The 103,990-nt window shown below is 37.9% G+C and overlaps 4 protein-coding genes and 1 long non-coding RNA gene across 10 annotated transcripts in view; 3 read left to right on the top strand and 2 right to left on the bottom strand.

Moving 5' to 3' along the window:
* Window positions 1-17,658: 17,658 nt before the first annotated feature.
* CHMP4C (charged multivesicular body protein 4C) lies at window positions 17,659-45,850 on the bottom strand. The gene is made up of 5 exons (XM_004276165.3): window positions 45,482-45,850; window positions 25,256-25,433; window positions 22,968-23,082; window positions 19,445-19,610; window positions 17,659-19,262 (listed from the first exon to the last, which is right to left on the bottom strand). The coding sequence occupies exons 1-5, from the start codon at window positions 45,669-45,671 to the stop codon at window positions 19,198-19,200; spliced, it is 714 nt and encodes a 237-aa protein (XP_004276213.1). The 5' UTR covers window positions 45,672-45,850; the 3' UTR covers window positions 17,659-19,197.
* A 3,481-nt stretch (window positions 45,851-49,331) lies between these two features.
* Window positions 49,332-56,091, bottom strand: LOC117203786 (uncharacterized). 2 transcript variants are annotated; one of them, XR_004486675.2, is made up of 3 exons: window positions 55,889-56,091; window positions 49,709-50,636; window positions 49,332-49,603 (listed from the first exon to the last, which is right to left on the bottom strand). It is a non-coding gene; the product is annotated as an uncharacterized LOC117203786 (long non-coding RNA). The 2 variants fall into 2 exon arrangements; XR_007472785.1 differs by having other exon boundaries at window positions 49,332-50,636.
* A 95-nt stretch (window positions 56,092-56,186) lies between these two features.
* Window positions 56,187-81,531, top strand: ZFAND1 (zinc finger AN1-type containing 1). 3 transcript variants are annotated; one of them, XM_004276166.4, is made up of 8 exons: window positions 56,221-56,290; window positions 59,164-59,206; window positions 60,168-60,207; window positions 62,608-62,732; window positions 62,820-62,911; window positions 63,692-63,813; window positions 80,954-81,109; window positions 81,200-81,531. In XM_004276166.4, the coding sequence occupies exons 1-8, from the start codon at window positions 56,236-56,238 to the stop codon at window positions 81,368-81,370; spliced, it is 804 nt and encodes a 267-aa protein (XP_004276214.1). In that variant the 5' UTR covers window positions 56,221-56,235; the 3' UTR covers window positions 81,371-81,531. The 3 variants fall into 3 exon arrangements, with proteins under 3 accessions (XP_033295725.1, XP_004276214.1, XP_049556713.1); XM_033439834.2 differs by lacking the exon at window positions 59,164-59,206 and having other exon boundaries at window positions 56,187-56,290; XM_049700756.1 differs by lacking the exon at window positions 80,954-81,109.
* A 158-nt stretch (window positions 81,532-81,689) lies between these two features.
* Window positions 81,690-87,016, top strand: SLC10A5 (solute carrier family 10 member 5). Its single transcript, XM_004276195.3, has one exon. It carries the CDS (start codon window positions 84,988-84,990, stop codon window positions 86,308-86,310), a length of 1,323 nt encoding a protein of 440 aa, XP_004276243.1. The 5' UTR covers window positions 81,690-84,987; the 3' UTR covers window positions 86,311-87,016.
* A 5,932-nt stretch (window positions 87,017-92,948) lies between these two features.
* IMPA1 (inositol monophosphatase 1) overlaps window positions 92,949-103,990 on the top strand; it is a 21,092-nt gene continuing 10,050 nt past the window's right edge. The window contains exons 1-6 of one of the 3 annotated variants that reach the window (XM_033439835.2): window positions 92,949-93,043; window positions 96,030-96,092; window positions 96,472-96,605; window positions 98,420-98,524; window positions 99,722-99,767; window positions 102,010-102,118. In XM_033439835.2, coding sequence (XP_033295726.1) covers window positions 96,030-96,092; window positions 96,472-96,605; window positions 98,420-98,524; window positions 99,722-99,767; window positions 102,010-102,118 — 457 coding nt within the window. In that variant the 5' untranslated portion in view covers window positions 92,949-93,043. Of the gene's footprint in view, window positions 93,044-93,514; window positions 93,532-95,974; window positions 96,093-96,471; window positions 96,606-98,419; window positions 98,525-99,721; window positions 99,768-102,009; window positions 102,119-103,990 lie in introns of those variants that run through there. The other 2 variants (XM_004276168.4, XM_033439836.2) reach the window with 2 other exon arrangements.

The raw sequence follows: 103,990 nt of genomic DNA, 5'->3' as shown, positions 1-103,990 counted from the left end.
AACCTAGCAGGGACTCATATGTTAGCACTAAAATGAAGACCAGAAATGCATGACTCCATGTGTACTATGGTGACAAGCATCATGGAAATATACCTAATGGGCCCAGGTGTCTCATCCAGTTAATTTGTTTTTCATCCCATAAGTAATTTGTTATCAGAGAAGATCATGTTTTTCTTCTTCCTTCAGAGGAGATACAATAATGGCACAATATCACAGTTTTGTCTTGTTTGAGGCTAATTTTAATATTTAGTATTTAAAGCAAAGGTTAAGAAAAAGAAGAAATTCAAATATACGATAAAATGAGAAAAGTTTGACCTCACTAATCAAAAATAGTTGCTATATATATGTATATTTTTTAATGGTATTTTTACTAGAGTTGGAGAAATGAAGTCTGTGTATTGCTGGTGGCAGTGGGAATTGGTTTAAGAATAATATTTCTGGAGCTGATCTGACTACATACAGCAAAACTATTAAAAATGTTCATAGACTTCAACCTAGGAATTATACTTCTAGAAACTTAAACCAACGAAATATATGTGATGTTTAAAGATCTTGCTTAAGGGATATGATCACATTTATCGCAAACACTTCATCCAAAATTTCCACTGCTAAGGAGATTTATTAAATATTTTATAATATATAAAAAGGTAGATTCTTTTGTACCCAATAAAGCAAGGTTGCAGATTTAAAGATGTACATGAAATACCACTACTTGAAAGAAGCAGATTTCAAGACAGTATGGTCTCACTTTTATAAGTATAAAAGGTATACACTTATGCATTGGTATACAGAAAGAATAAATACGTAAAATATAAGAATATGTAACGATTAAATAAAGAATAAATACGTAAGATCATAGCCATGATTATCTGCTAGATGGAATTACGAAGGAATTCTATTTCCTTCTTTTCATGAATCTGTATTCTCTCACTTTTCTACATTAAGCATGCATTACTTTGTAGTTTGTTTGTGGTTTTTTTGCGGTACACGGGCCTCTCACTGTTGTGGCCTCTCCCGTTGCAGAGCACAGGCTCCGGACGCGCAGGCTCAGCGGCCATGGCTCATGAGCCCAGCCGCTCCGCGGCATGTGGGATCTTCCCGGACTGGGGCACGAACCCGTGTCCCCTGCATCGGCAGGCGGACTCTTAACCACTGCGCCACCAGGGAAGCCCACTTTGTAATTTTTTAAAATAATTTTTAAACTAATGGTAACTAATACGTGTTTAACACCACCATCTACTGTGTGTTTGACTCATGGCAAATTCCTCAACCTACCTGTCTCCTGTAAAAGGAAGATAGTGCCATTCAAACTACAACACTGTTGAGGCCTAAATGGAGTGTGAAAACGCAGTCTATCACATAGTAGGCACTTATAAATGAACAGACTCTGACATCCAACCCTGTGTACCATCATTGTTGGCCATTCAGGTGTATACCCGTAAACCTGAAACACAGTGGAAATCCTTCATTAAACTGATATTGGTGGACAGACCGAATGTCATTCATTAACCATGTTATTCCATCATTTACTGTATATTTCACATTTTGAAGGCTTGAATAGGCTCTGTCTGGTTTACAAATGGTTTTTGTTCTAACCATACTTCCACGTGACCCATTTGGTAGGCGATGGTTTATCAAACTGAGCTTAAAATGCTTTTTTAATCTATAAGATAATGGAAATCTGTAAAATGTTTGCAATGGGGCAAAATGGTTTTGAACTGGTGATTAAACAAGAATAATTTAACAATAAATATTTATGTGGACATACAGGGCTTGAGGGAAGCAGTTTGATTAGAGATGAAAGGTATGTGGAGACTTTTTTATTGGACTAGAATTGCTTTACAATGTTGTGTTAGTTTCTGCTGTACAATGAAGTGAAGCAGCTGTATGTATACCTATACCCCCTCGCTCTTGGACCTCCCTCCCACTGCCCGCCCCACCATCCCACCCATCTAGGTCATCACAGAGCACCGAGCTGAGCTCCCTATGCTTCACAGCAGGTTCCCACTAGCTATCTATTTTACACATGGTAGTGTATTTATGTCAAAACTAATCTCCCAATTCATCCCACCTTCCTCTTCCCACCACTGTGTCCACATGTCCGTTCTCTATGTCTACGTCTCTATTCCATATATGTGGAATCTAGAATAATGGTACAGAAGAACCTAAGTGGAGACTTTTGTAAAGAATCTAATGGGTGATTTCAAAGAGAGCCAGGCCAAACACAAAGAGATGATACAGATTTGTAGTCTGCTCAAAAATGATAACTCTGACCACCTCAACTAAATGGGCCAACAACAGTGCAAAAGATTTGCCATAAGGATACAAAAATAGCTCCCCTAATTCTCCCTGGTTTCTCATGGAGGCCAACCTCTAGTTTGGTGACTCATGCAGCACACGTGGGGCACAAGGTCACCGAAGCAAAGTAACCACTGGCTCCCTCCCTGCCTTCTGTACATTAGCTAGAGTGGAGCCATGTCAGCCCTAAAGGCCCACCTACTGCCATACAAGGGAACCCCTTTCAGTGCCATAATTATCTGACAATTAATTCTATTTTTAGTGTCTTCATGCACTCATGTTTCACAAAAGGCTATCAATCACCGGCTCTAATTTTATGCTCATTAATCAAAATAAGGGCTGTGTTTTTGCTTAAAATGGATTAATGATTTCCCTGTGATAAATGAACAGGAATTGGAAGACAGAGGAAGAAGTGAGAGATGGCCTATAGTTGAAATAGTTAAAGTATGCATGATAAAAGAAGAGCAAGTTACAACAACATTTGGTTTCATGCCCTGGAAATGAAGGAAAGAAGACCAGACAAATATGAATACAGTGGATAAAGCTGGGACAGACAGAAGCGGAGGGGCTCTCCTTCTAGGAGGCTGATATTTCACTGTGTCAGACTTCAATCCTTCAGAAACCCAATGATTTATTTAGTAGGGTCTTGGAGAAACTGTTTTTATAGTATATGAACAACTTTATGTTCAAAATAAGACTTTTATTGTATGTGCTGAAAGACATAAATACATTTAGAAATGGCTTTCACTTTTTAGCTAGGTAATACATTAATTCCTCGATAAAGGTTGATATAGCTATGTCTTCCTCAAAGTATTTTGTAAAAACCTGTTGGGTTTACTTTTCTGAACATTTCATATCTACAAAATATTTCCTAATTTTCTCCAGTTCTTGAAGGCTCAGAACCTTCCAAGTCCACTTACCTCTTAATCCAATACTAGTTAAGAATATACTTTAAAATTGAACAGACTTAAGTTTGAGTTGTGGCTCTGCTTCTTACCCAGTGGAGCAAGTTACTTTGCCTCTCTGAGCCTCAGTGCTCATTTAAAATGGAGATAATGATAGTGTTCACCAATTTGGTTTGTTGAAAGCAGGACATGTGAAAGGGTGTGTCAAGTGTGCAGCTGTGGACCTGGCATCTCCCATGGCCTGGAAATATCACCATAGCCCCGGGGCAGCATGGGTGTTGCAAAGGTGCTAAGCGTGCTCTTCTGTGCACAGGTAAAGCTGTCAGGCAGGTATTTCTGCCTCACCCAGTGCCTACCGAGCTGTGTTATAAAAAGGTCATAATTCAGTCGCAGTCTGGAGACTTAAGGGGAGAAGAGAAAGCTACCTGCAGTCCTGGACTATCCATATTCCTACCTTTCATAGTTTCACTTGGTGATAGTGGGATCTCTGTGTGAATAGATATTTTCATGGAAATACACGTTTAACGCACCCAAGTTGACAATCGGTTGGAGCTCACCTCTCAAGGTCATCTATCACTCTGCTTCTCATTTCCTAATAGTCATATTAGCCTTTTTCAGCTCCTTGAGTGTTCTACTTTCCTACCCCCTTACCTTCACACACAACATTATCTCCACATTTTCTTTCAATAGAAGCATAAAGCCAAAACTTAGGATATCTCAACTTCCTGCTTCTGCTGTCTTTCCGATAAGTTTTGTTTCATGAGTGTTGCTTACAAACTGCTCTATAAACACTGAAAGTTAAAATGAATTGTCCAGTGTAAATGCATAAGGCAAACAGAGCATATTATTTAAGGACACAACGAAATAGGGAAATGAAGGAAGTTGATCTATTTGTTGTCAGACATCAAATTCCCTCAGACTTATTCTTGGAAGCATTTTTCTTTTGGTTTAGTCTCACCTTTCAAATATGTCAGAGGAATAATATTGATTTAGTGCACTGTCAAGGCATAAAATCTGATATGGAAGTCACTTCCTAAATTTATTTTCAGGGTACAGAATGGTCATCATGACTAAACAGACTGTATGCCTTAGGCCTTGGTAGGTTCCTCATTTTATTACATAGGGCATTTTCAACTTAAAAATGTTTGAAAATAAATATTATTTGAATAACGTTATTCCATTCTTTTTTCACAAGCTTCTGCTGGGATGAGAGGAGATGTAGTCTAAGAAATTTGTATTTTGAGATGCAGAAATAAGAATTTCCTTAAATTTAACCAATTTGAGATTCTCCCCATGTCCATGGAATTTATGGAAAAATGACAGCAACAAAGACACAGTCTATGCTGGCCTTAGATTCTGTCTAGAGAAATATTGCAGAAACTTTTTAGACATTGCTCTCAGTTACACAACACTTTGTAATCTGTATGAGTTCAGGCATTTAATCAGCAAACCGTATTGGCCGTCTGCATGGTAGAGCCTGTTCTTGACATGTGCTGCAAGGAACAAGGCCCTTCCTGACCCAGCTACTTCTCCAGGCCCTCAACTCCAGACATGGTCAGCCCTCTGTGAGTCCTCAACTCCAGACATGCTATCTTCCAGCTCTGCATGGCATATTGCCACTGGGATGCCCAGGAAGTTGAACCCCTAGCACCTTGTACATTCCTCTGGTAGAGTACTTACTGCTTTGGGCTGTACATTTAAGTCCATTCCCCATGTAGACACTAATCATATGCATGCCAGAGGCTCTATAGATATTTGTTGCATGTGAAAGGATTGTGACCAATCTTGGAAATTAAAAATAATTTTAAAATAAGGTATTTGGAGCTCAGTCAATTAATACTTTATCAACAACTCACAAGTAATATAGACTCAGAGGGTCTATTATAACTAGAAGTACTTTAGAAATTAGCTGGTTTAAACTGATCCTCGGGCACAAATCCCATACGTAACAAAGCTGCCTTTCCCCCAGAGGCGACTGTGATTTGGACAGCTCTCCTGCAGGGGTTGTGGCATGGAAGTTTGCAGACAGACTCTACTTCTCTGGATTCCAATCCTAGAATGTTTATGCCTGAAGGAGCCTGTCAAATCTTTTGCTTCAAATCCCTCATCTTACAGGTAAAAAAAGTCAAACCAGAAAGATTACCTGAATGCAGTGACTGAGTGGTAGAGCGTCATGGGAAACAAGTCTTTTTGGCTTCCAGTCCAGTGCTGCTTTATTTCATACAAACCTCTCCTGTGTTTGGTTATATCCATAAAGACGACATGGATGGTAGATCATAGCCATTATCTATGTATTAACTTTCCCACAGTTACTGGAGGGAGAGTTCTCAAATTTGTCCATGATTCCAGGTTCCAGTTCTACCTTTTAGGCTTATGTTGACAGAAGAGGTTGGTGAAGAAGGGTCTTGTGTCCCATTTTAATACCAACAAACAGGAGTCAACAACTTCCAGCCTGAGCCTGGCTGCACGCATCCTATCCTCCTCCCTGAAGTCTTTGAAAATCGGTGCCCATTCCAATGCCTAGAAGCTCACAGAGAAGGAGAGCTGTTTCTCCGAATTTACTGGAATGTTGAGCCCCTCAGGCGCTGCTGCAGTCATGCAGTCCTGGTTCCTCTGTGAGAGTGAGCAGTGAAAACCCTGCTCCTCTGAGCTGCTTGTTAGAGAAGTTACCTCTATTGCGTGCATGGCTGAGCAAGGTTGCTGGGTCTTATCAATTCCTTGAGAAGCAGTCAACCAAGGCATCTCCCAGTTAGCACAGTCCCAAGCCACCTGTACTCGGGGAAGAGAGGGCCACCCCAGGCATCACTGCAAACTTGATGCTGTCACTGGCAGCCTCACCTTACTGGTGCGCAAGATGCCCTGGAGTGTGAGATGAAGCAGGAGGGATTCCAAAGACGACTTGCTTTCAGGCTCAGTTAAACCATATGTCATGCCTTGTTGCCTAGTTTATAAAGAAGCATTTATCAATTTTAAAGTTTCAATTAATAAAATGCAAACTATTAGCGATTTTCCACGAACCGAGCTGCCTATGGCAGATTTTAGCCGGCGGCTAATACTCGGCTTGACGATGAGCTTGGAGTGCCGCCTAGTGGGAACGATGCGTGGTAGCACTTGATAGCCTCGCATTCTGCGGAGGAAAAAACTATCAGGGGATGTCTGAGAGGCTACAAATTGAAGATCTCTGTCTGGCTGTTGTTTTACGGGTTTGTCAGACCTAAAGGAGATACATCCCAAGGAGATTTATCTTGAGAGACTATCTCATCTAAGAAAACGTACTACCCGAATGAGTGAGCTCATCCCAGCTAGATCTCAAATAGCCTACAGAGGAATGTATTTCATTTACTGTAGAATTTTTGGTGAGTTTTTACATTTACCTTCATAAAGTAAGAACATAAAATTTACCCTTGCCTTACCCATTTTTATATCTGAAATGCTAAAAGTCATGATCAACTATTTTTTAGTTGTAATAAACTTTGCAATGTATCCATTTCTATTAGTTTACCTATTTTTCACTTAGGTTGCCAACTACACAAGGTTGAAAGGTGCCTGTCTCTATACATTTTTAATAATTCTACTCCCAATATCACCCTTTTCATTTTTTCACATTCTCTTTATTCCTTTATCAAAACTTTTCTTGTGTTTTAATTCCTTTTACGGCTAGTTTTCTAAAAGTGGTATGTTTGAAAACTTTTTGTCACCTTATTTTGAAAAAAATAAAATTCTTCCTCTTTTCTCCATATCTTCCGTTTGAGGGAGAGGTTGATTTTTGAAGAGAAGTGGCTTTGCTCAAATAATTAAAAGATGGAAAGCTGCTTCTTGGAAATAGGAATTTTTCCATTCTGTCAAAATATGTCATAGAAGCTAAAAAAGAACCTCCTGGATTTTCCATGTATCCTGTTCCTTCCTCAGTTGCAATTTCCACTAACTGGCTATTAGCCAGTCCTCTTCCACTCCACCCTCTTCTCTCTACAGCTGCAGTTTGCTGACTCCAAACTCTGACTCTTGTATAGGTTACCCTCTGCACTCCAGCCCTGAAATCATCAATGCGCACTAAACATCTCAGTGTTGATGTCCAAAACCAAACTGATCCCCTTCCTCCTACCCAGGTCTGATCCACCTTCTGATATCCCTATTTCATAGAAAATGGCACAACCATCTGCTGAGCCTCTCAAACCAGTACTTGAGGGTATCTATGACCCCTCATTTAAACCCCATTGCGGTGCTCTCAGTTTACACCTCTCAGTGGGTCTTTCTGTGTTCACTTCACCTGTCTCCAATCTAGTCTTTATTTTTGTGGTAGACTGGACTTTGTAAAATTACAAGCTCATTAACACTTAAAAATCCTTCCTTGACTCCCCAGTACCTTCAGCATAAATCCAAATCCTATACTAGGATATTTGAGACCTTCATCACCTGGCTCCTATCAGCCTCATCTCTCCCCACCCTCTGTCTTACACCCAGTGTTCTGGCCATCCTAGACCCCAGCATAATCTTTCACAATGCCCTGCCTTAGCCACTGCCCGCCAGCTCCTTGGACTAGACACTTCAGTCCTCAACTCAAGCAACAGCTTGTCCAGAAGACCAGCCTAAGGCATCCAAGCAACAATGGAACACTTATCACATCGCATGGGCTCAGCGGCCATGGCTCACGGGCACAGCCACTCCGCGGCATGTGGGATCCTCCCGGACCAGGGCACGAACCCGTGTTCCCTGCATCAGCAGGCGGACTCTCAACCACTGTCCCACCAGGGAAGCCCTGCACTGTCTTTTGATGTGCCAGCCCTCCCCCAACCAGGAATAGTGGTTAGGGCAGGAATGAGGTTACCCATTTTTGAAAACTTAATGCCCTAGAGAGTAGTTGTTTTACTTATTGGAGAAGTTGTGAACAAGATGACAATGGAGAACCTTTGTGACTTCTCGTGTGCCAGGCACAACATGGATGTTACCTGTATGGTTATATTTAATCCTAATTTTGATCTTATAAAGATATTTTTAAATATTTATTTTACACATGAAGAAAACAAGGGTCAACAAAGTTAAATTATCTAAGGTGACTGTGGTGGAAGCTATAATGTACCTCCCACATCCCCTTCAAGATATTACTGACTTTCTCATCTCCTTGAAATGTTGTCTGTGGCACTCTTCTTCACGCCAAGACTATACCTTGTATCAAGGCAGCCACATTCAATAACCGATCACTATGGGGGATTGCCTCCACTCAGATACCACTTCTTATTGTCTCACAGGGTTAGCTAAGGCCTCCGTTTAGATTGCATTGCAGCTCAGCTTCTCCTTCTATCTAATCCTTTCCTTCGGTATTGATGCCAAAAGTACCCCTTATTAAACTTCCTGTGTTCTTTTCCATCTCAGAGTCAGCTTCTCAGGGAACCTGGCTGGTAATAGTCATGCAGCTAGTAAATGATGGAGCCAACACCTGGACCAGATCAGCAGCCTACAGCAGGAGCTGTGCTCGTGATCCATTAGACTACACCACCTCCTATGATAAACAAGCCTTACTTATCTTTGTATCCCTGGTACTAAGCATAGGTACTCAACAAATATTTGTCAATTCACCTTTTTATCTGTTCTTTTGGCTTGGTTGGTTAGGGTTATTTGTTGACAGTTCTTGCCCTCAGGAACCTCACCATCTAGTCTATTGCCACAGAGGGGCGGGAAAATTATATTCTAAAGTTCATGATTTTAGGATCAGGTCAATAAATGATCCATTTAATTGCTTCAAACAGTACAAAAACGCTCTAATTTTAGACTTTGTTTTACTTATCAATGCTTTTAGAAACTCAAAAATTTAGCAATTATATTTCTACCCTTTAAATACAAGCCTGATCCAAGTCTTATTGATGTTATTTTAGTAAATACCTTTAAGGCCATTAAAAAGCGAAACATTTTAAGAGAAGGAGAGAGAAGAACTCACAGGCACGTAATGACCCTTGGGTCTACCAGGAGTGTTCATGTCACACGTTTAGCTCTCCTGCACTTTACAGTCTGCTCTGATTGACTTCAAGCATTGTAGTCATCTGAAACCTTTAGCTATGGCAGAATGCTCCAGATCCTGTCAACAAACATCTTCGGGAAAGAAATCAGAGTAAAAACAACTCAAATTCCTTTGAACCTTAGTTTTTTTCTTTTTTTAAAAAACTTTTATTGGAGTATAGGTGTTTTACAATGTTGTGTTAGTTTCTGCTGTACAGCAAAGTGAATCAGTTATACATATATCCACTCTTTTTTAGATTTCCTTCCCATTTAGGTCACCGGAGAGCACTGAGTAGAGTTCCCTGTGCTATACAGTAGGTTCTCATTTATGTTAATCACAATCTCCCAATTTGAACCTTAGTTTTAAAACATGATCTTGAACTTGTCGATCTTGACTAAGAACTACAAATGGGCTAACTTTTCCAATAGGGACCAAGGGGAGCCTGTTAGTAGCTCAATCTTTTCGGCTGAAGTTTGCTTTCTTTCTCTGCCAAAAGCATAATAGTTCTTTAAAATAAAAAATTAAAACTCTGTCAGAAAAACAAATAAACAATTAACTAATTAATTAGAAATGCAACCAATCTGGCCCAGTTTCTCAGGAGTTTATTACACAGTTTTAGGCTTATGTAATTTTGCATTGTCCAAAGTAAAATAACCTTCTAGGAGAAATACCAGTATGATGCACTCACCCTTTTCACAGTCTGGATTTCTACAGCCAAGGAAAAACAAGGAATGGTCCTTTCTTAGGTTCTACTGGTCTGGAACTATTTTCTTAAGGATTTTATGCCTGTGTCATCTTGTGAGAGAAGCAGTGGTATCAGCAGAAGTACAGAGAAGAGGTTAAGTATATAGGTATTGAACTAAAGGAGAACTGAATTCAAATTCTTAATTTAGCAATTGTGTGTCCTCAGGAAGTTGCTTCATCTCTTTGAGTCACTTTCAAGCTTATTATTAATGACTACTTATATTAATTACTTAATACCTAATTCATAGCCATGTTTTACAAACTAATGAAATATTAGTAAGACTTTTGCACTCAGTTGGCATAGAGATAGCACATGACAGATGGTGATAATTGTTACCTAACATGTCTCTGTTGCTTTGAGAATTGACAAGGAGAGGAAGAAAGTATTTATTAAGCATTAATTTTGTACCAGGTACTGTACTAGTTTTACATACATATTCCCATTTAATTCTTATGATAATCCAGTGATATCAAGGATAGTGTTCCTATTATATCATAGAAGAATTTCATCCTCAGAGAAATTAAGAAACTTTCCCAAGGTCACAGAGCTAGACTGTGACCTACCTAAGAGCAGCATCTGTGTCTTGCTTAAATTCACAATATCTATCATCAAGTAGTCTTTCGTGAAAAAAATATATGAACAAATGAATAATTTGGGAATGCATAAACTAAATGTAAGCCTTATTTCCCATGTAGTGCAGACTGTGCATACATCACATTCAAGGAAACAGAAGTCTTACTGAAATTTTAACAAATCATGTAGACTGTTATTATGCATTCATAAAAGGTACTGAGAGTGGTACACACCACTTTATGCAGAATATTTTGTTTTATACAACATACTTTATTTCCAGGTACTTAAGGAAATCTGTATCCAGTTATTAGCTGACCACGAATGAAACAGAGACTTCAATGGACACACACAACAAAAACTACAGACTTTAAAAAACTAGTTCAGAAAAGTAACTAAACAAGCAAACAAGTTCAAGAAACAACAAAAAACACGAAGGGATGGATTATAATATTTGAATATATGATATTCAAAATATCCTGTTTTCAACAACAAAAAAAATATGATGAGACATACAAAAAAACAAGACAGTATGGTCCAAACACAGGGGGAAAAAAGCAATCAATAAAAACTATCCCTGAAAAAGCCCAGATGTTGGACTTATTAGACAAAGACTTTAAATTGGTCATTTTAAATGTGTTCAAACAGCTAAAACAAACAATTTCTAGAGTACTAAAGGAAAGCATGAGAACAATTTCTCACCAAATAAGAAATATTCATAAGGAGAAAGAATTTCTAAAAAAGACCTAAATAGAAATTCTGAAGTTGAAAAATATAACAACTGAAATGAAAATTCACTAGGGAAAATCAGCAGCAAATTTAATCAGGCAGAGAAAGAATCAGTGAACTTGAAGGTAGATCCATTAAGATTATCTAGCCTGAAAAGCAAAAAGAAAAAATGAAAAAAAAAAAAAAGAACAGAGACTAAAAGACCTGTCTGATAACACCAAGCAAACTAACATATGTAATTGGACACCCAAATAAAGAGAGAGAGAAAAAGGGAGCCAAAAGCATATTTGAAGAAATAATGGCAAATATGTCCCAATTTTGATGAAAGATATGAATCAACATAGCCAAGAAACTCAATGAACCCTAAGTTGGAAAAACTCAAAAAGATCCACACCTGCACACATTGTAATCAAATTATCAAAAGGCAAAGAATCTTTAAAGTAGCCAGACAGAAGAGACTCATCATGTACAAAGGATCCTCAGTAAGATTAACAGCTGATTTCTCAACAAAAACCACGGAGACCAGAAGGAAGTAGCATATTCAAAGTGCTGAAAGAAAAAAAACAAAACAAAAAACTGTTACCCAAAACTTTATAACCAAAAAAACTACCCTTCAAAAAATGAAGGAGAAATTAAGATACTCCCTGATAAAGAAAAACTGAAAGAATTCATTGTTAATAGACCTGCTTTATAAGACATGCTAAAAGAAGTCCTTCAAGCAGAAATGAAAGGACACTAGACAGTAATTTGAATCAACACAAAATAATAAAGAATAGCAGTAAAGGTAACTATTGCTAGGTAAATATTAGACAGTATTAATGTAATTTTTTGTTTGTAACTCCTCTTTTTTCCCATTTTATTTAAAAGACAAGTACATGATGCAATAACTATAAATCTATGTTGATGGGCACATATGCCTAAAGATGTAATTTATGCAACATAAAGGGGGATGGAGATATATAGAAACAGAGTTTTTGTATACTATTGAAGTTAAGTTTGTATTAATCTGAACTAGTTATAAATTAAGGTGTTATTTGTAATCCCCAAGGAAATCACTAAGAAAATAACTTTAAATTACATAGTGAAAGAAGCTGCAAGGGAATTAAAATAGTACACTAGAATGTATTTATTTACCATTTATATATTAACTTTTTAAAAGAAGTGAGTAATGGAGAAATTAAGGAGAAAAGATAGACATAAGACATATAGAAAACAAGCAGCAAAATGACAAATACAGTAACTACATTAAATAGTAACACTTAAATTCTCCAATTAAAAGGCAGAGATTGGTGAATGGATAAAAATAGAATATCTAATTATATGCTGTCTACAAAAGACTAACGTTAGATTCAAGCACAGATATAGATTGAGAGTAAAAAGATGGAAAAAGATATCCCATGCAAACTGTAACCAAGAGAGCTGGAGGACCTATAAAAACACGAGATAAAACCGACTTTAAGACAAAGATGTTGACATAGAAGAGATGGCAGGAAAACTAAAGTAAACTTCTAATTGACTAGAGCTTGGGATAGAGGTCACAGCTAGAAATATACATGATGACAGGACTGTTATATTAAACTTTAATCCCCATGCTAGCTCAGAAGTTAAAGTATAATATTTAGTAAATATTGGTTGACTGAATGAATAAATTTATACGTGAAATCGAAGTCATTCTCATAGAAGCGTAGTTGAAGCTATAATTTAAATGATATCTATGAATAGTATAGAAGAAAGAGAGGTCAAATAGCTAAATTATAGAAAATCTGGGAATGATTCACATTTATGAGTCAGGAAGAAGACTGAGTCTTCCAAAGAAAAAGAAATGCAAGAGTAGAGATTGAGGAAATACAGGAAAGTCATGGAGGGCAAGGAGTAGCAGACTTTCAAGAGTACAGGACACACACTTATTGTATTAATATAGAGAGTATGTATAATTTGTATATAAGCATATATAATCTACATACACACATTTCATATATTTATAGATATATTACATATAATCATGTCACATGCCACATACATGTCATCCTTTCAGTGCTTCATCGAGAAGTATGAATTGGAGTTTTTTTCTGGATGCTGAAAAGGAACACTCAGCCCTCCTGATACCACAAATAATAGGGTATATATAACTTTCAGTAGCCTGTGAATATCGGAAATGTTCAGGAGAATCATTCATAATCAGAGGCATTACCTACTTGCTCAGTGCTCGAATATCTCCCTTCTGAGTAACAGTTTTATTGCTTTGCCCTGTTTGTACGTCCTCAATGTATATCAAGTCTTTTTTTTTTTTTTCTGAAAAGTAGCTCCAATGTCTTGTATAAAGTGCAATAAAACTTCTAGTCAGTCAGGAAACAAATGATGCAAAGTAAATTTGAAGTTAGAGGAGTATTTTAACTATTTTAAGAAACATTTTCTCCATCAGAAACATTAATATCTGTCTTAAATTAAAGAAATGAAAGGAAGTAGAGAGGTGAAATAGGTATTGACTAACAGTTCATCAATTTGTTCCATTGGGCTGTAATGTAATGCTATCAAGATATCCTTATTGGTCCTAGCTTCTCTGAATTTTTCCCTTAAAATATTTTTTTCTTTCTTCTTGCTTGGATTGCTAAGTTTGACACATTATTCAATTTGTTTTAGTAAGACATATACCACTGTGGTGTATAAACTATTTGTGCTCCAATTTCTACTAAATAAATCAGTGCTTAGACTCTATGTTTGCCAAGAATAAGGAAATGCTGCAATTCAGAGTTAATTATTCTCGGTTGTTGAGTGGACATGTGTGGTTTGAAGCGGTGTTTTTAGGTTTAGGTAGCTAACACCCCTTCTCTCTTCTTCAGGTAGGAGCACCTTGATTATGCTTTAGCAAACCTCCCTTCCTGCTTCTCAGTTCATGATGGTCCGGGTAGCTACTCCAGAGTTACTTATATGAGCCAACCTTGGTCAATCAAATATTCTGGCTCTGGAATTTGATTCTTGAGCAGAATAACAGCTTGGTCGAAATGGTGGCAGTTTACATTTCCTCATCGTTGGCTACTCAGAAAAAGGAGTCCCTTAGATCTGGCTGCTGTGAATTCCAGAGCCTCTCTGGTTTCTAATCTTCCTCTGATTTGCATTTCAAGTGTTTTCTTTGATTATAGGAACTATCCAAATCACTTCCAAAAAAATCCAAGTTTGTCTCTTAAGCTACGTTGTGTGTTTCTTACAACCAAAAAGAAGGAGAAAAGTCTAAGTGATATATTGGAAAACATTTTATTAAAAAATATGAAGCAGCACTGCCCGAATGGAGATCCACCCCTGAGGTATCCCTGTAATAACCAATTTTTAGCAAACATCCCAGAATTTATAACTTCCAAACAGAAGTTTTTCCATTCTAAGATGCATTGCTGGAAACACCTTTAGATGTCTGATTAATACCTGTATTCTTTTCAATACCTCTTCAATCTAAGGATGATTTACTTTTCACCTTTCCTCTCATTTCTTTCATTCCTTCTTACTGTCAACAGAGGGGCAACAACATTATAATTTTATTTCAAAATATTTTATTTCTTTTCAGAGTAAGAGGTCACCTTTTGCAAAATTTATTTTATTTTTAACACTTCGGCATTTTAGTACTTCCAATCATGCATTACTTGTGCACTCATGGTTAATGAGGAACTGATCTTCTTACCCAAAGCTAACCAATAGAAATATAATGTGAGCCACATCTGTAATTTTTAATTTCCAAGTAGCCATATTCAAAAATGGTAAAAACAATCAGGTGAAATAAATGTTAATAATATATTTTACTTAACCCAATACATCTAAAACAATATTTCAACATAAAATAAATATAAAAGTACTAATGACACATTCTACATTCTTTTTATACTAAATCTTTAAAATTCAATACAGTAAGTCCCCTACATATGAACTAGTTCCGTTCTGAGAGCATGCTCGTAAGTCTAATTTGTTTGTAAATCCAACAAAGTTAGCCTAGGTACTCAACTAACACAATCGGCTATACAGTACTGTATTCTAATATGTTTATAATACTTTTCACTCAAATAATACATAAAAAACAAACACAAAAAATAAAGAAAACATTTTCAATCTTACAGTACAGTACCTTGAAAATTACACTAGTACAGTACAACAGCTGGCATACATGGGCTGGAATCGAGTGAACAGGCAAGAAGAGTTACTGACTGGAGGAGGGAGAGGAGGTGGGAGATGGTAGAGATGAAGGATCATCAGCAATAGGAGATGGAAGGCAAGCTGAAATTTCACTCACACCTGACGTTGAGGGCACAGTTTCTGGTTCCTTGCTGGATTCAATTCTATCTACCCTCTTGAAAAAAATGATCCAGTGATGTCTGAGTAGTAGTTCTTTTTTCTTGTCATAGATGACACTGTAGCACTGGATTGCATTCCAAACTGCTGCTGCAACCTTCATGTACCATTCTATGTTCAGGTCCTGTGCCTCAAAAACTAACAGTACCTCCTCAAATAAAGAAAATCCCCTTACCATTTCCTGCATCGTGAATCTCTTCGGTTCTTCAGTTACTTCTTCTTCCTCTTGTCTCTCTTCATCCTGTCTCTGGGCCTTCAATTCCAACAGGTCTTCATTAGTAAGCTCCTCGTGTTGCACAGTAAGGAGTTCAGTGAAGTCGTCCTCTTGCAGATCTAGCTCCAGCTTCTTGCTAATGGTCACTGAAGGCCTCTTTGGACTCCTCATCCACCTCCTCAAATCTATGAAAAGCATGAACAAACTGCAGGCATCCTGGGCTTGAAATAAAGATGCTGTACTACTGTACTCTCTATAGTACTGTATAGTAAAGTACACAAAAGCACAACCACTTGTAGAGGATGCACACACATGATAATGTACGCCAAACACATGAACTAACTTACGTGACTGGATATTCAAACGCACGTTCACATCTTCAGAAGTTCGTTAACTTGAAGGTTCGTATGTAGGGAACTTACTGTATGTATTTTACACTTAGAGCACATCTCAATTCAAATGCAAATTTCAATTAGAAATATTTATTCTGTATATATATATTTTATAAATTTTACAGTTGAAAAAGTATTTACCCAAGTTTTTTCAAGCATACTTAACATTTTCTTATAACCAAATTGAGCACTAGCTTTTAAATTTAAATTAATTAAAACTAAATGAAATTAAAAATTCAGTTCCTCAACTGCACTAGCCACATTTCAAGTATTCATTTCATGTGGCTATTGGATACTGTTTGGACCTCACAGGTCTAGCAGAACTAGCTAGGAATGTGTGTTTAAGTAGGTGGGGAGAGATATCCAAATATGTCTCGGGTCTCATTTATGAGGTTTTGATGTTTAAGTTATGTTAAGCTTCACAGAACTGTGGGTTTATAGTTTTCATCAAACAGAAATTTCTCAGCCATTATTTCTACAAAGGGTTTTTTCTATCGTATTCCCTCCCCCCTACTCTCCCCACCCTGAAAAAAAAATCCATCCAGCCCACCACCACAATTCCAGGACTCCAATTACATGCATGTTAGACAGTTTAATATGGTCTCACAGCTTACTCTTGTTCTATTTTTTTCCAGTCTTTTTTTTCTTTAGTATTTTATTTAGGATAATTTCTGTTGCTGTCTTTAAGTTCACTAAACTTTTCTTCTGCAACATCTAATCTGATGTTACTCCCTCCCACTATATTCTGTATTTTCATTTCAGATAATGTATTTTTCATGTCTAGAATTTCAATTTGGGTCTTTTTTTCATATCTGCCATTTCTCTCTTCATTGTGATCATGCTTTTCTCTTCTTTCTCAAACATAGGGAGTATATTTATTATAGTAATTTTAATGAACATATGAAATATATTTATAATAGCTGTTTTAATAACCCTTGCCTTCAAATTCCATCATCTGTGTCATTTCTGAGTCTGTTCTTACTGTTTGATTTTTCTCTTGGTTATGGGTTGTATTTTCCTGCTTCTTTGCACTCCTGAAAATTTTTTATTGGATGCCAGACTTTGTGAATTTTATGCTGTTGGGTGCCAGTTTTATTTTAGTTGTTTTTTTGTTGGTACTTATTAGCTTTTATATTCCTTTAAGCATTTGGAGGTTTTGTTCTGGGATGCAGGTAGTTTACTTGGAATCATTTCATCATTTTGAAGCTTGCTTTTAAGCTTTTTAGGGTGAGCACAGAACAGCCTTTAGTCTAGGCATAATTTGACCTCACTAGTGAGACAATACCCTTCTAAGGACTAATTTCCTTTGTTTCCCTCTCATTTGTCTCCCTCTCAAGAATCATAGTCTAGTGCTGCCTGCTGTCAACTGTCTGGAAACTGTTGTCTCATACATTTTGTCCAATTTTCTAGTTATTTGATGGTAGAAGGTAAATCCAGTTCCTGTTATTCTATCAGGACCCAAAAGATGTAAAAACTTAATAGTCATTCATATAACAAATCTTTATTAAATGCCAACTGTATGTGAGGGACTGTGTAGAGATACACAGTGGGATTGAACTGGAAAAGATACAGTCCATGACCTCAAATTACCACAGCCCAGCAGGGAAGAAGAAGAATAAAGTGATTGTTCAAGTAAATATGCAACATAAACCATGATAGATGATAGGAGAGAAAGCAGAGTGCTACAAAAGCATATAACAGGGAGACTTGATTTAGTCTGTGCAATCAGGGAAAGTTTACCAAAACAAAGGACACTCTAAGATTTAAGGGATAAGTAAGATGTGGTAGCTGTGTTGTGGAGGGTGGGAAGACTGCTAAGAAAAAACAGCATGTGCAAAAGGCCTGTGGCAAGATGGAACCATTAGACATCATCAAGTCCAACTCTTAGATTTCCCAGTGAAGACACAAAGGCAAGACACAAGAGTTTTTGACTTGCCTAGTTGTACTGTGTTAGTGTCAGAGCAGGAGATGGAATCCAGAACTCCTACCTCCAGGTCTAGTGTTCTTTCCATTCCATTAGACCTTGTATTCCCTAAGCAAATGTGGGGAATTACTAGATCATTTTCTATAATGATGTTTGTCATTTTATGGTGCATGAACCATTATGGACAATACATAATGTTGTACTTTCACTTAAAAATCATTATGGCCAAAACTTTATTCAAGATACACTTTTAATTTCCTTCCTATATTTTTACGTATTTACAAGGAATATGATGTAAAGTATAAATAAATGTACAAGAAAGCACAAAACAGAAAAGAATGAATATTCACACATTTAGCACGCTGAAGCCATAACAGCATCATAATGGACTGGGAACGTTAATGCAGCCCCCTAAGTGACTAAATTACACCCAGGAGATTCTTGCTCAGCAGTGCAAGCTGTTAGTGCTTCCGGACATTTTGTGAAATGCATCCATTGTCCCATTCCAAGCTTAATTGGCATAATAAATGTCAATTAAAACTCCTTTAAGATTTTAAACTCAAGTGAAACTATTTATGTATAGACTCACACAAGACTTCTCTACAAACATGTCTCCTATAAGAGATACATTTCTTATACATTCACCCTGGGCTACAACATGGATACAGCACAGCAAACTTGCATTCTCATAGGAAAGAAAGTTATTTTCCCCATCTTTCCTAAACATATCACTCTTAAGTTGCTTATAAACTGTTGTATGTTTTATACGTTCATAGAATTCAGTTTTCTTTCAACAAATATATAGAGAGTACCAACTACGTGCCAGGACTGGAAATAATATAATAGTGAACAAGGTAGAATGCCCCCTCCCATGAGTATGGAGAGATCCTCCAAAATGCTACCAGGAAGTCCCATTCCATCCCGGATCCTAAATCTACACATGACTCCTTTTTTAACTTTTACCTATGAGGCTTAAAAGACAATTATTCATCCAGTAGAAATATAAAACAGAATCTTTGTTAACTTCTATATTTGGCAAAAACATTTTTTGTGTCTTATGTACAGCTCATTAATTTCGGTGTCCAAAAATTCTGTTTTAAGTAGCCCAAGCTGCCAATTGTTTGATATCATCATCCTCTCCTTCTGCCCTCCTGGAAGATGCTGAAACAAACAAACAAAAATGGTTACAAATTAGTAATTGGTGACATTCATACTTTCAGCACAGAAAACAGGTATGAATTATGTATTAAAAGGTATATTTTATGCAATGAAAGAAAAGTGCTAAAAGGCATAGGCCTGGCTATTATTTCAGGTAATTATTTGACCACAGGTGGGGAACAGACCTGCTCGGGATCGATGTGCAGAGGAGGAAGTGCTAGACATGCGACCTGGTACTCTGTCTGGCTGTGCTGGGAGGGAGGAGGAAGGCACATTTGGAAGTCGGATATTTGCCATCTTCTTATTTAATTCTTCCTGCTCCAGTTCCTCAAGTTCTGCCATCAGCTCATCCTGAACAGAGAAAAAAGAAAGAATTAGGGAGTTAATGTTTCAAGAAGTGGGTTTCCTCAAACATAATAACAAGAACATCTGCTACCCAATTGATATGTGAGAACCCAGTGAAATGGAATATTTATTTTAAGACTAAGTCTGTTTTGCAACACTGAGCAATAATTAAAATATGAATATTTGGGGTTGTGCAAATTTGTTGTAGTTAATCTTATAATACTTCAGTCAACAGTTTTTCAAGTAATTTGTGCTAGCTGAATATATAACCTCCACAGTGTCTAGGAAATTTACACCTTGCCTGTCATTTTTCCAATGTATCTTTTATTTTCTACTGTTAAGAATTAAGAATCTGTGAGACTTTAACTAGAGGAAATGAATATTTTCATTTGGGCTAATGCTACTGAAATAAAACAACAGGTATAGCAAAACCATAACACACCAAAAGTAAAAGGAATCAAAGATATTATTGTTCCTTTGTCAAATTACCAAAACTAGTAAATATCATGCTCTATGTCTTAGTTAAGAAAGCTTCAACTCAAGGTAGGTACACTGTATTTCTTTCTTTTAGCAATAGCCCCAGAGTCTGGTTTAATCCTAAACTATTCTCTGTCCCAAGAACCTTAGAGAGGCAAGTCTAGTTTGAGGCTTTAAGGGTAAAAGTCACCTTATGACATATATGAGATGACTTGAGATGAATAGTTCATGTCTAACTGGCTCCAAGTGTCCTCAGGTTGAGTCCAACCCCCCTGAGAGAAGTTGGGAGTCAAAACTAAATTTGTCATCATTAGAATTCCGAGGTTGTCATTATTAGAAATGACCTAAGACGCTCTTATATTCGACCAAGGAGATTTCTTCATTTATTCATCATAGAACAAATTTACTGAGAGCTCACTCCTGGCTGAACTCAGGGCTGGGGAGACAAAGTCCAAACAACAGTCCCTACATTTAAGGAGCATATTGAATGTAGGAGAAAGGCACAGAAACAAATAATTATTCTATATTAAAATGAGAGTAACAGGGCTTCCCTGGTGGCGCAGTGGTTAAGAATCTGCCTGCCAATGCAGGGGACACGGGTTCAAGCCCTGGTCTGGGAAGATCCCACATGCTGCGGAGCAGCTAAGCCCATATGCCACAACTACTGAGCCTGTGCTCTAGAGCCCGTGTGCCACAGCTACTGAAGCCCATGTGCCTAGAGCCCGTGCTCCGCAACAAGAGAAGCCATCGCAATGAGAAGACCGTGCACTGTAACGAAGAGTAGCCCCTGCTCACCGCAACTAGAGAAAGCCCGTGCACAGCAAGAAAAGACCCAACACAGCCTAAATAAATAAATAAATAATAAAATAAATAAATTTATTTAAAAAAAAAAAAATGAGAGTAACAATACTATGGGCCAAGAGTGGAGTTCCTTAAGCCAACCACAGCATTCGATCAAGTCACCATGTATCAGACATACAGTAAGTTGAATGACTGTCTGACCACCATTATATCTACCTCAAGAAAAGGAAATAAACATGAAAATGTATAGCACGAGGCCATGTGAAATAGTGTGGTCAGTGTAGTTGTGGGCTTTATGATGCTCCACAGGCTGAATGAATAATGTACCTTCAGCATGAATACTCTGATATCCTATTTCTGCTCACAAAACAATTAAGAACAAATATAGCAAACGTAGTAGTAGCAGAACACACTATCCTACACTGAATGTATGCCCAGAATTGCCAATAGTGCTTGATGGTTACCAACAGCACTGAAAAGATATTGACATTTTCTTTAGCAAATATGTGGTGACAGAATAATCATCTCCATCATTTTCAAACTTCAGGTATCATACACTTATTTATTCATTGATAAAAGAATTTTAGAATTTAAGAAACTTTAGAGATAGTCTAGGGATCCGGTCATTTTCATTTTATAAATAAGAAAACTAAGGGTCAGAAAAGTAAAGGGCCTTACACAAAGTTTAGTAATAAATGGCAGAACCCAGAGGTCCTAATGAGCCCAGAGCTCTTTCCATCATGCCATAGTGCACTGATTAGGTGCTTGTTAGTCTAACCAGGGATAGGCAAACTTTCTCTGGAAAGGACCAGACAGCAGTATTTTTGGCTTTGCAGACCGCATATGGTCTCTGTCTCGTAGCCTTTTTTGTTGCTATTGTCACTGCTGCTGTTGTTTCCTGCAATCCCTTAAACATATAAAAACCATCTTGTTCAACAGGCCATACAAAAACAGAACTTCAGGAGGGTTTGTCCTGAAAGCCACATTTTTCCAACCCCTGGTCTATACTATTTTAAAAAGCTGTTGAAGAAACAGACGAACAGACAACAAATAGAAAACAAATTTATGGTTACCAAATGGGAAAGTAGTGGGGAGCGAGGGATAAATTAGGAGTTTGGGATTAACGTATACACACGACTGTATATGAAATAGACAACCAAAAAGGACCTACTGTATAGCACAGGGGACAGCACTCAATATTTTGTAATAACCTGTGAGAGAAAAGAATCTGAAAAAAAATAGATATATGTGTATGTATAACTGAATCACGTTTCTGTACACCTGAAACTAACACAACATTGTAAATCAAGTATACTTCAATTTAAAAACAAAAAGTAGAATGGAGAAAGATAAAATAAAATAAAACAAAACTAGAAATAAAAAGCTGTTGACACCCAGTTCTCACTTTCAAGGATTCTGTGGAACTACATCTTACTTATTAGATGTACCATTTTTAACACTACATGAACGTAGGAAGTCAGATTCTTTGCCATGGTAATCTGAGAATTGGAAATGTTTCAAAATTTGTGTGTACTTTGTGTGTACTTTGAGTAGAACAATTGAAATTCACAGTGCAGACATCACCATTATAATTATAGCCTGTATTATTGGACTGATTAATCTCAATGGAATGTGTGTGTTAATAATGTCACTCCACATTTATTTTGTTTCATAGCCTAAGTAATGAACAGAGGCAGCCTAACCTCTAATTTAACATGAGCATGATCTGTTTCTTGCAGAGTGACACAGTCTGCTTTGTTTTGCCCAGATGTGCGAGCACTCAATTTTTCGTAATGGGGTTTTAGGCTTCAACCATTAAAAGTCACTAACTTTACATAATCACATGCTGCTTTTCCTTAATAGCTGAAAACTTAATTAGGGGGCTATTTGCCAAACTATATTAATCTTTCCTTTAAATCAGAGCTACCAACACTTCATTTCCCTCTTAAGACAGGTACTTTTCTAAGAAATTTATTTTTTAATGATATTTAAGGAAATGTGTAAGGAAACCTGCTTGCTCCATATGATGGGAAGCTGTCTTTTTTAGCGGCCACCATACTCCATTCTTTATATAGGGTCACCCACCTCATCAAAGTTATCATCAAATCCAACTCGTTGAGAAAACGCTTCTGAGATTTCTTGGGCAACATCCTGTTGCTCTGCGATCTCTTGCATCAAATCATCTATTTTGTTCAGATCCCTGGGAAATAATATTTTATTGAGATAGTTTAGAATTTTACTTTAAAATTATGAATTTAGATATAAATTAGAAAAATGAGTCAATTTAATATAAACTCTTAGTTATTTCAGTAGGATAGTAAACATTCTGGGTGATAAGACTTATCAACTTTAAGAATTGCATTTCAAAAAAATTAATAATTCTCTATATGTACATATATTTTAAATTATGTAAATTAAATTAAATTGATAGCCATTACATTTGGGAGTCACTAGAGGGCAAATTATTTGATAACTAACAATATTTGTAGACCCATTTTGAAATTTTGTCTGGTAGGGCATATGTAAAATTTAAATATAAGATGCTATGTATTAACTCTGCAGGAAGTGGTACCACGGGCCACCAAGGACCACTGTGACTAAGATAAACTTGGGAAGCTCTCAGCAGCTGCTATCAGGGCAGCTTTTTGTAGAAGGTGAACTCTGGAACTAGAGATCTATTTTCTAGACTGCCTAGTACGTCTGAGGTCCTGGCTCCCTGAGAACTTTCCCATAGCTGCTGATGGTCTGCGAGATTACCGATGAGAGCAGGATTAGGCCTATGAAGCCCTCAGAAGAATCAGCAACTTCAGCAAAGGAATCACAGGCCCAGGATGGACAGCTGCTTTCAAGACAGTTTCTAGCACCCAAGTCCCACTGGCCTCCAACCACCCACTGAAGCTGCCACTGTCCGAATGCCAGCATCCGAGCTTCCTCTCCAGTACCTTGTCTCTGAATCATTCCTCCAACTCTGAAGCTAGGCCAAACTGATTGGATACCAGAGAAGTGACAATTTTCCTCATTATTAAGCAATTAACACTGAAATTTTGATTCCCAGTGGAATAAATCTTTTACAAGTTTTCCATACTCTATACATGGGAAAAGCTGAGTATTCTGACATAATTTCATGTAGTAATCAAAAAGAATACTTTGCCATTCTCCTATCACCCCTTATTTCTAATTCTTATATTTATAACAAATATACAAGGATTATTTATTTAAAAATCATATGAGAAATGTACAGCTAAAGTTTGGGCCTGGGAGTGAATTTTTCTCAAAAGGAACACCCAGGGATGATGCTGCTAAACTACCCGGAGAGAAAAACTATGATTTTGTAATACATTTTAGCACCCAGCTTACAGCAACAATATAGGACTGTGACTCTGATAATGAATTGAATGATCTCTCAGAAGCTGTCGAAATGATGGCTGATTGTCAATTGATTATCAAGGCAAGAAAATGTTAGCAAAGATGTCTTCAATGACCCCAGCCTCTCTCTCTCCCATCTTTTCCCATCCATGGAAGCTTCTCTACATCCCTCAGTCACTCTTTGCCCTTGCATACCTTTGGTCCAAACTTCACTATGATATTTAACTTTGGAAAAGGATTAGGTCCCAGACATTGATTCTCAGTGTGAATATAAAGCAAATTGTTAGCCCCACTGCCACTATGAATATAGATTACTGAGCGCTTACTTTGTGCCAGGAACTCCTAAGTGCAGTATATCCTGTATCTCATTGAATTTCACAATAACCACATGAGGTAAGTACTATTATTATTTCTAATTTACAGATAAGGAAACTGACTCAGGGAGAGGCAAAGTAATTTGCCCAAGGACAGTCAGCAGGATCTGGGATTATAATCCAGAAAATCTGACCCCAAATCCATGCTTTTATCTACTATTGTGTGTCAATGGTTCTCAAACATTGCTTAGTATCAGAATCACCTGGGAGCTTGGTTAAAAACAAAAAGGCCCAATCCTTACTTTTCTTGAAGGAGCTTGGGCATCTGTGTTCTCATTAGTAGTGATTTTTGAGTCCCCCCAAAATTTGACAACCACTATTGTATAGTTCTAACACCTTCACAGATATTAACATTTAAGCCTTTTAAAAATTATAGAATGAAAATATTTGCAGGTGGAGTGTCAAACAATAGTGAGGCTACTGGGAAACGTTAAGGGCGAAACGAATGTCCTTTAGTTTTTCATGGTCTTTTTTTTCTTTTGCCACTATTACTTCTGCTCTTTCTCTGAAGGAACATTCCATTCCTACATGTCAAAGAGTCTCAAATGAGTAAGCCCATTCCTGTGCAGATCATCATATACTTCCAAAGCACTGAGGGAATTTATGGCTCAGAGGGAGACTAAAGTCACTCACATGTTTTCATGAAGTGCTTTCATGGCTTTTGCTGCAATGCCCATGTTCCTTAACACTTCCGTGTTGGTGTGTGAGTTTTCCAAGGCTTCTCTCTGGAACTCAATGGTGGAAAGTGTGCCATCAATCTGAGTGAGCTGCTTCTCAAACCTCTTCTTTCTCTTTAGTGCCTGTAATGCAGCTAAATAAGGGAGAAGCCACATTTATAAGGAGAGAGCCAATCACTCACTCAAGACACTTGCTGAGCTGTTTACTCAGCACCAACCATGGAATCAGTATTGTTGAAACCAAAGAGGATACCAAATAAAAATACTAAAGGGTAGCATCTATCCTTTCAGTTGCTTGTACCAACTACTGCTTCCTGAAACATTTTGTTATTCTTCCAAAGATCTGCCAAGTGTCAGAAGATGAAAAGTCAAAATTTCATAATCTATAAAATATACCACAGTAGTGTTTCTGTTAATATTGGATTTTAGAAAAAGAATAGATAAAATAGAAGTAAATATCACGTAATAAGAAAAATAAAACTTTAGAGAAAGAAAGAATTTTAAGAACTATCTATTCTAGCCCTATTTTCTTATTTCAAAGACAAGTTAATTGAGACCCAGAGAAGTTATATGACTTGCTTGAAGGTAGTCAGTGAGTGACAGTCCAAAGCCTAGGATGCCGAGCTTGTCTTGGTCTGAAGTGACTATGATCAGTAAGGTTACATCTAATCATAAGTGTCCATAAAATCAACACTGTAGAGTCATTCTCAAGGATTAGATGGCATACTGGTGAGGGAAAAGACTGGTGCCTTCAGAGAAATGGTATCCAAATACCCTCCCATTAACACTTAGCAAAATCTTACGTGCTTCTTTCAAAAATCACAACACTAAGAGAGTTGACTATGGCACCTTGGAAGGTACCCCGAAAAATAGGCCCTAAAATGTGAGTTTTGATAAGGCATTTAGTGAGAATGCAAGAAAACAGCAGCAGCAGAATGCTAATATGAAGATAATTAAATGGAATTGACAAAAGAACGCAAATATTTTTATGGTTTCAGAATGAACCATGTAAGTTATTGCAACAGAGATTTCTGAGGGAAGGCTGTTTTCTAATGGTTTTGGTCAATTTCTTCTTGTTCTTCCAACAGATTCAGTATATTTATTCCAATGCTTTTTGTTTGGTGCATGAAGACTTCTAGCCATTATACTTTCCTGCTGGATTTTATTAATGATCTATGAATCAATATTAGTTGATCTCCATTTAACCTTTGCCTCAAATTCCATTTTGTTTTCTATTAAATTAATATTTAATATAAAGTTAATATTTATCTATTAAAATTTATATTTTGTATATTCATATTAATGTTTAATATAAAATTAATCTTTCAGCTTTCTTTTTATTAAAATTTGCCTGTAATAATTTTACGTGGACCTCAATTTCAAAATTATTTTTAATTTGCTCTCTTTTGATACTGCCTATTACAGATAGCATTGAGTGTTTAATGTGTGTGATTATTTTTAACCATTCAGATAGTCTCCAACTTTTAATGTAAGTTTTTAAGTTATTCTCATTTATTGTAATAACTGATATATCATCTAGTATGGTCTTTTTACTATCATATTTATTGTGTTTTCTGTTTGTTATGATTTTTATTTTCTTTTTGCTTTCTTGTCTTTATATAGATTGATCAATTTTCATTTGTCCATTTTATCCCCCTTTAATTGTGGGATAGTTATATATACTAAATTATTCTAATGGATACCCTTGTATTTAAAATATACACATATAATTAAACTTAAGTTTTCTATCCATGTTGAAAATAAATCAGAATCTATAATTAATCAGTATCTATAAAATGTATTGTCCCCAAACAAGATTGTCTTATCACCCCAAACCTCACAGTATTTGATTGAAATAGTCTAGATTTTATTAGTTCCAGATGATTACCAGTTTTTTAAATTATTCTTTCAATATTTAAGGAAACATTTCTTAAGTGCAGTAAGTTTCATAGACACAATTTCAACAGTTATTTACACTAAACCAACAGAGCTTGCTGGCTTATTTTCTTACTATTGCTTCTTGTATCCTATATTGTCATGAACCCAAGAGAAGAGAGATAATGTAGGAAATAGAATATGTTAAAAACAAAATTTGTATTAGTATCTTCAGGGAGATCAAGAGGCTACTGTGTTATAAGACAAGAATGGGCTTCCATAAAAGCGAGCAACTAGAAAACAAGAAAAATTCTTAGAAATTAAAAACATAACTAAAAAAAATAAAAATGTTAAAAAAGTAGAATAAATATAACTGATGACTAAATTAGTGACCTGGAATATAAAGTTAAGGAATTCTCCCAGAACATAGAATGAAAAGAGAGATAAGTTAATATATTGGAGGACAGAGCCAAGGAATCCAACATCCGTCTTACAAGGATTTCAAAAGAGAAAGAATGTTTCAGGGGGAGTGTGGATAATAATACAAGAATAAATAACAATTTCAGAAGAAAATAGAAACAACGGTGGGGAAAGAAGTAATAAAGAAATTAAAGAATACGGTTTCCCCAAGCTGAAGGAAGACGATTCTTCAGAATAAAAATACTCACTGAACACTTAGATGCGAAAAGCAAAAAATAAAAGGCACATGCCTAGACCTATACTAGTGAAATTTTGTAACTCCAAGGTAAAAAAAGAAAATCTTAAATGTTTCCAGAGGAGAAACAAGCAAAGAGATTATCTACAAAGGAATGAGACTGATATTATTATCAAACGTTTGAAATACTGGCTATCCAACAGCAATGGAATAGTGTCTTAAAATTTTTGAAATGTTTTGAAGCTAGAATTCTGTAAAAATCCAAACTATTATTTAAGTCTGAAACAAAATGAAGTCATTTTTAGACCTATAGGCATTTAGAGAATTTATATCTATGCACTGTTTCCAAAAAAAATACTTTTACTCCAGTAAAATTTTTTTAAAAAATCCAAGAAAGGACAATATAGGATACAAAAAGTAATAGTAAGAAAATAAGCCAGGGAACACTGTAGTTTAACAGTGTAACTAACTGTTGAAATCATAGTTACATAAGAGTGTTTCTCCATGAGGTCTCTCTCTTGAAAAAGAAGGCTGCCCAGAGCTCTACAGAAGCGCGTGGGGTATGCCAACAGGCAGGCTTCCTTCCAAGGGTAGGGAGGAAGCAGACAGGCTGGGAATTCTTACAGTTGCCAAAGAAAGGCTTTTTAGGTGTGGATCACTTTTCTATATTTCCCTCATGAGTAGTAACTTTCTTTCCCCGCCCCTTTCTGCCCACTGTGAAGGTCCAGTGTCAACTTGGTTCTGCTCTACTTCCCTCCCCAGGTGCAACACCACAATTTCTGTCCTTGCTGAATAGCACTAACACTTAATTTAAAGAACAGCTTTTATTTATTTATTTAATCTGTCCTTTAGGAAAGAACTAAAAAAATAAATAAAAATTAAAAAAAACAACTGGCACAAAGGCCTTTCTACAATATCATACAATATCACTGTGGAGAGGCTCTTCACGTGAGTGACCAGAGTTGTGTGAGGGTTTTCTCCTGAACGCAGGAATATGGCCAGCTGACCTTCTGTGCTATCACTCTGCCTATAGATCCACACTCACTATGACATTTATTACATTGGATTATAATTTTTGTAAAATGTATTCTACTCCATCTCCCCTACACTAATTATAAGCCCTTTGTGGAAAGATACAGAATCCTATCCATCTGTTTCCCCAGTTCCTGGCACATGTCCAACAAAATACTGTACATAATAAAAAACAATGTTTACTGAGCATTTGCTAGACGCCAAACTGGTGTTAAGTGTTTTATGTGCATTATGTGATTTATATCATTAACTCTTACAAAAAACTACAAGAGTAAATACTATTATTGGTCCATTTTAGAGAAGATAAGATGAATGAATACTAAATAAATAAATTTGATAATTTTGTGCACCATGACAGCATGGTATAACGGAAAGAGTATGGCCTTCAAAGTCAGAGTGTGAAATTTTCTTCCATGACTTAATAGATGTATATTCTTGGATAAGTCACTTTCCTTCTTGGATAAGTCATTTTCCTTCTCTGAGCTTCAGTTTGCTATTCTGGAAATGAGGACATAATCCCCAACAGTCAGGGTGATTGTTCTAAGAACTAGTGATAATTTATGGAAACCACCTTATAAAGTACCTGTACACAGTAGAGACTGAGCAACTAGATATTATTTCTATTAATAATAGTGATTTATATAACAGTCATTCATTAATGAAATTGCATATCTTATTTCTGAGACCTCCGAGCAACAAGTTACCGGTTTTTTCACTCTAACTCACCATAACAGGAACATAATATTACAAAACAGCTCTGCATTTCAATGGTACAATACATAATACTATACAGCAGAGTATCCTAAGAAGCTAAACTCCAAATACACATCTCCACCCAACATACCCAGAGGTGGAAGATTCAAAGTCCGTCTCTTTCCTATCTTGTCAGGCTGGTTCAGTGTCCATACTTATTTGGAACCTAACTATACCCATTGACCCAAAAGTATTTTCTTTTTTTTGTTTTTGAGAATTTTTAAAACTTTTCATTAAAAAAATATGCCACGCCTCCTAGTAGCAATTAATTTTAGATTACTTTCTGTAAATTGAAAAATGCAATTTGGTATAAAAGATGGGGCTTTGGAATCACTAGCATTGCATTTTAATCTTACCTCTACCAATTAAAAACTGTGTGTAATAACCTTGGAATGTGACCTTAACTCTCCTTAAATGACGCTCCCTCAGTTGAACAATAATTATAACAATAAAAATAACACCTAGAAGATGACAATAGAACATTGTACCCTGGAGTCAGGTTTCCTTTCAAATCCAGGCTCCATCTACCCACTGCTACGTGGCCTTACATAGCTGCTTATTGGAAAATGTGAATATAACTCATGCGGTTGTTAAAGATTAAATGAAATAACGTATGTAAAGAAATTAGCCTGGCACATAGTGAGTGATTACTAAATATTAGAAACCTTCATCATTACCATCACCTTCTTCACAAGATTTCAGAACTATATTTTGGGAGCCACATGATATAATGCCCAACCTTGTTAATATTTTTTATTAATAACAATAAGTTCTGGAATTCCCTGGCAGTCTAGTGGTTAGGACTCTGTGCTCTCACTGCCAAGGGCCCAGGTTCAACCCCTGGTCGGGGAACTAAGATCCCACAAGCCACATGGCGCAGCTGACATAATAATAACAAGTTCTGGTTTGGACACAATTTTGAACGCCTATATTAACATATGGTTTCTGCCCTTCAAAATAGTTGGGAGAAATTTAAAAATTCACCAAGATGTGAGATCTCAACTTACACTATAATCTCCATACCACAAACTACCCATTGGTCTGAATCAGACACCTAAACTCTGAAGGAGGAAGTAGGTAATGAAAGTAAGTGAAGGAGCTGCTTGTAAATTTTGGAGATTAATCCTTTATCAGTTGCTTCATTTGAAAATATTTTCTCCCATTCTGAGGGTTGTCTTTTGGTCTTGTTTATGGTTTCCTTTGATTTGCAAAAGCTTTGAAGTTTCATTAGGTCCCATTTCTTTATTTTTGTTTTTATTGCCATTTCTCTAGAAGGTGGGTCAAAAAGGATCTTGCTGTGATTTATCTCATAGAGTGTTCTGCCTATGTTTTCCTCTAAGAGTTTGATAGTATCTGGCCTTACATTTAGGTCTTTAATCCATTTTGAGTTTATTTTTGTGTATGGTGTTAGGGAGTGTTCTAATTTCATACTTTTACATGTACCTGTCCAGTTTTCCCAGCACCACTTATTGAAGAGGCTGTCTTCTCTCCACTGTATATTCTTGCCTCCCTTATCAAAGATAAGGTGACCATATGTGCGTGGGTTTATCTCTGGGCTTTCTATTCTGTTCCATTGATCTATATTTCTGTTTTTGTGCCAGTGCCATACTGTCTTGATTACTCTAGCTTTGTAGTATAGTCTGAAGTCAGGGCGCCTGATTCCTCCAGCTCCATTTTTCATTCTCAAGATTGTTTTGGCTATTCGGGGTCTTTTGTGTTTCCATACAAATTGTGAAATTTTTTGTTCTCGTTCTGTGAAAAATGCCAGTGGTAGTTTGGTAGGGATTGCATTAAGTCTGTAGATTCCTTTGGGTAGTAGAGTCATTTTCACAATGTTGATTCTTCCAATCCAGGAACATGGTATATCTCTCCATCTATTTGTATCATCTTTAATGTCTTTCATCACTGTCATAATTTTCTGCATACAGGTCTTTTGTCTCCTTAGGTAGGTTTATTCCTAGATATTTTATTCTTTTTGTTGCAATGGTAAATGGGAGTGTTTTCTTAATTTCACTTTCAGATTTTTCATCATTAGTGTATAGGAATGCCAGAGATTTCTGTGCATTAATTTTGTATCCTGCTACTTTACCAAATTCATTGATTAGCTCTAGTAGTTTTCTGGTAGCATCTTTACAAGCAGCTCATGCAGCTCAATATCAAAAAAACAAACAACCCAATCCAAAAATAGGCAGAAGACCTAAATAGACATTTCTCCAAAGAAGATATACAGATTGCCAACAAATACATGAAAGAATGCTCAACATCATTAATCATTAGATAACTGCAAATCAAAACTACAATGAGATATCATCTCACACTGGTCAGAATGGCCATCATCAAAAAATCTAGAAACAATAAATGTGGGAGAGGGTGTGGAGACAAAGGAACACTCTTGCACTGCTGGTGGGAATGTAAATTGATACAGCCACTATGGAGAACAGCATGGACATTCCTTAAAATCTAAAAATAGAACTACCATATGACCCAGCAATCCCACTACTGGGCATATACCCTGAGAAAACCATAATTCTAAAAGAGTCATGTACCAAAATGTTCATTGCAGCTCTATTTACAATAGCCAGGACATGGAAGCAACCTAAGTATCCATCAGCAGATGAATGGATAAAGATGTGGCACATATATACAATGGAATATTACTCAGCCATAAAAAGAAACGAGATTGAGTTATTTGTAGTGAGGTGGTTGGACCTAGAGTCTGTCATACAGAGTGAAGTAAGTCAGAAAGAGAAAAACAAATACTGTATGTTAACACATATATATGGTATCTAAGAAAAAAAAAGGTCATGAAGAACCTAGGGGCAAGACGGGAATAAAGACACAGACCTACTAGAGAATGGACTTGAGGATATGGGGAGGGAGAAGGGTAAGCTGTGACAAAGTGAGAGAGTGGCATGGACATATATACACTACCAAACATAAAATAGATAGCTAGTGGGAAGCAGCCGCATAGCACAGGGAGATCAGCTCGGTGCTTTGTGACCACCTAGAGGGGTGGGATAGGGAGGGTGGGAGGGAGGGAGACACAAGAGGGAAGAGATATGGGAACATATGTATATATATAACTGATTCACTTTGTTATGGAGCAGAAACTAACACATAATTGTAAAGCAATTATGCTCCAATAAAGATGTTAAAAAAAAAAAAAGAAAGAAAGAAAGTGAAGGAGAGAGCAAGAGGTTAAGGGGAAAGGCCTTCTTTGTTTTTTCACCTGTGAGAAAGAGATAGAGGAATATTCCTCTATTATAACAATAAAAAATAGTGCAAGAGTGACGATAAATGGCCATGGACACTGGCTCCAGTATCAAAGAGACAACAGGAAGAAGTGGGAACTCCAGAGACCAGGAGAGATTAAGCCTGATCTATGGAAGCAACACCACTGGGCTCCAGTCCTTGGCTGCCATGCAGACTGCACGCCCAACCTTCCACACAATCAAAAGAAGCAAGAGATCTGGATTTGCATCCCAAATCCTTCAAATTTAAAAGCTGAGCTACATTTTTCAAAAAAACCTTGTGTGAGCAAAACAGATGATTTCTGTATGGCTGGATTCGGCCCCAGGACACCTGACACTTCTTGTGGCTTCTATCTGGCACAGTATGTTTCTCCCGAACACTAAGACCGGACGCTTCTGTTCCAAAGAGTCAAGAGGTGTATGTGAGGAGTATCCCTGTGAGCTGTTTCTCATGTGAAATGATGATGCCATGCGCCCACCATGAGATGGACAGGCTTTAACTTTGTTTTCTAATAACCAATTTAGGAAAGAAACAGTTGTATTTTTTTCAAAGACGTTCGACAAATGTTGCAAATAAAGCATCACTCCTGATTTAGCAAAGAAGGACACTTTTCGAGGGGTGTAATGTAACCTATGTAGAATGTGCAATTAAATCTGCCAAGCTCCTACATGTGCTTTTAGGCAGCTGATGAAACCTGGAAAACATTCTTTCTAAAACAAAGGAATCTACTGTATTCCTTTGTGGGGGAGAAACTTCCAGGGGTTTTGTCTCTTTGTATAACAGTGATGTTCCTTCAGCGACGGAGCTGCAGAACAATGTCCAGTATGTACTGCTGCCAAGGGATACACGAAGAGCCCTTACTATACAGCCCATTGAGAACTGGGACTGAAATGTAAGAATTACCCACTTGAACCAAAATTCAGCTAGCCCTCTGCAACTCTACCACATTGCCAGAGGAGGAAGGCTTTCAGTCATCTATGAAAAATAACTTCAAATAGCAGAAAAGAGTTGCAGTTTCATTGCTTAGATAATGTAGACAGCATCTTGATTGGAAAGGTCAATCTGTTATTCTTTGCCTGCTCAAGGTGTATAAATCCATGCCATTGTTCATCTATTAGTTGGCAAAAAAAGGAAGAACATTTTAGGAACCATCATATCTAGTGACTACAAACAAACCTATCTGTGAAATATGAAACTGGATTACGACAGCTCTACTCTCTCCCAGGAACGGATGATTTCTAGAGAAGGCCTAAAAAGATGAAGCTTGGAAGACTTAATCCCAGAGGGTGCTTAAGTGACATGCCACTCGCAATTGGTTATGTCCTCTTTTTCTTTTAACTGGGAAGTCTCCTAATCGTGTTGTTTTATTCGAGAAACTTCAATGTAAGCCCCGTTCTTACTCACATACAACTCACTTCATTAATCAAACAATAGTTCTATTTATGGCAACTCATTACAGTTCTCGAAAAACACAATCTGAGTAAGCATCACCATGAGCATTCCATAAATGGAATAAAAACAAAATGTTTCTGTTCAAAGTCACAGGTTAGATTGGAAACAGCTGGGGAAATATTAGAAAATTCTAACATTCATTTATTTGTCCAGGGCCAACCCATTATGAATTTTCCCCAGGCTTCGTCATTTTTAAAAAAATATCCTTCATCCATTCATTTCAGTCACTCCACAGGTATGCACTGGAGATCCACCACATGCTTGGCACTGCAGGAGCAAAGAAATAAGGCTACAATCTCAGAGGAGGCAAAATATAAAACGGGCATTCAATCACTCATTCATCATTCAACAAGCATTTATTAAGCACCTACCATCTTACAGGAACTGTCTCCATGGATACCAACTTGTATAAGGTACATCCTTCACTTCAAGTAGCACAGGAGACATTGAGGAAAATAATAAGAGACACATACACAGCACAATGGATACACAGAGGAATGTATACACTACACTCTCTCTGGAGGGTAAGGGAAGACCTCACAGGGAAGGTAATGAAGCCAGGGTGACTGTCTACACAGATGCTCAAACACACTGCCCAGTAAGAAGCATGAATGATGAAACATATTACTTCTAGCCCCTGACCCTCTCCCCTGCTGCAAATCTCTTTACTAAATGATGTAAAGTTTCTGGCTGAGAAACCGGAGCAAATCACACTAGTTTGCCACACTAGCTGGAACTTATAAGTAAGATCACACTTTCAGAGGTCTGGCCAATATTAAATGTCATTAAAAAGGGTAAATAGCAAGTTAAAAGAAGATTACACCACAGACATGATGTAGTGGATTATACAATGGCAAAGCATATGCTTGAGAAAACAATAAAAAAGGAATGAGAGATATTCTGAGGAAAGGGCATTTGGAAGAGGAATATTGCTGGAAGCAAGCCAGTAATGTTGTACTGAATTTTGTGTTAAAAAAAAAAAGAGTGATTGATTAATATTATGAAGTGTAAAGGATTACAAAGAGGTGGCCTTAGCCATCTGAAGAAAGATAGAAAAAGACAAGGGAAGTGGAAGTTATTGTCCAACAGAAATGATGTTCCTCTCCGCATCCTAAAAAGCTCACACTTACTTTTGGAGATAAGGCAGTTCTTACTGCCAGGATGTCACCCAAGAGATTAATAGAGGAGATAAATCTGAGAGGGGAAGGTCATGACCTAAAAGTGCTATTAGGCTTGAGTTGCCAAAAAGGGAAGAAATGCTTGCATAAAAGACTCATTTTATTTATTTTTTCCTTTTTTTTAAATTAAAAAAAAATTTTATTGGAGTATAGTTGCTTTAGACTGCTGTGTCAATTTCTGCTGTACAGCAAAGTGAATCATCCATACATGTACATATATCCCCCCTTTTTTGGATTTTCTTCCCACTTAAGTCACCACAGAGCACTTAGTATAGTTCCCTGTGCTATACAGTAGGTTCTCATTAGTTATCTATTTTACACATAGTAGTGTGTATATGTCAATCCCAATCTCCCATTTCATCCCACCCACCCCGATTTCCCCCTCAGTATCCATACATTTGTTCTCTATGTCTGTGTCTCTATTTCTGTTTTGCAAATAAGATCATCTATACCATTATTCTAGATTCCACATATATGCGTTAATATACGATATTTGTTTTTCTCTTTCTGACTTACTTCACTCTGTAAAAAAGACTCATTTTAAATATCTACCGAAATTCCTATTTTTCATAATTAATTGCTTCCAAGGTCAATTTCCAGGCAAGTAAAATTAACTTGTTATTGGAACACTATACCAATGTATTAATTAAAATCTACTTGACATTCTTTGTAAAGACCCAGTTAAGTGACCAGGCAGAATATATAACCAATTGAATGAATAAGTTTTCTACTTGCTACTAGTATTATTAGTAACCTGACAAATTGGTAACCTTTATGGGCCTGCTATTGCCTAGAATATAGAGGAAAAAGTATGAACATGAAACCAGCAAATATTAAATAGAAAAACTCAGAAAACAGCTGATTATGCTTCATTCTACAGGGTAGACATAGGTACCTATGGGTATAATTTTGTATGCTGTGTGTGTACCTTTGTGTATGTCTGTATATACGTATATGTCTGTATATACGAATATGTGTATATGCATGTGTTTATATGTGCATGTGTGTATATGTATCTATATATGGATATATGTGTGTGTGTGTGTGTGTGTGTGTGTAATGTGGTTCTATTTCCTACTTGTAAATAAGTATTCCTTGTTCATATGATGCACCAATAGTTCCAACTACTGTGCCCACGGCTTGTAGGTGCTCCTGAGAACCAACAAACTTTACCCCTAGAGCCCCCATTAGTTCCCACTGCTTATGATTCTATGATTATTCCCCAGAGATCCTATGACCAACAAATCTGGAGGAATACAAAAGAAAAAAAAATCTGGAGGAATACATAATTCTTATCCTCAAAGCAAGGTGACTATTACTAACTTAAATTCTTGAAGAAAGGTTTACTTTGACATTGGTGATGAACTCTATGTACTATTCTTTAGTTTTTCAAATGTAAGTGAGAGAAAAACACTCAACAAATATAATAGTTTACGTAAATATAGTTTACATGAATAAAAGTTGTCAAACTGCTCAAAAAATGATAAAACATAGGTTCTTGTGTATATGATCTTTGAAATATGTGTAAATTGGCTTAACATAATCATAACTTTTTTTTCTTGCTTCAGTCAACACAGTAGAAGTTCTGAGTTAGGATAATATCTTTGTTCAAACTCCAAGGTTACACTGACTTTCCTCTTACATGAATGAAATATACAAAAAGAATGGTAATATAAATAGCACTGCTCATTGAGAAAGGCCTGTTGAACAATGTTCCTGCTACAGCAAAGAAGACACACCCGTTATGACTGTGCAGCATATAGCACTCTGTGAAAGAACCAGAAAGATTCACTAAAAATTCATGTTCAAATAGAGAATGAAATGTCCAAAATGTTTGGTCGCACAATTTTATTTCTCTAACTTCATATGTAAGCCAAATATAAAAGTGTAAACTTTATTAATTTAAGCTCACTGGTTGACATTCAATTTTAAGTTTTTAAATAACTTCTAGTACAAGGATTCCCAAATTTTAACAGAGAATAATCAACTTTTCCTTTCCTATACTTTTAAAATCACCACTCCTCCTTGCTTGCCATTTTGGGTTTGTTTTGTTTGAGGGTAGCAATTACACTGTTGTTATTTAAGTCACTAGACTGCTAGATTGAGAAGAGGTGTTGGAGGCTGCACAGAGCAGATGATGGGCAGGGCTTTAGCTATTCCCCATTCTCTCACTGGAAATTCCCACAAGATAGAAACATTTGAGAAAAGGGCTTAGCAGTGGGCTGAGAGAGCCACTGGTCCAGGTTTAAGAGCTCTTACTGCTTTAAAGTATGACCATATAAACTTCGTACTAAGTCCTAAATATTTCCAATAAGTAATTCTCTATTAATACCACTTGTCTGAGGTAAGTAATTAAAATCTCTGGTACAAGAAAGTCAGTTACTCAGGAAATGGCTTATTATTTGCTTTATATTTATTCCAGACTCTTGTTTTGTTTTTTTTTTCCTTCACCTTCTGCAAATTTTTGAGCAATTGTGTATGTGTTAGAATTTCTATAAAATTATAGTCAGAAAAAGTAGGAGAAACTAAAATTACTGGTATATGCTATAAGTTCTGGATGTAGTTTGCTAAAGCAGAGGATTGAGAGTGTAGTTTTAAAAAATAAAACCTCAATATTATCTATATATTTTAAGTGATTGTGATAATTTTGTCCCTTAAGAGCACAAATAGATTCACGTGTACTTAAGCGTATTACAAAAATTGAATACCAAAATAGATTATTCATGCCCTTTCCAAAACTGACCCCCAAAGCAAAGCATCATAAACTATAAAACTCAGAATCAGATGTCTTGCCTTATAGGCATAGGCTAGAGTATTATGTGTTTTGAGGTTTTTTTTTTCTGTTATCTTGAAAATAAAATCTGATCTGAAATAAGTAGCCCTAAATACTGAGAAACATACTAGTAATACTAAGTACATCTGAGGACAGTTCACAGTAATCTCCTGTTGTAGTTTCTTGAAACTGCATAAATCATATGATTTTGGCATAACCCTGGTGTTAGTAGTAACTTTTCTACCTTATTCTATTTTATTGTGGCTGATTCAGTAAACTACAAAATAGCATAAATCAAGTAAAATTATATTTTTGCTGAATGTAAATATTTCCCAAAATATGGTGCTCTATTCCAGCTTTGTGTAATTTAAATGAAGAATAATAACAAATGAACGTTCCAATATTTATACTATAGCTTCAAATTCATGAAGGAAAAAAATAAACTGATGTAAAGTTATATAACACAAGAAACGGTCCCTATTACCCTCATAGAAGAAGCTACGGGTTAGCCAAAAAGTTTGCTCAGGTCTTTCCATGCCCGAATGAACTTGGCCAATCCAATATGATAGGTCAGCAAACTATCAAAATTTGTACCACAGATACTTGAAAGAATGATTCTAGAACAGATACACTCTATACTCTAGTTTCTGGGGAAGTAGAAAAGAAACCAGTGGTAACTAGAAGCCAATACGAGTTCACAAGGTGAAAATTTAGTTCAAAAACTAATCTCATGGGCTTCTTTTCTTTGGGTTACTGGATGATGACCAAAGAAAAAATGTGGACCACCCACTGGCCTTCTAACTTTATACATACCAAAATCACCCAGAAAGCTATGAGTACCAGAATTCTAAACCTTATCCCAGATCTCTTGAAACAGAATCTCCTGCTATGGCATCTTAAAAAGCTTTCCAGGTGAATCTGATGAAGTTAACACACTACCAGTTCATAAACCAGCATTGTGAACCAGAGGTGTGTGAATATAGTTTGGTTTTAGGAATGTAATTTGTAAGGTATACTGAGGCATTGTTAGGGAAAAGAGAAAAAAACTTAGAGAAATAAGATGGTGTGGGCTAGAGATAGAGGTCAGGTGTATTCATAGCTAGATGAATAACTAAACTCACTGAGTGCTGGGGTGTCAAACCGGTAATCATGCCTTAGCTGAATCTTACATGAAACATCATTGCTATCATGCAGAGGTGATCCTGGAATGAAGTCTCTAGTGATGTGTCATGAGCTTCTGTCCTTGGTTCTGTCTTATTCAATAAATTTTAATACTTGGACAGCAACAAAAAAGGCAGCTGAATAAATCTGTGACTGATTCAACCAAAAGAAATGGCTCATATATAAGCCAATGAAATTGGAATTTTAAAATCTTAATTTTAAGGCAACTGAAAATCAGATGATATTGAATAGAAATACATGTAAAACACGGAATGCAAGTTTAAAATATTGTTTTTAAAAGGGGGGGGGAGGGTAAATCTGGCTGGGATTTTTAATTCTTTCCAAGTCCAGTTGTAGACCCTTGCCAGGGCTCAGAGGGAAGTGGGAGGTATTAAGAAAGCGAGAAGTTTTAAAATTACAGTTTAAGTGAATAGGGCTCCCAGGAGTGGTCCAGACATTTTAGGTCCCCCCCAACCAGGGGGTAAAGCCTGATGGGAGCTCCCGAGGTGAGGGAGGAAGTTGAGGGTGGAGGTTGAGGAAGGGTCGCATTTCTATTGATCTGTCTTTTCCAGAAGAGAAATGGGCAGCTGACCTGAGAATAAGATCCAGGTATTGGATGCCCCAGGAATAAAAGTCTTTTCCCTGGCCCCAGAATACACAGAGTGTGGTACAACAATTGGATAATCAGAGGCAAACAGAACACTATTGTGATGCCTGGGTGTAATTTGAATACTGGGGGACTCTGGGACCCTGCACAACGATTGTGGAGTAATAGTACCCTATACACTTCCCTAAAGAAAACTAATTCCGGTGCCTAAGATGACTTGTCAGAAGCTCTGGGAGTGTTTCTTCACAATTAACACAGCGGGAGTATCTGTGTAACACATCCGGGTATCTGAGTGATGCCAGAGGAGAGGAGAAACAAGAGAACAGAATGGGGGAGGAAGAAAGGAGAGAAGAGATAGTGCCTCCCAGTTTAACAGCCCATTAAATAATACATACAGGTTCTCAAATTGCATCAGAATCATTGAGTTATTTGTTCAAAGTTCAGGTTTCTGAACTCTACACTCAACCCTAAATTAGAATTTTTAGGGGCGTCCTTCTGAGTATACACTTTAACCAGCATCCTCCAGGGCTTCTGATGCAGCTGATCTGAGGCCCACATTTTGAGAAATTCTATTAGGAAAAGAGGTCGCCAGGTAAGTGATATCTCCCAGGGGAACTTCCATCTGGGTCCTGCAGTCTGTGCCTGTCTTCTGTTACCTGAGCCATGCTTTTGCCCTCACTAGTTTGGCACTCAACCAGCTGATACCGATGTGGTTCTCTTTACCAATTTCTTCTGGTCTCCGGTGTCTGAGATTGCAGACTTCAGCTCTGTGACAACTATCATAAAAAGCCCAAAGAGATTCCAGCATTGAGCTAAACTAGTGGGACTGTGCCCACATCCTGACTCCAAGGAAGCCCCAAACTGCATCATGACTCTGAAAACAAATTCATCCTTGCCCCCAAACACCTCAGGGCTCCAAGTGAGCCAGCTATACACACAAGACTCTCTGCCTTGAGGTCTCATTTCACCAAACAGACCCCTGGCAAAGACGTTGAATGACCTCGGCTCCGAGTTGTCACTGGAATCCTGTGAAATGAAACTGAGGAGGGATTTTGGTCAAATTCACTTCCTCTCTGTCTCAACCTCTCACCTCTGTAAGTCCACTTCCCAACAGCCTGAGGCCTAGTGATAACTCCAGCCTGGATCCACCCCTTTTCACATAGTTACATATTTGGAGTTCTTGTTCTGCCTGGGAAAATGTAAGCAACAGGGCCACCACAAGAGTGAGGGGAGAGAGTAGAGCGGTACCGAGGGGGAAGATGTCAAGGGGCACTCACTCTCTGACTGACCTGCCCTGGTGAGCAAACCTCAGCACGGGAAGCGGTAACTGAGGAAGTGACAGAGGTGGGGTTGCAGAACAGGAGACTCAGGCAAGTGACTGCTGTCCTCAACTATGTGAAAGGTCTTCACATGACAGGTGGAGTAGATTTATTCCGTGTTATTCCAGAAGACAAATTGGAGCCAGTATGTGGATCTTACTAGGAAACTGATGTCAGCTTTAAAAAAATAAATGCTATGTTATCACAAAGGGTGATATATATAAAGTGCTGAATGGAGGGCTTGACACAGTAATGTCGTTAATCGTCAAACCTTTGAGGATCAACTTTATCACCACCATTATGCAGATGAAGAGACTGAGACTCAGGCCAAGTAAATGGTCTAAAGTCACACCGTTTCTAAGTGTCAGGACAGGGCCAGGAATCAAACCCAGGGCTATCTGCTTTGAAGCCCAGGCTCTTGACTACAACACTAAGTTACTTTCTAACAGATATTTACACATTGATGAAAACTGAATAGGGATATTACACTTATGCAAATCCCTGTGACCATCTCTTAATGATTTTATTTAAAAAAAAAAAAAAACTCATAAGGGAGGTTAGAACAGTGACCTCTAAGATGTTCCACCAACTAGTGTGGCAGGAGGGAGTTGCAATGTACTAAAATGTTGATACCTTCAGCTCCTGAGGCCTCCAGCCTGGGGTGTCCAGAGTCCTCGAGCTGCTGGTTATCCCAGTGACACATACAAACATTATCGGTGCCCATGGGTACCATGATATGAAAAGAGTTAGGAAGCACTTCAAGACTAAGAGACCTTGTATTTCTACCCCACTAACATTACCATGGATTTAGTTTTCTCATCCTTGACCCTGGCTACAGGGCAGAATCACCTGGGGGCACCTTTAAAAAATATTGATGTCCAAACCCCACCCCAGCCAATTAGATTAGAATCTATGCGGGCAGGATCCCGCAGGCATCAAGGTGACTTTCACATACAGCCAGGACTGAAAACTGCTCTAGATGACAGTGCTCAGCAAAAATAGAAAAAAAATAAGTGACGTATAAAAAAATCTGCTTTTCCACAAAGCAGATTACTAGCTTATATAAAGCAGGAGTTCTATCATAGTAATCTAAATAAACCGCACTAAAAAATGCCTGCTCTTCTCAAGTTTTTAACCAAATTATAAATCTTGCTTCAGTTGTTCCTCTTTTAGATCAACAGAGCCTTGATATCATGGCTGTTGCAAAACCAGTTTGGTGGTGCCCACTCAGGCTCTTTTTGGTAGATTATGGTAACTGCCAAAGAGGTTTGAAGTAAGAATTAGCTACCACTGCACAGCCTTGCTACAAGTTGCAATGAAAGCAAGTTTCAGACTCAGATCTGCAGATACACTTATTAAACAAACATACATTGGCCAAGCAGGCAAAAAACAGTTTCTCAACCTGTTTATGAGCTCACTGAAGTCCCAGCTCTATGTCCTTTTAGTCTAATACACCTTATACGAAAGGCTCACTGAACACAGACAGCGACCTACCCTGGCAGGGTGCTGTGCTCTGTGGGAGTTCAGACATCCACCTGAACCAAGGACTGGACACTACACTGATTTGATCAAGCCCCGGGTACCATCCTAACGTTGTTAGTTATACACCTAGTACATTCTTAACGCCTGTTCTTATGTGGGGAGCAAGGAAGTATCTCTAAACTATCTCAGCCAAACCACAGGTTTAGAATACCCACAATTTCACCAGGGAGATCCCATTTCTAACATTTATTATGCTAATTTAAGAGTTACTCATTTTACCAATAAAATCCATTTTTGACATTGAGAATGCTAACTGTCAAAACTTCTGTTGTAGAGAACTAGATCACGGAGGAATTTGTACTGGCTGGGAGTACGGTCCTTTCTGATATGATACTAGCTGGCCACTCAACTAGTATTCTTGACAGCATGTTAGCTGACTAACCACCTCTAGAAGTAAAACTTTAACTGCACATACATATGTCACTTTGATTAACAGGTAAATTACGGCCATTCTGACACTGACATTGTGTAGCACAAGACCCATTTAGTACTAAGTATATTTGGCCTTATTATGTGTGTGAAAATATTTCTTGGGGGCTAACGGAAAACAGTAACCATATGTATATGAAGTTATTTGGTTTATTTGGAAGATGCTGATATTGACAGCATTTCGAATGCATGGCCTGTGATTGGATTCTTTCCATAGTTTAGATTACAGATGGCCTCATGCTAACCAGACTCTTCCTACTTCCAGGGCCACTGTAGCATCAGGCTTGGGCTAACTCCAATGAAGTTCCCATGGATAAATGATGAAAAAGAAATAGCTTTTCTGAAACCAATTGATTATTTGCACTTGATACATCTCTAGCTACTCTGATTTAAGGAAGTTAGATTGATGTTCCCGATTGTGTTGCCTTTATTTATTTTTTTTTGGTGTCTTTATAAAGTCTACTTGTAGACACTTTATTTAGTGCATTGCCAACTCAAGAACGTTATATTATTTTACATTCTTTGCTTCTGAAAGCAAATCTATATTTCTACCACTTCATAGAAGCAGACGTTTCATTTTTCAGATTTTTTTAAGCCAGTATTTACCGAGCAACCACTGTAGATAAAGCTACATACAGATCCAAGTGGATAGCAAATCAAAAAAAAACACAAAAAAAACCTTTGACAGAGTACCTTGATGGGTACTCTAAGCAAATGGCAGAGTACCCATCAAACTGAAGAGGAAGGGCCCAGGAACAGAACAACAAATGGCTTTTTAGCAAGTCATATTGGCATAGTCTCTCTGTAGAGATTGCCATTTAATAACATCCCAAAATATTTCAGACACGAAGTAAAAATAGAAACCAGCACTTAACTCTAAAACAGCCTATAATGTGGACAAGAGTTACATGCAAGAGCAGAGGAAAATGAAACTTGACCTTTTTGTTGTTGGTAGTAAATGGGCACAAATGTCATTTTTATGGAAAGAGCAGGATTTTCAAGGTCGACTCCAGGAGACATGATTCCTTTCCTGTGTTAAACAATAGCAGGGTCATTTAGGGCAAACTGAATCTTCCCAAGGCTTCATTATGACTCAAGAAGCCCAACTTGAGGACGCAAGTTCAGGGTTTGGTGGTGAGCAGAGTCCTAAATTGCCACTTCTATTTCTGGGTCTGTCACTGAACTTGTGTTACAAGAGCAAATCACTTCAACTTCTTGCTGGGTTTTTATATGTGCCATGGGTGTTGTTTAGATCTATTCTCTGTGGAGAGAGCCATACACTGAAGAAACCAATTAACTCTGGCAAAGACCAAAAGGTTCAAGGTGCAAGGGGATCACCAAGAATCATTACTGACTTAAAGTCCTTTCCACGTGGCAAAAGCCAGTGATAGAATTAATATTTAATTCTCCGACATTACTTTTTTGGTATAATAGCTCAACTGCACAACAGCCAACTAAAGTCTTCAACAGCTGAGGAAAAGGGAAACCAGAACATACTAGAATATACTTCAATGGAGATTTACAAGCAAGTTAAAATGTGCGATTCAAAATACAAACACACGGCAGAAAAGTTGATATTTAGCATCGAAATCAGCAGGACTGGACCAGGGTGAGACAAGCCAGGAGCAAAATTTAAGGGGGCACCCAAAAAAGCAATAATCAAGATAAATAATATTTCAATGCAATATTTGTGAAATTCAAAATTAATGCCAAAAAAAATTCACGATGAACAAAACATCACATTTCAGAACGAATTTGAAATAAAGAAGGGCTGTGCAGAACACATAAGGGCCAGCTGCAACAGAAAAGAATCAATAATACCAATCCTGTTTTTATTTTAAATATTGATATTTTGTTCATTATGGATGCTTTTGTATCAACTCTGAGTTTTTAAAATATTGCATAAAAATATTGTTCATCTTGATTCCTGAGATATGTGATGCCTCCTTACATTTTGCCCTCTAGGACTGTGCTTTGCTCAGCTCTCTCTAACTCCGGGCCCCTGGGGGGTCATTACCAGTTTCTAGAAAGGCCATGGGAGCACACCTGGTGGCCTGGGGGACAGGTGCTGTGGGCCAGACCGGACTGTCCCCAAGGAAACGGCTGGAGGTAGGAGGGGGAGAGTTCACGCCTGGGGCCAGACCCCGAGCCTACCTCGTTTATTCTTCGTGCCGTGCTTCTTGGCCAGGCTGAGCTCTCTCTGGATTCGATTTTCCAGGTACTCTTGTTTCTTGCTCAGCATCTCTTCTGTCTCCCGAAGTCGAACCAGGGCTTCCTGGGAGCTGGGAGCAGCTCGGCTCTTGGAAGAGCCTCCCCCTTTAAAGAACTTGCCCAACTTGCTCATGGTTGTGGAGTTGAAGGGTGAGAGCGGTCCCGGGAGCGTCCCAGGGCTCCCCGGGACCGCGCCTGGGGAACAGGTTAGCGCTATCGGGCTCGGGTCTCGGAGGCCCAGACCCGGGAAGGCGGCGATCCTGGGAATCAACACGTCGTCGGGCTTGCCCAGGTGACACCCTCTCCTGGGCATTTCCTGGCCGCCGGCTGGGCCCCGCCCCGTCGCGCGGCAGGGGCGGGGAGGGCACCGGAGTCGGACGTGGCCGACCGGCGCCACCCGGCCCCCGGGGAGTTCAGGCGGAGAAAAGAGTTGAAAAGAGCGACCGGACTGCAGCTGAGTTGCTCTTTTATCTACGCTGGGCACGGACCCGGGGGTGAAGGACTAGTTTGTGCATGGCTCAGAGAAAAGCAAACCACTCTTCCAAGGGTCTTGGGCGGGGCATGAAAGCCTGTGTATAATAAGTGCGCTTTGCTGCCCTGGATGAACAAGATGCATAATTCCACATGTGTTTTTGTTTGTGATCGTGTGAGCACAGTGTCAGGTCTCTGTCCTTGGGAATAAGAATATTCAGGCGCGTTCATCTAAGTGTGCATGGTGTGTGTAGGAGTGTGGAGGGCAGCGGCTTGCAGGACATTTGTCTGCCACTGTGATGCAGGTGTGTGGGCAAGTAGTTCTTTCTCAGGACGGCTGGTCTGACTGGGCTTGTTGCCGCAGGTGTAGAATCTGGGCAGGTTGATGTGTGCCTGGCTGCCAGTTGGCATGGGTGGCTTCTAGATCATCCTTACATGGCTTGAGGTGACGAAAGACGGTGGTCATCTCTTTCCCTAATGTGAGGACTTCTGAGTGTGTTGATGGCTGCATTCAGTTCTGTAACTAGGCATCTGAAGCTTTCAGTACGATTGCTAGTGTACCAAAGCCTTTAATGGGGCGCCTGTGTTTGGATCTATGTCAAATACATTTACAGAGACACCTAAGTAACAAAAAGGAGACAACGTCTTAGGAAAAAGCAGCATTGTTTTGTTCATTCTCACTATCTCAGTCCCATCTAGTAGAGCTGTAACCAAAGAGTTTGGTTAAGATAAAGGGACCACAATAAATAATGATTATGGATGATGCAATTCAACTGAAAACCTGTACAGAGCATGCTGCGAAGAAGGGGAATATGGGATTGAGTCTATGCTCTAGTTTTCCAAGGCTAGTATGTACTCCACATAATACAGCCCTATTTGAGCAGCGTTACTCACCGTCATCAGAACCTATTTGTGATCATTAGCTAACTAACCACTGATTGTTAAAGGGGGAAAAAGCATCCATTACTATGACAGATACAGCTTGCTACTCAAGATCAATAACCCAATTTTGTCTGCCATCATATTTACCCAGAAGCATCAGGTTGATGCTTTCTATCATTTTATCCAACATTGGTAGAGCTAATGACAAAGAAATTGAATATTTTTATAGGAGGCTTACTGGTCTATATCTTACACACACAGACATGGGAACTTATCATTTCCCAATAACTATAGCCAGCCACCTCTTACCATTTCCTGCCTGGCCGTCCAAAGCACTTATGGCCTGTAACACCTATGTTGCTCTAATCTTGTATATAGTACACTATAATAAGGATTGTATTTTGTTATTATCTAAATATTTCATGAATCTGTTTTGGAACTTATTTTCATGCTTAGATTTAAAACTCGTTGAGAGTGGAGAAGTAGCACATATTCTGCTGGTCAGTTTAACCAACCTTTACTAAGAGTATTCTATACATAAGGTTCTGGGAATGCAAGTGTATTCTGCCCTCTAGGAGCTTACCTTATCGTGATAGTAGTAACAGATGCCATATTTTGAGCACCTATTATATGGCAAGCACACTACATGGATTATTAATAATCCCTACAACAACCACACAAGATAGGTATTGCTGTTTCTCTTTGACAGATGAAGAACCCATGGCTCAACTGGTAACTTAGCCAAGCTCACACAGGCAGTCAAAGTGTAGGAGATCTTTCTGTTTTAAAGCTTCTGGTCTTTCTACTGTTTACATGACCTTTCCCTCCTGTGTAGTTTGGTCCAGAGGAGAAACTCATAAAGTATTTATTTCATTAAATAACATGGGGGGTAAAGAGGCTGGTATGAGGCATCAGCTTTAAGGGATCCTACAAGCATTACTGAATTCATGGAGGAGTATGTTTAAATAAGAACCTGTCCGGTATAGAAAAACATTCCCTCTGGTTCACTAACCACTATTTTTTTGTTGAGAGAACATTGAACAAGTGGAACAAAGGGACTGAAATTTATAATGAGGAGTTGCTTGACCATCCATCTGTCCATGTTTTTATCCAACAGCTATTTATGGAGCATGTCTCTGTTCCAGGCATTTTGCTAGATGTTGGGGAGGTGATTAAAAACAAGATAAGGACATTTTACAGTTTAGAAGAGAAGACGGGAGCTAAGCAAATTATCTCACAAATAATGGACTTTTTAAGTTAAAGTTCTAATAAGTGCTATTGAGAACTTAGACATACAGAGACATGTAAGAACAAGTCGTAGAGAAAGCTGATCTTGCCCTAGGGGTCAAAAATGGTGGCTTGAAAAAGTGACATTTAAGCTGGAATTTGAATGATGAATAGAGGGTACCTAGGTATAGAGAAGGGAAATTGGTATTCCAGGGTAAGTAATCATTCATTCATTCATTTATTCATTCATTACGATTTTTTTCTGAATGCATACTATATACCCAGCACAGTTCTAGATGCTAGAGATTCAGCAGTGAGGAAAGAGAAACTGAAATCCATGCATTTTTTGGAGGCTACTTTCTAGTTAGGGAATGACAGACAAATAATTAAGAAAGTAATGTACTATATGGAAAAAATAAAGCAGGTCGTGTTAGAGAATGAACATTTTAGACAGTGTGTGCAAAAATCTCAAGTCTGAAGTATTAGGGTTTGAAAGAAGACCAGGGTATCTGGAGACAGAAGAGCAGAGTGCTGTGAGGTTGTCTTTAAAAGTAGGCTGAGTCCAGATCACATAGGGGCCACACGATGTGCTAAGGATCTTGTAGAGCAAATGAAAATCAGTAGGAAATTAGAACAAAGGAGTTAATCATTAATTTATAATTCAATGGAAAATCTGTTCTACTCAATTTGATGTGTAGCACTTTCAAAAACACATGTGGTGTGCAAAGCAAGCTACCTTTGAATTAAAAATAATTCCCTTCCATTAATATATAATCTCAATAGGGAAAAGATAATACTTGCAAACAAGCACACCATCCAAATATATATTAGTGTTCAATCCAGCAGTGGGATATAGAGAATAAATGTTTAAATCAATGATATAGAAGCTGAAAATAACACAGTAATCTTCATTCAATACTCATCTTACAAATGTGGTTTCATAAAGAGTTCTCAGCATCTAGTGTATTTTTCATTTTCTAATCTCAATTGATCTCAGTTAATAAGGAGGTTGTTGTTCAAAAGAATGATTTGTTCAGGATGATTTACCATGGTTAAGATGGCAAAGGAAATTGGAAATTTAAAGATCTGTTAAAAAGACCTAGATGTCAGGCTAATTGACACATTTTGGTTACCCCTTGAAATTACATCCATTTTTAGAATGCCAGATGAACTGTCCAAAAAAGAAGAATTACCCTTTAAACATACTGCAGAATCATCATCAAATAGTTATTTATTAAACAGCTCAACAAGCATGTACACATTCTTTCCATCAGCAGGTTTTTTGTTTGTTTCTTAGAACCAAATATTCATTGTATATAACACTCAATCACAATAATGACTACAAAAGCAGCCATTATGGAAAACAATAATTTTGCAAAAATAAAAGTTTTGTTACCCTAATTCATAATGAAGGTCTCTGGTACCCGTGACTGAGTTTTGCCTGCATAGCTCTTTATCCATGTTTTCTCATATCTCTGCCCATCCCTGATTAGAAGGAAATTAAAGAATTTAAGGGTTATCAGATTTGGCTGTAAAGTGTTTTCTACACCAGTCACTTAATGTATATAAAAGGAGATGTAACTCGTTTACCTCAACACCATCCTTACTGCATAGCCTTCCCAAAGTTGATTCTTAACGTCTTCATTTACCTCCAGAACTTCATTATACCCGAGTGCACTCACGTGAGATTTTGTACCTAATGGAGGAACATATAAATTATCTCCAATCCAGCTCCTTTCCCTCTCAGGTGATAACTGTAGCCTTCCTTTCACCCAAGCCCAAAACCTTGCAGTCATCCCTGACACCTCTCTTCTCTCACCCCACATCCAATCCATCAGCAAGCCCCACGTACAAAAACATGGCCACTCGCCACCACCAACACTGCTAACACGCTGCTCTGAGCCACTCTTAATCTCTCAGTTAAATACTGCAGTAGACTTCTGACTGACCTCCCTATGATCACCTTGATCTTGCTGCTGTCTCCCTACACAGCAGCCAGAGTGAGCCTGGCTCAGAACCTTCCATTGACTTCCCACCTCACTCCAATAAAAAGCCAAGATCTTCACAAACATCAAGCTCTGACATGAAGTGCTGCCAACCACACCCTCACTTCACCAGTGCCTCCATGTCCACACATCCTACCGTAACTGAAAATGGGGTCTGGCTACTCTCCCCTCAAAAGCCAATAAAGAGGCAAGGTTGGTCTGCTTTATTTTGGATGCCGGCAACCGGGCGGAGGGCGTACTCCTGTCCAAAGGCTGACTTCCCCCCACTGACAATCAGGGGGTAAGAGCTTTTATAGGTGAAGGGAGGGGGCTACATGCAGAAACAGCACAGTCAGCTCTGACAGTCATTTTGAAATTGGTCATCAGGGATCTGACCAGCGTCATCTTGTTTTAAGTACAGTTAATCTTCAGTTCCAGGGTTGGTTTGTTTCCATTTCTTGAAGGCAGTTCTCGGAATTGTGGCAGCTGATGTCATGGACACAGTCTGGTCATCATGTAGTTAACTTCTCCACCTGATGAGGGTTTCAATATTTGTAAGATAGCTCAAAGGATAGGGCTCAGAATATTATGTATAGCCCTGAGGAGGAACTAAAAGTCCTTGAATTTGCTTAATGACTAAACTATTATTATTTGGTCTCCTTCAGCTGTTTTCCTTTGTTTCCGTATTTTCTCACTTCTCTGATTAAACTTATTCTTTGGCTAACGTTTTTTCCACAGACAAAAGGCAGGCAGAGGACATGGGGAGCAAGGACCGTAGCGTCCTGCTCTGTTTCACTACCATTCCCCCCAGTCCAGTCTGCTCCAGCCACACTGGTCTTCCCTCTCCAGCTAGAATGCAACAGGCTCACTCTCACTGAAGAGCCTTTGCACTGGCTGCTCTGCCCAGAAACCAGACATCCATTTTGTTCACTCCTTCACCTTTTTTAGGACTTTATTTAAGTATCACTTTCTCACCCCACTCTGTTTAAAATTGCAACCCTCTCCCCTCACCCATCTACTCCTACAGAACCCTTATTCCCTTTCCCAACTTTATTTTTCTTCATAGCATTTACCACCATCTATCATGTGCTATCTTGGTCTTGTTATTCTGTCTATGTCTCTTGCCCCTCCCCACTAGAATGCTCCCCATGAGAAATGAGATTTTTATTTATTTCACTCACCATTATATTCCCAGTTCCTAGAACAGACCCTAGCACATCGTAGGCACTCTATCAATATTTGTTGAATAAATGAATGAATGAAGAAATACAACATAAGTGATAAAATATTCAAATGATGGTATAAAATACGAAAATATTTGGAAATGCATTTCCTAGATCTAGTCATCTTTGTCATGATTCTGATACAGAAGAGACACCTATACTTCTAAGTTTTAAGTCTGAAACCAGTTTGCAAAGGTTCTCAAAAAATCTCTGGCTGTCTTACCAGGGCAAAGGAAAAAACTTTGGACAGATGTTGCACCCAGCACTTTAGAAGGAAGAAATCACTTTCTCATATTAAAAATGTACTCTCTAGAAATGAATGCATATTTTAAAATATTTGATTCCTTTTCATTGGTGAGGATTTCAAGGAGCCGTGCTAATAGTAGCTGTTATTGCACATCCAAAAATCTTTTATAGTTAATTAATTATATGTGAATACCCAATTTGTCCCAAAACACAATTGAAGACATCATTTCAAAATACTTTTATGTATGTTTATCAGGACAACTAAAATTATTTTTCTAAAGAATAATTGCCTGTGAAAACTCCTTCTGAGACAAACCGTTGCTAAAAAAAGATGATACTTTCCAAAACGCAGACATGTAATGCACAAACATACACACACAGATGCACACATTGGCTGTTATAATAATAGTGGGGACAGTAGCTTTGATGATGGGTTTTTCTTTGTTCACACCCTTCCTCAACTCTACTGATTAAGCCCTAAACATTATAAAGGCTCTGAGTTTCACATAACACTGTTTTTTGTTCTTCACAATTCTGTTGCCTTCCTTTAAATGTGCCCAAGATTGCCTCTTTCACACTTGAAGTGCGGTACTCAGACCAAGCACAGTATCCCAGGTGTTTTTTTGTTTGTTTGTTTGTTTGTTTTGCGGTACGCGGGCCTCTCACTGTTGCGGCCTCTCCTGTTGCGGAGCACAGGCTCCGGACGCGCAGGCCCAGCAGCCACGGCTCACGGGCCCAGCCGCTCCGCGGCACGTGGGATCTTCCCGGACCGGGGCACGAACCCGCCTCCCCTAGCATCGGCAGGCAGACTCTCAACCACTGAGCCACCGCGGAAGCCCTCCCAGGTGTTTTTGACCAGTCAAGCAGAGTGAAACAAGCTACCACATCCATGTTCCTTGTTCTGAAGATTCTATTTTGATTAATACTGATTAAGATTATAAAGCTTCTGGTGCAGCTGAATGTCAATGTAGACTTGTTCATTCATTGATTCAGTGGACAGATATTTTTTGAGGCCTTACTATGTGTCAAGCACTGAACAATTCTAGGAAATATAAGAATGTATATTGGGGTAGGTAGAATAATTCCCCCCTCAAAGTTGTCCACATCCTAAACCCTGAAACCTGTAACTATGTCACCTTGTATGGCCAAAGGGACTTTGCAAGTGTTAGTAGTTAAGGATCTTGAGATGGGGAGAGTATCCTGAAATATCCAGGAGGGTCCAATGTAATCACAAGTGTCCTTAACAGAGGAAGGGCATAAGGGTCAGAGTAAGAGAAGGGAGAAGTGGAGAAGGACAGGAAAAGAGAGATATTGGAGGAGGACACATTGCTGGCCTTGAAGAAGGAGGAAAGGATCAGACAGGGAGGCAGGAGGTGAGTAATTTTTTTATAAGCCATTCAATGAAATGGGGATAATAATGGCATATATCTTAAAGTGTTGTGAAGATTAAATGATTCGTTTAAGTGCTTGGTACATAATAAAATAATCAAGAAATTTTAGCTGTTATTGTTAAGTTTGAATTTAGAATATTCAAGATTTGATTTCGAATATTGTATGCAAGATAAATTGATATTCAGGGTTATAACAAATTTACAGAAAGGTACATAAACATATAGAGACAGATTAACAAAGAGTTAATGAATATCTATTCATGAATATCACAAAGAGTTAGTGAATATCTATATAACCACAACCCAGGTCCCTGTTCTCATAGAGCTTACAGTTTAGAGGGAGAGAGAAACATTAATCAAATAATCATACAAACAAGTAGAAAATCGAGTCTGGGACAAATGCCTTGAAGGAGATACAAAGTGAATGTCATAATAGCAGGATTTGTCCTAGTCAGGAAGAACAAAGAAGAATTTCCTGAGGAAAAGATACTTGAGTCGACAGCTAAAAAAATAAAGCAGAACTTAACCAGATTGAATGGGAAAGGGAAGAGCATGCCAAATAGAAAGAACAGCAGTTGTGAAGCGATGGAGGCTCCGAGGAGCACCCATTATGAAGAGGCCTTTGAAAGATAAAGAGAGAGAGAAAGTTGGGTTGAGTCAAGATTTGAAAGACTTTAAATGCCAAGCAGAGTCATTCCTTCCTAGACCATGTGAGCTCCTTGAGGTTGGGTCTCAGTCAATTCTGTATCAAACCTAGAATAATATCTGATATATAATAGATGCTCAAAAGACTTCCTAAACTGACTTGAGTGCAGAATTTATTTTGTAGCTAATAGAAGCCACTGAAGATTTTTTTTGGTCAGGTACATTATAATCTTTCCTGGTTAGTGCTAGTAAGAAAAGTATGTAGCAGGTGCTACTTTAGCACGTGGCTGATGTCCTGGAGGACTGAATTTTGTCTGTGCATTCTGAAGCCTTTCCCAGGTGAAAGGTTAACAGAATTGCACTCTGAAGGTGGAATAAGAGTGAAACCTGTTTGCTAAACTGATCCAATGACAAGAATGAATGTGAGGGCACTTGTTAAAAACATAGCTTCCCAGGATCCATCCCAGACCCTCTAAATCAGACCCAGGGAAGATGTAAGTAGCTGTATTTATTAACAAGCACTTTACCTGATTGTTATTCTCAAGAAAGTTTGGAAAACTCTGGTATAGAAAACATTCAAAGGAAAAGGAAAGGCATGTGCCAAAGTATGAACATCTGAAAAAGCCAGAGGTATTTTATGGAAATGATTGGGAAGTAGGGAGATAAGGGGAAGCAGTTATTGCTGAGGCTGGAAACTGTGAAGAGCTTTACCAGTTAAGTTTGTCCCAACTAAGCTAAAAAATCTTGTGAATAATGGAGACCCAATGGAAGATCTTAGGGCAAGGAAGTTAGTTTTTTGGGAGGAAATTACTCAAGAAATTGAAGAGTACAGGTTTGAGAGACATTTCTGAGACATAATTGAGAGCGTTTAATGGCTACTTCCATGAGAGAAGTAAGAAAGGAGAGGTGGAAAATGAATCCAAGATTTCTAATGTGGCAGACTTCCCTTGTTAGAGAGGGGACGGTATGGTAAGAAAGCATTCCAGTTTAGAATTAGAAATATGGAACTAGAAACCTCCAGTTTGGGAGCAAGTCCTCAGGGCAGAGAATATGGTTATGGGATCATTGGAACCATGGGAATTTCATTTGAATGAGGATGCAAATTGATAAATGGACCAAGCACAAAATTACAGGGAAACAGGCATGTTTAAGTAGCACCTAGAGGAGAAATCAGCAAAGGAGACTAAACAGAGATGGAAGAGTTAGCAACTGTGATCTTGGCTATCTGAATCATTTAATGCTTCCTATACTCCCAAGCTAGTGAACTGAAAAAACATTTCCATTAAGATTGGACTCATAAATAAATATTTGCCACCTATCTAGAACATTTTAACAGTAAAATTCTAGAAAACCTGCCATTGGTTGATCCAATCATCTAAAAGAAACATACAAAATCTAGATAAGCCACTGATTCTTAAATTCAAGAACACCAGAAGTCTTTGATACTTGGATTTTAGTCCTGGCTCTTCCACTAATTTGGGCAAATTATTTAACTTCTATGAACCTGTCTTCTCATCTTCAAAAAAAAAAAAAAAAAAAGGCTGGGATAGCTAGATTTCTTCTGTTACTTCCAGTTTTAAAATCTAAATTTTCTCCAGAGACCCAAGCAAAGTCTGAGATGAAAATTTTAAATAGATTTATTCAAGAGCAAATCTTGAAGTAAGGATACCTATTTCCCAACCCCAACCTTTCCCTCTTTCTCAATGAATATTGATTGGGAAATATTTAAATTTATATAGGAGGCACTGGATATTTTTACAATTCCTCTCAGTACAGCTTTGATTGTCACTCATCCACTCTGAGTCGTGTCTTCTGTCACCTAAGTGGAATGGCATCCATTTGCACCCCACCTAGAAGAGTCTCTCCTTTCTCAGTATCTTTGGAGTGGCTTGTCAAGCACATGAAGTTCCCTACCTCCCTACATCCCAATGGAATCACCACAAGCTTTCTTCAGGACGTGTGTTAAATCAGTCTGTGCTCTCAACTGAGGGACCCTATGCGGCTCAGTGCACACTCAGGACTTCAAGAGCTAGAGACTTTTTTTTCCTACTAGATTGTAGAAAGTAAGGGCAGGGCAGAAAAAGAAACGTCTACTTTTTAAAAACCCTGACTCCTTTGCAAGGAGCATTTATATAATCAAGTAACACTGGTGTAGGACGAGTGAGGAATTGAACCAGGGTCGGTCTATTTCACTTGATTCCTGCAAATACTTGTGCCAAACTGTGCTTCCTAGAGTTATGGAGTTATGTTAATTCAAAAAAAAAAAAAAAAAAAAAAAACCCTTGCGAGGCCGTCCGGGACTCCGATTGCAGCACGGAGGAGGGAACGCACGCACGCAATCTTCCATAAAGGCAGTTGGATATTTTCCTAAGGACTGGGCGACAGGACTTCCGCCCGAGGGAAAACCGAACAGAGAAGCCACCTTTTCCTCCTGCCGCCTCACTAGGCGACCCAGATAGCAAACATTCAGAACTTAGGGCACTAGGATCAGCCCGATCGCATTCAGTACGAGCCCCGCCCCCACCTGCGGACTCCGCCCCTGGGCCCACCCCATTCCCAGCAGGCACCGCGCGAGCGACCTTGTCCCGCCCTGCCGCGGCTGTGGCCGCCTCTCGCGGCGCTGGGAGATGGCGGAGTTGGACATTGGGCGGCACTGCCAGGTGGAACAGTGCCGGCAGCGAGGTGATTCTGGAGCCCCTACCTCTGGTCGCGGGAGGGAAGGCCGTGGGGCGAGGCGGAGTCTGAGGAGGCAGGGCGGGCGTGTCCCTTGGGGGGGGGGGGGTCTGCCGTGACATGTGTTGATGCCCTCGGTGCCCATGTTTTTTGTTGCCCTTGAGCCTTTGGAAGAGGCTTATGGTCTCCTTGGAAGGGAGCCATGCGATTCCCAAAAACATACCTTGCAGTGTGAACTTTGATTTTCAAGTGCGCCTTGCCAAGTAGTCGCTTCGCGCCCACTCCTTTCTGATGAGCACGGGTAGGGAGGACGCTTCGGTCTGGGAATCGGGAGAGTTCCCTTCTGAACCTGCCACTGCGACCTCGGGCAAGCCACTTCTCTCCCAAACTTTTTGTTTGCTTATCTGTCAGAGCAAGGAGTTGGGTGAGATCAGTTTTTAACCTCATTTTCGCGGGCTGCTCAGGAGACGAGCCCTTAGCATTTCCTCCGGATGATCATTACGCTCTCTCAGCTCTGTCACTCTTTGATTCTGATTATCACTGATTCAGTAAACATTTACTGAGCACCTCTTTTGGTGCTGGGACCACATAAGGGTATAAAATATAGCCCTTTCCACAGAAAAGCTTTCAGGATAGTTAGGTGCTTTTTTAGAGCATTAGTAAGGTGATATTCTCTCTCCGCTGAACTGAGAGACCTTGTGATACACATAGCCCAACCTAATAGCCAGTGGTAGTGGGGTACAGGCCTTAGAAACATCTGTAGCAGGTATGTCCTGAAGCACTAGAGCCACACAGAATGCTCAGTCTTTGGTACCTGGCTTTCGCTCCAAATGGATGCTACCACATCTGGCTCATACTACATTGGGTGGCAAAATAGGTTTTATCTCCCATTGCAGCTACAGTCACTGGCAGCAGGTAGCCACCCGATCACTGTTGAGAAGGACTCTGGGGTTTAGCCCAGAATTAGTGGGAGTGCTACAGTTGATAAATGATACATGTTGTGTGTGGTGGGCAAAAGGACACAATCCCTGCTAGGTTATTGTTACTTTCAGCACTCTGATTTTTATCTTTCACCACGGGCTGTCATCTTCAGCCATTCAGCAGGCAAGAACCAATGTTTCCTTGCAGATCTTTCATGGGGAAGCTTAGCCAGTTGGGTTTTGACTGTAAGTTATATAATTCTGGTATACCTGATTATCTCTAGCAAGTCCATAATATCTACCATTTGTGACATAGTTCATCTTCCTTTCCAACTTCAGGTGTCTCTTAAAGTGTAAATACCTGAACTGAGGCAGGGTCTAGCTCTTTTGGACTAGTGGAGAGCAGTTAAGAGTTAGAATACGTTAAGTGAGTATCCTAAATTTCATTTAGCTTCTGGATGAATAGAAGGATGGTGTCAAGTGTTAGGAAATTATCTTGATATTAACTCTTACCCCTGGATTCTCTTGGTTTGCGTCTAATATTTAGTTGGTCACCAAAGTCTCAAAATAGTGAGCATGTACATTTTTCCAATTTGAAAGAGACATAAAAGTTTTGTAAAGTATCATATACTTCAGTTTCCTTCTCTTTTTGACAAATGTATACCTACTTTCTTGGTATGAAACAGATACTTACAGTATCATGCTTTCAGGACAACAGTGACAATGCATTAAGTTCGCTTTTCAGGTGAAGGAAGAACTATATTTGGGCCCTCTTGTCCCACAAGCAGAAACATCCAGCGGTCCCTTTGGGTTATAATAGGACCTCTTCTTTTTCTTTTAGGTTAAGATACTCTGTAGGGTGAGATATTTTGGGACAATAGTAACTTTCTCTAAAGTGCAGTGCTTTTTGTTTTCATTTTGTGAAAGTGGTGTGATTAGATATAGCCAGCCTCACTTGGCTGTATACTGTAATTTAATATGAGGTACACTGAAAACAATTTAGAGAAGAAATGATTGTATTCAGTGATTTATGGTCAATTGTCACATCTAAGAATGGATACTTTCATGTGCTTTCCAAAAATTCATTTCCTAACTTAGTTGTTACTTAGTCCTAACTTAGTTTTTCCTCAACAGCAAGGAAAGAAACAATTCAGGACTAAAGTTTGCGGTATCAATCAATCCATCCATTGAATTTCTGGAATTTCTTTGAACACATCTCTACCTAGTCACCACAGGATTTTTCTGAGTTGAGTGTATTCAGAACAAGTTAATTGCTATAATTATTCTTGTTAATTACAGGTATTGCCTTACTATTCTTATCTTTTACATGTATCTCATTTGGTTTTTACAATTACCCTGTGTAGTAGGTGTGGCATATAGCATAGATACATACACACATATATACATATGCACACAAACACAATATACTTATATCTATGTATATTTTTATGCATATTACCTAATAATAGAGCTTTGGTTTTGTATACATACACATACATACACTGTATACTATATATCAAATATATATATATACAATATGTTTGTATATAATCCAAAGCTCTACTGTTAAGTAACTTGCCTAGCATTGCTAGATTAGTAAGCAGTGGAATCAAAATTGAAACCTAGGATTGTCACTTCAAATGCAGGATTTTTGCATTATACAGTCCTCAGAAACAACACCTAGAAATCTGGGAAACAAACAGAAAACTCACAGGACTTTTTTTCTTTCTGGTTTAGCATGCTACAGCAAGTAACATTTATCTTCTGATAATCCCGTTACTTTCAAAGTGCTTGAGGTTGTGATGGCTTTTGTTTAACCACTGCTTGCTGCACTAGGATATTGTTCAAAAAGGAAAGTTCTCCTATAGCCATAGTTCAGTACTTTAAGATTCTTTTTACTTAAGAAAACTAAATCAAAATCAGTTACTGACCAGAACATATAACATTTCCCCTCAATTTTAGATTTTCTTCCATTTGTATGTGATGGTTGTTCAGGAATATTTTGGTAAGTTAAGTTTTTATGCTTTATTTGGGAGTAATTTTAGTGTTTATAATATGAGATTTATTTCTAAAAAGTAGAATGATTTAAAATAGTTTTTACTTTAGCCACTGATATCTGATATTCATTATAGTAATCACTTGGGGGAAAAAAATAGACTAGTCATAGACTCTGATTACTTGTACATATATGTGGCTAGTCTTTAAACTTTCCAGAAATGGGGTGATGTGTGTGATTTTTATGTAAAAGTCACATATATGTCTTTTAATCACAAGGAGAGAACATATCCACAATATAAAGGATATGGTAAAAAAAAATCCAGTTATGATTACTAGTCTTTATTTTAATTAATAAAATGAAAAGAGCCCAACCTTTATATTTCTTAAATTGAGTACTATACGTCCTTTGCACACACATCACATGTAAAGTAAAACCTGGGAACAAACAAGAATTTTGGAAAATGCATTTTCTTTTCAATTAAACTTTCAAGTATCAGGTATTTAATTTATTACATAGAGCACTGAAAGAATAAATTCTTTTCAGAAGATGATTCAGAAAGATTTATTAGAAGTAAATAAAAATAATGCATATTTTTAAGTCATTCAGAACTAGAACACTCCTTTGACATTTTATTACTGATTATTTTTGAGAAATAAAAGAATCAAAAGGGTCTGCATTTTCACACACCTTAAAGCACTCAAAGTAAAGGTAATTAAGAGTGGTGAATTTTTGTACTCATATTGAAGTTGAATAGTAGTTGGGTTTTAAAACTTTTGAGACTATAGATGCTCTGTCTTTTATTTATCTGTCATTTCAGTTTATTCTTATAGGCAGAGTTGTTAATGTAGTGTGAGTGTAGTTAATCTTAAGGATACTAACCATTAAAATATCTCAAATTACTGCAGTTATCTTTAAGTACATTATGTGATTACATTTAAATAAACACTTTTTTTTGTTGTTATTTAAGCCTTGAACACAGGAGCAGGGAGTCACATAGCTGTCCTGAGGTATGTTAATATCTCCCGGTAAAACATGTTTGTATTTATGTACTTTCATTCAGAATTTGATTCAATTTAATCCCAGTGTACCACAGATTAAAATTTGGCAGACTAAACTGATTATGTAAGAGGGTCTTACTTTATTTATATTATTTTTCTCAGTATGTTTTAACATAAAATAGTCTACTTGGTATTTATAAATTTTTGTTCTTATAATTCTTATTCCTTTGTACTTCATTTCTGTTTACATAGCCTGCTTATAGCTTTAGGCTCTATATTTATAAATACATAATGGAATTAACATCCTCATCATATAATCCTTCCAGTTTGCTTCACTGTTTCATTCATTTTCACTGGTGCCTGGTGTTAGGACTCTGTGGTAATACATTGTTCTGACTTCATCAGCCTTAGGTCATTAGGAGCAAACCTGTAGTCCAGCAAAATCTCCCTACCCTAATTTGGACCAAATCAAGAGATTAAAAAGGGCTGTTAAATAGAAGCCGAAATATCATCTTTATTACTGATAAAGAATAAGTTGAATGATATAGCTTAGTGTAGAGCCAAAAATGATATAGCTTAGTGTAGAGTCTGCAAAGGAAATCCAGAATTAGGTGGATTTGCCCACCAGTCACAGCAATGCTGCACCAGGTTAGGCTTCCAAGGAAAAAAAGAGCCTAATGTAATTTTCTCAAATTTGTAATCAGAGAAGTTGTTCCACCTCCCTTGGATCAGAGGTCAGCAGGAAGTTAAACTGAATTTACTCCATTTGGAAAGAAGCATTTACCTCACATTTTGCAGTTGATATTTATTCCTGCCCACCATTTACCAAACACTTTACTGAGTCTCTTGATTATAGAAAATTAAGGTTAAATGAGCTTCAGTCAAAATCTGGCCCTTTGAAGTTTTGGTGATTTATTTGAGGAAATAAAAATTAAGTAACATATTGGTATTATTCAGGATTACTTGGAAGGAAATACTCATATAGAGTCATATAGTAAACATATTCATGTTTGTTATACAGCTTGTAAATCTTCCCTGTGTTTTCATTTTTCTTATATGATTTGATTTCTATGAATGTCTCTCAATTAGATCTTATTAATTTAAAGGTGAAATAAAAATCTTCTACCTTTAGACCATTGGAATAAATTTGAAAAAATAGTTAAGAAGTTAATTCCAACAAGATGTAACTATCATTTATATAGAGGAATGCGCTTTGGTTATAGATTTCAAGCAATTACAGTTGACCCTTGAACAACATAGGTTTGAACTGTGTGGGTCCCCTTATACGTGGATTTTTTTCACTAGGTATGTACTATACAATGCATTGGATCTGCAGGTGCAGAACTGCAGATACGGAGAGCTGACTGTAAAGTTATACTTGGATTTTCAACTGCGTGGAGGTTTGTACCTCAGCCCCTGAGTTGTGCAAGGGTCTACTGAGTTCATTCAGTTCTAGAAACCTAGTTACTTAATACTCAAAATAGCCTGAGTGATCTGGACTTTTTTTTATCTCATAAAAGCTCTTTTTCCTCTGATGTAATATTTGCTAGTAATACAGTATTAAATACAAAATAAAGTATATCGTGTGGGACTTCCCTGGTGGCACAGTGGTTAAGAATCCACCTGCCAATGCAGGGGACATGGGTTCGAGCCCTGGTCCAGGAAGATTCCCACATGCTGTGGAGCAACTAAGCCCGTGCACCACAACTACTGGACCTGTGCTCTAGAGCCCACAAGCCACAACTATTGAGCCTGCGTGCCACAACTACTGAAGCCCACGCGCCTAGACCCCATGCTCCGCAACAAGAGAAGCCACTGCAATGAGAAACCTGTGCACCACAACAAAGAGTAGCCCCCGCTTGCCACAGCTAGAGGAAGCCCGTGCACAGAAATGAAGACCCAACACAGACAAAAATAAATAAATTAATTAATTAATTATTTTAAAAAAAGAATAGTATATCGTTGTGAAAACTGTCTTTAACCCTCTGTATCATAGAAAAACATATAATTTTAAGTGTTCTTTTACATGTATTTAAGCCTCTAAAACGAGTATAGAAAGTAGATATGACTTGCCATTTGAGGAGTGATGAGCTGATTACCTAAGCATATTATTATGGAGGCATCTTTGTGTAGTATGTTACAAAGTAGAAGACTAAAATTATGGAGAGTAACTGAGTAGTCATTTTAACTTGACTTAGAAGATAAATACACCACAGTAGGAAAACTGTGGAAATGTAGAGCAGTCAGCACAGTAATCATTTCTCACATGAACAATTTTTATAATCTATGTGAGAATGTGTGAGTTTCTCTTATAAGTTTAAGCAAAAATGATATGGATATCCAGAATAGATTGGTTGATTTGCTTTAAATGTGAAATATAATATCATGTCCCCCATTTTACATTTTCAGGTTACTGTAATTGAGAGACTGAAGTCAGATACACATACATCTTACCCATGCTCATTCAAGGACTGTGCTGAAAGAGAGCTTGTGCCAGTTATGTGTCCTTATTGTGAGAAGAATTTTTGCCTGAGGTGATCCCTGAGACCATTCAAACTCTGTATATCTGTTTAAGTCATATGCAAATACATGAACTAGTGTCACTCTTCTGTTGCTCATAGACATCGTCATCAGTCAGATCATGAATGTGAAGAACTGGAAATCCCTAAGTCTCGTATGGCTGCCACTCAGAAACTTGTTAAAGACATTATTGGCAAGTATCTAGAAAGCTTGTTTGTTGTTTCCCTACTGCTCTATACTCTATATGAGTTCCAGAGCCCTGCTTCTCGTGTCAGCTTGCCAGTTATGGAAGGTGTTGTTAGCAACCCTGATGGTTGTAACTTGCTATAGATTTTGATGACATTCTTGTGACAGTATTTCTCACAAGGCTTTCCAATGAAAATTTGGAAATTCTATGGAAATATCCTACCAGATGTTCTCTTTTGCTGGACCATTTATATCAGCTGGTTAACCATCTTGGCTAAAAATTGTATTCATGAGGCTGAAGTAGTGGTTTACATTCTTTAAAGACTAAAGTTTAAGCCCAGTCAGCTGTCCTATGAATGCTGCTGATATTCTGACATATGAGGAAAGAATGTATCTGTGATTTAGACCAGTCTGTCTGCTACCATGTTAGTTCAGCTGAATTTTCATTTTATATTAAGGGTGTTACTTTAAATTAAATTAAATTAATCAAATTAAAATCTTCTATAACCAAATCTTAAAATTCTCTGTAGAAGTGTTAGTGATTGCTCTGGATTAAATAGATTTAAGCTGGAAAGAGGCACATAACTTGTTTTTGATGTGGAAATCACTTAGGTCAACTCAGTGGTATTTTTCCATTGATCATACCTATAAAATGAATGTGGTCTCTGTATATCTCTGTAATATGTAATTCATGTACATTTCAGGGCCATAGTTAATAATAATAAAAATAAAACTCTGGAAAATGTAAAAGTTCTTATTTGCTTATATGCTTACACTTATTTCTTAGATTCCAAGAGAGGAGAGACAGCAAGTAAACGACGGAAAGGTGCAAAAAATAGTGAAACAGCTGCAAAGGTAGCATTGATGAAATTAAAGATGCATGCTAATGGAGATAAATCATTGCCACAGGTTGGTCTTAGAGATTTTAGAAAACAAAATGTTCTAAACATAGCTAGAGCTCCCTTTTTACTCTTCCCTCTCATTAAGTATGAGAACCTTATATGTATCATTTCTACTATTACATGGCATCAGTCTGCATAAATAATACATAGTTTTTATGAGTTTTTTTCACTTTATAGAAACAGCAGTAAACCATATGTATCCTTCTTCAACTTTTTTCTTTTACCCTTGGTATCATTTTTTAAAACTTTATCCATGCTGATACATTGAGTCTTGTTCATTCATTTTGATAGCTCACATTTTTCTGTAGTGTGAATATCCATTTATCCATTCTTTTAGTGAACACAATTCAGATTTCTTGTCCAAGTTGTTTGCTATTATAAACTGTTCAAAAGTGAACATCCATGTGTACTTGTAGGAACATTTCTCTAGGGCAGCTTCTTTAAAACTCCATATTGCCAATTACATTTTCTATAACAGTTCAGTACATATGTACATACATACATACCTTAACACAGTTTCAGTAAGTAACTGATGTGTATACCTTATGTGTATGTGTATTTTCTGATATTTTTTATTCTACTTTAAAGATTGTTGATTTTGTAGCCCCTGAAGGATTGAGACCATCAAATTGAAAAATGCTCCTCTAGGGAACATACCTAGAAATAGAAAAGCTGGATCATGGGGTTTGCTCATCTTCAGCTTTACTAGATATTTTCAACCTTTTTTTTTTTTTTAATAGATATTTATTGGAGTATAAGTGCTTCACAATACCGAGTTAGTTTCTGTTACACAACAAAGCGAATCAACCATATGCATACACATGTCCCCATATCCCCTCCCTGTTGAGCCTCCTTCCGATCCTCCCTATCCCACCCCTCTAGGTCATTGCAAAGCATGGAGCCAATCTCCCTGTGCTATGCTGCTGCTTCCCACCAGCCAACTATTTTACATTTGGTAGTGTATATATGTCGATGCTACTCTCACTTCACCCCAGCTTTGCCGTCCCACCCCGTGTCATTCAGTCCGTACTCTATGTCTGCCTCTTTATTCCTGCCCTGCAACTAGGTTCATCAGTACCATTTTTTTTTTTAGAGCCCATATATATGTGTTAGCATACGGTATTTGTTTATCTCTTTCTGACTTACTTCGCTCTGTATGACAGACTCTGGGTCCATCCACTTCACTACACATAACTCAATTTTGTTTCTTTTTATGGCTGAGTAATATTCCATTGTATATATGTGCCACATCTTCTTTATCCATTCATCTATCGATGAACATTTAGGTTGGTTCCATGTCCTGGCTATTGTAAATAGTGCTTCAATGAACATTGTGGTGCATGTCTCTTTTTGAATTATGGTTTTCACAGGGTATATGCCTAGTAGTGGGATTGCTGGGTCATATGGTAGTTCTATTTTTAGTTTTTTAAGGAACCTGCATACTGTTTTCCATAGTGGTTGTATCAGTTTACATTCTCACCAGCAGTGTAGGAGGGTTCCCTTTTCACCACACTCTTTCCAGCATTTATTGTTTCTAGCTTTTTTGATAATGGCCATTCTGACCAGTGTGAGGTGATATCTCATTGTAGTTTTAATTTGCATTTCTCTAATAATTAGTGATGTTGAGCATCTTTCTACATGCCTCTTGGCCATCTGTATGTCTTCCTTGGTGAAATGTCTATTTAGGTCTTCCGCCCATTTTTTAACTGGATTGTTTGTTTTTTTGATATTGAGCTCCATGAGCTGTTTGTATATTTTGGAGATTAATCCTTTGTCTGTTGATTCATTTGCAAATATGTTCTCCCATTCTGAGGGTTGCCTTTTGTCTTCTTGTTGGTTTCCTTTGCTGTGCAAAAGCTTTTAGCTTTTAAGTTTAATTAAGTCCCATTTGTTTATTTTTGTTTTTATTTCTTTTACTCTAGGAGATGAGTCAAAAAAGATCTTGCTGTGGTTTATGTCAGTGTTTTTCCTATGTTTTCCTCTAAAGTTTTATAGTGTCTGGCCTTACATTTAAGTCTTTAATCCAGTTGGAGTTTATTTTTGTGTAGAGTGTTAGGGAGTGTTCTAATTTCATTCTTTTACATGTAGCTGTCCAGTTTTCCCAGCACCACTTACTGAGAGGCTGTCTTTTCTCCATTGTATGTTCTTGCCTCCTTTGTCGTAAATTAGGTGCCCATATGTGCGTGGGTTTATCTCTGGGCATTCTATCCTGTACTATTCATGTAAATTCCTGTTTTTGTGCCAGTACCATACTGTGTTGATTACTGTAACTTTGTGGTATAGTTTGAAGTCAGGGAGCCTGATTCCTCCAACTCCGTTTCTCTTTTTCAGGATTGCTTTGGCTCTTCAGGGTCTTTTGTGTTTCTATACGAATTGTAAGATTTTTTGTTCTAATTCTGTGAAGAATACCATTGGTAGTTTGATAGGGGTTGCATTGAATCTGTAGATTGCTTTGGATACTATAGTCATTTTCACAATAGTGATTCTTCCAATCCAAGAACTTGGTATATTTCTCCATCTGTTTATGTCATCTTTGATTTCCTTCATCAGTGTTTTATAGTTGTCTGAGTACAGGTCTTTCGTCTCCTTAGGCAGGTTTATTCCTAAGTATTTTATTCTTTTTGCGCAATGGTAAATAGCAGTGTTTCCTTACTTTCTCTGTCTGATTTTTTATTGTTGGTGTATAAGAATGCCAGAGATTTCTGTGCATTAATTTTGTATCCTGCAACCTTTCCAAATTCATTGATTAGTTCTAGTAGTTTTCTGGTGGCATCTTTAGGATTTTCTTTGTATAGTATCATGTCATCGGCAAATAGTGACAGTTTTACTTCTTCTTTTCCAATTTGTATTCCTTTTATTTCTTTTTCTTCTCTGATTGCTGTGGCTAGGACTTCCAAAACTATGTTGAATAAGAGTAGAGAGAGTGGACATCTTTGTCTTGTTCCTGATCCTAGTGGGAATGCTTTCAGTTTTTCACCATTGAGTATGATGTTTGCTGTGGGTTTGTCATATATGGCCTTTATTATGTTGAGGTAGTTTCCCTCTATGCCCATTTTCTGCAGGGTTTTTATCATAAATGGGTGTTGAATTTTGTCTAAAGCTTTTTCTGCATCTATTGAGATGATCATACGGTTTTTATTCCTTAATTTGTTAATGTGGTGTATCACATTGCATGATTTGCATATATTGAAGAATCCTTGCATCCTTGGGATAAATCCCACTTGATCATGGTGTATGATCCTTTTAATGTGCTGTTGGATTCTGTTTGCTAGTATTTTGTTCAGGATTTTTGCATCTATATTCATCAGTGATATTGGTCTATAATTTTCTTTTTTTGTGATATCTTTTTCTGGTTTTGGTATTAGGGTGATGGTGCTTCATAGAATGAATTTGGAAGTGTTTCTCCCTCTGTAATTTTTTGGAAGAGTTTGAGAAGGATGGGTGTTATTAGCTCTTCTCTAAATGTTTGATAGAATTTGCCTGTGAAGCCATCTGGTCCTGGACTTTTCTTTGTTAGAAGATTTTTTTTTTAAATTTATTTATTTTATTGATTTATTTATTTTTTTGGCTGCGTTGGGTCTTCGTTACTGTGCGCAGGCTTTCTCTAGTTGAGGTGAGCGGGGGCTACTTTTCGTTGCGGTGCACAGGCTTCTCGTTTCGGTGGCTTCTCTTGTTGCAGAGTACAGGCTCTAGGCATGCGGGCTTCAGTAGTTGCAGCACGCAGCCTCAGTAGTTGTGGCTCGCAGGCTCTAGAGCACAGGCTCAGTAGTTGTGGCACACAAGCTTAGTTGTTCTGCAGCATGTGGGATCTTCCTGGACCAGGGTTCGAACCTGTGTCCCCTGCATTGGCAGGCGGATTCTTAGCCACTGCTCCACCAGGGAAGCCCTGTTGGAAGATTTTTAATTATGGTTTCAATTTCATTACTCGTGATAGGTCTGTTTATATTTTCTAATTCTTCCTGCTTCAGTCTTCGAAAATTGTACCTTTCCAAGAATTTGACCATTTCTTCGTGGTTGTCCATTTTATTGACATATAGTTGTTTGTTGTAGTCTCTTATAATCCTTTGTATTTCTGCATTGTCATTTGTGATTTCTCCTTTTTCATTTCTAATTTTATTTATTTGCTTCCTCTCCCTTTTTTTCTTGATGAGTCTGGCTAAGGGTTTATCAATTTTGTTTATCTTCTCAAAGAACCAGCTTTTAGTTTTATTGATCTTTGCTATTGTTTTCTTTGTTTCTATTTCATTTATTTCTGCTCTGATCTTTATGATTTCTTTCCTTCTACTGACTTTAGGTTTTCTTTGTTCTTCTTTCTCTAGTTGTTTTAAGTGTAGAGTTAGATTGTTTATTTGAGATTTTTCTTGTTTCTTGAGGTGAGATTGAATTGCTATAAACTTCCCTCTTAGAACTGCTTTTGCTGCTTTCCGTAGGTTTTGGGTCATTGTGTTTTCATTGTCATTTGTTTCTATGTATTTTTTAGCCTCCATGTATTTGTGTTTGTTGCAGTTTTTTTGCTATAATTGATTTCCAGTGTCATAACATTGTAGTCAGAAAAGATGCTTGATACGATTTCAATTTTCTTAAATTTTCCGTGGCTTGATTTGTGATCCAAGATGTGATCTATCCTGGAGAATATTCCATGTGCACTTGAGAAGAAAGTGTATTCTGCCACTTTTGAGTGGAATGTTCTGTAAATATCAATTAGATCCATCTGGTCTATTGTGTCATTTAAAGCTTGTGTTTCCTTATTTATTTTCTGTTTGGGTGATCTGTCCACTGGTGTAAGTGGGGTGTTGAAGTCCCGTACTGTCGTTGTGTTACTGTCAATTTCTCCTTTCATGGTTGTTAGCATTTGCCTTTGTATTGAGGTGCTTCTATGTTGGGTGCATAAACATTTATAATTGTTATATTTTCATCTTGGATTGATCCTTTGATCATTAGGTAGTGTGCCTCCTTATCTCTTGTAACAGTCTTTATTTTAAGGTCTATTTTATCTGATATGAGTATTGCTACTCCAACTTTCTTTTGAATTCCATTAGCATGGAATCTTTTTCCATCCCTTCACTTTCAGTCTGTATGTGTCCCTAGGTCTGAAGTGGGTCTCTTGTAGACAGCATATATATGGGTCTTGTTTTTGCATCCATTCAGCCAGTCTGTCTTTTGGTTGGGGCATTTAATCCATTTACATTTAAGGTTCTTATCAATATGTATTTTCCTGTTACCATTTTCTTAATTGTTTTGGGTTTGTTTTTCTGGGTCCTTTTCTTCTCTTGTGTTTCCCACTTAGGGAAGTTCCTTTAACATTTGTTGTAAAGCTGGTTTGGTGGTGCTGAATTTTCTTAACTTTTGTTTGTCTGAAAAGCTTTTGACTTCTCCATCGAATCTGAATGAGATCGTTGCTGGGTAGAGTAATCTTTGTTGTAGGTTTTTCTCTTTCATCATTTTAATTATATTCTGCCACTCCCTTCTGGCCTGCAGAGTTTCCACTGAAAACTCAGCTGATAACCTTATGGGGATTCCTTTGTATGTTATTTTTTGTTTTTCCCTTGCTACTTTTAATATTTTTTCTTTGAATTTAATTTTTGTTAGTTTGATTAATATGTGTCTTGGTGTGTTTTTCCTAGGGTTTATCCTATATGGGACTCTCTATGCTTCCTGGACTTGGGTGACTATTTCATTTCCCATGTTAGGGAATTTTTCCACTGTAGTCTCCTCGAATACTTTCTCAGACCCTTTCTTTTTCTCTTTGTCTTCTGGGGCCCCTATAATTTGAGTGTTGGTGTGTTTAGTATTGTCCCAGAAGTCTCTGAGATTGTCTTCAATTCTTTTCATTCTTTTTTCTTTATTCTGCTCCTTGGCAGTTATTTTCACCATTTTGCCTTCCAGCTCACTTATTTATTCTTCTGCCTCTGTTATTCTGTTATTGATTCCTTCTAGCGTATTTTTCATTTCGGTTATTGTGTTATTCATCTCTGTTTGTTTGTTCTTTAGTTCTTCTAGATCTTTGTTAAACAGTTCTTGTATTTTCTCAATCCGTGCTTCCGTTCTATTTCCAAGATTCTGGATCATCTTTACTATCATTACTCTGAATTCTTTTTCAGGTAGACTGCCTGATTTTTCTTCATTTATTTGGTCTTGTAGGTTTTTACCTTGCTCCTTCATCTGTGACATATTTTTTTGCCATCTCATGCTTTTTTTTTTAATGAGTGGAATTGTGTTCCAGTTTTACTGGTTGTTTGGCCTGAGGCTTCCAAGACTGGAGTTTGTAGGCTATTGGGTAGAGCTGGGTCTTGGTGCTGAGATGAGGAACTCTGTGAGCCCTCACTCTGATGAATATTCCCTGAGGTCTGAGGTTCTCTGTTAGTCCAGTGGTCCAGACTCGGAGCTCCCACTGCAGGATCTTCCGCCCAACCCCGTGCTCACAAATCAAGATCCCACAAGCCACGTGTGGTGGCAAAAAAAAGAGAACAATAACAAAGTAAAAAATAAAATTAGATTAGGAAACTAACAGATATGTTAGAAAGAATGTAAAAATAAAAATATAGATGAATCAACAACTGGAAGGTACATCAGTACTACAGTAGTAAAAAAGAGGAGGGAAAAGAAAAAAAAAAAAAAGAAGGAGGGGGAAGGCCTTGGCTGTGGAGAGTGGAGCCTAAGCAAGGATGAGGTTTGGGTGGTGAGCGGGGCCAATGCTCAGATCCCAAGGGCTGGAAAAGGCCCTGGGGGCTGTGGGGGTGGGGCTTAGGCTCAAGGAACAGAAGGGGCTCAGGCGTGCCTCCCACTCCTGGGCTCAGAGAGCAGGGGACTTCACCTGGGAGCCTAGCAGGCTTCCTGGGCTCCAGTGGGCAGAACAGACGCCCTCCTTTCCTCTCCTGCTCCTCTGGTCTGGGGTCTGGGAGGACCTCTACTGCCTGCCTCTCCTGATCTCCCTGGCCTCCTTCCTATGCCCCTAAGGACCCACGCAGCCTGTAGTGGGCTTGGAGAGCAGGGGATTGGCCTGGGAGCTTAGCAGGCGAGTGGGCGGGGCAGTCACCCTCTGTTCCTCTCCCGCTCCTCCCGGAGGGCCCCTTCCGCCTGCCTCTTCTGATCTCCCTGGCCTCCCTCCTATACCCTCAAGGACCCACGTGGCCTGTAGTGGGGTTTGGAGGGCGGGGGACCAGCCTGGGAGTTCAGAGGCTCCCTGTGCCCGAATGGGCAGGACAATTGCCCTCTGCTCCTCTCCCGCTCCTCCTGGATGGCCTCTCCCGCCTGCCACTCCTGATCTCCCCAGCGTCCCTCCTATGCCCCCAGGACCCTCATGGCCTGGATGGGGCTTTGTGTGTGTGTGGGTGGGGACCAGCTTGGGAGCTCAGCAGGCTCCCCGGCCCCGTGGGCCAGGCTGTCGCCCTCTGCTCCTCTCCCACTCTTCCCAGAGAGTCTCTCCCACCTGCCTCTCCTGATTTTCCCAGCCTCAAGGGTGCTGGTCTTGTCTGGCTTCCACTTCTCCTCCTTCCTCGGTCCCCCTACATCCTACTGGTTCACTCTGTGTTTCCTCCCATCTCCTTGGGGGTTAAAGTCCCCCACCAGTGGCTGACAGGTGCCCTAGTTGTGGGGAGATGCTAACTCCACATCTTCACGCACTGCCATCTTGCCTTCTCTCCTCCTTGTCAACTTTTTATTTTAAGTAGTTGTACAAATTTATCTCCTTCTTGTAGTGTCTGAGAGTTTCAGTGTTTCTTGCCACCGTAGGGTATTATTCATTGTTACCAATCTGATAGATGTGAAATGATACTTCAGTTGAATTAAATTAAATTTAATTTAAATTAAAGTTGAATTTCCCTGTGACTAGTGAGGTTCAGCTACTTTGCATATGTTTATTGGATATTGGGCTTTCTTTTGTGAATTATTTGTTCATATCCTTTGCCCATGTTTTCTGTTGGGTTGTGGAACTTTTAGAAAGGTTTATAAAAGTCTATATATTCTGAATTCTAATCTTTTTTTGATTAAGTATGTTACACAAATCTTCTCTCAGTCTGTAGCTTGTCTTCACTTTGCTTTTGATCTCTTTAGTAATTCAGACTTTCTAAATTTTAATACACTCAAATTTATTAATGATTTCATTAAGATTGTACTTTTAAAAATGTTATTTTCTTACATTTTCCTTTAAAAGTTTTATTTTATATTTTTGTTTAGCTCTTTATTCCAACTGGAATTTAATTGTAAGTAAGTAGAGGTAGAGATTTCTTCCTTCCCCTCCCCACCCAATGGGTTACCTATCGTTGTAACATAAGATATTGAAGCGTTCATCCTTGTAATGACATTTCTGTCATACACCAGATTCTTTTGTATATGTGGGACTAGTCTGGGGATCTCAGTTCAGTTCCTTTGGTCTGTTTGTCTCTCTTTGCATTAATTTAAACTGTCTTAATTATAATAGCTTTATAATAAGTAGGACAATCCTCTCCACCTCATTCTTTGCTTTCAACTGTGTCTATTCTTGGCCATTTATTCTTTTGTAAAAATTTCAGGATCACTTTGTCCTGTTCTGTTAAATGGTGATTTTGATAGAAATTGTGCTGAATTTAAAATTAGAGACAGTTGACATCTTTAAAATTTCACTCTTCCCATTCATCTCCATGGTCTATCCAACTTTATTTAGGTCTTCTTTTATGTCTTTAAGGAACATCCTATAATGCTTACCATACATATTTTATATGTCTTTTCTTAGGTTTGTTCTTAGGCTCTTCATAATTTTTGCTGCCATTGTAAATGGTAATTTTTTTTAATTAACATTTTTCTAATTGTTTATTCCTGGTTGTTTTATAATGCCCTTCCATCCAGCAAATAGACTCTAATAGTTCCCATAGTTTATAGATTTCCTGGCTTGTTTTCTGTGCAGTCACATCTTCTGCAAATGACAATTTTGTGAGTTGTTTTTTTTCAAATTTGCTTTTCTCTTGCTCTTCCACCTTCTCATTATTATTTGTGTTAGTGCATTGGCTGAAATTGCCACAATAATGTTGAATAATATGAGTGATAGCAGGCATTTTCATCATATTTCTGACTTTTAATGCAAATTATTCTAAAGTTTTGTCATTAAATATTATATTTGCTGTAGATTTTTGATAGTAGCCTTCCTTAGGTTAACAATATTTTTCTATTCCTAGTTTTCTAGGAATTTATATCAAGAATAGATATTAAATTTTGCTGTAATTTTTTCCCTCCATCTAGTAAGATGATTATGTTGAGTTTTTTTTCCTTATCAATGTGGTAAATTTCATTGATCAATTTTTTTTGTTGTGAATCACCCACATATTCTGGGATAAACCAGTTCACTCTGGTATATAATTCTTTTAAAATGTGCTGCTAATCTGATTTACTAATATATTATTTAGTGTTTTGTCTTCACATTAGTAGCCAACAAATAAAATTAGTTGAGTAGCTTTCCCTCTTCTATTCTTTGAAATATTTGGGTATTATTTGTTCTTGAAGGTTTGGTAATGGTTGTTATAACTTTCAGATTTGTTCCCTTTTTTTTTTTTTGTGATACACGGGCCTCTCACTGTTGTGGCCTCTCCAGTTGCGGAGCACAGGCTCCGGACGCGCAGGCTCAGCGGCCATGGCTCACGGGCCCAGCCGCTCTGCAGCATATGGGATCTTCCTGGACTGGGGCACAACCCGTGTCCCCTGCATCGGCAGGCAGACTCTCAACCACTGCACCACCAGGGAAGCCCTGTTGCCTTTTTTTGAGGGGAGAATTTTGAATACTATTTTAATGTATTAAATAGTTCTTGGCTTATTTGGGTACTCTATGTCTTCTGAAATATATTTTGGTAAATAACATCTTTCTTAAAAATTTCTGTTTGATGTAGATCTTTCAGTTTATTGTTATAAAATTGTTCAACTTATTTTCTTATGTTCCTAAATCTCTATTGTGTCTTTCATTAGTCATTCTTAATATTTTTCATTCGTACTTTTCTTTGATTTCCCCTTGAACAGTCTTGCTAGAGGTTTGTGTTTACTTTTTAAATTTATATTTTAGTTTCTTCAAAGAATCATGTTTTGGTTTTATTGACCTCTCTATTGTTTCTTTGCTTTCTGCTTCGCTAATTTTGCTCTTATTATTTTTTTTCTGCTTTGTTTACATTCTCTCTGATGTTCTTTTTCTAACTTCTCACACTGAATAATGAACTTGCTTATTTCAACCTACTTGTTAGGTGTATTTCTTTTTTTTTGGTAACTTTATTTTGATACAGTTTCAAACCAAAAAGTTGCAAGAATAGTACAAAGAATATTTTCATATTTGTTACCCAAATATACCAGTTATTTACATTTTGTCCTGTTTGTTATTTCATTTGCATTCTCTCTCTGTCCATATGTATATGTGTGTGCATACTTACTAATTTTTGTTTGGCTTGATGTATCAGTTTCTGAAACAGATGGTATCAAAATCCCACTGTAGCTGTGGTTTTGTCAGGTTTTTTATTCCTGTAACTCTAATAGTTTTGCTGAGTTGTATATTGTCAGATACATTGAATTTCTTCATCATTATGTCTTCTTTATGAATTTTGCCTTAAATCCAGTTTTGAATTATAATAATATTGTTTCATTACCTTTCTTTTGATGAATAGTTAACTATTATGTCTTTATCCCTTTATATTCAACTTTTCTTGTTGTTTTATTTTTAGGGTGTTTCTTGTAAGCAGCATGTAGCTGGACTTTGTTTTTTTAATCCAATTTGATAGTATCTTTCTTTTATAGGTGAGTTGAACCCAATTATATTTATTATGATCACATGTATTTGAATGTATTTCTTCCATCTTATGTTTTTTGCTAATCATCCTTTTCCTTTTATTATTTATTTCTCTCCAGTCATTTTTTGTATCGACTGAATTTTCTGTATTCCCTTTCTGCTGGTTTAGAAACCATTGATTATAGTCTTCTTCTTTGCATATCCTTAATATTTCTTTTTTGAAAACTTCTTTGTTTTTAAAATTATAAAGATACATACTTTCAACAAGGGTAACTTAAAAAAATTGTATAAAGGAAAAAAACTAAACACACCCTCCTGTGCTCATGTCCATCTCAACTGAGGATGGTTTTGCCCCCTTGGGGACATCTGACAATGTCTAGAGACATTTTTGGTTGTCACAACTGGGCATGGGGGTGCTGCTGGTATCTAGTGGGTAGAGGCCAGGGATGCTGCTAAATGTCCCACAGTGTACAGGACAGCACCCACAGGAAAGAATTTTCTGGTCTAAAATGTCAATAGTGACATAGTTGAGAAGACCTGCTCTAAAGTATCCAAAAATATTATTCACATTACTTTGCAATTCTTTTATTACTTAAAACATAATAGCAAAAACTTCTATAGCACTAACTTTGTTCCAGGCCCTCTTCTATCACATTTAATCCTCACAACAGGCTTGTGAAATATGTACTATTATCTCTGCCTAATAGAAAAGAAAACTGAGGCACAAAAAGGTTAAGTAACTTGGTAGTAACACAGCTAGTAAGTGGAGAGCTGCAAATTGAAACCAGGGAGACTGCCTCAGAAACCATGTTCTCAACACACCTAACACTTTATCTTGGAGCATGCAGGTCTATAGATAGAACTTCTTCCCCTGTATCATTAATATTTGTGTGTGTTTATACATATATGTACTGACACATTTATATATATGTACGCACCCATGTATATATGTGCATATACATGTGTATAATTTTACATAAATGAAAATGGCTATTGGTATATGCATACAAAGACATAAAGAGTGTTTTAGGGTCATTATTTCATAAAAATGGCATGATATTCCTTTAGTTAGCACTTTTTTTGGAATACGTGCTATATATCAGGTTCTGGGGATACAACAGTAGGTAAAACAAACCTGGGGATACAACAGTAGGTAAAACAAAGTCCCTGCCCATATGAAGTTTATATTCCAGTAGGATGAGACCGCTATTAAATATATACTACAATTTCAGACGGTGATTAAGCCTATGGATAAAAATAAAGCCCACTTCAGGTAGGTAAGATATCCTTTTATCTCTATATATTCTTCTTATGAATGCCTAACAGAAATTCCCCCAAGGGAACTGGTATGGTTCTAAATCATTTTCTTTAAAAGCTTGGATAATTTTCCAAGTGGTGTGGATCTACTGTGACTTATATCACCATTTTCCTATTGATGAACATTCACTTCCGTTTCCAGTTTTGGCAACTGTGCTAAGAAGTTTCCTATTTCTGTGAGATAAATTCCCTGGAGTGTGTTTTCTGGGTCAAAGGGTATGTGTATTTTAAATCTTAATAGATGTTGCCAAGCTACTTTACAAAGTTGAAACAATTTACATTTCTACCATCAGTAATTATAATAGTCAACTTTTATTGACTGATTGCACTATGCCAAGCATTGTTTTGTGGCTCTAGATTTTTATCTCCCTTAGTACTCATGACTGTCATGTGATATATTATTATCCTCATTTCACAGATTAGTAATCTGAAGTGAAATGCTGTTAAGATCACTCACGTGGTCAGAGCCTGCCATTCTACCCTGTTTATTATTATACTGCCTCTTGTGGCCATACATGAGAGTACCTTTCCCCTCCAGTGGTTTCCAGTAGTTATCTTTTAAAATGTATTCCAGTCTAATGGCTGTGAAAAGATATTTCCTGATTGCTTTAATTTGCATTTCCTTGACCACTGTTCAGTTTGAGCATCTTTTGTTATGTTCATTGGCCATGTATGATTGCTCTTCCTTGAATTGCCCATGCATATCCTTTGATCATTTTTCTTTTAGGTTGTTATTTTTATTTCATTTATATTTTGTTTGGTCAACTATGGAAACTCTTGGAGTAGAATGGATATTAATCCTTTATCTATAATCAATCCGCTTTGGAATCTTTTTTCAAAATCTGTCACATCTTGATTTTACTTAGGTATCTCATTGACATATAAGGATTCTAAATTTTTCTAAGGTCTGTCTTTCATTTCTGTTTTCTTAGGGTTTTCATTTTTTTATCTGTCTTTAATAGATCTGGAATTTGATTTTAGCATATGATACGAGCTAAGGACCCAATTTTATTTTCTTCCAGTTGATTAGCTAGTTTCTGCCAACCAATTAAAGAATTCATCTTTGTCCTATTGAATTGAAATACCAAATATCACCTTCATGATAAGTTTAAAATTTATTTTTACTAGATCAGTTTTTGGATTTCCTATTCTATTCCATTCATCTATTTCTTATTCATATGTTAATACCAAGTTGATTTGATATAATAACTTTATAGAATGTTCTAATATATGATAATGTAAGTCCCATCCATATTTTTCCATAGTTTTTCTTAGCAGTTTTTTTTTTTGCTTTATTCATCCATATGAACCTTGTGATTATTATATACAATTTTTTTTTAATCTCTCGGGATTTTCATGGTTGTCATAATGGGACAAGGTTGTAAGTGACAGACTCCAGCAGATACTGTTCAAGAATATAGCCTCTTTGAAGGTCAAAATGTAGAAACTGAAAGAAATCATTGTAAAAAGCAAGAGAGAACACAACATGGTTTTAGGCAGAAATGTGGCTTCTCATATCTTTCAAAGTTTCCCACAAGGATGTTGGCTGTGAATAATAGTGCGTACAGGAAGTGAGAAATCTGCCATTTATGAGAAGCCTGATTTGCCATTCTCAGGAGGATTTTATTACCCAGTTGGCGTCTTCCTTTTGATTCTGGGGATTCTGGCTCCTTCCCTACCCACAAGGTGCAAGTAACTGAGGCAAAACCTCCTTGATACATTATCAAGTGATTTCTGTGAAGTTGGTGAAGTAAAATTCAACTTCCCTGCAGCATCTATTAACAAGTCCTGACTGAGGATCATTCCTGAAGGATTCTCTGAATTTGCATTATATGATATATATTAATTTTGAGAGAAATGACATTTTTATGACATCATCTTCCTATCTAAGAACTTTACGTCTTCTCTTTTAGATCGCATTTTATTGCCTTCTGTAACATTTTATATTTTTCTTCATTTAAGTCTTATTACTCCTTGCTTATTTTCATCTCTAATTATCTTATGGGTTTTCTTTTCTTTGTGAATAGAATATTTCCCTTTACCTCTATTCCTAGTACTTACTGTTAATATAGAAGAAAAAGGTCTTGAATTCTGTATATTCATCTTATTCAATCACATCGCCAAATTCTTCTATTTATTTTAAAAGTTGTTTTTGTTTTTTTTTTGCCTTTGACTTCCTAGGTATACAATCACATCCCATTGACAAGTAGCTTAGTTTTTATTTTTCAATAATTATATTAGTTATTTCATTTTCTTGTATTATATTATCTATAATCTTCAATATAATGTTTTGTAATAATAGTGATAATAGGCATGTGCTTACCTTTAAAATTTTTAACATGTATAATTAAATACCAATTCTTCTCTCAAAATCTAAAGTTACTTGGTATTGTATCCTCTTGAATAAGACAAAGAGTTTGACATGGCTTTATGCGGTTGAATATCTTCCGTCCCATCATCTTCGTTCACACATGATTATTTTTAAGTCACTTGCTATTTAAATTTACCAATATATTTTTTGTTTCTTTTTTCCTTAAGACTCACTTTTATTTTGGCTAAAGTCCATTCTTTAGCAGTTCATTCATTAAGAGTCTTTGTTGGTAAACTCTTTCAGTCTTTTGTTTGTCAGAAACTGCCCTAATTTTCCCTCACTTGAGCTGGATTATCTGTTAGATTCTCTCAACCCTGAATATACTATTCATTGGCTTCTTTTGTCTATTGTTCAGGAAACTTGTGCTGTAGATCTTATTCTTGTTGCTTTTTGGGTAATTTTTCTTTCTTTTTTTTGTGTGTGTAGCTTTTAAGATTTTATCTATGATATTTTCCAGTTTCAGTGCAATGTTGCTAGGTGTGGATTTGTTTTAATTACACAGCTTGACCCTTGAGATAGATTTTAAAATCTGACTTATCTCTTACTCTTGGAAAATTATTATTTTCTTTCTGAATATTACTTACTTTTCTTCTCTTCTGAAACTCTTACTAGACATATTTTAGAGATTTGTAATTTCTATCTTTATGTCTATTTGTGCTGCCTTCTAGATGACTGCTTCAATCCATCTTCCAATCAATTAAACCTTTTTATTGAAGATTATAGAAATTTAGTGTGCTTGAATTTCTTATTTCAGAAACAGTATTCTTAGGTTTTTATATTTCTAATTGGATCTTCATAGCTTTTCCTGTTTCATTTCTGCCTGTTTCAGTTTTACAATTTTCTGTTCCATTTTTATGAATATTATTCTTTATCTCCTTGTACATTCTAAATAACTTTTATAAATGTCTTTTTCAAGTTTATTTAGTTTCACCTGCTCAGAATAAGTTAACCTTTGATTTGTTTTGAAATTTCGGCATACAGCTTCTGCATGTTCGTGTTGAGTAGGAGTTTCTTTCTGTGTCTCTCTTACTGTTTTCACTCACCTCTCCCTGCTAGCAGTCTCACATTTTCTTCCACAGGCCCACCTACCCATGACCTCTATTCCAAACCCAAGTTTGAGATTGACACTTTGTGCTTCTGTTCTATGAAGATTTTCAGATTATTACAGATCCATTTACTGAGCTGGAAGGCTTTGGCTTTGTTCACTGTCAAGAGGTTATATCTGTGCTTTTCTGCCTCCCTGTATATCGGATTTTGTAAGCAACAGCCTACATCAACATTCAACAGTAACTTCTTAAGCCTCCTTTCCTGGAGTGCACGTCCCACACAAGCTCCTGCTTTCAATCAGTGAGCCGGACGTAGGTGCCCCATCACCATGTGACACTGTTATTTCCTGTTAACCCAAAAGCTCTTCCTCTTCTGGAGCCTTGAAAGCCTGTGGCTCAGCCTGCCTACTGTCACTTTGCCTTTCTGTTTCATTTTTGGATACTCAGAATTATTTATTTTTTTACTTTTAGGTGAGGGTATATCTTTTTAAATTTCTCTTTCAGATTAATGCTCTTGTTGCTGTGTTTTTGGAGCAAGGACTACGAGGTTATAGAGTTGGCCCAAAGCTTGAATTTCCAATGATTTCTTATTTTTCTTTTAATACTTGTTCTCTGTAATAATGCACTCCACTGGTCTCTAACAAATCTAAATTCCTTAGTGCTGAGATAGAAATTGTGTTGAATCTATTATTTCTTAGAATAATTGTGATCTTTCCCTACAACTTAGGGATCCTCCAGTTATGCTGAAATATTTACTGTAGCAGGAATTGGTCTGTAAAGCCAGCACTTCTTTAAAGCGATTTTAGGAAGAAGGGAAAATCAGAAGCCAATACCTTTGCTCCTCTTCTTGTTTTCTACATTTGTTAATTTTGCAAGAAAGTACAATATAAAGGAAGCATACAGGGTATAGAATACTGGAGGAACCATCTCCAGATTTCTGCATCTTTCTCTTTTGTTGATATGGTGCTTGTCTAGCTTTTTTTTTTTTTTTTCGTTTCTTTGTTTTCGAAAGCCCTGCTGTCTCTAAATATGTAGTGAGGTCTTTCAGGTGAAAAGAAATGTTATATGTCTCAGGAATCTTTTAATTGTAAGTGACAGAAACTTGACAGAAACCAACTAGCTTACTCAAAACAATTTTTCTTTTTCTCACATAATGGGGAGTGCTGCACTGATCTGGTCTCAAGGTATGACTGAATTCCAGGACTCAAATGCTGTTGAAAGAGGCCATCTCTTTCCTTGACTTCTCTTTCTGGGAGTTAGACTCACTGTTTTTCATTTGAGGAAACTTTTCCACATTGGTTCAGGAATGGCTGAGAGGCATGGAGGATAGCTGCAGGCAACCTCAGGTTTAATTCAGCAAGACTTAAAAAAAACTCTGGAAAAATATTGCTCCTCCCTGCCCCCAGGTTTTGAATGTAAAATCCCAGGAAAGGACCTTGATTGGCCTAATGTAGGTCACATGCCTATTTTTTCATAGATCATCCTGACTAGGGTCTTAGATCCTCTGCCCATGCATTTAGGTGGATGCTGGGGTTCTATGATTGTATTCCCACTAGAAGTTGTATCATTAGAGGGTAATCCTTCTCTGACCAGGAGAAGAGAGGAAGAAATGTCACCAGACAAAAACAGATGTCCATTTCATGTATATAATCTGTATTTTAACTTTTTATTTTTACAGACGGAAAGAATTTACTTTCAGGTTTTCTTACCTAAGGGGAGCAAAGAGAAGAGTAAGCCAATGTTCTTTCACCAGCAGTGGAGCATTGGAAGGGTCATAGACTTTGCAGCTTCTTTAGCCAGTCTTAAAAATGACAATAACAAATTAACACCTAAGGTAACAACAGGTTATAACTTCTTCCCTAAAAGTTTTAGAATACTCTATAAAGCACGTTTATTACATTATGATGTATCTCTCTCTTAACAGAAATTGAGATTATGTCACAGTACCTCAGGAGAAGCCTTACCCTTGGATCATATTTTGGAAACCTGGATTGCTAAGGAGGATTGTCCTTTATACAATGGTGGAAGTATTATCTTGGAATATCTGAATGATGAAGAACAGTTTTTAAACAATGTTGATTCTTACTTGGAATAGTCATTCAGCAAGTCAAGCTAGAAATCACGAGGAAAATTCATTGTTAATCAAATTCTTTTACTACAAATACTATGTATTTTTTATTTTTAAAACTTGCTTTTTATTTCATATTATGTCATAATTTACATTATCAGTCTTCTATTAAATTAGATTTGAATTTTTGTGTTTTCAGGTTTAACTATGAACTGACATTTAGCAAATTCTCTTATCTAATTAACTTTTATAAGGTTATGCTATAATAACAACAACAAAGATATATTTCTCATTTGGTTAATGTCGGCTTTGATTGGCTGTGACTCTGCTCCATGTTGTCTTTACTCCAGAATCTAATATGAAGGAATGACCCCTTTTGGGGACATTGCCATTCTTATGGCAGAAGAAAGAGATGGCTCTTAGAAGATAACATGTATCACTTTTGCTTTACGCAAGACACATGACCAAGCCTACCATCATGGAGCCTTAGTATCCACCTACATCATGATGTATAAATTGATGTGTATACATGAGTCATAGAAACTTAGAGGTCATCTCACTCACTCTTCAAAGTTTGTGGATGAGGAGTCTCAGGCCTAGGAAGGGAAAATTATTTTCTTGTTGTCACCTAAGTGCTTTGGGGCATATCTCTGATTAAAAAACTCCCTCCAGTAGGATTCACCATTTTATCTGTATCATACAGTACAGATAAGAAGAAAGATGGGATAGCTAAACTACATTACAAGTCCTTTATATATATACCAAAGCAAAACACATGCCAAAAGTAACTACATTTTACCAACACATTAAAATTAATGCTCCTGACTGATGTATTCTATCTATACTCAGCAAAGTACTACTATAGAGAAGAAATAGAAGTTATTTCTGTTTGTTATTTGTCCCTTTTCTACTTTGCAATAGACAGGGATAGTGGCTTTAGGTTTAATTAAAGGAATAAACTCACAGTGTTTATTTCATCTCTAATTCTTTCTTCATATTATTTTCATGCAGTGAATGGAGATAACTTCTGACTTCTATCAGCTGCTTATACATTCATTTATTAACCTAGTTATTCAAGTACTTACTAAATGTAAGGATTTGATTCTAACTGCCGTGGTGGATACAATGAAGAGATGTATACGTACTTAAAACTATAATACAAAGCAGCGTGGCAAGTGCCAAAGAATATATAGTAAGTAGAGCTATGTTCTAATAGCTCTTTTATCAGAAACCATAAGACCAGAAGTAGAAATAATATTTAAATATATTCCCAGATACCAGACAGTTTTAATACAAATACCTTAGCATCTGCATAATTACTTGCACAGGGTAGATGACCAACACATGTCTCATGAATTGAACTGAAGCTAAATATACCGGAAAAAATACCAATGCGGGTTGAAAAGAAGGGAAGTAAGGTGAGCAGAGATTGAGCTACACTTGAGACTAAAGAAGAGGTCCTGTCAATGATTAGAAAAGAGACAAAGCAGCATGGAGGGAAGGACTTATGTCATCTGGTCCCAGATAGTGGAGCAAACTAGTCTGTAAGAGACACAGGTGCCAGCATTCTTGGAGGCTCTATGGACGGGAGATCCGGCCTGAGAAGTCTCCTAAAGAGAACAAGATTGTGGGCACGAGAGGAAGTCCCCCCAGTGTCTCGTTTCCAAATTACTCTGAAATCAGACATCTTTCTCAGGCTTTCTTTTAGGGCTTTCAGTTGAGTCCGCTTAATATAATTCTAGGGTTGGCTGTCCCCACCCCTCCTTAGAATCTTTCTACCTGCTCACAGGCGACTAGAATTACAAGCAGAAAACCCCCAAGTAGAAAAATGTTTTAAATTCAGATAAATATCTAACTACAGTATGATACAAATGAGCTTAAGCTTCATATAATCAGCCAGTAAATACACATGAATAATAAATTACTAGATTTTTCCCAGATTTGTCAGATTTTATTCCAGGCAGTTTTCAGATAAGAAGCCTTGGAGAACCTGAAGAAGGGTAAAGGCTACAGATGGAAGGATCTGAGGAAAGTAAAATTTACATTCCTCACCTCTTTGACCTGGGTGACAAAAATTGTGAATTAAGATATTTGGTCACGTAACTGTAAAGATAGCTTTGGTTTCATAAAGTTCTTGTCTTATGTTTGTTTTTTGTCTTTTTAAACCAGGAAAGTTCTCTGGGAACTTAACTGAAATATCACAGAAGCATTAGTTCCAGTCCCTATTTTCAACATTGGTATAGTGTATTTTGTTTTTCTCAGTGTGGTACATGGAATAAAATTGATGGACTGTAAAGTCTATTGTATTTGAAAGATTAACCTACATAAGTCAGAATTTCAAAAACTTGAAAAATATCCAATAAAAATTGCTTTGACAATTTTTGAGGAGCAAACATTTTATGATCTAAAATACTTAATGTGTAACTGTCATTGTTGCATCTGACACAGATTGTGTCATGATTACAGGAAGGATCTGCTGAAATGATTATATGATCAGAGACTACTAGATCTGTAGGCTCAGTAGTAGATAACTGTAGTGGGGTTTTTTTGTTGTTCTTTTTTTTTTTTTTTTTTTTTTCTGCTTAGCATCAGAAGCCCCTCCTCTTGTTTGGGAAACAGAAAGCATTTGTGAATCTGTGGGTTGAAGTTCAAAAAGCCTGACTCTTTTCCTTATTCCTTCCTTATTCCAAGACAGGCATATGACCTAAGTTGGGTCAATTGAATATCCTTGCCATAGCTGTGAGTAAGGAGTCGTGTTACTAGGAAGGAATAAAAGATTTGAATTAGTGGGCTTCGATTGCCCCATTGTGTCAGGGTCCAAGTGTCCAGCAGCAGTGGTCCCTTAACCAGGCTGTACCTTTGGCCATGGATCTGGCTATGTGCTCTCCCTAGGTTGCCAAGCTATCTGGTAACCATCCAGGGATTTTTTTTTCTACCTAAGGACACCACAAACCGTTTCAGTTTTTGCCTAACTGATACCATCACTGTTTAGAGTCATGGGAAAACCCTAACTAGCCTAAGGATGCTGCAAGGCCAATTTATGGGCTCTGCAGTTTCCTAAGTAATGATGAAGAGCCACGAAGGCTAAGCTCCAGGAGGGAAGAGTCACCTAGCTTGATGACTGTGGTATACTCAGCTCCTAGCTCAGGGCCCTAGAACACAGATTCCGTAAATTTTTATTTGATTCTGACCTGAATGAATAAAATAGTAACACCCACCTCTAGACCTCCTCAACATCTATTTAAAATTTTGGGATCCTGTCTGCTTTTAGTGTAGATTTTCCTTAGGAAGGAACAGAACTCAAAAAAAGATGACACTAAGTTTTTAAAATCAAATAAGTAGGAGGCTGTTTTTCCAGTGGCAGAAATGAAGTCAGGAGTAAAGATTAGGTTTCTGCTGTGATAAACTGAACCTGTTAAATGCTATGACTTTGACATTTCGTAACTGTAGGTTAAACCGTTATGTCACTCATTAGATAGCTCTGTATTTGTTTGAAAAGTACAAGAGTCCCTCCTACTGGACTTTGATCTAGCAGAAACAACTATTACCTAACAACCTCAGACCATCACTGGAACACCTGTATGAAGAACGTTCTTTAGTTTATTTAAATGGTTTTGCATATGTAATTTATTTAAGCCTTCAAAATGATTAGAAAACTTTTTATGGTCCTGCTTTTGTCGTCTGTGACTCTTGGGGAGGCAAGGAAATCGTTTCTCAGTTTTCTGAACATAGAAAAGACTGAAATACTATTTTTCACAAAGACTGAAGAAACTGTCGCTGTAAGGTCAAGTTACAGAGGTCAACAGCCAAACTCCAGCTACCTCTTTGTGCAACTAGAAGATCCTAAAATGCTCCAAGTGGTGAATGTGACTAAGACCTTATCAGATGTTACCAACTTTACCATAAACCTGGTGACAGATGAAGACGGGGAGACAAATCTGACCATTCAATTGTGGGATTCTGAAGGTAGGCAAGAAAGACTCATTGAAGATATAAAGAATGTCAAAGTCAGAGTGCTCAAACAAAGACAAGACAGTCTTTTCCAGACATCAAACCTTATTGATAGAAATATCCTTATGCTTTTTCCGCCAATGATACTGTTAAATAAATGTGCGTTTGGTTGTAAGATTGAATTACAGGTGTTTCATACAATATGGAAGAGACCTTTGCCAATCATTCTTGGGGCAGTTATACAGTTTTTTCTTATGCCATTTTGTGGATTCCTTTTGACGCAGATTTTGGCATTGCCTGAAGCACAGGCTTTTGGATTTGTAATGACCTGTACCTGCCCAGGAGGGGGTGGGGGCTATCTGTTCGCTCTGCTTCTAGAAGGAGATGTCACTTTGGCCATTTTGACGACTTGCACATCAACGTTATTGGCCCTGATAATGATGCCTGCCAATTCGTACATATACAGTAGGATGTTAGGGTTATCAGGTACTTTGCATATTCCTGTTTCTAAAATTATGTCAACACCCCTTTTCGTACTTATACCTATATCAGTGGGAATAATCATCAAGCGTAGACTACCTGAAAAAGCAAACTTCCTGGAGAGGATCATTAGGCCTCTGAGTTTTATTTTAATGTTTGTAGGGATTTATTTGACTTTCAGAATGGGATTAATGTTTCTAAAAACAGTGAACCTAGAGGTGCTTCTATTGGGTGTCTTAGTTCCTGCTTTGGGTTTGTCGTTTGGGTACTTTTTTGCTAAAATGTCTATGCTGCCTCTTCCTGTTTGTAAAACTGTTGCTATCGAAGGTGGGGTACTGAATAGTTTCTTAGCCCTTGCTATTATTCAGCTTTCTTTTTCACGGCCCAATGCAGACTTGGCTTCTGTGGCTCCTTTCACAGTGGCCATGTGTTCTGGATGTGAAATTTTACTGATCCTTCTGTTCTACAAGGCTAAGAAAAGATGTATCCTTATCATAGAAGAGAAAAGAAAGAAAAACCCCCGGTCTAACAGTTAAAGCTTTACTGAATTTTCCTACTCTGAATGAGGTACTGTGGGAGATTCAAAGAATATCTGAAATGATGCCTGCTCTCAACTCACTTATGATCTGATTGAAAACTTGACATTAGGGGAGAAATATATACATACATATAATCATATGTGCTAAACACCAATGAATAGTACAGACAGTTAAATGTACAGGAATTCGGAGGAAGGAGACTACTTTTCAACTCTGTTGGCTTGGAACTGTTCTATAGAGTTGGATTTGAATATAATAATTTATTATGGTCTCTTGAACAGGAAAGAACAATAAAAAAAAAAAAGTCCTCCTATAGTGATTATGATATATCCCAAGTATTTATGGAAGGGCTGCCCTTCCATAATAGGCATTTGGTAAATGCTCACACAGTGAATGAATATGTAAATTCATATTTGGAATCAATGTCTTAAACTAAATATAGCATTTCTGCTCTCATAATTGTACTTCCTCCTGTCGTCCACGTCTCCCACTAAAGACGTTACCATTTACCCTGAAGCACAGGGTCATCTCTTCCCCCTCTTCTCCTTTCTTCCCTCTTCTTTTTACAGGTAATTTCCTGTAATATCTTTTTATCAGTCTCCTCTCTATTCCCAGTACTACCACTTTTGTTCTGCCCTAGATTGCTGCTTCCCTAAACCTTTCTTACCTGGCTTTTGGCCTCTCTGTCAGCTCTCCAAGCACTGGCAGATTAATCTTCCTAAAATCTAACTTTGATCATGTGCTTTCCCTGCTACAAAACTTTTTCCCTCTTGAATAAAGTCTGTATTCCTTAGTGAGGCATTTTGTACACTCTGCTCACTGACTTCACCCTAGCGTTCCAGTTTTATCTCCCCTCCCACTTCTTTACACGTAGTCTTTGCTCCAATCAACAGATAACTTGATAACTCATGACTCTGCCTTTGTTCACACTGTCCCTGAAACCTGAGGGGACCACGTCATCTCTGTCTATATTTTGATCACTCTCACAGACCTGGCTCAAATACCACCCTTGCCATGAAGCTTTGACTAATCCCCCTTAGCTACCGGGAACTAAAATTTCCTCTAAATTCTCATCACAATTTTTTATGCTCATAGTACTTAGCCAACCTGGCTTGCATTACAGCTATTTGTGTTCCTATCGTATCCTCCCTATTTTGCTATAAATCCTTGAACATGCAAATTATAAACATGATATAATATGTAAACAATATAACAGTATTAACAGTACAATATAATAGTATGAACAGTATAATATAATAATATAAACAATAGAATACGATAACAATATTCATTTTGATACTCGCCATAATATGTAGCATATTTCCTGTGTGCTTATTCAAATAAGTGTTGAAGCACAGACTAGGGCCCAAATGAATAGTATGTGCGTTTTTATACCACTGTTGAGTTTTCAAAAGCAATTTTTAGTATCTAGTTCCAGTTTGCACTTCTCTGCAAAGAAAGTGAGGGCATCAAGAAAGAGAAATATCACTCTAAATAATTCTGCTTCCCACATTTCCCAGGCCTTTAGTTATAGGCAAATTACTTAGCCATCCTGTAGTACCATTTCCTTACATAAGAAATGGAGATAATAGTGTAAACTCCATCAAATTGTCATAGGAATTAAATGAGATCATATTGACAATGTACTTAGAACAGAGTACATGCTCAGCAAGTGTTAGCTGCTATAATTATTTTACCAGACTTTAAACTTTTGACAGTGATGTATCTACTGTTGGTTTGAAATACTAATCTGATAACTCTGCATAAAGCCTAAAACTTCGAGCGTTTTCCTATTAGTGTTATTCACCATCTTACTCATAGTATTAGGGAATTTTTGTTCAGTTTGCCAGCTGATAAGACAACCAAAGTTCTTTTTTTCTTATTTCACCAAATCCAGTATGTTAATACCAAGATTCATCAAAGCGCTGGTTTGGCATGGTGATGGATGGTTATTCATTTTATAAAATGTTAATTGCCTACATGAAATACTTTACTACTGACTCCTTTAAATGGAAATCTCCACTTAGGGGCTTAAAATATAATTAAGCTTGCATAACTTTGACTTATGTACATTTTCATGAACATATTTTACTGATTGGGAGACAAGAAACTGCCTTTCTAGTTGCTCTTTATCCTTAACTTTGTGGTCTCGAACAAGACACTTCTCTGCAGTTCAGTTTTCAAATCTGTAAAATGAAGAGATTCAACTGAGGTTTAAGGTCTTGCTTAACTCCTAAGCCTGTAATTCTGGCATAAAACTCTGGGACATTAACACCACGGGCAGGGCAATGGGTTCAGGTTGACAAGAATAACCGCTCACAGTTGCTGTTTTCTACTTAAAGCAACAACCAAAATATAAGTTTCTTGAGGGCAGGGACCACATATTATTCTTTGAATTCCCTACAGTTTTTAACCAATACTTTTAATTGAGTTGGTGCTCATAAAACATTAAATTAATTAATCATTAATATCTATGGAAGTCAATATCATATACTCTAGGGCCAGATTATGCCGGGGTCTGCAATTTCAGCTCTGTCACCAACTGGGTGACATTGGTCAAGTTACTTAATCTCTCTATGCCTAAATTCATGTGGAAAGTGAGGATAACGATAGTACCTACCTCATGATATTGTTGTGAAGATTAAATGAGTTAGTATTAATAAGGTCCTCAGAATAATGCCTAACACATAGTAAACTCTATAATTATTATGGTTACTCTCTGTATGTTTGATCTTGCACCTTAAAAGCGGATGAATGTGTACAAATGGAATGTATTTTATTTATCTTATAGATGTATCATGGAAGATTGAGATTTTTATGTAGGAAAATTTGTCTAATTTGGATGGGGATGAAGTTATTCAAGCTATTTATTTATTGTTTAAGAATGAGAGGCATAAAGCAGGCTAACTAATTGCTTGAGTTCATACCAACCATTTGTCCAACAATAATCAGTATCAAGGCTGCAAAGAACAAAAGGCTTTATTTGAAGTCTTAAGAATTGCAATTCAGGAGACACAGATTTGGGACTTCCCTTGTAGTCCAGTGGTTAAGACTCCACACTGAAGGGGGCCTGGGTTCAATCCCTGGTCAGGAAGTAAGATCCCACATGCCATGCAACATGGCCCAAAAAAAAAAAAAAAAATTTATTTTAAAATTAAAAAAAAAAAGAGAGAGAGAGAGACAGGAGACACAGATTCGGGTAAAACTGAAAGAGTATTGCAGCGGGGAGAAAGGAGCTTATGCAGGCAAAAGTCACAAGATTGTTCAAGAATTATGACTGACCCTGATTCAAGAAAGGAAATATTTGTCCTTAAGGCTCTCATGAGTTATTTTAGGGTAAGGGTCCAATAAATACCTTGAGTTTCTGGAACATTGGGTAGATGTTCTGGATGCATGTGTTAAGGTAATAAGTGGTCAAAAGTTTCATTTTGTCTGAGACATGCATAAGTCACACTTCCTCGATGGCCTCCTGGCTGGCTCCATTTTAGAGAGCTCTCTTAGCAATACCAACTCCATTTTGATTTTCCTTTCACACATTTTACACAGCCATGATTGGTTAGACAAAAGATCCAGAGGTAGAGGGATAAGCCATTTTTTAAAAAATAAACTTTCATTCCAACCTTTAATAGAGATGATTCTATGTTACATTTTTTTCCAGAACTAAAAACTCTGTCTGTAATTCCAACCTATGTTATGTCAAAACGTGAAATCTTATTAGGTATCCTGAAGATTCCACCCATAAGGAACCTGCATTTTGTGTTTATAAATTTTTGTCATTTTTAATCAAAGTCCACTGAATAATTAACTATTAATTAAGAAGGTCTTGGTAGGTGGAATCTGTATGTATTTTTTTTGTTTTTGTTTTTAGTGAAAGGAGTTGCCATTTAAAAGAAGTCAGCTCCAGAGACTAAATGAAGTTAGCAAGATACCCAAGATTGCAGGGGAAGAAATCACCATGAAGGGCGCTCTTTATTATGCAAATACAAGGCACCCATCACTCATGTAGGTGATGACCAGAGCACTCTGTGGCTTGACAAAGGCCATCCTTCCCAGAACCCCTCCACGAATAGTCAGGTGTCTGGGGAGGTGTCAGGGGCATTGGATCTGGCCTGTCTTCCATTTTGAGGTTTAGCATAACTGGAACCTCTGTCATGGATGTAAGTCCGCTGGTAGGAAAGGATATCAAAGGCCCCCAAGAGGGAACTCCCCATTAGGGAAGTCTGGAACAGTGATCTGGTCACCACGCCAGGGAGCAGATTTTGTCCTGGTATAGTGTGTGGCTAAGGCTGGAACCTGACCCCTCTGTAACCCCAAACCACCTTGGCACAGCAGACAGTCTTCGGGGTTGGGAACATCAGCTGCAGATATGACTATAGCTTTAACAATTGCCCTTTTGGGAAGCCAAGATCAATGCACTAGGTACCAAGGTCTCTGCAGCCATCTGAATCACTCACAGCACTGGACAAAAATCTTTTGGATTGTGTGGGACCAGTTTGCAACACTGCCAAAACCAGATCGGAGCACTAGACCTCCCTGTGTACTAGAGGATTCTTCATTTTACTTTCAGTCAGGCATTTGAAAGCAGAACAACCTCCTTGGACTGAAAAATCCCTGAGTTACTTGAGGACAATTGTAAAGTAGCAGCTGAGGCTCCTAGAAAAAGATTGTACTTCTTGCTCACTAGAGGTAGGAAGCTTGAAATGGTTTTAATTTGAAGGAATGAGATATTCTATCTACTCTTCGATTACACCGATTTTAGCAGCTTTGTTTATTTAAACGAGACTTAAAAAGGACTCAAATGACATTTCTGCAAATGCCTGGAAAATTTTATTTGGTTAAAAACCAACACTTGTCACCACAGAGTTGGCAAGATTTTTATTTTAAGATGATTGACAATGAAGAACCAAAAAACTAATTTCTAAAGTTTTTTTAAAATTTTTTTTTAATCAAGAAGACAAAAGCATCATTTGCTAGACAAATTGAGGTGTTCAAATCAGATACTTAGAAGGAGACAAAGTTCTGGCTTTTTGTGAGGTTTGGTCCCAGACTTCATGTCATTCATTTTTGAGAACTCTCATTTGCAACACATTGGTGACAATATCCTGTCTTTTTTTTTTTTTTTTTTTTTTTTGCGGTACGCGGGCCTCTCACTGTTGCGGCCTCTCCAGTTGCGGAGCACAGGCTTCGGACGCGCAGGCTCAGCGGCCATGGCTCACGGGCCCAGCCGCTCCGCGGCATGTGGGATCTTCCCGGACCGGGGCACGAACCCGCGTCCCCTGCATCGGCAGGCGGACTCTCAACCACTGCGCCACCAGGGAAACCCGAAGCGGAACTCTTTTAAGGACCATAGACTAGTCCTTGTATTTCATGTGATGCAAGCTTATCATACTATGTATTCCCTGAATATGGACTTTGGAGTCAGCGTGTTCTACTCTTTGCTCTTGCTGTGTGACTTGAGGATAAATAACTTCCCCTGAGCCTCAGTTTCCTCGTCCATATGATGAAGCTGATCCTATCTTCTCATGGAACTGTTGCAACCTTTAAGTAAAATAACGCATATGAAAACAAAAGTGCCTGAAGCATGGTAAGTCCTCACTACATGGTTACCAAATGAATTATTGAGAATAGGGGCAGTTGGTTCTGGCCAATAAATGTCTGTCTGTCTACCTATCATAGGTTTACTATAGTGTATATTGTTGAGGAGGAAGAAAACTTTCCTCTAGGAAACCTTCTAAGTTCTTCTGGCTGGTCTAAGAATTAAATTGACATGAGACAGATTTAACAGGAGAAAATCAAATTTAATTTTATACATATGAGAATCCCCCACACATAAAGGGGCCAGAGACCCCACGTGCATGAGAGGGTCAGAGGCAGAAAAGTAAAATGAGGACTACATGCCATCCTGAGCTAAGGAAATGAGATGGGGGCCTGGGGCTTCCAAGGACAGGAGGATGATAAGAAGAAAAGCAGATGTTTGGTAATTAGATATTTGCCCTACCATATAGATGGGGCCCTTTAGATAAAGCATATCTCCAATAATAACTCTTTTCTGAGAAAAATTTCCAGTTTAAATTCTTCTAGGTAGTTAAGGGAGGGAGAGTATTTTCTCTTGCACTCACCAGGTCTCAGTTGCCTTTAGCTCAAAATAATCCTCATTCAAAAATGGAACATTTGGGGGACGCTCCGTTATGAATCCCTACAATATGTATATAGTGTAGGTTTACCCAGCATAGTTTTAACAAATAAAAGTTGCAAAGCTAGAGTCGTATCTCCAGTTTGTGTTTTGCCAAAAGGGTAGTATGGAATAAAAGACTGGGACAAAGAAAGGGAAACAGGAAAATTGGAAGGAATGGAAGACATAAAGGATGGGCAAAATAGAGGAAAGGAATTTTTTTTAAATTACAGAAGAATGTACAGGCAGGAGAAAGAAAGTGAGAAGAACCACAGACGAAAAAGAAGAGGTCAGATCTGAAAGGACCAGGCAGAGGGGGACGGGTCGGGAAGCGATCAACAGCGCAGCTTGGGTCTGGGGGTGGGGCAGGGAGTTGGGGGTTGGAGGGCTATGCTCCGTTGTGGGGCGGGGCCAGAAGAACCCAAACCCCGTGGGCGGGGCTGCAGGGGCGGGACTTCCTGTCGGAGGCGTTACCAGCCTGACCCTCCTCTCTCTCCGGAAGAGGCCAGCGTTGGATGCGGCTGGTATCCTAGCGAGCCTCAAGCCCTTCACCCCGAGGTGAGACCTTCCTTCCTGCGATCCCGCACCAGCCCTTGGGCGGGGTCGTCGGGCGCTGCGGGCGCGGGCGGCTCTCCGGAGTGGTTTGGAGTGGGTGGGCTCGGTCAGCGGTGCGGGGTGGCGCCCAGCGACAGAGGCCGCAGTTGGGGCGCCTTCACCCCTGCTGTTTTGTCTTGAGCCACGGCCGAGTGACACCAGGAACGGTCCCTGCGTGTGTAGCGGTTTCGCCCCCGGGATCTCGCTGAACCTTTGCGGCAGCTTGTGTAGAATAATTACCTCTTTTTCACTTTACCGATTCCAAAGAAGCTCAGAGAGACCTGGCATACGTCCAGGGGCGTGTAGTCCCGGTGTAAGCCCCTGATCCCGTGCTGTCTGCAGTCCCGCTGCTGGGGACAGGTGGCAGGAAGGTGGCATGGCTCCCACCGCAGGGTAGGTGGGAACCAGGACAGAAAAAGTTGAAAATGTTTCATGTGTTTGTCTTTGAGAAAGTGAAGGTGAACAAAATGTGTTCCTTTTTGAGATATACTCAAAACTGGTTGGAAAGATAAGGCATGCACGCAAATGACCGAAATGTAAGGAAAACATTCCTGAGTGCCCTAAGAGTGATGTACAAAGTTTTATGGGGTCTTCCAGGCTTGGGTGTCCTCTGAGCTTCTCATAGCATGTTCCCTCCTAAGGAATGTCATTCAGACTCAGGACTCAGTTGTTGCCTACTCAGGTGACTTGCATATTTAAATCTGCAGGCCATACCTCTCCTCTGAGGTCAGGATGCATACAGTCAGCTGCCTAATTGACTTCTTTTGGTTTCACAAAGGTTCCTCATCCTCTACTCATTAAACTTTTGTTCTCCCGACCTCCTACCCAGATCCCAAATTTGACTCTTCTATTGCTCCGTGTTTCAGTAAATGTCACCATTATCCATTCAGTTGCCAAAGTGAGATATCTGGGCATCATTAAACTCTTCCTCTCCCTCATACTCCATATCCAATCTATTGCTAAGTGCCCTCAGCTTTACCTCCCAAAGCAAATATCGCCACTGTCTACTCTTCCCTCCACCCTCTAATCCATTCTGTTCAGCAGCCACAATGTAGTGATTCCTCATGGCTCTCAAATCAAAATCTTACCTCTAAGGCCTCGCTGGGGATGAGCCCTACTATCCCCCGGCCTCACCCCTCCCCCATTTCTCTTGATCTGTGAGCTGTCACACTTAGGCCCTTCAGTTGCTCTTCACATACCAGGAGTCCTGCAGTTGAGTTAGTTAATACCTATTCTCTTGTCCGTCAAATCTTGGTTGAACCATGTTCATAGGGAAACCGTATCTGGTACCTAAGACCAGGTCAGAGTTCCCCTGTTACATGCTTCTCATTGCACTTCTGCGTAGCCTTTATTGCATTTGTGATTAATACCTGACTACCCACTAGAGACTAAGTGTGAACTCTGCCTGTTTTTCCTCACTGTGATGCATTGCACAGCATATAATAGATATTCAGCACATAGCTCTTGAATGGTTAAACAGATTATGACTTCTGGGTGGAGAATCCCTAGAAGAAAGGGTAGCTTTTGAAGTGAGCCTGGAAAAATTGGTAGGAGATATCAGTGCTGTTAGTACAGGGAGATATGAATGGCTTAAGCAAAGTTTCTGGCTAGAAAGCAGATTCATAGTGAGAACATCTAGTTCTGTTTAAGCCTAGAAGAAAGAAATGGGAGTAAGTAAGAATGAAAAAAAAAGGTTTGGAAACAATTCTTGAAGTGCTCTAAGCAGTTACTCCTATAACTCAAAAAGTGGCTTCCTTTTAAAATTATCTAAATGCTCATATCAAGAAGAAGAAGCAACTAGCAGAAACAGCTCAAAGTATCTGTCCTTTGTCCTCCCTTCCCTTCCGCTCCCTCTCTTCCCCTCCCCATTCCTATACTGTGAGCACCATGATTGGGATTTCCGACCAGTCTTCAAGGTGAAACTCTGTGTAAGTTATTCTGAAATATAAAGATGACAAAATTAGGGTTGTTTTATAAATGATCCACATTTTTCTGAGTCTGACAGCTTGAAAAGCTTCACTGTCCTGGGTACAGGTTTGAGAGTGTGGTCAAGCCAGTGGTGAGTTAGTTTAGTCTTCTCTTCAGAAGTCAGTGGAAAGCTGGACAGTTCAGAAGACAAAAATGTGTTGTTTTTTTTCCTCTCTGAAACTTGGGGAAATTCCTTTTTTACTTTATTGTTATTTTTTTAGTCCTGGAATTTTCTTTCCTCAGAATGTTATGATAGAAAGAGCAGTGGACTTTAAATTCAGAATTGAGTTCGAATTCTGACTGGGTCATCTGTCTAATAAAGCAAATTATTTATAATCACTGAGCTTTAAGTTCTTCATCTTTACAACCTCATTAAAAATAAATTTGCATGTATAAAGTACTGAACTACCTGACATTCAATTAGTACATGTGCCTTCTACCCCTTCCCTTCAAAGCTTCTTTAATTTCTTTCTGTGGCTAGTGGAATGCACGGATGCCAAAACTGCAGATACTGAAAACTGTCTGTGTTCCCTGTGTTCTTTCTCTAATTTTCACTTTATTCTTAACCCAAACATGCACCTGTCTTTTAAGATATTTCTTGTGTCCTTTCTTCTCCATTCCCTAGACCAATGCTGTTTTTTAAAATGTTGTATGGTATGGGCACTTTGGGAGACACTTTTATAGAATAAAATTTTATAGAATAAAATAATTTTATAGAATAAAATAAGATTTTATAGAATAAAATTTTTTGTTATGAAAATGTTTCTACAATAGAAGTGAAGTAATTTAGATAAAAAGTGTTTCTTAATGGACCTGTGAGTGAATACTGAAAAAAACTGAACTCTAGAATCAGGTAGAGGGTGAATCCTGAATAAAAGTATTTTGCAAATTGAGCTGTTTTTGTGACCTAACTATTCTATGATTAAGATTTTTAGAGATTTGTAACTGCTGTATCTTTGTACCTGTTAAATCTGTTCCGAAGATGGCTGATCCTTGGCAGGAATGCATGGATTATGCAGTAACCCTAGCAAGACAAGCTGGAGAGGTATGAACTGAAGTCTTTTCAGCCATGATGTGTTGGATGTGGACAGCGTGTGGTTGCCTTGTTAAACAAAACATATACTTTGATTAATCTGTATTTGTTTTCATTTTATTGAACTTTAGTGGAGTGATAGTTTAATTTTATGTCATTAAACTTTTTGTGATGACAGTTGTTAATCTAAAATAGGATGTAAGATTCTATGATTTTATACCTAGAAGGTCATAACCCCTAAGGATTTATTTTATTTACACTGTGGTAAGAAATATTTAAGAATATCATTTAAGACAGATTGAATGTTTCAAACCATTTCTGTATTTCATCTTTTAGTTTGATTTAAAATGACTTATGCTCTTCCTATTTGCTTACCAAAAAATCTTTTTAGATGGCTCGTGAAGCCCTAAAAAACGAAATGAATATTATGATCAAAAGTTCTCCAGTTGATTTGGTAACTGCTACTGACCAAAAAGTTGAAAAAATGCTTATCTCTTCCATAAAGGAAAAGTATCCATCTCACAGGTATTTCTTATTTCAATTTCTTGTGATAAAAATGAAATCTAGGTTGGAGTCAATAGTACTAGACAGAAATTTTGATTTTAGACTCAGTAATTGAATATACTTAATTTAAGCTGAACGGGAATTTATTTGGAGGGTGTTGGGCAGCTCAGGAGCCCTGAGAGCAGGGCTCAGGTGGGAACCAGGGAGGAAGGCAGAGCTGGTTAGGATTGGCTAAGGGTTAGGGTTAGGGTTAGGGTTAGGAACCATTGCTTCAGATGCTGCTGGTAGCCTCACTCCTGACCCTGCTCACTTTGGATATCTTTACCCCATTAGCTCAAGATTACAAATCCTGGGCAAGAACATCTGCTAGCTGAACTGAGATTGTTTGCCTAAGCTCACACTTCCAGGGAGCAGTGAACAGGGGCTATTTGGATTCCTTTATAGTAAGAGGAGTGTTTGGATGCTGGGAAGTTGACGTGACAAGTGGCTGGCATAGACAAGATTTAAAAGTTCAGTTTTATTCTCTATATTGCAAACTTTTTTAGGTGCTAAAGTCATGGTAGCTTTAAGGAGTTTGAGAGAAAATACTGAAATCAGGGCTTTCTTTATAGGCACAGAAATATAACCAAAATATTGTCATCATTTTAAGGGTTTAACATTGTCATTCTCTACTTCTTCGTGATCATGCCATTGGCCATTCCTGGTATTTTAGTCACTGAGGAGAAAAAAAATGTTTAAAGCTAAATATATGTCTTCTCAATGAAAAGATTTATAGCCAAGAGAAAAAGAGATACAAGAAAATTATGATAATGATTATTAGGACTGTTCAGTATTGAATAAAGGACATAAATAAAAAAGAAAGTAGCAACAGAAAGAAGAAGTCCGGTGAACTCAGACACCATTTACCGAATTCACCTGAGATTTACTGTGTAGCGTGTTTTAGGAAAGCATGTAGACACAGTAATTTTGGTGGGTGATTTGCTTTCTCATTGACTTATTTAATGTTCTGTATATTATCTATTGCTGTATAGCAAGTTACCCTCAAAACTTAGCAGCTCTAGACAGCAAACATTTATTATCTTAGAGTTTTCTAGGGTCAGGAATGTGGTAGTAGCTGGGCTGTGTTGTTCTTGCCAGGGTCGCGTAACGTTATAGTCAAACTGTGGGTCACCTCAGGCTCAACTGGGGCTGAAGGGGCCATTCACTTATGTGATTGTTGTTGACTTCAGTTCCTCATGGGTTGTCTGCGGCAGCTCTGCTCAGTTCCTTACCATCTGGGCCTCTCCACAGAGCAGCTGATAACATGGTGGCTGGCTTCCCCCAGAGCAACAGAGGGAAGGGGAGGGAGGAAGAAATAGAGTGAATAAGATGGAAACCTCAGTGCCATTTTGTGAACGAGTCTTCCAAGTTGCACGTTGTCACTTCCACTTTGTTCTATTGGTTAGAAACGAGTCACTAAGTCCAAATTCACACTCAAGGCAAAGGGTGTTAGGCTCTACCTCTTGAAGAGAGGAGTATGAGAGAATCTGTGGACTTATTTTTAAAACCTCCACATTTCCTTAGTAAGTTCTCATCTGCAACAAATTCCCTTTTCAGCATGTGTGCCTTCACTTATCCTGGCATTACATTTGAGAATTTCAGATTCTGTTATTTTTCACATGACTTTGTTCTGGGGGAAGTAAAACTTTCTCACTTTCATCAGTCTGCAGGAAAAACAATAGAAAAGTGTAGTGTACGGACTTTTGTTATGTTTTATAGTAGACCCTGCGTAGCTTAAGGTTTGAAAATTGTTGAAAGCAATGTAAAGATTCAGAGTTTGTCATTTTTGTTTTTAGTTTCATTGGTGAGGAATCTGTGGCAGCTGGGGAAAAAAGTATTTTAACTAACAGCCCTACGTGGATCATTGACCCTATTGATGGAACAACTAACTTTGTACATGGGTATGTTTTTAAAATTTTAATATTGTAATTACTGTTACTGTATTAACTGAATGGACTGTTGGATATTTTGTTCACAAACATATATACTTTAGAGAACTGTGTAAATTGTAGAGTAGTTTGTAAGTGTATTATGCATAATTTTCATCAGCTATGGAAGAGGTGATGAAGTATTAATGTTGTAGACTTGTCTTGTGCAGGGAAGTGCCCTGTTTACTATTCTTTTTCTCACTGTTGAAACCACATAAAAATGTATGCAAGCAACATTGCTCCTTTGAGATCAATTAAGGAAATAACTAACTCAATACTGGAGTGTTGTCTATATAGAATGGGTTCAATCCAGGAGAAAAAAACTGTTAAAAAGAGCATGGGTTTTAGGATATGTGAATTGTGACCTTGAGCAAGTTGCTTAATCTTTCTAGGCCTCAGTTTTTTTTTTTCATTCTATAAAATGGGCACATTAATGGTACCTGCCTCATAGAATTGCTTGTTGATGGGACTCAATGAGTTGTACATTTACATAAGAACTTACTCTAGTGCCTGGCACAAAGTAAGTATATAACTCAGGATATTTAGAAGAAAGCCTGATAGAATTGCCAGTGAGAGTTCAAATGAGTAGCCTAGTTTGGTGGGATGACACATAGTTGTTATATTTGAAGTTACCATGTAGCTAGCTGTATGTATCTTCACTAATAGAATTGTTAAAGCCATAAAGCTAAGATGTAGAATCGTTTTGTGATGGAATGTTATGTGGAAAGATGCTCATAATATTATATAACATAGAGAAGATTATAATATATAGTATGATCCCATTTTTGTTAAAATTAAAACTATATTAATGGAATTCTACATTTAAATTGTATGAAATGGCATACAGTGCCCAGTGGCCTTCCCACTTCTGACCCCAGCTTCTCAGGACCCATCTCTGGAGGTGACCATTGTTATCAGCTTCTTGTGAATCCTTTCAGAGATGTCTCATGCCTGTAGAAGCATCCTGTATGTATGCATCTGTATATTCTACCCTCCCCATCCCCTACGATTTACACAAAGGGTTGCATACTGTACACACAGTTCTGGGGGAGGAGGGATAAGACTGTTCATATGAAAAAAATTGTAAGCAGTTTTATTATGAAAACACATGTTTGTTGAAAATAAGTTCTATTTTGATAAATTTATGTGTGTGTGTTTTTTTTTTTAAAGATTTCCTTTTGTAGCTGTTTCAATTGGCTTTGTTGTTAATAAAAAGGTATGTTGTTTAAATTTATGGTTGGTAAAATGCCTTGCTCTCATTTTCTGAGAAAAGAGTAAATGTGTCTCCATAATAAATTTAGGTTTGTCTCTATTCAATTTATGTAGCTGCATTATTTTGAAATAAACTCCAGAACTGTTAAACTTGCCATGATACTTTTTCCAGTGAAGAAAATGTAATGTTTTCTGAGAAGATTTTATAAGGAAAAAATACACACAAATAACTGAAATATGATTCAGTATTTAATCACCATTATATATATGATAGAGTCAGATAAGATAGGCATTGATGTAGGGTCTGAAATGCTTAATGGAAGAGGTGTGCTTTGAGCTAGGAATGCTTTAGTAGGCATTGTGAAGGGAAACATCAGGAAGTGGAAGGGGCCAAGCATGGTTAGAAAATGCAGACTATGTTCAGGACACTTGCTGTATCTAAAGCCCAGTAGAGTACAATCTCTACCTGTTGCATTTCCGTGCTGTTTGGGTATTTGATTGATCAAAACACGAATGATGTTTACTAACATCTTATAACTGTCTTCAAGGGGCTTGCGATATATTTGATCAGCATGTACACAAGAGAGTTAAGAAATCTCTGAAAATAAAAACACAGATTAGTGCAAATGAAATCTTAGGCACAGGATTGTGTTAATCACTGAGAACATTCAAAGGGAGATAGGTGAGCATTTCTCATTTAATCAGCCCTGGGCTGTTGAACTCCCAGTTCAGTGCAAAAGTTACACGTGTGAACAGATAAAGGTAATATGTGGTGGAACTGTGAAAAAAAAAATACTATGAGAACATGAAGAGGGTGTAACCAATTCTGCCAGGAGTTGTTTGGGGAAATCTTCATACTAAATGTAATGGGTCTTAGAATTTGGTCATGTGAGTTGGGTCATAGCAAATTAGGGGTTTGCCAGGTAAAGAAGAAAAGGAAAGCATTTTAATCAGAAAGAACAGTTTGGAGAAGAGCATGATGTGTGTGGGGAACGGTGAGATGTTCATTGTGGGCAAACCTCTGGAAATGGCAGGAGCAGAACCAATGAGGTGAGTTAGTTGTGGTCTTGCCGTGAGGCACCATGGCCTGTCCGTGTCAGAACATTTAGATTTTGTTTTTAGGTGGTAGGAAACCAGTAGAGGTTTTTAAGTGCAGAGTGACAGATAATTCCAGCAATGTAGAGGTCACACCAGAGGGGCAGGTGATTCTGAACTCAGATGGAGGTGGGGAGAATGGCTGAGGAAATGCCAAAAATCAGGAAGTGTTTTCAAGATAAAATTGGAAGGAAGTGACTAATGGGGAAGGAATGAGGCGTGAGTGATCAGGTAGTGAGTGAGTTTGACCTCCTCAATTGAGGTTTCTGCAAGCCTAGGTTCTGAAGCACAGCTACTGACTTGTTAAGATGGGGTTGGTGGGAGCCACAGTTAGAGAGGTAGTTGAATTTGTGGACTGGAAAGAACAAACCTGTAAGAATCGAGAGAGCTAAAAGGGAAATGGAAGAAGAGGAAGAATGAAAAACTCTGGGGAACACAACTTTTAGGGGTTAGGCAGAGAAGAAGGTCATAAGAAACTGTGACCCCAAGACAGAACAGTGAGTGTAGTAGGAGGTCTAGGAGAATACTGCCAGGAACACGGAGTATGGGACTAACTGGTGATGGTCAGCAGTCTCCAAATCTTCAGAAGACGCATTTGGTCAGCAAGAGTGCATTGATGATCTCTTTGCAAGGAGTTTCAGGAGGTGCGTGATCAGGGAAGAAGCCAAATTGTAGTGTAGTAAGAGAATGGGAGATGCAAAGTCTAGACCACTCTTTGGCAGTGAAGAGAAAAGGAGAAGGTAATGTTTTGAAGGTTTTGTGAGGGAGGAAGAAATGTGGCGAGAAGTCCCGGAATGAAAGTCCAAGAGAGGAGGGATTGGTTGATGGAGCAGTTTTTCAGAGAAGTTTAACAGGAAGAAGGATTCACCCTAGAAAACGGGAGCAACCTGTCTTCATCTGAGGCAGGAAGGAGAGAGGTCAAGGTGGGTGCCCTTAAATTTAGAAATGGATGAGACAGGAGTCAAGTGTTTAGGTCTGATGACTTCTTTCCTCTGACTAAGCTGGGAATTAGCATTTTAGATACCCATGGTTTAGCCATTTGAAAACATTATTAGTATACCAGATTTTCTTGTTACTTTCTTAGAAAAAGTATGAATGACATGAGAAAGAATACTCAGGTTTGGTAAAGGAAACTTGTTTTCCTTCTGCAGATGGAATTTGGAATTGTATACAGTTGCATGGAGGATAAGATGTATACTGGCCGGAAAGGAAAAGGTGCCTTTTGTAATGGTCAAAAACTACAGGTTTCACGCCAAGAAGGTTGGTTTATCCTCTAATTTTTGGTGTGATTGATATTATGTATTCGTATGCTACTGTTTTTGAATGTTAACCTGTAGAGCTCTCCAAGTGTTAACTGATTCATAAATTGTGTCTGTTTTCTCTGTACTTTTTAATTGTGACCACAATTTTGGATGTAGTAGTGGAAGCAGGGGAAGCAAGTGCGATGGAGCAGAAGACACTTGAGGCTTGCGTTTTGTCAGGGGCTGGGGAGGAAGATGAGTAAGAATGACTCTCTGCCCTCATGGCCTTCATGTTTTATTGCTTCAGCCACTGCATCTCAAATTCTTTGTAGAATTCCTTTGTTCTGATGCCATTGGGCCCAGTTATTAGTAAATTGAGGGGGAAAAGGCACTTCAAGTTGGGAATCATTAAAAATGAGGCATAAAACTATTATATATAGGATGCATAAACAACAAAGTTCTACTGTATAGCACAGGGAACTATATTCAGTATCCTGTGATAAGCCATAATGGAAAAAAATATGAAAAAGAATACATATATATGTATAACTGAATCACTTTGCTGTATAGCAGAAACTAACCCAACATTCAGTTATACATATATATATTCTTTTTCGTATTCTTTTCCATTATGCTTTATCACAAGATATTGAATATAGTTCCCTATGCTGTACAGTAAGCCTTGTTGTTTATGCATTCTGTATATAATAGTTTGCATCTGCTAGTCCCAAACTCCCAATCCTTCCATCCCCCTTGGCAACCACAAGTCTGTTCTCTATATCTGAGTCTGTTTCTGTTTTGTAGATATGTTCATTTGTGTGATATTTTAGATTCCACATATAAGTGATATCATGTGGTATCTTTCTCTTTCTGATTTACTTCGTTTAGTATCATAATCTCTAGGTCCATCCATGTAGCTGCAAATGGCATTATTTCATTCTTTTTTATGGCTGAGTAATATTCCATTGTATGTATATACCACATCTTCTTTATCCATTAATCTGTTGATGGACATTTAGGTTGTTTCTGCATCTTGGCTATTGTAAATAGTGCTGCCATGAACATAGGGATGCATGTATCTTTTCAAATTATAGTTTTATCTGGATATATGCCCAGGAGTGGGATTGCTGGATCATACAGCAACTCCATTTTTAGTTTTTTGAGGAACCTCCATACTGTTTTCCATAATGGCTGCACCACTTTACATTCCTGCCAACAGTGCTACCATTTAATTTTAATTTTTGTCTTTTTCAAATCTATATATAAATTATTTAATTTCTAGATTCCACTTTTTTTTTTTTTTTTTTGCGGTACACAGGTCTCTCACTGTTGTGGCCTCTCCCGTTGCGGAGCACAGGCTCCAGACGCGCAGGCTCAGAGGCCATGGCTCACGGGCCTAGCCGCTCCGTGGCATGTGGGATCTTACTGGACCGGGGCACGAACCCGTGTCCCCTGCATTGGCAGGCGGACTCTCAACCACTGCGCCACCAGGGAAGACCCCTAGATTCCACTTTAAAAAAAAATATGTGGGCTTCCCTGGTGGCGCAGTGGTTGAGAATCTGCCTGCCAATGCAGGGGACACAGGTTCGAGCCCTGGTCTGGGAAGATCCCACATGCCGCGGAGCAACTAGGCCCGTGAGCCACAACTACTGAGCCTGCGCGTCTGGAGCTTGTGCTCCACAACAAGAGAGGCTGCGACAGTGAGAGGCCCGCGCACCGCGATGAAGAGTGGCCCCCACTCGCCGCAACTAGAGAAAGCCCACACACAGAAACTTAGACCTAACACAGCCAAAAATAAATAAATAAATTTATTAAAAAAAAAAAAAATATGTAAGGCGTTTGCTCATTTCCCACTAAATGTGTCATGCATGCAGGCAGATTGGTTATATTC

This window comes from Orcinus orca, chromosome 17 (assembly GCF_937001465.1).
Source record: "Orcinus orca chromosome 17, mOrcOrc1.1, whole genome shotgun sequence".
Classification (NCBI taxonomy): domain Eukaryota; kingdom Metazoa; phylum Chordata; class Mammalia; order Artiodactyla; family Delphinidae; genus Orcinus; species Orcinus orca.
Note: the sequence above shows the minus strand (reverse complement) of the source record. Positions and strands in the feature narration are given on the sequence as shown.

Bases quoted from the DNA above. Each gene is read 5' to 3' on its own strand.
- CHMP4C (XM_004276165.3), bottom strand. From the start codon at position 45,671: ATGAGCAAGTTGGGCAAGTTCTTTAAAGGGGGAGGCTCTTCCAAGAGC. The intron at 25,434-45,481 runs GTAGGCTCGGGG...TCCCTTATTTAG, and splicing joins CGGCACGAAGAATAAACGAG to CTGCATTACAGGCACTAAAG. The intron at 19,611-22,967 runs GTGGGTGACCCT...TTCTCTGTTCAG, and splicing joins TTGATGATAACTTTGATGAG to GATGAGCTGATGGCAGAACT.
- ZFAND1 (XM_004276166.4), top strand. From the start codon at position 56,236: ATGGCGGAGTTGGACATTGGGCGGCACTGCCAGGTGGAACAGTGCCGG. The intron at 56,291-59,163 runs GTGATTCTGGAG...CCTCAATTTTAG, and splicing joins GGAACAGTGCCGGCAGCGAG to ATTTTCTTCCATTTGTATGT. The intron at 60,208-62,607 runs GTATGTTAATAT...TTACATTTTCAG, and splicing joins AGTCACATAGCTGTCCTGAG to GTTACTGTAATTGAGAGACT.
- SLC10A5 (XM_004276195.3), top strand. From the start codon at position 84,988: ATGATTAGAAAACTTTTTATGGTCCTGCTTTTGTCGTCTGTGACTCTT.